The following is a 144,179-nucleotide window of genomic DNA, read 5'->3' on the forward strand; positions in this document are numbered from 1 at the left end:
TATCTGTGAGTTTGCGAGAGTAATAGTTTTATTGCCCATGTGTGGGGATTTATGTTTTTAGTTCTAATGTTATACTTTACAATTTTTACCCTTAGCGTATCTGTATGTGTAAAAACTGCTTGATCTCTGTAACAAGTGCACTCTACATTTTTTTGTCTCTTTTCAAGGTTAATCTATTAAACAATTTACATTTTCTATGCATCCTTTAAAGGGCACTTAAGATGCTTTTAGATGTAATTTCTAAAATATTTAATAGGTGTAATGGCTAGGAACAAGTAACATTTAAGAAATAAACTACAGATCCAAAGAGAGGTTAGAAGAGAAGGAGATCTCATTTGTCTCCTCTTTGTAATTGTACCAGGCAAGTAAAAACTACAAGAGACAATTTTCCATAAAATAAAAATTTAAAATCTGGGCATCTGTCATCTCTGAAAAGTCTTTGCTATGAATATCAGAAACAATTCAATTTACTTTACATTTCCAGATAGAAAGGATAGGAAAAGTTTGGAGTCTTAGGAGAGGTCAAACTTTTTGCCTCTCATAAATAAAGGCAAATCATGAAAGAGATCATTTTTTTAAGGGAATAAATATATGGCAGGAAGAAAATGAACCCTGTCTCAAATACATGGTCAAGTTACTCAGCGTGACCTTTGAATTTGATGATTTGGCAATTAAGGTTTTAAAGTTCTTCCTTTTATTGTATTACCCACCTCTTGAATTGCAAAGTGTTTTAAACTGTCTAACGGTAAAGGGATTCCTCTAGGCAGTTACAAGAATAGTTAGACGAATTCAGCTGGAGAAGTTGGTTACACTTGTTATTCTTAGTTTGCCTTTGAAAGATAATTATTGAATAATTATTGAAAAATAGTTAATATTTGCGAAAGAGGTCTTGCTTTTAACTTAGTTTTAATTAATTCGATGCATGTTAGCATTCTTTAAAATTAAATGTCATTTATGCAGCGAAATAGGAAACGATCAAAGTGGGGCAATCCCAGGAAAATCTCAGAAAATGATAAACATGTAAGAAAAATGATACAGAATCGTCAAAAGTTACTCTCTTTATGTCCCACTTCATCCAACCATCGTGAAATGATGGGGCGGGGGTGAGGGGGCACCTAAAACAAAAGACTTCCTTTCTCCACTCCCTTTTCCTCTGCTTCTTTTGCCAGAGCTTGTTGCAAACTCTTGGAACCATTGTTTTAAAATAATACACTTGGTTACTTTTATTCTTCCAGGGATTGTACTGGGTGGTGCCTAGAGCTAACTGCCTTTGGAGTAACAGAAAAATAGACGCAGTAACCCTTCAAGAAAGGAAAAGAACAAAGTTACCCGACCCGCAGAGGTTGTAACAACAACAAAAAAAAGTAAAAGGCACTTTACTTAAAGGCACAGCTCATTTCCCTGTCCCGGCTCGGTGCTTGGTAGCTGAGAGACGGTTTGCATCGCTTCTGGTTTCTAAAAGACCGCGAGGAGTACCGCTATATACACGACTTTAAATTGGGAGTATTATTTCGGATTGATTCTGCTCCACGAAAGGTGCAGTTGCTAAAAGCAAAGCGCCCACAGAGCACGCACCTCGGCCGCTATTCACGTCCCCCTTCATCTAGCGCGAGCCTGGAGCTCAGAATCTGGAGGGAATCCTGGACCCGCAACCTGACTCCACTAGCTGCCGATTGGCCCCCGCCCCGAACCCCGCCCCCGCGGCCGGGGCGGCCATTTCACCGGGACCCGCCCCTAGGCCCTGGGAATCGCCGCCTGGCAGGCCGGCTGCGCCTGCCACTCAGCCCGAGTGGCGGAGGCTCTCGGCTCGGAGCCCCGCCCCCTCCCCCCTAATTGATATTATTGGAGTGTGGAGCAAGCGGCCGGTCTGCAGTCGGAGACTTGCAGGCAGCAAACACGGTGCGAGCGAAAGGAGGGGTAAAATTTTTTAAAAGCTAAACGTGGAGCAGCCAGCCGGAGATCGAGAAAGGGAATCGATGCGTGGAACGCAATAAAAAAAAATTAAAAAATAAACATTTCGGAGCAAACAGCATTTAAAAAGCTACGACTCAACTGAAACGTAAGAGAAAACCTAACCTGCTCATGCACCATGGTTTTTCAAACTCGGCACCCTTCATGGATTATTTTATGCTACATCTGGCTGCTCCGCTTTGCACACACCGGGGAGGCGCAGGCTGCAAAGGAAGGTAAGGTGATGGGAAAGCAAAGTTTGTTCTGACTTATTTATTTAGCTGTCTACCTGCAAGAGCTGTCTTGTCCGCGGGGCTGCCGGACGCGCCTCCGGCGCCAGGCGACCCTCCCCCGCCGGCTCCCCGCCCCCTCACCGTTCGGGCTGCTCCTGGAGGGCAGGCGGCTAGCGGGGCTGCTCCTGGCCGCCTGCAGCCCCGCGCCCGGGGCAGTTCGCCCGACGGGAGCGGAATTTCTGGCGCAGGCAGTCCGGAGGGCGTAAGCATCAACGGAGGGCGGGGGACGGGGGTGTGGGAACGGCCGGCAAGCTTATTCTCCGGGACCCCGGGCGGGTCAGATCTCTTCCTCTAGCCCTCTCCTCTTCCTCCTCTCGCCGTCTCCTCTTCCTCCTCTCGCCGTTCGTCTCCCTTAGGGTAAGCTGGGGCTGGAGTTGGTCGCAGACTGGGGAGTGCAGCCTTTAGTGTCCCGGCCAGACCGCCGGCGAGCGGCTGGAGTCTGGAGCCCTCCCAGAGGGGCCGTGACTTGTGTGAGCTCCGAGCGCTCGGGTTACTAATGAAGTGCTCACTGCGTCGGAGGAGCAGGCGCCGGCCTGCGGTTGGCGCTCGGCCGCCGGCGCGGAACAATAACGCCGCGGAGGTGAAGCAGCGAGCGGCTCGCGCCTCGCGGGCCAGAGACATCTCCATTCAGCGCGTGCCGCGCGGGTCCCGGCGACCGAGGGGACAGCGGCAGCCCAGCGGGCTTGGCCGGGTCGGGGAGGCAGGGGGCGGGCTGGGGCCGTGCAACTGATAACGAGATGCCGCCCGGGCGACTACAAGTCCCTAAACCTCAGCCCCACAGCCCCGCACTTGAGGAGTCCGAGTGGTCGAACCTCGCGAAAGACTTGGACCCTGAGGGCTAGTTCTGGTAGACGAGAGCATGATTCATTTGGGCAGCTAGATACGCCTGTATAAGGTCCCCCCCCCCCCTTTGAACCGTTGACATAAGGTAAAATACCTTTCGGTGCCTGTAGTTGGAGCTGGGGAAAAATAAATCCTGTCAATGGAAATGTCTTGCTTCTGAGCAGTCACAATCTACCCTCCCTCCTCCGTATTTTCCAGGCTGTAAGTCTAAGGTCGACTTTCCGATATTTAAAAGCAGGGTACTAAAAATTACTTGTTCCTGAAGTGTGGAGGATGGAGGAATGTCTTAATCAGATTTAGGTTATGGTGGTGATCGGGAGTGGATACGTATCGGTACTCGCTTCATCTATCGCTGAAACTTAGTGATTTAGTGCTGCTTTTAAAAAATCTTCATGCGCACATCTTCGGTCACTCTTCACCCCCTATCCCCCGCCAACCAAACGCCATGTCCTACCCCTTGATCCAGCCTGACCTTCTGACCCCAGTTTCCGCATGCAACCTGTGTTGATGTTGAACCCTCTCGGAGAAAACCTTCACTTTCAGCTGTCGGTTTTACATCTGCAGATGAATCCACGTCCGCTAGAAACACACAGCCACATACAGCAAAACTCATATCTCTACTTGCATGACATTAGCGATTAGGGACATTGAATCCTGAAACCTTGTAGTTATTCCTCCGGAATAGTGGGACCGGAGGAAAAGTTTGCACCGCGGGGGCGAAACCCCGCGCGTAAGCTCTCGCAGACCGCGGTTGGGGTTTGAGCTATAAATAACTGCATCACTAGGGGGAGAGGTTCCTGCAGTCAGAATTGCTTGCTCGCCCGCTTTTCTCTTCTGGGTGCGAGATACGTGGAGAGGATTCTGATTCTAGGAGGCTGAATTCTTTACATGCAGAAGTGAGCTGTTTAAAAGGTGGACGGGGGTGGCGAATGCGCCCCTCTTTTCGGTGGCGATGGTCCCAGCGCAGCGCTGCGGTCAAGGGCTGCCGTTCTGGGAGCCGGCGAGCCCCGAGGCGACGCCCCGGCACCCAGGGGCGAGCGCTGAGAAGCGCCTAGAGCAGGTGCCTGGCGGATGTGGGTGGTTAGAGGAAGAGGAGGGACCCCCCTTCCTCTACTTTTCCCGCACATGTTCTCTCGGGGAGGTCATTTCCCGCTACTGGGAGCGCACGTAGAAGTCAGTCTGACGCTTGGAGGCGAAGTGCATACGCTGTTTTTCCTCTCCGTTAATGCCGCCGCCACCGCCGCCGTTTCCTCCGAGGAGATGCTTCCCGAAAGCCTCTCTCCTCCCCGCTCCTTCTGGAGCCAGGGCGCCACCGGCTCCCTGGAGTCCCCAGGTCTGGCGGAGGCGTAATGGATGCTCGGCGCGACTGGCGCGCCTGTCTGGCAGCCCCCGCCCCGCCCCGCCAACTGCCCCGCCCCGGCCCCCGCCGCCTGCGCGCCCGCGGGCCGCTGCCCGCGGAGCCCCGGGCTGGACCCTGTGCGCCCCGCATCTCACTCCACAGCCTCGCTCTCCCCGCCCCGCGGAGTCCCCGAGCCTTGGCCCGCGCGCCGCAGGGCTTGCCTCCGCGGGCGCGAAGGGAGGCAGGCACTTGATGCTCTGAGCGGGAAGGCAAAAGCGCACCCTTGAGGGCCGGTCCACTGTGCGGAGGGCGGGAGACACGCTGATACTTCAGAGCTGGTCAGACGCTCAGCGGCCAGTTTCCCTTTTGTGTTTATTTGTTCATTTGTTTCTCCTCTTAACTTGTTTGCCTTCAACGCCCTTCCGGGGTCGTTGGCTCCCACCCCAGGCTGTGCCGAGGGGTGACAGAACGGCAGTAAGTCATCACAATACTTATTTCACCCTCAAAAACGACCCAAGTAGGTCTCCTGGGTTTAAGATTCACTTGTCTCTTGTCAGTACAGAAGACAAAAAATTAATAATAATAATAATACTCAAAAGGAAAATACCGGGAACCCAAGTTGTCCACGTTGAGGATAAGACAAGTAAACTTTAAAAATTACTTCATATAAATTCAGTATTTTTATTGATGGACCATACGCCAAACATTTATGTTCCTAGTTCGAAATACAACTTAGTATTTTAAAAGTTTTTTAAAATTATTATTATTGTTTGAAAAGGTGGCAAGTGTTTGTGACCAAGGTTTGCGCTGTCATGGTCTCCCTGTCTTAAGTATAAAACATTTTGGAAAAGAAGTGTTTCTATATCTCTTCTCAGTTATAGGGAATAACTGACTAGCGAGGACTTGAACACGTTAATCAACTCTTCCTTTGTTTTCTTAGCATAACAAATTTCCATCACATGTAAAAACACATTTCTTTTTCCTCTATTGGTCATGGAAAAGTTTAAGCATGTATTTCATTTAAGTCCAAATTTTAACATTTTGTTGAGGTTGCTAGTGAGCATATTTATCTCCGTGAAAATGTATTCACTATTATTTCTGGACAAATTGATACATTTGTTAAAAATGCTATAGAGTCAGAGAAATATTTTTAAAGAGTAAAAACTCATGTAACCCTGAAACTAGTTTGAGCAAAGAGTGACTGCTTTAGGAGGGTAATTGTCCTAAAAAAACAATAAAATATATCAAATTGGAAGTATCGTATATATTAATGTATGACATTTGAATGTGTTATCTTGTATTAAAACCATCAGGAGCATTTATTACATTTATATAAATGTTAAGTTAATTGCATTATGCTTTATGGTAGCATAGAAGTGGAATACAACTTGACTTAAAAGTCAAGTCAAAGTTTAAATATATCATTTTGAAAATTAGCTAATGCTTTGAAGTATTTGGAAATGTAGAAAACAGAAATATTGAAAACAGATGTTTGACAAACCCAGAAATATATCTTGTAAATAATAAACAGTTTATATTTCTCATAATAACATTGTTTAATATAGTTTTTAATTGTATTCATTTTGGCTTAAGAGAAGATACTTTAAAACAATAAACTCCAATTCTCAAAAGGTGCTAGGAGATATTTTTGGCGGAATATTACACATTAGTGACTGGATAAAAAGTAATATGGAATTACACTTTTTATGTTTATGTTATTATATTTGACAAAGTTTGGAGCACTCAAACTCAGTGGTTTACAAAATTCTTTATAATATATACTTGCTGTAGAATCAGTACTACATCATATATCAAATTTTTACCCTTGCTTTCATGCTCCTTTTGAGTTTTTAAATTTATTTGAATATTTTAATTTAAAAATTAAATATAATATTGGTATTTTAATATCATTTTTCCCTAAGAAAGTGGAATATATTTGTATCAGGTGGGTATATGTTTCATCGTTCCTTAAGTGTTCATATATTTTAAGTCAAAATGATAATTTAAAAATTAGATCCACTTTAAAGACTTTTACCAATGAGTTTACATTTTTCATCTAACATTTAGAAATATAACTTTCTTTTTCAGTACTACTGCTGGATTCTAAAGCACAACAAACAGAGTTGGAATGGATTTCCTCTCCACCCAATGGGGTAAGTGCTTCTCCCTATAAAATATCACCCTTTACTTTTTAAACTAAGAAATAAAGCCTTTCTCCTCTCCCCAAGCGGAATTATTCACATTTTTCATATTTAAACTGTTTTGATTTTAAATATCTTGTTCAACATTTTGTTGTTTATAATGAGACATTTGAGTTCTATGAGTAGAGAAGGTATATATAGAAGTTTGGAAATTGGATTAAAAATGTCTCTTCAACCACGATCATTTGAGTTCTTACTGTGAGTGGGCTCATACCTCAGGTTCCAGACTATAGATGTTAACTAATCGTAGGGAACATTCCTTTCACAAACTCGCTTAAGCCTCTTTCTACTTGCTTTATACTCCTTTAGTATAAGCACCAGGCAGGCTGCTTGTATTTCTTTAAAACAGTATGTAATCTGTTTTCTCTTTTGAAAAAGAGTTTTAGTGTCATTCAAAATATACTTGAAAAGATAACTAAAAATGTAATAAGCTCAGTATTTTAACATAAAATTTGGTATAGAATATGATTTGGATTCTCCAAAATTTATACTTTGTGCTATCTGTTGTTACCAATCAGAAGTGATGGAAGAACATGAATATATTACAGTAAAAATCTGTTACAATAAATGAGTGAAAGCTGTCTAATAAAAATCTATGAAAATATAAGTAGATCCTAAAAAAATTCTGAACATTATATTTCATATGTCAGGAAAGATATATTACTTAAATTTAGTTCAGGGTCAATGTCTTCAGGTTTCTGATTTTGATGGTGAGAGAGGGCACATACTTCATCCCTTACTAAGGAAGAAGGCTCCTAGAAAGGAGAATATTCTCCATTTTTACTTAAGTTAATATTCGGTACAGTAAAATCAGGAATCAGAGCATGAAGAATGAGTGAAGATATCAAAAGAGTAACGAACTCTGCAAAGAGAAAAATGAAAGCCTGAAAGGGATTTTTGAGTTTAAGAACATGGTAAAATCAATATGTCATAAGCTGGAAGTTAGTTTAAGCGTGCAAAATGTTTTGGGATTAGCAGATACAAAGTACTGTATTTAAAATAGATAAACAACAAGTTCCTACCATATAGCACAGGGAACTGTACTCCATATCCTATAATAACATAATGGAAAAGAGTATGTAACTATTTGTATAACTGAATCACTTTGCTATATACCAGAAACTAACACAATGCTGTAAATCAGCTATACTTCAATTAAAAAAAAATGAAAAAAATGAAATAAAGACCTAAAAAAAAAAAGAATGCAAAATGTGAACAATGCAAATCTGTTTAAAGTACTTAGATTTTTCATTAAATTAATATTTGAGCGGTGCTTAAGATCGTATTGCAGTTATCTGTATGGGTCAGACAAAACTATGAAAAAATGGCAAATATTTTACAGATTAAATATAAAAAGTGCACTGAGTTTGAAGTATGAATGTCATACTTTTCTTGAAAGTAGAGTAGTTTCCATGACTAAAATAATATACATTCACAATGAAAAATGAAACACCTTTCTTGCCAATGACAGATGTGTCCCATTTTCTACCATCCATCAATTAAAACCAATAGAGATAGAGGATGGTTTTTATCTCTAAAGAGAAGTAAACTGATATATGATTGTAATATTTCATCCATGTAATCCACAAAATGGTAACTTATGACTGTCTATGTTATTTTGGACTCAAATGGACATTTTATCAGTCCAAAGTGTCTTGAGTTAACTGTTAACTCTACATATCTATAGGAATCAACAGATAATATTAGAAAATGATAATTGACAATATTTTCCATATATGAAATGGATTGGCTTACATATGGTTAAATATCTAACTGGAAATAAAATGTTACTAAGATGTGTCTAAAAATAATTTTAGACCATAAAAGCATGCTAGCCAAATTAAGACTTCTTTCCCAATGGTGTCATTTGTAGAAATTATTGCAGTCTCTTGGAAAGTGAGATAATAAAACAAAAGCTGCATTAAGTGCATTTATTTCATTTCACTATTTGTTATTTGTAGAATAGTTATCTTGAAAATTTTCCCTCAGGGTAAATTTTTAAGTAAAAATTAAAATTAACTGAGTTTTATTGGTCTTAAAATTGATTTTTTTAATACATAGAACAAAATAATATAATTGTTCTTAGAACTAGAAAAAGGAATTCCAGAGATATATTCCAGTATAATAGTTAGCCTTGATTTCTTCTAACTAGAGAATTGTTAAAAAGAACACATTTATTTACCTTTGGAGCTCTTCATTTTTTGGTAGATGCTATTACTAGTTTTACTTCTTTTAATAATCTTAGCCTAAATAGGAAACAAAGTCTTCTCATCCAAATGGAGGAATTTGGTTAGATTTGTCTAAGTGTCATTCAAGCAGATTATAAGCAGCTAACTGAAACAGGAAATTATGCACACCATTATCTAGTCACAAACTAAAGTTGTGTTGAGTAAAAGCTGAACGTGGTAATGGGTTCTTTGCTACATTTGAGGACCTTTGATGATATGCGTAATAAAACTGTAGCAAATATATATCATTGTAAGAAATTTCCAAATTACAGTATATTGCTAAGTTGTTGGTCTTGTTCCTTTTCTAAGAACCATTTTTAAAAGTGAATGTTAATATTTTACAGAGCATTTAAGTAAATTGATTTTCTGATGAAGCTTTACAAATAAAATTCATTGCCACCTACTTTCTAGTTTATTTTCTCATCTGCTTGTCTTGAAATGCTAGTTTAAATCTTGCATGCTATATAATTTGGGGTTCAAACACCAATATATTTTTGTATTTGGCATTTCACAATGGGGAAATGAACACAAGTAGGTGACAATTTCACTACTAGTATCATAAATATAAAGTTGGAAATTTTGTGATAATGGTAACAAAGGACGTAAACCACTGTTATGTTAGGCTTTTAGGTGAAATGAATTTATTAACTAATGAGCAATATCAGTAATATTATACAAAGTTTTATAATCTTTAAATTGTTGCAAATTTGGCTAAGCTTCTTATTTTACTTTTTTGTGAAAATATATGAGTTTTCTGTAGTATACATTGTATCAGCATATGAATGGACATTTTTAAACATCTGGTACTTTTCATGTCAGAAAGCTTATTACTGAAATATGATGATCCAGTATGCTGATTTGCCACATACATTTGGTTTTTGAAAGCAATTTATATATAAAGAGGAATCACACTTTTATAACTACTTATTTATCGTTATGTGGCATTATGGGCAATATTATATATAACACTGCAATAAATAGCTCTGTAAAATGTTACTCCCTTATATCTCATTTTGAAAAGATTGTGAAAGATGTCACATTAGGAATATCAGCATGCTGTGGAATGCTTTTCCCTACCATAGTAGTCTTGGCATTTTCTTCCTTGTGTTTTTAGGTACTCTCTCTAAGTTTAACATCAACACTTAGAATGTCAACAGAGTTATCAAAAATTCTGCCATGTATCGTATGTATATACATTAAATGGTAATTGAAGTAATTGTGTTGTGTGTTTAGGCTATGAAAATTATAATCTCAGTGGAGACATAGGCATAAGCAATGTAAAAAGAAACACAAATACACCAGCAAACAGATATTAAACACAATGAAATATTTATTGTGTGCACAAACAAAACAAGCAGCCTAAATGATGTTCCGCCACCAGGATGAAGCTGAACTGAGACTCTCTTCTAAAGGTTACAGCGGTTGTCGGAGTAGGACTCCACCGAACTCTTCTAAAAAGAGATGGACATTTGTGCTGTTCTCAAGATTTCTCATGCACTTGCAAAACCAGAATGTTGTTTTTTGTTGAATGACTGATGACCTTTTCTCAATTTTACAGTGGGAAGAAATTAGTGGTTTGGATGAGAACTATACCCCGATACGAACATACCAGGTGTGCCAGGTCATGGAGCCCAACCAAAACAACTGGCTGCGGACTAACTGGATTTCGAAAGGCAATGCACAAAGGATTTTTGTAGAATTGAAATTCACCCTGAGGGATTGTAACAGCCTTCCTGGAGTCCTGGGAACTTGCAAGGAAACCTTTAATTTGTACTATTATGAAACAGACTACGACACGGGCAGGAATATAAGAGAAAATCTCTATGTTAAAATAGACACCATTGCTGCAGATGAAAGTTTTACCCAAGGTGACCTTGGTGAAAGAAAGATGAAGCTTAACACTGAGGTGAGAGAGATTGGACCTTTGTCCAAAAAGGGATTCTATCTTGCCTTTCAGGATGTAGGGGCTTGCATAGCTTTGGTATCTGTCAAAGTGTACTACAAGAAGTGCTGGTCCATTATTGAGAACTTAGCTATCTTTCCAGATACAGTGACTGGTTCAGAATTTTCCTCTTTAGTCGAGGTTCGAGGGACATGTGTCAGCAGTGCAGAGGAAGAGGCGGAAAACTCCCCCAGGATGCACTGCAGCGCAGAAGGAGAATGGTTAGTGCCCATTGGAAAGTGTATCTGCAAAGCAGGCTACCAGCAAAAAGGGGACACCTGTGAACGTAAGTAATATGTGCTATTAAACTTCCACTTTGCACTTTTTTTTGTTTCAATATCAGAGATTTTAAGGAATAATGATTATTTGAACAAGTGAGTGCTCTGTCCCAGCAGCCCAAGTCGGTAGATCGTAAGCAAAGTCACTATTGAATTTACCAATGATTCCCCACAGTGATAGCTGCACTAAGGCTGCAGTAGATATTCCAATAAATATTGACAATAATGGTATTTGTTACTAAAATTTAACTTGCCCTGCGCTTGACACAGGAGACAACAGTTGCTCGTTGGGCTATGAGATCTTAGGAGTCTGGGCAGAGTGAGGGGACATTCATCAGGATTTAATGATGTGTGATTCCTCCTGTTTTGAAACCCATATTGTCTGGCCTTTGAGTAGCAGAAAAAAGGAGGTTAGAGGGGCTGCTAGCAAGAGCTCTACTAATAGGAAAGGCACATGCAAACAGATTTACAAACTTTTAGAATTATTTTTTTATAAATACTTAAACATTGATATAAAAATCATCAAACTGTGCTTGCTAAATCTCTGAGGTTGCTTCTGCCAAAGCCATATTTCTTTCCTGGACTGAATAATAAAATGAGTGTTTTTCTGATAAGTCATATTATAAGTGAACAATGTTTTTGTGGAATTGGGCCAAAGTAAAGTTTCAGTTATCATAATACATCAGCTAGACGTTTTCTATTTGTTTTGAAACAATAATAGCATATGAATTAGGGAACCTTTTCCTTTGTCTTGTAAAACTAAATTTTCTCTTACATAACATTATGTGGTCATAATAATTGGCCAGCATTTTTCTGTTTAAAACTGTGTCACAGGGGCCTTCAAAATTAATAGATATTTTTATTTGTGGATATCCTGAAAAATATCTTATAATAAGATTACATTGCTTATGTCTCTTACTTATATTATGTTCCCCAAAATAACTTTTATATGTTCTTTGTACCCCTAAGCCAGCTGCATAATTTTAATGTTTGTAAATCCTACTTAATTTAGAGGGGACTCTAGCTAACAATAATTACTGTAAATGTTTTTGCTAATTTACTGTGTGTAGATACTCTTCCATGTGCTTTACACACGCTAGTTCATTTAATGAGAGAGGTAAATTATCATCTCTATTTCACAGGGAAAAAAGGGCATTGTCAAGAGTAAATTATTGCTTGCAGTTACTTTAAGTAAGTCATATTTGTCCTAGCTTAGTTTCAAACTCAGGGCATTATGATTCCAGAGCCCAGGCTTTTAGCAACAATCAGATTGTCCTGGTTTCCATCAGAAAGTAAGGAAAATCCTAGCAAAAATTGTTTCATTGCTGAACTTAAATGCCTTGCCTCTACTAGTTTGTTATATAAATCACAATACTTATGCGTTAAATTCTCATTTGAATAGAACATTTGAAGAAATAATAATTTAAAAAATGTTTCGGTCAGTGTTGTCTGATAAGGTAGCCAGTAGCCACATGTGACTCTCAGGTTCTGAAAAGTGGCTATTTTAAATTTAGATGTGCTATAAGTATACATTACATGCTGGATTTCAAAAGCTTAATACAAGAAAAAAAGAATGCAAGAAATACCATTAGTAGTTTTTTATGTGGCTTATATATTGAAAGAATGATACTTTAGCAAATATTGTTTGAATAAAATATAATGTTAAAATTAATTTCAACTATTTCTTTTTCCTCTTTTTTAATGTGGCTACTAGAAATTTAGAAGTTACATATGTGGCTTACGTTATATTTTTACTGTACAAACTCTTTAGATGGAGTTACTGAGCAAATATATTTTTCTGTCCTGGTTGAAGAGTTAAATACTTCACGTGGTTGGTCGCTAGCATATAAAATGCCTACGACCCAGCACTCAGTTATCATCCCTACCATAGCTGACATTGTGATGTGAACTCTGAGCAAAATAAATAGAGAAGATATAGGTTCCGGTCCCATTGACCAGCCTAGCAGTCTTCCTTGACACTCCCTGAAGTAGTCAAATCTGTCTGCCCACTGCCCTCTTCCCTTTTCCCTCACTAGTGGTATTTCTTACTGAGTAGAACATCCTGCAGGTTCCACATGTGTGGAAATCAAAAACTGATGGAGATTAATCATTGCTAATAGGCAGAATGCTATTCCACTGGGTAAGTATAAAAATATTCTTAGTGAACTAATCAATTCGTTGAAAAGCAGTGTTCTTATTGACTGGGAATTAACAACAGGTACTTGACAATGATGGTGGATTCAGCAATACCTATTATAAGAACACTTTAACAACACACTATTACACTTAGACTGTAAAAGCAGCGGGTTTTAGTAGTATGCAGATTTTGGTTGATGTGAAGGTGAAATTTAAAATGTTTGCACAGTTAAAAATGGGACATAAAAGAAGACATATAAAAGTGCACAACAAAATTTGCCTGAAAAGTAACTAGGAAATAACATTAAAGGTCTTGCTTTTTTAAAGTGTAATATGTTTTAAAGCAAATCATAGTCTTTTTTGTTTCATTTTGTGTAATTTAACTCAAATGATTTCTATATTACTTGTTAAGAAAAACAGGAAGTGTTTGAGTTCTATACTTCTAAGTATAGAATTTAGTAAAAAAAAAAAAAAAAAAAAAAAAAAAAAAAAGCAGTCTTTAACTGCGTTAAAGAGATATATTTACCGTGAAGAAAAGACTCCAATTTCTTCCAAATGAGCAAAATCATCTCATTAAATGTGGTATTATTAAGATTATTCACATTCATTTATTTTGGTTTCAAGAATTGGAACCACATTTGAGTACCAAAACTATTGTCACTTGCAAACTATACCAAGATTACTTAAAAATAGAGTAAAATTACTTCACTGTCATCTACATTAATTCTGCATTGGAATAGACGGAATTAAGTATTAGTAGTGAGAGTTCATTAAATATATGTGATTAAAGGAGTCATGATGCGTCCTTATGGTTCAGCTGAAAGAGGATGTGCATTGGAAGTCAGGTAAATTGGAAACATACCTTTCCTAATTTTTAAACTTAGTGATGTTGACAGAGGAATTAAATCTCTTATTCTTAACTGTGGCACTATGTTCATTTGCAAAAACACTTCCCTCATTGGCATAATTCCAGCACATTGCTGTGAGAGTACTTGCCTCTGGAATCAGTCCAGGCCTGCCTTTATAGTATTTCTCCTGTTTCCTTTCAGTGATCCTGTTAAGAGTTTGAAAACAAATTCCAGTCCCATATTGAGGAAAATTTAAGTGTTTGGGAGAGGATGCTAGTGAGTCTCTAGCCAAAAGAGGGTGGTTAGCCACTTAAAGTCAAATTTATCTGGGCAGTGTCTAGGATGGCAACCCATTGTGATGTTTGTTAAAGTATAATTTGAAATATGAACAACTATAAAAACTGACCACAGTCTTGATCAGTTGTAAGAGCTTTTTATTTTCTTCGTGATTTTAGAAAACATAACTCAATTTTGAAAACCAAATGTTTCTCAAGTCTACTAATATATGGAGAACTTCTGTCTAATTCTTTAGTGTAGTGCTTTTATGAAAACATCTTCTTACAGTTATTTAAAAATATGATTCCAGATAGCATGCTTCGATTGTCAAAAAGTCCTCTGAAAACATTTAGCATATCAGTTACATCATAACTTCCATGCATACTAGCCAATATATTTAGATAAAAAGTATAGTCATTTAAAAAAATTCAGAGAAATTATATTTTACATCTGAAATATTTTTATAAGATTAATAAAATTGTATTGTGAAATGTAATTTGTAATTTTGGGAACTTTTGTACAGTTTGATTCCATTTGAAAATAGAGTAGTATTTGTCAAAGTATGGAGCTTGGTTATTACAACTTGGGTTTGTATAAGTAATCGTAGTTTACTCTGAAAAATCATGTTCATTTTCTCATTTAATCCTTACCACACTACTAAGAGGTACTAAGTATTATTTTTTTCTCTCTTTCAACTTATGAAGAAACTGAAGCTCAGGGTTAATAATAAGTAACAAAATTGGATGAGAATACAGGGTCCTGTTTATCAATCCAAGTCTTTTTTATCCCCACTGCACCACACTGCTTCCTAAAGTGTTGTCCTGGACTTGAACCGATGGATTTTAGTTACTGAAGAACTGATGAAACTTTATTCTAAGTAGGGAGACCATTTGCCTAGTTTGCCTGGATAACTGTTTTACTTACTACTCTTTTTTTTTTTTTGTTTTTAAAAGTGTTCTGATTTGGTTGATAAAATATATGTTCAACCTAATGGTAAAAAAATCCAAGGATATAATTCTGCTTACATGCACATACATCAGAGCATAAGGATGTGTGCGAGCTTCTTGCATTATCTATATTGCTTAATTTTGCTTTTCTGAATTAAAACAAAGATTTAGAAATTTCTTTCTTGATGATTTCATATAAAAGGGAATTCAAATATTCATAGATTTCTAGTTTTTATTATAAGGAATTTCCCTAGTCGTTGCTTCTTAGTATTTTCTATTGTCAAGTTAAAAGACCTATCGTTATTTTAATACTACATAATTTATGGACCTTTAAATGTATAAAATTCAGTAACTTAAAACATTCAATTTAACAGTATTTGTAATATTGAAGTCTGTGTTGATTAGATTTTTGAAAACCTTGTGTTTTTTCCACAAAAGTGTAGCATGTAATTTGTACCATCACCTCTCACGATAAATGAGTCTTGATAATATGTGACATTTATAATCAAATATACACAGAAATGTAAGATACGCTACAGGGTTAATAGCTCAGATGCTGGAGTCACAGAGTTTTAAAATTCTGGCTCCACAACACACCAGGTGCATAAACTAGGACAGTCTCACTAAGCTTTACTTTCCTTAGGTATTAAATGGGGCTAATAAAAATAGGACCTCCCTCATAGGGTCCTTGTCTGAAGTGAATGAAATAATGCATGCAGAAAGCCTAAGAATTGTATCTGGGCCATAGCACATAATCAATGAATGCTTGCTATTATTTTGGTATTAATAATGCAACAAGGATTTGGCTAAGTAAAGAAATCTCATGGCAATGAGTGCATGAACATAGATCTCAAAGGTCATAAAGAGTTAAATGGCCTTTAAGTCAGTAATCTCATCTCTGGTAATTTATTGAGGAAGACATTTCGATGAAAGAAAAGAACTTTTTGTATAACCTTCCTCCTCGCCCAGCAATATATATAATTTTGAAATATTGAAAATAACTTAAATGTCTAAAATTAAGTCCATCATCTAGTCCTTAAAATATCAACAATGTGATACAGAAATTTCAAATTGTCATATTAATTTTGAATGAAAAAATAAAGAATAAAATTTTATATACACTGATATTTAAAATCATGCAAAATATGCATAGGGAAAAGCATAGATTGGAGCATAGTGGATGATCTTTTGTTCTATGTGTTTTTAAAATATGTTGAGCCTTAACTTTTTTTGTAAACAATATAATTATAAGTTCATGTAACCTGGTAATCATACAAGATAACTTGAATTGTATCTCCAAAATACGGGTTTTTAGATTAAGTTAGTGTCTGTATAAACTATAGGGCTCAGGCAAAAGAGCAGTAGTAAATGGCAAGGTATTGTTTGAATGATTTAAAAGGGGGAGATTTAAAGCATTCGACAAAAACAGGTTATAGATTTTGTTTGTTTTTAATATTAATAGATGGCAAGAGCTGTTTTAAGTTTTTCACATGTATTAATTCATTTAGTCCTATAGAGAGGGATTACTAACTCATTTAATCTCTTTGGTAGGCACTTTTATTACCCAGTTTGAAGGAGAAAAACACACTGAAGCTTTACATTTTATATATTAAGTTATGTTTACAGAAGTGACATGTATGCATATTTTTACGGAAGAAAACCAAAGCACAGCGACGGGTGGGCTGCGTACCCACAAGCACACCACGCAGAGCATGCCTCCGCCGACTGCCGTGTGATCAAGGCGGTCTGGGCTCAGAATCGCTGCCTCTCACCGAAACATCGCGCCACATCTTTAGAGATGAGCGTTTATCTATCCAAGGTCTTTTACAAAAAATTAAGTTTCTTTCTGAATATCTTGAAAGGTGATGCAAATCTGAGCACTTTCTTTCGTTTATAATAATTTCAAAATACTGTTATCTCTGTCTTTCCCGGCGTCCTGAATATCTCGTCTACTTTGCCTTTCTCATTCCTGTAACGGGAGTTCTTTTTTCATGGGGCAGTCAGAATTCACTTTGTGAAACATACGTAGACAGTATTACTGTATTATGCAGAAAGCTTCAGGTCCCTAATTACAAATAAAAATCTCCTGTTTCTTAGGCTGGTTTTTAAATCCCTGCAACTTGACCCTATAATTCTTCCCTAACTTTCAATCATATGATTTATCATCCTTGTGACCCCTGTTCCCTCTGCCTGGTGGTACTGGTCTCTCGTTCTCCCGGAAGCACACCCTGTTTTTATGTTTTTATGACGCCCTGTCACTTAACACTTGGTCCCAAATAAACAGAAAAACTAACCATCATGACCTCTCATCGTTACTTATTGTGTCTTAATCTCACACATCCCCAAATTCTTCAGTGACCGCTCTTCCAAATTCTGAAGGTCGCTGCAGGCTGTGCCATTCTCCTGATCCTTACCTTGCCTTGCGTTTTTCTACCCTCAGTGCCACCTACCCTATCTCAGGCTGTTGAAATTTTGCCTTTTCTTACAATTTCAAATTAAACAACACTTACACCTTGTTAGGTGATCCCTCTTTGTAGATTCTTATAAACTCTTTGCCCTTTCCCTATGGGAACCGTCATATGCGATCTGATTTTTATTATTATTTATAATTTCCTTTTACAGCTTCCAAAGCTTCTTAACAGCCAAAACTTACTTATAGCATTCCACCTACCTGCCATCGTACCTAGCACAGTTCCTTGCACCACCTGTCTTCCAATAAATGTTTATCAACTTAAAGACTTTGAGAAATTTGATCATACACTCCTCACTCCCAAGGTAAATATTTTCTTATTTCAAGTTCGTATCACTGCTTAATTTCTTGGTGTGTAAGACTGGTCTCTATGATTAGTCTTAAACTTTGTGAGTATGAGAACCCTGTATTATATTTCATTTTCCTCATAGCATATAGCTAGGCGATAAGCTATGAATTAGCAAACGTGCACAGGAGTCCGCTCCAGGTACTAGGAGTTAATAATGTAACCATATTTATTCATTATCATATTCCCATTTTCTGTTTGTCATTGTCTTTGTGTGTCTTTCTTTTTAACTTCTTCAGCTCCCTCTTTTAATGGAATGAAAGCCATTTCACTCTCTTTACTAATATAATAATTTATATCTTGAGAAAGAGAAAGTTGCAAGAGCCTGGTAACACTTTCTGAAATAAGATCTTGAAGTTTAAATATCTTTATCTTATATGAGAATGTGACTTCTATTATAAGATTATATTGTTTTTCTTCCAAATAGTGTATTGTAAATACCATCTTGATTGCAGAACAAACAAAAATAATAGAAAGGAAAAAACCTGAGAAATCAGTCCCTAAGCTAGTATTACACTCTGTTCTATAAATTGGAAACTTGAATTGGAAATTTGGATTTCCAATAATGGATTAGAAATAATTGGAAATTTGAATTACTTAAATTCAGGAACACATCGAAATGTATTTCTGCTATTTGAGTTATAACTACATTATGATTTTTATAATCTTTATTATTCACTTTCAGAAGCTCATAATATTTGTTTTTGAAAGACATTTTTGAATAGGTAACATGCATAGATCTGAAATAAGTGCCGTTCCTATATGCTCTAGTCCCATAAAACCTTCTCCCAGGGGCACCTACTGTTAATCAGTTTCTTCTGTCCTTTACAGAGATATTTGCTCATAATTCCTTTAAAAATATGGAGAGGCATCATTGTGATACTTAAATTAGAATCATATCACAATATCATTCTGGAATATCGTAGACTTTGTTTAAAATTCTACTGCTTTTTACTCATCTTCAATCATCTTTGTGTTCCCACTGTGCATTGTATATGATAGGTATTCAAAAAATAAAGGACAGAAAGGAGGAAGATCTGATGAAAGTGAGGAAAAATAAGGAAAGAAGGAAGGAAATATGAAATTAATCTGTCTGATTTAACTTCCTTTGATTTACAAACTCAGCATATAACTTCAGAACATTTGCAGTTATTATAACATTGGCAAGTATATAGTCACTCTTTTATATTTCTAGTGGAGTTTTAAATTGGCATCAGTTTCTAGCAGTGTTATAATATAAATCAATGATACCCTTAAATACTGCATTTAATTTGATTTCTTATCTACTTTGAACCATTTCCTCTAAGATAAATTGTCATTAATCTACATAAGATTTTATTTGTGATGATATTGTGTACAGTATAGTTATTTTGTGCAAATAATATTGTTATTTTAATGGGAGAAATTTAACCTAGCTATATATTTGATTTTTTTTTCTATGTGCATAAAAATCTGATGCAGGAATCAGAGAGGAAATTTTCAGAAAACCCTTTTATTTAAATTTTTCTCATATAAGCTTATTTAAGTTGTCTCATCTTCTGCAAAATATCTCGCAAATTTATTTTTGTGAAAGCATGTCTTCATTAGGATATTCACATAGTGTTAATATGTATTAATTCCTGTGGTATTAATACCTGGGAAGTAGAAGGTCACATGCACATATATTTGAGGTTTTTAAAAACCTTGTCACAAAAACAATTTGAATTTAGGTTTAGGTCAAATTAATGAGTTTAAAGATTTTGTTTGTTTGTTTTCTACCTATAATATCAACTTTGTTTGAAAGTTATAAAATCTGTGTGTGCACAGCAAGTATTAATCCCTAAAATTAGCATTTCACAGGAACCCAGAAAAATACATACATCAGTTAAAATAAATGTGCATTATTTTTCTCAAATTTTGTGGTATTTATGAAGAAATAAGGAAGGTTTATTATTTAGTTTACTTTGTTTAGACTGGGGTCATTGAATGACATAGAAAGTAGGGGAAAATACATTCTGGAGCTTAATAATTTGAAACATTTTTAAGGGTTACATTTTCTGTATTGAGTTTGAATTTTTTTAATTTGGCTTATTCATTTAAATTATTTACTGTTGATGATTATGTTATCTCTTGCTTCTAATGTCTTAGAAAATCAGGAGGCTTTGAAAGGACACATACTGTGGTTTATTGTTTCATGTGTCACTCAATTAACACATAGTTTAGCCCCTCATCTATGGTGGTGTCAGCCTCAGACCTGCACTGAAACCATTAACGTTGAACTACAGCCTTTTAGAGAAAACCTAAATCTGAGGAAGTAAGAACTGTGATGCTGTTATGAATAAAATAAAATACTGATCAGAAAATTATCAACTACACGTCTTGTATTTATCTTTTATTAAAGTTAGTCAACAGTCTGTTATGTTAATATTACCTAATGTATTTTTTAAGATCATTCTTTCTCAAAGAATGATTAAGGGTGAGAGTGGGTCAGTGTAGAATATACCTAAAGAATCACTAGATATAATAAAGATATATATATATATAATAAAAATTAAAAGATATAATAAAAATCACTAGATAAATAATAATCATTAATTAATACAATCATAATACAAATTTATTCTGAGAAAAACAAATTGAATATTAGTAAGTTCACTATACTGATCTATGTATTCCAGTGGTTTGTATGTTCTATGTTCATTTTAATAGTAGTTTACTATCATCGGCTAAAGTAGTTCCCATGTAGACAGTGACACGTAAGGGCATTAACCTACCTAATGACATTAATTAATGACATTAATTTAAACTAGGAGTTGGGCTAAATAAATAAGCTTAATTGATTTTTAAAGTGTTTCTTTACATCCTTTACCTTTAACAGGCAAAATAACGTGCACTACACACTGTTTCTATTTTAGTAGATGTTTTCCTGTAGTTTTATCCTTGAAAAGAAATGTAAGATATGCGTCTTAACCACTCAGATATATAAATTCATTATAACACAAATGTTCTGTGGACAGTCTTGTACTCCTTGAAGGTATAATCTCTTCCAAGATAATTAGAATCATAAATTCTTTGTGAGTGTGTGCGTGCGTGTGTGTTTGGGGCGGGGGGAGTTAAGCTTACTTATTTATTTAGTTATTTTTTTAATGGAGGTACTGGGGATTGAACCCAGGACTTCATGCTTGCTAAGCCTGTACTCTAACCACCGAAGTATACCCTGATTCCCAGAATCATAAATTCTTGAAGGTTGAGTGCAACTTAAAGATTTGTTAAAGATAAGTTAGAGGGGTTTTTTTTTGCTTTTTATAATAAATGGGACAAATATAGACCTCATTTATAGTTCTAACAATATATTTATAACATATTCCAAAGTAAAATCAGAGCTTACTGTTACCAGTTTTCTTTCCACTTAAACATAACACACATGCAATACATATACAAATACACACGTATGTATGTACACCTATATACACATACTTATATATGTACACATACAGACACACTGCCCACCTCTACCCCCACCAAGAAGAAAACACACAAGTGAACATAATGAAGCAAAAAAAAAAAAATTTTATTTTTCTCCTTGACCCATTTTTAGATTTCTGAATTCTATTCACTAATCTCTTAATTTATAAGTGCTGAATACTTAAGATTTTTTTTCTCTGTGGGAATCTCAGTTGACAATTAACAAAGAGACTGAAAGCTCATATAGGATATTCTTAGATTATTGTATTTTTTAAAAAAAGAAAAACCAAAACAAAATATAGCTACTTCAGTATTATCTTTAAATTTTGCTCCACAAAGCAAACAATTTATAAACAGATTTTTGCTTCCTTATTTTCAAGTAGATTGTTTATGTTTTCTCTACTATAAGTGAAAGTAAATTTCACTTTTATTTTTAACTTACTTTCAATTTTTGTATTGTTTCACAAGATCCCAAGAAGGTGAATTTTTGTAATTAGTGTTTTTCAGATATTGTGACTATTGTAGGTATTTTAAAATGAGAACAGTGAACACTTCTTACGTTATCAGAAGCCTAGGATTTAGTAGGGAGCAGAAACTGCTGTTTAACCTTGTGGTTTCTGTCTGGATCTCCTCCGAGAAACCTCCAGACTTTCACCCCTCTGTCTGTTTCTCAAGCTGACCTCTAAATTTAACACTTGCTAAGCTTAGACATTCGGGTTGTGAGCTGGAGCTGGGAAAACATGCGGCTCCAGGTTTATTATATTGAGGCAGTATTTTAGTTTGCAAGGAAATTCTGACAGGCACTTAAGTTTGCTATTTCGGCCGTGCTTCTTGCTGTGCCTAATGTTTATTCGACACAAGCGTTATGTACTTGAGCACTGTGTTTTTCAAGACTGAACATAATGATTTGATCTTTTTACCCCTTTGTAAAGTTTTCCAATAAGAAGACACCGCTGCTCACTTCAAATTCAAATAGCTCTCTCACTGATTTTCAGGATTTTTCACCAGGCCGTCACTGTGTGTAGTTATCCCTCTTTCTAATCTACTTCTTTCATCCTTCATGTGAGAAAGTGAATGTTCTTTCCCATTCCTCCTTCCTCTGATTTCTTATTTTTCACCCCCTGCCTCATTTCCTATAGTATCCTAGACTTTGGTCATAGCTTTTCATTGACCTTTCAGAAAATACTACACTATTCCCAAACTTAAAACTTTTCAAACACACTTTCCTATCTATTAAGTGGACTAAAATAGTGAAAGTACATCTTCCTTCCCTCCTGTCTTTATTGATGGAATATCATAGAGCTGGCAACATTTTGCCCTTTTACCATCCTTACATGGCACTGATTCTCTATATTATAATTCAGAGTTGCATATATTAATAGTCAACTAATGAAAAGATTGAACCTTGTTAAATAACTAATGCTCATTTTCATTGCAAGGTTTTGGTCAAATGATGGTATATCTTACTCTTTTGATCTGTAATCCATCCTTTCATGTTGCTGGTAGAATTCTTAATTAAGTGTAACAGGAAATAGAGCTTTTATCTCTTCCATCATTGATAATGTTCATTATTTGCAAAAAATAAAAAATTAAGCTTTTAATATTGAACTGAGAAGAGAGTTTCACAATAGAAATGTAAAATGTTAAATTAAAAATTAAAGCCACAAATCATAATATATGGCAACACTCTTGTAATTTGAATTCTGACTTGTTTTGTTGAGCTAAGAAAATAAACCACACGTTGATCAATGTTGAAGTTTATAGTCCCTTTTGTAACGTTTAGACTGTGGAGTGTGTAATTCTAGAATTACCACTGTCAGTACCAAAAAGGAACTCAATCAAGATGTGTATATGAATGCCTAAAAGTTCTCAACCCTTATTTTTTTTTCGAAAAGCTGTAACCATTTCTGTTATGGTCTGTTTGAATCTGAGAAAGAGAGATGGAGACTTAACAACAGAGGAGTCTGTAGTGATAATTTAAACAGTTTTTTTCCATCAGGAAGGCAGATTAAAGGTGAGTATAAAAGAAGAGCAAGGTTACCATACTGAAATAACTTCTGATCTTTAGTTTTTTAAGGATTTTCTATTGCAGACACAACAAACTACATGTTAGGTCTGTGGAAGACAGAATAAATATTCAGGAGCCTGTGAATACAGCTCATTTAAGCTCATATGACACAAGCTAAGACAGGGTTGATTTGCTGAAAAGCAAAACACTAATGTATACCAGAGTTCACATTAAGCACATCTTTTATTGCAGCCACTTTTAAAAAGCCATTTCCTAACAGATCACATGAAAAAAAGCCCAACAAACAAAACCAAAAAGCCAATTCTGCTTTTGCATATAGGCTAATTTATATTGGAAATAATACACGCTTTATTCCTAGAAGCCTAAAGGGCATGGTTATTTGTTATTCATTAATGCTAACAGATAACTGACTGTCACTTGCTGTCAGAGCAGAGTCTGATAGAATGCCGACATTGATTGATGGACATGATCCTGAGAATCTGCATAGGCAGACTGCTAGGTCAGTTCAACATGTAAAACCCAGATCGGGTGTGAGGAATCTTGTTGGTATTTTTATTTATTTATTTTTTTTAAAAAAGCATTGCATAGTGTCCAGAAGTGATTTGATTTTGAAGATTAATTTGAAATGTTTAGCACCATACTTATCAAATAAGAGTAACAACTGTTTTGATTTAAAAAAGAATTCAGGTTTCTGGTGCTTCAGGCTCACATCTTAGAAGAAGAAGAATTTTGATTTTGTTCACTCTGTCTCATAGAAAGAGAAATAAATAAAATAATAAATAAATAAAATTGATAGTTGCTTTGCATATATGAACCTGAAATTACTGGAATTTTTAAGGGAAATACTATTTACTTAAGAGAATAAAAGTTGAGTTGCTGATGTACCATCTACATGATATTAAAAAAAAGAGGGAGCTGTGTTTTTGAATTTCACCTTGAATACCTATCAGTACTGTACATTTTTACTGATTATTTAATCCCAGTAAGTATACTTCCTTTAATGATAGTTGTTAATATTTTTGGAACAAAATGTTTGGCTCCAGAGATTTTAATTAATGGTTATTTTAAACTATAATTAGTTTATTTTCTAATGAAAGCGCTAATACTAAGAAATAATATGGAGATTCACAGTATTTATTTCAAAGTACAAGAAAATGATTGTATTATATTTTGTCTGCAATTTTAACAAAAGAACTAAACTGAGTAAGAATTGGTGCACCCTTATCTTCATTTTTATGAAATTTACTTTTATTTTTAGTTGTTTTAGTACTGAAATTAGTATATATATATATACTTGAAATTAGTATATTTTATATGTATGTATATTTATTAGCTAACTGCCATTCCAGATATGCTGATATATTAAATTATATTTTGGATGGAATAAATAATGTTGACCGTATGAATAATAATAATATTTTGAAACTTCTAAGTTATAAATCCATACATACTCAAAATAGTTATTTTTCATAAAATGTACTGCATATAAATCTATTTGTAAGAACTTCTCACCATTTTATCACATGGGTTTTTGAACATTTGAAATTGAGGTTAGGTAATTTCTTTCAAATTATTCAAATATCAATAACAAATCTTCAGCATATTAAAACAGCTCACAGCCAGGATCTCAAAGAAACATGTGATTTATTATATCGTTATAGCATCTTTGTTAGGTATTAAATATTTTAATGTATTTTTTAGCCAGGCAAGGCCATACTTCACAGTGTCAACCACTAGTAGAAGGCAAAACAGAGTTCTGAAAATTATGTAGGATATTTTCAGGAACATTTGTTCTAAAATATGGTTGTCAGTAACTGCTTGTATAAAATGACTGGGAAGCACTTTTCCTACCGACTGAATAGTTCTGCACAACATGTATGACATACTAGTTTGTCATCAAAATGACAAAAGATTTTGATTGTTTCCGTTCAGAAGTATACTGTGAGATCATCTAAGGGTTAATTTCTACAGACAAATGACATATCAGTTTCGTTAAGATGACTTTAGGAAACTGAGATGAATAGTTCAGCACTTCCTGTGCTGACATGATGTTTGCCTGTCCAATTGCATCCTTTCCAATAGACAGCAAGAGGCGCAATTACAAAAAGAGACATCTGTGCCAAGGTTTAGCTAGCCAAAAAGGGCAAGCTCTTGTGTTTAAGAGGTAGAGAATCCAATCGATGAAAATGTCTGGACCTGTTAGCACCAATAAAACTGAAGGCCACTGGGAAGCTCGGAGAGGGTCTTCTGTTGTAGAGCTAGAAAGAGACTCAAACTATGACACTTCAGGGGAGCAGGGTCAGCACTGAAGATCGTTCATCTTCTTTAGTGACAGCTTTCTGTCAGATTGTCAGATTCTAACCCCATTCAGTGGAGGAACTAAGCCTCTACTGTTGACACCAACCGATTCTCAGCCAAGTGTAAATGAAGCTAATATTCACTGACCTTATGCATAGCAAATGAAGCCCTGTGTGTCATTTGAGAAATAATGTTATCTGACACTTCAAAAAGTGAACAATGGACAGAGTGTGTTTGTGTGTGTGTGTGTTTGTTTTTGTTGGTCAAGAAAGCAAATACCTATTCCTTAACCGCTTCATATTTTTAGTTGATTTTCACAGTAGCCACAGATTTAATATTTTGACCCTGATTTAACTTTGTATTATTTTCAGTTACATGTCGTGAAATTTTACATGCAGATACTCACTGGGCTGCAGAACAAACTCTTACTTGGCTTCCTTTAGTTTCTGAGACAGTACCTAGTCACAGAAAGAGGAGACACAGTTTTCGCTAATAAATGATAAAAAAATTAAAGAGAATTCTGAGTTGCTAGGTCACGTTCAAAACAACGAAATAGAATTTATTTCTTCTGGTTATTAAAAAGTGAATTGGTCTCATTATAGTACAGCAAGACTGAGAGGCTATATTTCATTTATCATTTTTAAAGCATTGCCTAAAAGTTCTTTTCCTAGTTACTCATGTTTGTTACAACCTAATAGTCTTTCTTAGCCTATAAGTCAAAATGTTCATATATTTTGCATACTGAGGGTCATATTTTAAATTGCATTTTGTGCATTTCTCATTCTGAAGGTTTTTTCATAGTACTTAACAAAATTCTCACAAAAGTGAGGGTTAAAATATACCAGTGGAAATAAATATCCATTATGTCAACAAGATTATGTACCCACTGTGCTTTGTCAGTAAAACAACACCACTAACAAAAATGGAAAAATTGTTGTGATAAATATAAAATAATCATTTTAAAGAATGTGTGGAATTCAAGGATTTAGGGAAAAAGATGAGTTAAAGCATAGTGTTGCATTTTCAGAGTCCCATGGAAAGTGATTTATCTGACATGGTGGATTTCATGAGAATCACCAGGACAGATCTGCATCTAATTGACATCAATCATGTTTGAACTGAAAATAAACAGTTGTAAAATATTTGGGATCTGTGTATTGATTTTTGTTCACTTCATCAGTCCTGTTTATTTGTACTTATTAAAGGAGTGAACATGTTTTTTGTTCTGCCAAACTTAAAAAGACAGCATCTGATCAGTAAGATATTTTTTCTTCTTTTTTGACAAGTAACTAAAATCAGATGAGATCATACACAAAGTTTTCTCCTGGCAGTGTTCCTGAACCTAATCATACAAAGACACTAAACATGTGTTTTAGTCAGTTCTTATTTCCCGCCACTCCCCTCTCACCGACATTTGTCTGAATCTAAGCACTACTCTAAGTAAAATGATGCTCAAAGACCAAATAGAAATTATCCCTGTTGTTAGTAACTTCACTAAGTTAGGACAACCCTCTCTCTCATCAGTCGTTTATCTTCTGCAGGATTTAACAATGATGCATCTGTAAAACACAAGTATTAGAGTTCTAGTGTTATTTATGAATTATATGTGATATCTGCATATACAGATACTAAATTCAATCAGTGATCAATTATTTTCAAAGCAGTACTCTGACAAAGAGTAGCTTCATGAGTTTTGCTGTTAGTGATATTGATGGGGATTGTGGTGGGAGTGGGAGTGGTAGGCTAAAGTGAGCTGATTTTCATACCTTTGAGTTGCATTCGTCTGCACAAAGGATCTTTAAGATAAATCCAATGGATATAAATACATATGCGCTTACTCCAGAAATGACAGGAGCCTCCCATTCTAAATATGTTTGTTTGAAGCAATCTATACAGTCTGGTCTAGCACATAAAAAATTGTGAAAAGCTGTCTGCAGTACAGATGTAATTTTGCTTAAACTTTTTACATTATTTTGTCATAGAGTTTCTTGATTTCTTCAGAAATGTCATTCAAAGAGTTTTCATGATAGAATAAAATAAGGGAGAATTTGTTAAAGGGTAGTACATTAAAAAAAGAAGAAAAAAAGAGGCAGTACATTTTGCTTTATGGAATCACTGGTTAATGGGTTTAGCCAGGTGTTAAAATCTACATTGAAAGGCCAGTTGTACTTTATGATCTGCAGAAGTCAGATTAGGTTAGTAACACTGACGTTTAGAGACCGAAGTGTCATTTCATGCTGCTGTTAAGTAAGTCTCAGCCCCTTTGCCCTGAGAGTTTACAAAGTTCACTCCAGTTCCATCCTGCTGGCCCAGGAGAAGGTTTTTTACATGCGGATCAGTGTATTATAGCATCATAAAGACTTCTGGTAACTCCAAAATGATTCCTTGTTGAATCATTTGAACCTGTGGTGTCACCTCACAGGACTTCTTGGCTTGTTCTTAGAGGCACTGTTTACACTGGAAACTTTGAGACAAAGAAGGTACCAAACTTCTTTCATGTGCTAATTTAACAATCATTGATGGAACTACATCACTCAACATTGTACTGGGTAGCATATTCACATACAATGCTGATTTGTATTTCAGATTTTTAGGAGCCAAACAATGCCTGAAATAATTGGGATTCCCAGTTTCCAATCAGAAAACAGTACTAGCTGAGGGCTGTGATTTGAGAAAGATGCCAATAGAGGGTTTTTAAAGATGCCTAAATAAATCATGCTACTTCAGTATAAATTACAATTTGCTAGAGCAGGTCTTAAAATGAATTTCGAAGATCTTTACATTTGATCAAACTGAAGAATCAAAGCATCCTTTTCCAGAGTAGATTGTAGTTATTGCCTGTATTATTAGTAAATGAAATGAGATATTTTGTCCAACTAGTTTTAGTTTCATGATTTTTCTCTAAAGTCAGGATTGCTATAATTCATTTAATAATTACCTTTGCTTAAGCGTTAAACAGTAATTCTCAGTAAAATTTTTGTTTCTACTTATTTTTAAAGAAAAATTGAAACATATTTCAAGTAAATTAGTTCTTTCTTTTACATTTTATGCTTTAAGACCTCACCTGGGAAGTACATACTAGAATAGACATTATGTTTATTGTTTTTAAAATAATAAATGGTGCTTTGTCTTGTAAAGGATAGGCTTGAAGTGCTTGTTTTTAAATTTGAAGAAAATTATTCTGTATTCAAAAGCACCCCACCCCTAAAGTCAGCCTTTTCCATGGTATTAATTTTATATGCTGTGTTAAGATATACTATATGTTAGTTTTGTATCTTCAAGTAACAATTTATGGAGAAATCAGGTAAATGTCTAGTATTCAGTTTTAAATGCTGTTTGTTTTTCCTGTTTAAAAAGTAAGGGAAAAAACGAGACAGGTTATTTGTAGTATAGTCAATTGGAGACTCATCAGGTGAATAGTGACATCTCTAACTGAGAGCTATGGAAGTTGTTTTTTCCTTTGTGTCAATCTGGAGGGAAAAATAAACCAGCATTTCCAGTACCTGGTCTGACATTTCCCATCTTCTCATGTTGAGGCAGCCAGGCAAAAGCACACACGGCAACTGAAAAGGTAACTATCCCTTTGAGGGCATGGCTGATTTTACTTCCGATTCTTACCGTGCTATATAGGGGTCAAGGATTTCTGGAGAAGCTTGACCTATGTTTGCTATCAGGAAAAGTGGGTGATTTTCACTTTCTATACCTGCAGGTGTCTGAAGCTATGTGTAGATTGGAGTTTACTCTGCACTGCTTTGTCAGCATAGCTGTGGCTTTTTTTGACAGTTGTAAAAGAATCCTGAGATGGAAGGAATTGAGTGTAAAAATTGCTTTCTTCTGTAGAGCAGGAGGCTACTATATAAATTATAAAAATTTAGATTGTATCATATAATTTTTTAAAAAATTTTCGATTGTGCCATTTTATATCTTCGAAAATTGTGTCTAGTGCTGACTGATATGCTCCAAAGTATAAGCATTATAATGAGTTGAAATCCAACTCCAATTCAATTCTGAGGCTTTTCGTTTGAGATTACCTGTCTCCTAAACCATGAAGAGTTTAGCTTTTATTCTATTTTTAAGTAGCTGGAAGTGAAATGAGGAAGTAATCGGTTAGAAAAGTAGATCATGTGATTCCATTGTCCTTGTCTTTTGATTAGTAAACTGAATAACTAACCCACTTCTCTTTTCCTCCATTTCCCCCACCATCCTTCCTCCTTTCCTTCTGTTATGTATTTACAGTCAGAATTATGAAATAGTTTATAATGATATAGATGTATTCATAAATATATAAATAGTTTTTGCAGGTCAGCAGGCTTTGCAACAAATCCCTTCTTATCTATAACTTTTCCTTTGTGGCTGAGGAAATTATTCCTTGAGTTTTTCCCTATTTGCACTATGTCCCTAGGGCTTCCTGTGACCTGTTTTACCAGGACACATTGATATGAGGAGATCAAAATGCTATATTTTCTTCTTGGTAACACCATACAATTACGTTTCCCCATTTGAATATTGCTAAATGTTTTCTAGTTTTTTTTTCCTCTATTACCAGTTGTCTGTTTTTGTTTATTTCTTGGACAGTGGTATCATGTTTGTAGTTTATGGAATGAAGATGACACTGAAATTTCCATTCACATTTTTAAACCTGTAATGACCTTTCTTGCTCTCAAAATAAAGGTGCGTGTTTTGGAATCTGTGCGAACCTCTGGAGAGCTAGTGTGTAGCATGAAATTCCAGACGGGTCGCTTTCATTAGAGAACACTCATAATAAGGCTACAAGTAGCAGTAGGCTAGGTTTAAATATTTGTTGGCAATTTAAATTATTGCCAAAATTTAATGTGTTTTATTGAGGGGAAATGATGAGACAGACAGGAATATAATATAAAGGGGGATTAGGGATTCTTCAGTGCTGCATGGACAGTAGGAGATCAAACAGAACGAAAATATTGGCATTAACAGGAATTTAGTACAAAAAAAAATGCTGGGGAAAGATGTTTGGAATATAAAACCAATTCAATTTAGTTCAACAAATATTTCTTGAGTGCTTTTTGTTTACAAATAACCATGATAAATTTGTTAGGGAGAGAGAAACTTACATGAGTTTATAGATTGCCAGAAACACTTAATATTAATAGTGTTAACAATCCAGCAGTGAGCTCTTAACCCTATTAATTTCTACCTAACCATTTTTTTCTTTTAAAAATGTCAAACCAATAGGAAAGGAAAGAATAGCATGAGGAACACCCTAATGGTTTTCAAACCCCCTAATTTTTAAAATATTGCCACATTTGTATGTGTTTCCCTCTCCCCACCCCGATCTCTCTGTGTGTGTGTGTGTGTGTGTGTGTGTGTGTGTGTGTGTGTTTGTGTGCGTGTGTGTGTGTGTGTGTGTATTTTTTTTTCCAGGCTGAACCATTGGAAAATAAGTTGCTGCCATCATTACACTTAACTTCTAAATACTCTAAAGTATTTTTCCAAAACAAAGACATTCTTCTACACAGCACAATACTATATTTCAGACTCAAGAAACTTAACATTTATTTAAAAGTTTATATGGCAATTTCCCAGTTACCTCAAATGGCTCTTTATAGCTTAATTTTGTAAAAATCTCTTGTTTAATTAAAGATCCCATATTTGTTTGGTTGTCATATTTCTTTTCTTCTCTTTTATCTAGAACTTTCCCTCAATTAATTTTTTTTCATTTCACTGACATTTTTTATGACTCCAGACCAGTTACTTCTTAGAATGATGCCACATTCTAATTTTCCTGGCATAGCTTTTCATTGTTAGATTCAAGTTAAATTTTTTGGCAGGGATACAATATAGATGATGTGGTTTACTTTCCATTGTGTTGTATCATGTCACTTTGTCCCCTTATTTGTGATGCTGTTTTATGACTTGTTTAAGGTTATATATACCAGATCCTTCTATTGTAATAGACTGTTTCCGCTTGGTAATTAATCAGTAATCTATGCAGTGATCCTGGGAGACACTATAATTTTCTAATTCCCTGATAGTCTTTTACCCAGTGTTTTATCATCCATTGATAGTGTCAAGTGGAATCATTTATTACATTGATAGTTGCAAAGTGTTCATTTTCTAATTGTCTTATTTCTTTTACATTTTAGTAGTTTGTTTTATTCTGCAAGAAAGGGTTTTTCCTTTCTCTGCTCTCTTTTTTTGGTATAGTGCTGTGGACTCATAGATTCTAAAAAAAAAAAAATACTTTTTAAAAGAGAGTTTCTACTCAAAGAAGAAAGAAACTGAATATTAATTGTATTTAATGTCAGTTCATAATTTTTAGGACTGGAGTTCTAACCCACATCTTCCAGTCTTTGTTCTATTATTTTTTACATGTTTTCCCTCTGAAGAGAAGTTTAATGCACATTTATTGTTTTGTATCCTTTGTAACTGAGTGATTAAGTATTTTATTTTCAGAGACTTTTGGAGATATCATTCAGATTGGCAGTATAGCCCTATTAAAGTAATTAAACAATGGTTTAAAAATATCTCTTCTAGACTGAAGAGACATAGAGGTGCCAGTTCAGAATCCACCACCAATTAGCTGTATGAATGGGCAAGCTACTTATTCTCTTAAGACCTTGGTCTCCTACATTCTAAGTGGGAAATACTAATAGTATCTATTTCAAGAGGTTATGTGTGGACCAAATGATATAATATACATAAAGTACTTGCACAAGAAAAGTGGACAATAAGTGTGCATAAATACAATTGTTACTTTTAGATACATACACATACATATATTCCTTTTCATATTCTTTTTCATTATAGGTTACTACAAGGTATTGAATATACTTCCCTATGCTGTACAGTAGAAACTTGCTGTTTATCTATTTTATATATAGTAGTTAGTGTATCTGCAAATCTCGAACTGTTAAAAATTGTTATTATTCTAAGAATTGCTGTCTATGTTTCTATTTTGGTAAATGTGCCTGGGAATGATCCAGAAGTCTTATTGATTCTTCTCCACAAAAATCTCTCGAATCTGTTGAATCAGTTTTTCTCCATCCTAATGCCACTATCTTAGTTTAAGTCCTTTCCAAAGCTACTTCAGAGAATGTCAGTAGCCTCCGAATTTCTTTGTTTGCATTTGGTCTCACTCCCCTTTAATATTTTTCTTCTCACCCTCCAGAGTCATTTCTTTAAATGCAGATTCAGTCATGCATGACTTTCGTCAAAATGTATAATTGTCTCATATAGTTTCTAAGTTATTCCTTAACATACTTTTGAAAGTCATTTTAACTTGCCTCTGCAAGTTTTCTTTTTGCCCATTACTCACCTATACTGAATAATTTGAGGTATCCTAAATGCTTAATTTTTCCTTAGAATTTTCTGTCTAGATTGCCGTCTCTTTTTGGAAGACTTTTCTAATCTTATCATCCTCCACTCTCCTCCCTGTCCCCTTCTCCCCAAGCCCATGGTCATGCTGGGCAGGCAGGCTTCCAGAGTGCATCAGATTTGCTGTATGCACCTCAAAAGATTATAGGTTACAACAGAATAATGGCATCTCTTTATATCCTCACAACTAGCACCCTACTTAAAGGATTAAACATATAAATGAAGTTAGTTAATTTCTGTACAGTGGGCCACAAAGATTATTTATCATACCCAATGTTCCATTGTGCCAACAAGTGATTTTGATGATGATAATTATGATGATAATAGGGATTCTCTTCCAAGGCAAGAAAAGAACCTTTGATTATTAAGAAAGAAATACCAACCTAAATGTCCAAGAATAGGGGATTAAGCCTATTATGAAATATCCCTAAGTTGAGTTGTCATATATAGTCTCAAAGCATGTCATTGAATTATAATGTTCACATGAGAAGATGTTTACAACATTAGGTTAAAGTGAAACAGCAGTGGGTGGAGTAGTATGATGCCATTTTTAAGAGAGGCTGGAAAAATAAACATGAAATTGCTAATGTGGATTATCTATGGCCAGTGGGTATGTAGGTTATGTTTAGTTTTCTTTGGATTATTCTGTGTTCGACGTTTTCTGCATTGCTCACGTATTACTATATAGATATGTATGTATGTCTGTGTATATATGGATATATGCATACGTATAGATAGATAGATAGATACACGTTCACATCTAGCTATTTATCTAATTTGTTTGTCTATAATTTTACAAAGAAAAAAGTAGAACATGACAAAATTAACCCACCCTTGCCTTGTTCTTCACTCTCATTAACATGCAGGATGCAAATACTTTTTTTGGTTGTTTAAAAATATGGAATACCATTCTAGTTAATAAATACAGGGTCCCTTATTTTCAGGAATATTTTGGTATTAATTAAAAAATACAATTAGACCAATTTAATAAATGCACTACCCTTAAATGTAGAAGAAAAACAGACTTTGTGGGGTTTAAAAAGTTTTGAAGTACTTAAGAGGGAGGGTATAGCTCAAGTGGTAGAGCGCATGCTTAGCATACACAAGGTCCTGGGTTCAATCCCCAGTCCCTCCTCTAAAAATAAATAAATCTAATAACCTCCCTCCCAAAAAAATTTTTTTAAAGTTATTAAGTATTTAACTTTTATGATTCCTGTCTGACTTCTGGATGACACAGAGAAGTAGATTATTTGAGCACACTGTATATATAAAATACATAAAACTCACTCTCTCTCTATGTATAAAATATATATTTTACTGTTATAGTCCTTGAGCTTTAGCTTACTAATAGGCTATTATACATTTGAAGTCAATTGCATTGTTATGTGGCAATGAATAATACTTACAAAATAAGCTGCAGATGGGTAGCCTGAGTTCTAATGGATTTTATGTATTAATTTCCCAAAAGTAAATGTATCTTTTTGTTTAAGGGACAAATTGGTATATAATTGCATATTAATTCCAAAAAAGGAAATCAAATTAATTATAAACTTAACTACTAAAAGGAAGTGAATATAATGTAACAATCATCTTCAATAGCATTTTGAATCTTGCCATATTCTGTATACAACACATACATTTGTATTTGTACTGCCACTAATTTTTGGATGTCTGATATGGTATATCCAAAATCTCTGGCTTTCTTAATTCGAATGAAAATCTGGTTTTTAATTTTCATGCCATTCAGTAGATTTGTTTTAAGAAATCCACACTAATTTTCATATTAGACTACAGAAAATATTTTAGGGAGATAAATCTTCCGGGACTCATATGAGAGTATAATTTATAAGAGCTTTTTTTTTAAAGATATATAAGCTCGTGGCCTCTAGCTCTGCTTAGTCCTGTCTAATTTTTGGTTGATCAGCCTCCTCTACTCAGATGTTTAGGAGATAAATATCATTTCAGGATCCCAATCTTCAAAGCTTCTGCAGTGCCAGGAAACTTGTGATAAGTAGAATAGATGGAAAAGGCTGCCCACAGCATGTGTTTTCCCATCACAGCAGCTGCTGCCCAGCATCAGACTTGCAGCAGGAAAACTTCTGCCCCTGCTGATAATTTCTTCCCAAATTATCTCCCCATCCAGTGGTTGAAAAAACAAGTCAGAAAAACAAAACTAAACTGTACGGAGCATCTATTCTGTGCACCACAGGTAAACTTTCTATTTTCATCAAAGTGTACATGTCTAAATAACTAGTTACAACCTAAGTCAGGAAATGGTAAGTTGTATCTAAATTCTAATTAAGTGAGGAAATAAATTTCAACTGGAGGGAAAAAAAAATGATGACATTTAGGAGATGGTATGTATGTCCCTTGAGTTTTGATAGACAGATGTGAAATCATGTAAAGGCACTTCCAGGCCCAGTGAACATTAAGAGCAAAGGCGAGGCCTGTATGAAAGCACAGGTCATATTTGGAGATCAGATAGCTGGGGTGTGTGTGAAAAGGATTATAGTGATAAAGCTAGGAAAATAGAAGATAAGTTGGATTGGCTCTTGGCGGGCTTTCTATGTTGTCCTAAGGAATTTGTACTACTTTTGTAGTTACGGAGAAATCATCACAAAATTTTTAAGTAGGGTATGTAATCAAAGTTGTGCTGTAGTGGTAACTTCAAGGGAAGTTGAAGACTGGATTAGGGATGAGGGAAACTGAAAGCAACACCTTTTGGAGTGACTCTAGAAAAACATCTCTGAACAAAGACCCTGTTACTGAGAATGGGAAGGAAGAAGTATGTTAGGGACACATATTAAGAGGTAAAACTAATGCTCAGGAAAGCAACAAGCTATTAAGGGTGACACAGGACATTAGAGTTTTGAGCTTATCTTATACTACTATCCTGTGTAAACCCACTTCACTTCAGTCAGACTAGCTTTGTTTGTCCACAGTTTCTGAATGTAGCCCTTAATTTTTGTTTTCAATGTTTTCTGTTGTTCTTGTTTCACTTTCCTGATACTCTTTTTCCTCCACATCCACATAAAGTATTTCTATATTGTGTGTCCTTAACAATTCAAATGTTAACTCCTCCAGGTAGCCCTCCCCGACTTTTATGGTCAGAACTAATCTTTTCTCTCCTAAAGTCCCAGAATATTTTACTTGTGTATTTTTTTTACTGAAAAATAAATTATTGCCTATGATACTACATTTCAGCAGTGAAGAGTAAGAGCTTTGGAGTCAAATTCTTATTCTACTACTTAACTAGTTGTGCCCTTGGGCAAGTTGCTTGCTCTCACATAATCTGTTTCCTCATCTAAATTGTGGATTCATGGTAGAATCTATGGTTTCTGAGTGAAATCCGGTTTTATTATCAATACTAAATTATGTAATGCATATGTATTACTGAATGACATTCCAGGAACAAAATGAGTGCTTGGTAAATTTAGATTAGTTTAGCTATCAGATGATGTGTAAGGTGATAGGAATGACCTAAAAGATTTAAGGCAGTGGGGAATGAGACTCTCCCATCAATGATGGCCCAGTCAAATTGAGCACTCACTGCCAGGCTCTTAAAACAGGATAAAGACTCTGATTGGGTGCAGTGGACAAAAAAGGAAAAAATAGTTTCCAATAGCCACTTTCGCTAAAGTCACATCCTTAGTCAGGTAGAAAACCTGGCAGTTTGGGCTTTTCCCTTGAAATGAATGCGGCTGTAGATGGTGGCTGTGTGCAGGGTTAGTGATACTTCTTGGAAATGACTTGGACCTCGCCAGAGATATTTGTGAAAATAATAGTGGTATTAGTAGAAAAAGGTGGGAAGACAAGTTAGATTAAATCCTAGTGGGAGAGTTTTTCAGGGAGAACCACATGGGTTAAGGAGGGTCTCAATTCATCATCTAAGTAGTGGTAAGGGCAGGTACCAAATTCAGGTGAGCTGAGGACTGAAAGGTCAAGTGAGAAAATGGCTGCTGTGAAGAAGAGAAAACAGTCACAAAGTGAACTTGTTAGCAGAGTGGGTAAAAGTTTATCTAGTTATTTGAATGGTCCACATAAAAAGGGTTCTTATTCTCTGTTGGAGGGTTTGTAACATGATACTAAAGCCTTGAGAGGTCAATAGTGTCCTAAACTTATTTGATTGATAGAATGTGCATAGCTGACTTTCAGATAAACCCTTTCTATGTAATTCTTAGTAATGTTTGGAGCAATGTTTCCAAAACACAGTGGGAAACAATTGTCTAAGGTCCTTGAAGGAGAAGGGCACAGAAAGCAGGATTAAAGTAGGAGAGGAAAAAGACTCAAGGCTGAGATCAAAGCGGGGAGTTTCAGAGTTTGTGACTGAGAAATGAAAAAAATTCTGATTGATTATGATGGCTTAAGGATGGCTGAGCTTTTTGACAGATGGAGAGATACTATCAGTTTATCTCTCCAAAAGATGAAGCAGAAGAATTGGAAGAGAGGATCACAGGGTATAAGAAAAAAGGACCTCTTGGGGTGGGGATTGCCCTGGAGTAGTCTGTCACGGAATTCCAAAATGTAATTATCTTTTATCCTTAGTTATTAGCTCATTGGTTCCAACAACCTTTGATATAAAGTTCGTAAGCTTTTTAATTTGTGATTTAATTTGTGATTAATTCAATTTAATTTGTAATTAATTTGCTAATGTTTATTAATTAATCAGTTGTTAGAATTACTAAATTCATGTGTTAATAATCACAATACCAAAAGAAGCAGCTTATTGGCCCTGTAAAAATCAATCAAATTGAAAGGTCCTAGTTTTTAAGGGCATATTTTGGAATAAAAAGGATTTTCTAAAATGGAAACCTTTAGTTTGTTTCAGAGAAGGTAGTAAAACACAATATGACCTTTTAAAGGCATATTATATTAGATCTTCTGGTGTTTCCCCCAGTTCTGTTCAGTTCTTGACTTGTGAAAATGAGGTATGTCTCACTTACCTATGTAATAACTTAAAATAATAACTTGTTTTTATTGCTTATTTTCCTTTTTCCTTAAAATTTTTCACCTTGGAATTTTCCCAGTTTGTAACTGTGTTGTCAAGGACAGTTGTGCATGAAGCATTGAAAGTAGATGAATTTGTAAATAACAAATGTGATCCTTTGAAATGAATATACCTGCGACTAGAGCAGTAAAATTTTTCAAAAAAATTGGCTATGTGTTTTTACTAAGGAGGATTTCATTTTATTTAAGAGGATGCTCTGCAAATGTTTGAGGCACTGCTTAATGGTCACTGAAACACATGAAAAGCAAATGGAAGTAAGGCAGTCACCTTCTGCAGAGCTTTTAATAGTTACAGTGAAAAATTAAGGACCACCTGCCATGTTGAATTTTATAAGTATGAATGATACAGCGGTACTTGCCAATACATTCATGAATAAGTGAAAAAAGAAGGGTTTTATATAGTAACACAAACCTTCAAATGGACTTAGTAAAAGACAAGGCTTTTCTTTACTGAGTGGAAAGTTATCTGCTATATAGAAAGGCCTACTGAATGAAACATTTGTCCTCAAATTCCTTTTAATCTGCTGTGAGGTTCTGCCTGTTACCTCACTTGGAATAATGTGCCAATTTTGTAAGGATAAAGAGAATTTTATCCTCTTTTCGTTCCCTTAGCTTCTTGATGCAGCATTTCCTTGAATTTCACAGTACCTGCCTGTTTTTAGCAGCTCTAATTTCAGACTATCACTTTCCTGGACTGAAGTGTAAAAACTGATATTCTCATCTCCTTGATGGAGAATATTCAAGAAATGCAATCCCAGTGAGAATGTTGTTTACTAATGGATATTTCTTTCTCCAGGCATCTTTAAAAATTCTGTTTCAGTTTCAACTCTTTAATACCTACTGTTCTTGACGAAAACGGATTGAAAATGTCTGGTATCCATGGAGGAATGCTTTTGGGTAGCATATTTCTTTTGTATTAGATATTATAAGTGGCTATTGTTCACAACTCACACCTTGGTAGTTTGAGTTATTTTTCTTTGCTCCTCCCAAATATTTTCTTCACCGTGTGACAGTGTAGAACTGAAGTGCAAGAATTATGAGAGGCATAATGGGGCTTGATTTTGTTGGGAGTTTATGCTTTGCTTTCCAAAGCTAATTGGGTATTGTTCTGATGGATTGAAAAGATTTAAATGGAAATAATAATAGATTTTTAAAACATTATTAGGGATTGAAATTTGGTAACTAGTGGCAAGTTATTCAGTTCTTAGCACTAAACAAGAATGGTTTAGTTAGTGTGCAGGAGGGTAAAAAAACAGCAGAAACTTCTTACAGTTTTAAACTCTGTTTTAAGCAAATTGTTACTGTGAAATATGTTGATTATAACTTATTTCTAAAAATACTGATAGAGGATCTGATAGGTAAAATTTTCCAAATCTCCAAATTTCATAACTTTGATGTGTGTCTAGGCTGTTTAGTTATTTTAGTTGTATACAGAAGTGAAATTTTACTAAGGGGCTCATCACTGTAATTTCAGGAACTCTTCGAAAGCCGTTTCCCTTTTTTGTTATCTCATTCTAGTGATGACGGTGACACTCGTTCTGTTGTTATTATTAATAGCTCCCCTTTCACTTATGAAAGGGTCCTGGTTTGGATGATAAATTATGTAATCACTTTCCATGCAAAGTATTTGGCTCCCTCTTTTTCACACATTTTATATGTTTCTAAAATAATCACTTTTTAAATTGTATTCTGGCATATTTTAGCTTTTTAAAATATAAAGCTGTTGTTAACTACCATCTCCAAAATAAAATTTATGTCTGTGTAACTGGTAGTATATCCTTTAACAAAAGTCATTATGATGCCCTCGCATTAAGTTATTAAACTGTGACTCATGTCTTCATAGTCTATGATAGAAACTGACTATAATTTTTTGGAGTCAAATTTAGAGCTGAAAATGTAGAGTGTCTTAAAGGATTACATACCAAATGCAACTAAATGGGAGGAAAAATTATGTTTTGGAGAAAGAGGCAATTCAACTTTTTTCCTTCTCTGGAATTAATGTGCATTTAGAATGAACTTGCATGAAGGCAGATTTGATTTTCATATTTTATTAAATATTTAAGTTCTGATCATACTGCCAACTAACCCATGTGAAACATAATTTTAGCCTGGACAATGCTGATAGATCTCTTTTTCCAATATTACTTATATTAATATAAATGTCTATTTATGATTGTATTTACTCAGTTATATTGAATATAAGAGTTTATGCTCTTATTTCCATTTCTATGTGGAATGGTTAGCGAATGTACATATACACTTGTGAAATGATTAGAAAATTACACTTGACAGTAATCATATGCCAAAGTGTGGAGTTTATACTAAACAGCGCAGGACTTTGGCAGAGATTTAGATCCAGAAAAAAAACACTACTAGAAACAGAACTGGATTCAGAAACTGATGGCTGGATTCTAAGGCCACACTTACTGTTTAGTAACATTATAAATTAGCATAAATTACTTAGTATCTCTGAGCCTTCTCTTTCATCATCTGTCAAATGAAGGAAATTTGTTACCCGCTTATCTCATAGGATGTCATGAAGACACTCTTACCTATTGTAAATCAAACTGCATTTTAATTTCCAATATTTTAGTATCAAATCTGTTAGTGTGTGCTAGATAATTGGAAAATGTAAGAATGGAGACTGGGGAACATCTAGTAAATGTCTCTTGAGTCTGTCTCCCAGAGATCTACTGAATGTTCAGTTCTCTATAAAGAAACTCGGGCATCCTGTTACAGTGCGCTGTCATCTCTCTGCTGAATCATTGCTGCAGCCTTCTCCCTGTTCTCTTTTTCTGCCTCCTTCTAATCCATTGTAGTTAGAATGGTATATTTTTTAATAAGTACAGTCAGTTACAATATGTGTTTCTGCTGTATAGCACAATGTCCCAGTCATGCATATACATACATATTTTCATATTCTTTTTCATTAAAGGTTATTTATTACAAGAGACGTATGCTATACAGAAGAAATTTTTAAAAATCTTTTTTTATATATAGTGGCTAACATTTGCAAATCTCAAGTCCCAAATTTATCCCTTCCAACCCCCTTTCCTGTAGTAACCATAAGATTGTTTACTATGTCTGCGAGTCTGTTTCTGTTTTGTAGATGAGTTCATTATTGTCCTTTTTTTTTTTCTTTTCCTTTTAGATTCCACATATGAGTGGTATCATACAGTATTTTTCTTTCTCTTTCTGGCTTACTTCACTTAGAATGACAATCTCCAGACCCATCCATGCTGCTGCAGATGGCATTATTTTATTCTTTTTAATGGCTGAGTAGTATTCCATTGTATAAATATAAATTCCATTTTATTCTCTTTTATGGCTGAGCACTAAATGCAACTCTTAGCCTAGCACTCTCTTTTTAAAATCCTTCAATGGGCCTTCTATTCCTCTTAGAATTTAAAAAAATCATAATTCTTAACTCCTGCCCCTGCATCTTTTTCCAGCTTCACCACTTGTTTCTCTTTCCCATGTGTTCTCCATTTCAGCCCTTTGACATTCTGTCATTGTCTGAAATGTGCCATCATCTTTTCTCTCTCTGCTCTTTCTTCCCTTGTGAATAATCTCTTTCCACTCTCTTCTGACTATTTCGTCCTTGTTCTGCAGGCATCAGTCATACCAGAAGAGATGTCACATATCTCTGTTCCTACTCTTCTCTGAACACACCATGCTTATTAGAACTGCTTGTGTAATTACTGGTCTTCTGCTGGACTGAGGGCTCGGTGAGGACAGCGTCTCTGTCTGTCTTTTTTCCCACAATGTCTACCGTTCTTCACATAACAAGTACATAAGTAGTTTTGAAAATATTTGTTGAACGAATGAATCAGTGAGTAACTATACAGGAAGACAGTACCATAAACAAGATGAACTGTGATAAACATTTGACATGGGGTTGCGGGGATCGGAGTGTCAAAAGGATAATGGACAGGAATTAACTTGATATGAGAAGTAGAGGAAAGTAGAAACTCCAGGTTTCCTGTTGTGGTAGTTCAGGGTGTGTTTTATTTCCTTTTTCCCTTTTGGACTTATTTAAGTTTGGATCAGATTTATAAGTGGAGACCCTCATATGTAGCTGGAGATTTGAAATAGGGGCACTGATATGGGAGAAGGGATGGTGGTAGTAACAATAGTTCTGTCAGCTTAAAACTATAGAGCGGTTTTTTGTTTTGTTTTTTTTTTTAGTTTTTTAAAGTCTTCTTTTAACAGAAATTTCCAATGAGGTTAATTTCTAAGCAAATCATCTAGAGCTTTAGCTGAAGAACTTTGAAGAAAAACTAAGTTTATGAAAGATAAAACTAACTTTTATAAGAAAATTATGTTCTATTTTTCTTTTAAAATATTTTAAAAACTTTAGCCATGATCCTTTTTAAAATTTTGCTTAGTTAGGACACAGCTTCATTAACAAGGATATACCTAGGACTCAGAGTGAAACTGACAGCTACCTGTTTGTAGTAAGGCAAGGTTTCTTAACGGCAGCACTGTTGACGTTTTGTGCCAGATCATTCTTTGTTGTGGAGAGCCGTGTAGGACGTTTCGCAGAATCTCTGATGTCTGCCTACTAGGCGCCAGTAACATCACTCCCTCCTCTCCATTATAGTTATGATAATAAAAAAATTCTGCAGACATTGTGAAATGTTTCCCATGGGCAAAGTCATCCCTACTTGAGAAGTATTGCGCTGGAGAATTAAAAAGTATACCCCTGTGCCATTGATAGGAAAACTTCATAATGTATGGAGCCTTGTAACGCCCATGTAAATTATTTCCAGATCTTTATTTGGTGATTATTAACAAAGTACAAAGGACCAATGTCACTACTCTCAGATATTGCTAGGAAGGGGCAAGTGGTGGGGACTCTGGGCTACTTGTCTCCGAAAGCAAAGACATCTAAGGAATGGAGTAAAGGATGGGAATGTAAGAAAGGAAAGGACAATTAATTTGTGTTTTAAGGATCTGCCTCAAAGTTGGAAGGAGAGAGAATGTATGAGTCTGCTTGAATCTTTGATCTGGGACAGACCTGGGGGGCCTTCAGTTACAGGGAGTGTGCTTATGTATATGTATAGCCTTCTTTATTTTTGTTCAAATGCATTGGTATGGAAGACAGTGAATGTTTGTCTTATAAAGGAAGGACCTGATTTTCCAGAAAATTAGCCACATATATTCCTGTAAGTGGGAGAAGCATCTTTGGCCTTCTGTTCTCACACATTATATCAGTTGTTTTCTCAAAGGTTTCATGTCAGTTGTTTGGCTGCAGACTACCAGTGTTGTATTAGTATGTGAAAATGAAACCACAGTGTGTCACTTGATGACTGCTCGTGATGGTACAGCATGCTTTCTGGAGTGTGTTCTCTCTCTCTCTCTCTGTGGCCTTGTTATCATCTGTTATGAGAAGGCCCTACCTCTTCTGTCTAACTTCTCCCAAATCCATGTATCATAAATGTCTTATAATTAAGGTTCTGTTGGGCATACTGGCCAAGAGAAGTCAGTATACTGCGATTTTTGTGTGTGGGTTTTTTTTTTTCCTTTTGTGGTCATGAAGGAAGAGAATGGTAGCTTTCATTTTTCTTAGTTGTCTTTAGAAAAACATTGTCAGACTTTGCAGATGTGGGTGGAAAGCAGACTGATATCAGATTGTATATGGATGCTTTCATCACTGTTAAAGGTGGCAAAGAAAAATATGAACTGACTTGAAAAATAAGTTGTATTATCATAGAAATCTATTCTTTTTTCATTACTCCCCCTCCTTTTTTTCCAGTGAATGTTTCATTTGTAATAGCTGCCTACAAGATATTAGAACTTTTCTTGACCCTTTCATATCTCTGAGTTTTTATCAGTCTGTCTTATGTTGCTTTGTTTTGGTATTACATGGCAAGTCGCACAGATTGAAATGTGTGCTTGGTATATTCACTTCCACTGTAGAGTACAGGGTGGAGCTGTGTCTTTACCTAAATAACATATAAACAAAATAAGTTTATCCAGACCAAAACAGCAGAAGGGGAAATGGGTTAATTTTCAGATGAAGATTTTTCTAGAATAATATTTTAAAGACTCTGATACACATAATTTCTTTAGTTGTTGAAACTATTAAAGGAATTGCTAAGTCGAAACTTTCATACAATAAGGTATAAGATTTATATCCTGATGTAGTTAAACAGGTTGTTTGTAAAAATATTGGGGAGTATTTCAAAAGTTTTTGTATGTTTTAGTAGAAGCAAAATTATCTTAATTAGGAAAAGGTAGTTGTCTTTACTATGTTAACATAATAATGATAATTATAATATTAACTGACATGGGTAGAGTACTGACTATTGCTAGGTACTATTAGATAAATTCTTTATTTTAGTCCACACAGCAATCCTATTAGGAAAAAACTATTGTTATTCCTAGGCAGTTTTCTATTTAGTGGTCTAGTGGTAGGTGTAGCATTTGAATATAGATAGGGTTTGAACTTAAAGTGTTTGGCTCCATAGCCTGCATTTTTTAAAGGCTGTCTTCTGCTGTTCTGTAAACTTTTCCTTAGCCATCAATACATATTCAAATAAACAAATATTTTCTATTTTGGCAAATAAAGTTGCAATTTATATAAATACACATAAAACACCAACATACTGGACAGTAGTGTTTAAAGACTTGCTTAGTGAGGCATGACACTCAGAAGGGCCAAATTCCTGTGAAATATAAAGGAAATAGAGTTAACTTTGTTAAATTTACCTGGAAGAATATGAAAACTGTCTTGCAAAGTTGTGGTGATGCTCTTATGTACCCAGAACGAGATAGATGGATGGACAGATAGATAGATACAGAGATACAGAGATTCAGAGATAGAGATAGAGATCTTGAGTCTGCAGTGTTTAATTATAGTAACAAGAAGAGAGAGGAGAGACTCAGTTGCCAAAACCAGAGGTCAAATATGGCTTCACTAAGGAGGTGTGGTTGGAAATTTTAGCAAATAAATCTGTAATAAATCTCCTTCAGGAAGTTCAGCACCACAAAGTTTACGCCATAATATGAGTATCTCTAAATTTGAAAAAAAAAAAGCTCTAGTTTAATACCTTTTGTGGGACCCCATGTTATTTTAGTGCTTTCTGTTGGCTGAGAACTCAGTAGTCTACTATCTTGTTATTTCTTCTGACATTTGATAAATTCTTCTTTATTTATTATGTTATTTCTCTCTGAGAATTAATAGTAGGAGTACTTATGAAACACTGAGGTGTGCTGTAAAAGGATTTATTCCTCTGTATGTTAGTCTAATATGTAAAATGAGATTTGGAGTAAATTTTTTTTTTTTTTACCTTTTACAAAACCACACACAACAGTATATTAATCCAACTGTAAATGGTGTACTTATGTTAAGCTTGTGATTCTTCAGAAGAGACTGCACTAGAAGAAAAGGGAGAGTTAAAAATAGAGGATGAACCTTTGTCATCCTAGGGAAATAACTTTGGGGATGTTGGTGAGCCCTGAGAGCTAAAAATACCCCTAATTTTGATAGTGTCAGTCAAGTTCACTAATTAAATTATCTCCATAACACTATGTGATAGCCTATGTGGTTATAAACAGCTGACAAATCAGTGGCATATCAAATTCCAGAGAATTAAGAATACCTATTGAGGGGGAGGGTTAGAGTTTGGGATTAATAGATACACATTACTAAAGATAGTGTAAATAAACAACAAAGACCTGCTGTATAGCACAGGGAACTATATTCAGTTTCTTGTAATGAGCTGTAATGGAAAAGAATCTGAAAAAAATATATGTATAACTGAATTGCTTTGCTGTACACTAATGATGTAAACTGACTAAACTCCAATTAAAAAAAACCAGAATATATATTAATGGCATGATTGAAAAACTATTCCATAGTATTTCCACAAGTTATATTGAATAAACAAAATATTATTTTAAAGTACTGTATACAAGTTTTCCTTCCCTACCAAAGTATTGATTGATTGAAAAGTATTTAACTGTAGGATTTGGTATTTCCAAAAAGAGCTTGTGTTTTATACTTAATACAAATCTGTTTTCCACTTGACTAAATTCTTAAAGAACGAATTACATGGAGCATTTGGATTTTAAGAAATGATAAGCCTTTTAGAGTTTTCTGTTAAATTTGTTATTTTTTGCTTTTGATATTTAAGCAATGAAGTAGAATTTTGGATTATGTTAACAAAATTAAATATGATATAGTGAAAAGTGTGATGTCTATTAGTTCATTTCAAATATAAATTACTATAACTATATATTGACTATGTCAAAATACATAGGTATTATTTATTGCATTATTATGTGTCACAACTAAATATTTGAATGTAAAAACTAACTATCCACCCTAATCTAGACAGACAGCTATTTTGACAATTCTTTTTAAGAAACATACACTCTAAATTGTAAGTCTTCTAAAATTTAGAATAAGGTAATATATTTTGAGAATTCTCTATTCCCTTTTGCAGTATAACTTTATTTCAAAGAGTAATGAAAGAATTAATTTAATAAAAATTAATAAATTTATGATATAGATATTAAAACAATGTCATTATATGAACTTACTTAACTATGATAATTTCCATGTAAAAATTATAATGTATAACTAATCATACTAAATAGCATTCAGATTATTGGAACTACATTTCATTAACAACAGAAAACTACGTAGAAGTTTAGACAAACTGCATGCCATTTGGGGCTATAACTTGGATGGAAAATGTCTAAAGCAAAGATATAATAAAGATAACAGATAAAGAGCAATGTACCTTGATAAAAAATGTTTCCTCTGAATTCTGTTTTTGCAAGATATTTTATAGCACTCAATATTGCCTATTTGTATGATAAGAGAAGGATTTTGTTTTGGGAAAATTCAAGAACTTTATTGGCACTGTGGCTAGATATATTCCATTAACATCTGTAGTTTGAAAAGATTCACCTTTTAGCCATACTTAAAGGACTACTAATTTAAACTACAAAATGACGATGTCCAAAAATGACAAAAGGAATAGTCATGTTCTTACAAGGTTTGGACTCTCTCCTTTTATAATTATTGGCATTTAGCAAGGATCACCCTTGGTTCTTGTTATGCCATAGGTTTTATGTTCATTATGGTAAAATGAAATAGAAGTACATGAAAAATTTCAACCACCAGATACCTCATTTTCCCATCGGCATCCATTCACTCACAGAGGTATTTATTTCACAAATTCTTATACAGTTTTTGATTATCCCTAAATTACATAAGAATAAGTCAGTCACACCTTAGTGTTTAGACATTCTGTTTGTTTAAACATACATACAATTACTATTCTTATCAGTCTTTTGTTGAACATTTACCCAAAACGTAATTCAACTTAAATGTTGAAAAAAATCTATTCCAAAAAATCGTTGTCTGACCTTTTCCATCTGGTTTCCATCTGTGACAATATGTCTTCATTATCTGTCATCTGCTTTTCTTCTGTATGTTCTTGACCATTTCATTTGGATGTGGTCTTTGAGTGATCTTTTTCTTCCTTATTATCTGTATTCTGATTAGTATAAATTGGTGTTTCTAAACCTTTAGGTAGGTTTTGAGATAATTTGATTCTAATTAATTAGGAAGATTTAATGCGTTATTAGCTCATAATTAGCTATTATATTATAGCACCATTAGTGTAGAAATAGAATCAATCATTATATTGTTTATTTTTTACTTTGTAAGAACTTTAAACAAATTTTTCATTTACATTACTATCCTTTTCTGTGCAAAAACCATATTTCACTTCTAAATTTCTCAGTTATTTCAGGTTGACATATGTGGGCATATATGTGTTGAGTCTGATACTTTGTAGTGTTGACTTTTACTTTTCCTGAGCTCACTATTAATGTTAAGGTACTTCACATTTTTATCCAGTTTTTCTGTCAGATTTAAATTTTGACTTGAAAAAAAGTGAATTGTTATAAGCACATATAAATAGGCTTTAACCCTTGGTTTTGTTATACCCCTCCCTCCCATAGGTTGTAGGCAAAACAAATTAATTTGAGACATATGAAATTGAATGGAATAACACAAATGTGTAGAAGGGTCTGTGGGTATGCATGTGTGTTTGTGCTCATAATAAAAGAAAAGATGTAATAGCCCATTATATTTAATTAGTTTTTTTGTTCACTCTACAATAATTGCTTTTAAAATTTAAAAAAGAGCCAGTTAGAAATAAATTAAAATCATTTCTCATAATGTAAAGCATCAGTGACATTTCTGTGTTTTCCAGTAGAAATGTTAATTATAGGAATTTATTTTAAAGGTGGCCTCTCTAGTTCCAAATTACTAACAGAAATGAAAACATTTGTGTACTCTCTAGAATATGGGAATTTTAGATTATCTAAAGCTAGAATATTCTTGTTTTTGAGTTTGAATAGATCATATATTTAAAGAAAAATGGTCTTCTTTAAAAATATGGGTGGCTGTTATTCTTTACATTTTTGTTTGGAAAAGAGCCCTACACTGAAAGTTTACTTATGACTTATAATTCATTATTTAGTAATTTGTTTCTCTTGGACCTTCCCTCTCCCATGTTCAAAGAAAGTGCTCTAAATTATACTCCTGTAAAATATTTTGCATCTCATTTATACATTTATTCATATTACTGTGTTAAGAATGCTCATAGAATCATGTTAGAAATCACCTAGAACATTAATCTAAACATGACTGCAACTATTTCCCTGGTCAGCATACTAGAGAACTCTTTAAGAGTGCAAGCGCATGAAATGTCTTTTCTTACTAAAGTAGCCGGGACTGTACCACATTCTACTAAGAATATACCAAGTCATTTCCACTGAATTGAAAAATTTACTAAATGATGTCAGTGAATTAACGTTTGCTAAGTGGGATAGCTATTACCAGATGCCTACTGCTAGAATGAAAAAAGATCCTTTCATTTAGTAAATGTAGGTTAACCTCCTGCTATGTGCTAGACATTGTGCTCGGCTTTGGGATCCATGGATAATATTATAATCCTTTCCTTGAGGTGCTCACAGTGAGCTGGAGGAGGGACACATGAAGAAATAATTATGGCAGTGTTAGTTAATGCCACCATTGTGGTCTGTTGTTCAGACCAGTTTGTACTGCCTCCTATGAGGTTTTAGGAGGTCAGGAAATATGGAGGAGGTAAAGCTGGTAACTGATTCATGGCAGATGAATTAGTTATTCTAGATAAGATGTCTTTTTATGTATCTAACACAGTTCTTTCTAAAGGCTTTATTTAAAAGCATTAAATCTAGGAAGAGGGAGGGCATAGCTCAGTGGTAAAGTATGTGCTTAGCATGCACAAGGTCCTGGGTTCAATCCCCAATACCTCCATTAAAAAATTAATAAATAAACATAATTACCCTCCAAAATAAAAAAAAAGTATTAAATCATATTCTAGTAGTACCAACATTATATTTTCGCAAAATGGCGTGTGTGCAAAGCAGCTAGGATACAGATAGACCGTGGAGATAGAAATTAGCTTGGTGTGGAGATAGAAATTAGCAGCGAACTGGTTTTCTGTTATGAAGGAGTAGAAAGTATGGGAATCCAGTTAGAGAATTCTTACTGTTTTGTTTCTCTGTAGCCATTTCATGTGTCTAACAATTCCTTTATCTCATGTGTATGTATATGTATATGTATGTGTCTGCTTGCTCTGTGTATGTGTATTGTCAGCTCCTATTTTGAAAAAAGGTTGAGCTCAACAACATCACTTGTTGTAAGGGCTCATTCTGCCTGTTATTTTCTTTTATTTCTAAGAATTAAGGATTGAGTGAATCTCCTCATTCTCCTGATGCATCTTTTTAAAATGTCCTGCTTCAGGGTAAACTGATTTCTTTATGATCTTCAGAAAATTTTCCACTGACATAACAGAAATGATTATTTATTTCCCCACATGTTCAAACTGCCTTAAACTGCTTTAGGGTTATTTGCTTCACAAGACTTAGTATTGATCCACATTTTATAATGGACTAAATAAGGGGAAAATAGTCTTCATGAAATAGCTAGAAAGATTGCCTTAACTGATGATTTTGTTTTAATCATTTTTGATACTATTGCAGAAAACTGGTTGTGAAAAGCTCATTTCTTAGATTGCTTGAAATGGAAAGTCTACTCTTTATTTTAAGAAATTAAAATGAAATTAATTCTTTTCATTTTGGCTATAAATCTCCCAAACTTTTTCTGCATATGTATAGCTTTAAATATATTGTAGGAGAGAAACCAATTATTGATGAATCACTCACAAAATTGTCTAATTTTAATTCTTTGAATTTAACTGAAAATATTCACTTTATTAAATATAAAGTAGTCTCAAACATTTGTAATTATATATGTATTTCTTGTCCAGCTGAAGTTTTTTGAACTTGAAATAACCTGCTCTTACAGAATATTCTGATATTGCCAGATCCACTGTTTGCCTCATTGAAAAACAAGCCAATAATTGCCACAAATAGCTCTCCAGTTTAAATATAATTGGTCAATAATATGTACCTACACACATTTCCTGCGTGTCTACCTACACTGAGTAGTTTTCTCACTTTACACTGATGAAATGCTACAGCTTTGACAGGAAAGGTGACTTTTGAGTCTATGTTCACCACTGAAATAGGAGATAATTAAGCACATTGTAAAAGATAAAAATTAGGGTACAATATTTACAATTTATGTAAGTAATTTCCTATGAAAAATCAGAAACTTAATTAGCTTAAGCACATAATTGACATAATTATCCATACCATTTGATGTTAGGTCAAAAAAGTAATACACAGTATTGAGAGATCATACTTGTCTTTTAGCAGATATGACTTTGGTCCATTGTCTAGCACAATGCAAAGTGTAGGTAAACAATAATTATTTAGTTAGGGAATTAATGTGTAATATGACTATTTTTGCCTGATAATTAATTGTGTTTGTTATTTGCATACACATCTGACAATGGGGAAGTGTTCAGTGTTTGTCAAGGTTAGAAAGTAGAGTGGGACCACAACTGGAAGCATGGAAGTTGCCATTGTGAAATAATCATGATAGTGTACTATTTATTGAGTTCTTATTCTCCGCCAGGTGTTGTGCTAAGTTGTCCACATGAATCATGCACTTTACTTCACAACAGTCTTAGGAGGTAGTCTTATTTGGCTTCCCTATTTTAGCTGTGGAAAAACTGGGTTCAGAGAACTTAAACAAATTTACACAGCTATTACATGCTGGAGGGGACTTCAGACTCATAATTTATGTAAAGGACAAGTGGTATGGTCTTTTCAAGATTGTTGAGGTAATACCCTGTGTGGTGAAATTAACAATGTCATTCAGAATATGAATTTTATCTTTTAAGAAATGTTTTTAATATGGTTATGTTAAAATGAGTATTGATCTTTCAAAATATCTCACTCAGATATTTTACATCATGTTTTGTAAATAAGGCTTTCATTATCTGACCTTTCTTGCTATGTTTTCAAAACTGTGAGGAATAATTTAGCATAATAAGAAACAATAATGAAAACTGAAATTATAAAATGCATGGTATTATGATAAATATGAGAGAAATATTTAAAACAGAAACTTGACAGTGGCATAAATTCTAGAGAAAATTGTACTCCTTGTCTGAAATCTTCTTAAAACCAGTTACTGTTTAAAACTTACTGCAACCTCTTATTCATAATAACACACCCTCAAGGAAGTCTTTTAGTGAAATAAAATAATACTGTGTCATAAATAAGCCACATTTTTTTAGTTACTACAAATAAATAATGTAATGTTTGGTTAGCTGGCCTCCCCTAATTTAAGTGTTTTTCATCCTTGGAAACCCCATAGTTATACTATTTTGCTATAGACTTGAATTAAGGTCAAGATTATTTATTTTAGTTCATTTCCAGTGGGGTTACTAAATCCTGAGATTTCATAGTTATTTATGTTTTGTATCTGTAGGTTGATCTTTCAGAGTGGACCTATGAGAACAATATTCAGTGAGATACAGAAGGGTCTCATTTCATTTTGAATCTGTTTCTTTATGGGAGTTGATTATGAAGTCATTTACATAATTAAAAAATTCCATTTCTGGATCCTTACCTGTAGGAATCAAAATGAGTGTGCACATCTCTGGGAACACAGACGGGGTTTGACAACAATGTCACAGGGAGAAGTGGAGGTGAATCGCTGAGCAGAGGGATCCTTGACACGGTGCCTGCCACTGCCTGTCAGGGCTGCGTGCGAGACAGGGCAGCCCTTTTAGAACCTGTCTTTCACACTCTTGCTGAGACACCACTGAAAGACCAAGCGGGTGTGAGTTAGCACGTGTGGTTTGGGGGTGGTGATAAAATGGTAGAAATATATGTGCTTTTAAAGATGGCATTTCAATGAAAACAGTTGTATGAGAATTTAACAGCTGGATAACCAATTACTGCATTACTGTTAAAACAACCTTTTGCAGATTGAAATATAAAAAAAATGAGTGTCAGTAGTTCTTAATAATTAATAACAAGAAGACAAGGACACTGAAATCCAAGAATGTGAAATGGCTTTTTCCAAGTTGCTTGCCAGTAAGAGGGGGAGTGAATTTGAACACAGTTCTTTTGAATTAAAATCCGGTTCTCTTTCACTTTATCACATTATTTCTTTAACATAGGCTACTGTTAAAAAGGGGAAAAAGAAGATAAAAACATTTTGAATAATCTAACTTGGCATTGTTTTTTTTACTCTTTATAAAAAATTGTTTTGGTAATGAGGTCAGAATTATGGTGAGATTCTGGTAAAATAGTGAGTATTTTAATGCCAGACCTCAGCAAAAATCCTAGCATATTTCAAGCTGATAATTTAATAAAGAAGAAAAAACTGTTTACACAATGCTTTGTTTTCTGTCCTTTTGTAGTCTAAATCTTAAAAATAAAATTCTTAAATGCTTTTTATTTTACCTGTTTCTTTTCCACTATATAGCGTCAATAAAATAGTAAGTACTCAATTAAATAACACAAATAAATACCACACATATACACACACACATATATATAAAATGCCCCGAAATTAATTTTTGTTTTCTTTTTAGTTTTAAAAATCCCCAAATTATTTTCAGCACTTGAGCACCTGTTATCACAAACTTTGTATTCTGCATCATTTTTTTTCCCTAAAGTCTTACAAGTTAGTTGTAGGGTAATAGGATGGTGCTTCACAAACTGTAATATACTCGTTGTGTCTTGTTTTTATCCTCCCTGCCTGCTGTTCATTCTCAATGTGAAAAATCATAGCATGTCCATGACAGGAGGTCTGCCTTTCAGGCAGACTTTTGTAATTATTCTCACTGAGGCACTGTCAATGGGATTAAAATACAGATTCTGGATCCGTCCATCCCAGATGAGGTCACACTCTGAGCAGTGGGAGTACTATTTCTACAAGCCGTGCTTTCCCCTTTGCATATGGAAGCATAAACATTAATACGACACAGATACTTGAAAGCTCCTCCGGAAACAACTAGTTTTGCCTAAATTAAGTCAAACGTCCATCTGCAATAAATAATAAAAAAAAAAAGGCAACATTCATTAGAATCCCTAACTATGTATGTATGTGGATTCTACAATAATATTAAAGCCCAGAAAGTTTGAATTACAGAACAATCCACTTATAGTTCATAATTAATAAACTCTCTGCAGCTGCATAACTGTGGCCAGAAACAGCTGCAAAGCCTCATGTTTTACACACAGACACATACACATAATTCCTTCAGAAAAAGTTTAATTGTGCTTAAAATCACAGGTCTGGAAACAGAGTAAGGCCTGAGGAAGCTGAGTCTAGTTGAATTCACTTAGCTGCTGGGAGAAGTTCGGTTGGGGGTGGCAAGGAAGGAGACCCGCCCTTGTCTAGCACAGTGATGTGGGTAAAATAAGAACATTTAAGGTCTATTCACATATTCACTTAAAACTAGCTTTGTATATAATGTATCAAAAATCTTCCCTACGTGTAAGCTTGGTATTGATAAGTACCTATTTGAGTTATAAAATTATAACCTAATTTTTATAAGTTATAATTATAAAATTATAAAAGTCAAATATGTAATATGTATTTATAATGTATGTAAATAATGTTAAATTATACATAAATAATATAAAATAATATATAAATATATACAAATATAAAAGTTGCACTTGCATTCCTTGATGACTAATGATTACGAGCATTGTTTTTTGTGTTTATTGGCCATTTATATATCTTCCATATAGAAATATCTATTCATATTCTTTGTGTATTTTTTGATTGGCTCATTAATAAGTTTTAATTTTTTAATTTTTACTTTTAAAAATTACAATTTATTATGTTTCTCAATATTGTCTAACTTTATCTCCCTCATCAATTTTATGGTAGGAATATCTTATATGCATTCTTTACAGAATTTTATAGTCTGAGAAAAGACCTAGAACCTCCAGAGTGGTGATTCTAAATACCTGGAAAGCTTCTAAGATATAGAAACATCCAGGCCCTAATAATGATTCAGTTGTTTTAATAGGGCCAAGACAGTAGTGTCTTTTTCAAAGCATCCCTAATGTGCTGGCGTGGAGGACAGCCAACTAAGATACATATTATCAGCGCCTTAATGTTCAAGACAGGGTCAGCTATGTCTGAGATTAAAGTTGGAGTTTAAAATTTTCAAAAAATGTGCCCATTAAGATTGAGGGAATCTTTATTTGCTGTGGAAGAAATCTAGAAGTATGTGGATTTTCTGGGATAACCAGTTTGTGGGAGAAGGTCCTTAGATGTATGATCAGATAGGGTATCCCCAAACTTACCCTTGTAGGTCATAAACCTAAGGAACCAGGGCAAGTCTGAGTGTCTGTACCCTTGATCAGGAAAAAAATAGCCTATTTCACCTAATTGCTTAGCCTAAAGAGTGGAAGTTTGTCTGTGGTTTTAAGATGGCCTTTAGGATTGTTCATCGAAAACACAGAGTTGTTACACCAGCTCCCTGATTGTAACACAGACTGCCTTATGCAAGTATGTACTCAAAGGCCTGGCACCCCTGTGCTTAAACACTTGATACCCCTTGAAGACAACTATGAGATATGCGATTGTTAGGAGAGTTTAGTTGAGAATCAGAATACAAGGCTTTGGTACCAGCTCTCTCATGTATTTAAATACCTTTGTGTTCAGAATTTTGTTGCTCTTAAGTTATTACTTATAAATGGGAAATTCCACTTTGTGTGTGTGTTTTTTTTAAGAATTTAAATCCCAAATATTATTTGAACCAATTTCATTACAGAGGACAATATTCTTATTTAAAAATAGTTGAAATTAAATACATTCATTTATTTCATTACAGTAGATAATATAGCAGATCTTGGACTTTAGTATATTTTGTAATTAATTTAGTAGACATATTGCATTAGATGATATTATTACTGTCTAGTAAATTCAACTTTCATGTGCATTTTAGATTTTCTTTTCTTTGGGGGCTTTCCATTTAAACAACTGGCTAAGCGAAAACTGGCTTAGTGTATGAAGTCTGACAAGATTATGGTTCTTAGCTCTAGAATAATGAACTTCTGCTGTTTTATTCATTAAGGTCCTGAGGGCTGGGGGAAAAAAAACCAGTCAAAAGAATCAATCCCAAGACTTTGTGGTGTCACTGAAAACTACTATTACTAAAATAATCCCTGAAATATTATTTTTACAAAAGTAATTAAACATCGAAAATAAATTTTATAAATCTTCCCAAACTTCATCAATACAGTGAAATGTTACCTTAAGACAACGTTCAGTTAAAAAAGCAAAATCATCGAAAGGCAGGAAATTCAAATGGTATCTTTCTTATCATTAACTAACTTTACTGTAGTGAACATACTATATTAAAGTTTGCTTGAGTTCAAATGCAGGTGAACAAATTGAGAAATAAAGGAAGAAAAAAAGTTTTAAAACTGCCATTACCCTATTCCTAGAAAATCATTCTTACGTACTTCATTGTGTATAAAAAGAATTTATCTTAGAGGTTTCAGAAGGCACTTGCCTTGAAAAACTTTTTTACTAGTGCCTTTTTGGAAAACCAGCTGCATTTATAGAGACGAGAAATTGCCTTTATTTCCATGGAGGCTTTTGGGAGCCGTTGGAGAGCCTGGGTAAGTCTTCCTTAAGTGGTTGAATCTCAGGTATATCATCACTCCACTCCAGTTTCTCTTACTGAGTATTTTACTCAAGGTATTTCATCTAGATATCTTATCTAAAATTTTAATTTTATGAGCATCTGTTACTTCCTTCTCAAACTTCTTACCACCCAATTGCTCACTACCATCCTAAGAGATACAGCTTCTGTCTTCTCATGTTCTTGGCTTTACTCTTAACACCGTAGCTCCCACGATTTTGTACTTACTTCTTATAAATCTAAATTAATCGTTTCCTTAGAGGTTAAGTGAAAACTGTCTCGTTACAGCTTATTATTTTCAATATTAAATGAACTGAAACAGAATATTACTTCAAAGAAAAATGTTAAGACTTTTATGACCACATTTTTTCAGGGATTGCCTCTCTCATTAGCTATTTAATGATAGCCGTACTTCCAGTCCCATATTTTAGCATACATCTTCAGTGCCAAGTTCATAGTGAAATGCAGGAGACCTATTTAATATCTCTTCTGGAAGGTGTGCTAGGATACTATTTCATAGATTTTGTAAATTAAAGTAATAGATTTAAATTAGTCAAAGGGTATAATCAAAGGCAATAAGGACCCATTGAAAATTCATTTTGGGGTTTGTAAAGCTGTGAGACCCATAGGACAGGTGCCAGACTTTGGCTCGTTCAGCAGTCAAGGCTGGTGGAATAGCATATGGCTGAGTATCAGCAGTCCTGTGTTCTAAATCCAGCTTTAACCTAGACAAACGGAATTATTTGAAGAACTCAGGTTAATTTTGCTTCAAATCTGTTTTCCCATCTGCTAAAATGGTAGCAGAATTGAATGTAATTTGAAAGCTGAGTGATAAGAGTTATAAATTTCTCCACATTAGGTACCATGTGTATTTTACAGATCACATAAGTTGAGCAAGAAATGGACCTCCTTATTTGTGAGAAACGTGGGAGGAAGCCTTTAGTTAGAGGCCTTTATTTGCAATGGGAGGATGAGAATTGTGAGGGTTCCCACTAGGTAGTTTGCTGCCTCCTAAACCTGGAAGCCTTGCCTAGTAGATGTTAAATCGTGTTGCCATCATGTTCCCCATCTCCTTACTCCCTAACCTCGTCTCGCTGCAAAAAGTAAAGCAGTACACATGGTGCCATCAAAGACTGTCAGCGTACACCTCTTCCATCTCTCCCTGTCTCTCTCTCTTTTTCTTGTCTTTCTCTGAGCCTCAGTGTTATCAAGCTGCAGACTGTGAGTAGAGCACTGCCTTCTCTGTATTACAGATGTTATACCTGATCATTGTACTACAGGTAGTACATGGAGCAAGATACAGGGCATACTGAAAGACAGGAGTTTCCATCCTGAGAAATCCCTGCTAAACTCTTTATCCCAGCAGTTAACCATGATTTTCTGTGGCAAGATCTCTTTTGAAACATTTGAAAGGGTTTTTTTTTTTTTATGTTATTTCATAATTGATCTCATTGTCCTCTCTGTGCCTTAGATTTGTAGTAATTGCTACTGAGAACACATGAAGATGCATTAAACTCCTTTGCCTAATGTGTTTGTGAGTGCTCTCCTCTTGTGTGAACTGAGGAAGTCAACTTAAGGCAGCCTGGCTTCTGAGGGCAGTAATGGATCATACATTTATGAAGAGACAGTTGCAGTTCTGTTTACTGTTGAAGTGTAGTCAGTTTACAATGTTGTGTCAATTTCTGGTGTACAGCATAATAGTTCAGCCATCCATGTACATACATATATTTGTTTTTATATTCATTTTCATTATAGGTTACTATAAGATATTGAATATAGTTGTCTGTGCTATACAGAAGAGACTTGTTTCTATTTTATATATGAAAGTTAGTACCTGCAAATCTTGAACTCCCAACTTAAACTATCTTTAAATTTCTGAGTTATCTAAAATATCTAGCCTGTTCATATACGAAAGTCTTATTTTCTTGAAGCTTAAAAGATAATTTGGAGTTCTCAATTGTACCAAATTTTGTATTAAATATTCAGCATGTGAACAAAAGTACAGAATGCCTTGACTTTTTTCCGGAGAATATATCATGTGGTTAAGATAGGATTTTGTTCCCACCCAAGAGTGAAAATGTGATTATGCTCTGGAATAATGCCCAAGTTGGGAACATTAAATAAACTTGAATATAGTACATTAAAAGTTATAACAATTTATTTTAAATACTTACTAATTTTTCTTTATAATTAATTTCTATTAAGTTTGAAGGTCACTGAAACTCAAATATATATTCATTTAATAAATATGGATATGAAGGGTAAATTGTATTTATTTAATATATTCAATGTACAGTACCATCGATCAGTTAAAAATTGTTGAAATAATGAAAATTTAATCTGCCAACTTTTAATTGAAGATAAATATGTAAAATGTCTAGGGATAGTAAATGGTTCCACGTTACTTGATTTAATAACAAGTAGGCTCTAAGCTCTAAGTAAGATCAGCTTTACTGGGAGGTGAGAGAGATGTTCTCTGCCTGTCTGTTCATTGCTGAGAGCAGTTTCTGCGTTCGTGTGACTGTCTTAACCTGGCCTAGTAGGAGAATCCGTCATCATCTCTTTGCAGTTGGTGGCTTTCTCCTTATTTCTGGTTGAGTAGGTTTCTCCTATTCATAGGATTTCATTATTTTTAGTCACAAGGAAGTTCACTTAGTGGAAAGCAACCTTCCTTACAACTTAAATTGGTTGAAACTGTCTCTTAAAGTTTCCTGAAAACCGGAGGGGGATACATTTCTATCATTTCCAGATGCAGATTTTTACATAACTATTATGTCTAGTCAGGAAATAAAATTATTTAATATTTTCAAAATGAACCAAATTAACATGTAAGAAGTTAATTTACAGCTATATTAAATTAAGAAAACATAACTTTGAAGTGTGTTAATGTGAATCAACAAGCAAGTTAATTACTATTGAAATCAAAGTTATCCTGAATTAGATATCCTGAGATTTTGGTCTAAGTAAATTATGCTTGTGTTTAGTTTTGGGCTCTAGACTTTGGACTGATGCCAGCTGCAGGTGCAAGTTTGCTGGATTATTTGGTTTTTATTGTTTTAAAGTGTAGTATTATAAAATTGAGTTACTGATATTCACTAAACAGAATTTTATCATAAAGAGCATGTGTTTCACAAATCAAATTTCATATTTTATTCTTTGCTAAACATTACTAAAATTCAGAAAAAGATCTCTTGGTTCTCATGTTTCTATTTTCACCTCCTTTTGTGTTCCCAGCCTGTGGCCGTGGGTTCTACAAATCTTCCTCTCAAGATCTTCAGTGCTCTCGTTGTCCAACTCACAGTTTTTCTGATAAAGAAGGCTCCGCAAGGTGTGACTGTGAGGATGGGTATTACAGGGCTCCAGCGGACCCACCGTATGTGGCGTGCACAAGTAAGTCCACAACTGTAAAATAAGGAAGGACTTTTCAAATCCCCTCCATCTGCTTTTACTATTGTGACATCTTTGAGATAGGCATTAAATGTATGAACACATTCTTATTTTAAAATATTTTAAAACTTCCCATGAACTGATAAAGGTAACTGGTAATATAAAGTAGACACATCTTTCACCATCATCAGTGTAATCTTCATGTCTGCAAAATCAAGATGCATTTTAACAATATTTTTCAAATGTATCTAATAGGAATCATAAATAAAATGTAAAAGTTATTTGAGCCTTACATGGATATGAAGTGTGATTAAAAAGTAATGGTTTCTGAATTAAAATTCCATCACTAAATAGAGCAAATCTCACATCTTGTTGCTTCAATTAATGAATGTTTGAGAGACTCAATCCAAAGCCAATTCCAGACATTACTATAAATCATTCTTGAACACATTAAGGATGAATAGATGTATTCTCTATTATATGGTTAAAAGGAAAACTATTTTTAAACAACTGCACAACTGTTTTTCTAGGTGCATTAACTGTTCTTTTTTAATTGCTTGGAAGAAAAATAGCTAAAGACCATGGCAAAAGTACAAAGACAGTTGTTATCCTGTTTTCATTTTGATGTATTAAATGGAAAATAAATAAAGCCTCTTGCCAAGAGAATTCAAGAAGGCTTTTATACAGTCTCTCTAGGAAGTGGAATGAAATATTTATGTGAAAGAAAGCATTTCAGCTAATTTTCCATATGGTAATTGAGCCACTAGCTTATTGCCCCACACGGATCCTTTTGTTCATGGTTTTGTTTGTTTTTGTGATCGATTTTTGTTTATTTGTTTATTCATTTTTTGATTTCTCAAGGGCCTCCATCTGCACCGCAGAACCTCATCTTCAACATCAACCAAACCACAGTGAGCTTGGAATGGAGTCCTCCCGCAGACAATGGGGGAAGAAACGATGTAACCTACAGAATCTTGTGTAAGCGATGCAGCTGGGAGCAGGGCGAGTGCGTTCCCTGTGGGAGTAACATTGGCTACATGCCCCAGCAGACTGGATTAGAGGATAACTATGTCACTGTCATGGACCTGCTGGCCCACGCTAATTATACTTTTGAAGTTGAAGCTGTAAATGGAGTTTCTGACTTAAGCCGGTCCCAGAGGCTCTTTGCGGCTGTCAGCGTCACCACAGGTCAAGCAGGTATGTTTTTGTGTTTGTCTTCGCTAAGTGAAAAATGTGACTACGTGAGTGAGGTGTCTCACTCAAATATTTGGTCAGCTCGGCTAGGCAGAACTTGGTTATTGCAGCTTGTTGATAATTCACACCTTTAACTTTTCTTTGTTATTTCTTCTGTTGCCTGTTAAACCATTACTGGACTCATTAACATCTCCTCCAGAGATCTGGCAGTAGAAATAAAAGAGGATAAATTGTAAGCCAGTTAAGACTGCTCTAAGACAAGCAGCTCTCTTAAGATCTAGAGGAAGAGAGGGCAATTATTGGAAAAATAAGATGTAGGGTATTTCTTGCACTTTTACCTTTTTGTGTGGGATGTTGCTTATGATCAAAATCTACATAATTAGAAGTAATGAAAGGGTTGGCTTCAGTGTCTCACATAGTGTTAACTAATTTGTTGCCACGCACAATGTGATATTTGTAGTATATGACAAGTCTGCCTTAAAATTTGCACGTGGGAATTTCACGTTCAGCTCTAGCTTTGTGATCGTATGAATGTCTAGAATATTGGAATAAGTACTTGGGAGACCTCATGAGGTTTTCAAGATAAACGAATTAAGAAATGTAATAATCATGATGATTGTGAACTTGTAGGTCAGCCTAAAAGCAGTTCTTGCTTATTTTTTATTGGTGTTTAAGATGCCCGACTTGGTTGGTTGCTGTGGTAAGTAGGTTTTGGAAAATACAAATTGGGAAGGAAGTTTCAGAAATTGGAGAATTTCTCACCCTTCAGAAAAATCTTATTTACTGAGGGCGGTTTGAGAAATTGAGGGTTTTCTCAAACTTTTGAAAATTCTTGCCACTGAAGGAAGATGCTGTGCAGTTAATGTAGCCAAGTGCTGTGTCATTGTCATTAATAAAATTGGACCTGCACTGGAGTGCTGAATTGTGTGAGCATCGTAATAGATGTATAGCAGGGTCTTCTTGACCTCTGGCTAGCTGTCAGCAATCAGTTGTATCCCAAATTCCTGGACATAGAGTAATCTGTTCTTTGTATCTATGCCAACTTCAATAGAATGTTTCCTATTTAAATTATATCTGCACAATGAAACCGATGCATATATTCTCATGCTTACCATGTTGAACAGATTAGTGGATGTCTTTTCTAAAGGTTTCATTTTGATGTTTATTTAAAAGGCTATTGCAAATCAGATCTCTCATGGAAAAGCTGAAGTCTGGAGGTAAAACAGCATAGAGACTTTTAAATCTTCAAAAATTGGACAGAAGAAGTAACTGATTTAACTGATATTTGGACTGATTCACTTTATTTACCTTTACCCTATTTACCATTCTTTTGAAATGCTGTTGTCAGTAGATATTTTTACTTGTGTTGCTTTATATTGAAATTTATCATCCTAAGTTACAGTGAGTGGGTTTGAAACATTTTTGGTTCGTGAGGGTGACGCTTAGAGCTATCTTTGGAAGCATTAATAAAAGCTCTTAGGTCTGCAGAGCTAGAATAATTTCTTTATTCCTGCTGATATCAAATTTAAGAAGGAATATTTTTATTTATTTTTGAATACAACCTAAAGACACTGAACTGATACCGCAAATAGAGTTTGCCAGATAGACCACTCTGGGGATCTGTTTTCTTGCTCTTTAAACGTCTGTTGTTTAATTTTTCAAGTTAATACTACACAGCCTAAATGGGTCATAGATTTTCCTTAAATTTCTGAATCAACCCTCTCACAGTAGTTAGGTAAGACGGCTTTGTCCCTTGATTCTCTTCTAGTTAAGGGCAAACTAGGTTTGTTTGTTTTTCTGGGGAGGTAATTCAGATGTACAAAAATTAGATTGTGGTAGTTGCACAACTCTGTAAACATACTGAAAACTCATATATTGTGCACCTAAAATGAGTAGACTTTATGGTATGGAAATTATACTTCAATAAAGCTATTAACTTTTTTTTAAAGAATAAATAGAATAAAGTTAAAAAGCAAACTAGGTTTGCACTTTATATTAAAATATTAATTCACAATTACTTAGTCTGTACTGCATCTCAAATGCTAAAAACCCCATGAATATAAACTGTTAGTTTTTTTTGCTTTCAAAAGGAAGTACATTAATAAGGCAACAAACTGCAGTAATTTTAAATGTTTTAATTTATTTTTAACAGAATATGTTGGTGTCTATAGTTCTCTTAGATTTGTACCCACTTCCCCCCATCACCAATGTTTTTGCTTTTTCTAATGGAGGTGATGATTTGAAACTTTGTCCATGTTTATGACTATCCATGGGAACCTGCAGTGATCCTTAAATTTCTCACTCTGTGTTTACCAAACAGCAGCACCTCCCACCTATCGTATACTGCAGTCACTTCAATAATGAATTTAAATCTGGATCTCTGGTCAGTTATCTCCCTCATCAGCAATCTACTGATGTCTAGTATAAAAAAGATTTATCAGTAGAATCTGCATGTGTCTGAGCAAGGAGGGAGAGTAAGGATGGAAAATAACCAGACAGTGTTTGAAAGGTAGTGTGTGCACTTTATAGTTCCTTTTCTAATAACTGTGGAGTCTGGAGCTCAGGATCCCCCACCCCCTCATAACAGTATTTGTGGAAGTGGAAGTACACTGAAGATGCCTTGTCGTTCCTCAGGGTAGGAGTAGGGTTATTGGGGTTAAAGGACGTGTACCCCAGCCCCTGCTTTGTCACTTAAGAGGCACACGCTGTTAGGTGGATCACTAAAGTTCTCCATAAGTAAAATGGAGATAAAATAATATCTACCTTACTGTATTGTCTTGTTACATGAGATGATGTTAGAGAAAACTTAAAAACTCTTTATTGCCATAAAAATGTCATTGCAGTAAATAGCATAATGAACGCTGATTGATCCTCTTTTGATGTAACTTTTTGTGAACTTGTCAAGGCAAACGTACTAGAATCTTTTTCTATTGCAATGTGGGGGAGGAGGGATAATCGAGGACCAGAATTGGCAATTATATGTTACAACATTGAAGGAAGGAAAAATTTATTTTGTATAAAATGTGACTACTATCTAGTCACAAGATATCTTAAGACTGAGGTTCTTATTTCAACCAATAATTAGCTTTCAGATGCAAAGTGTACAGAGGACCATAATATGTGACATTCATATTTAGATAGTTTTAGTGTTGACTTACCAGGAAACTATGACCTACACAAGCTGTCTGAAATACATTCTTTCTGTGTTGTTTTGTTAGGAATTATATTGACCTACTAAGAGTGAGGTCACACAGATCAAACTTATGTATATTGGAGGTATTAGAAAAACTGTATAAATGAGGGGGAAAGCATTCACTTGATTTGTGGCATTATGATCCTCATGCTTCCTTACACTGGAAGGCTCTCTGAAACAGCTATGGTCTTAATAACTACACAAGTGTTCTGGAGAGGTAACTGTTTGAATGCTACTTTTGAAAACATCGACTCAGCCAACTGTGCTGAGTAGTGTGTTTTGTCGAGCACTGGGCAGGATGCTGAGGATGGGAAGACAGTATATGGTCCTGTCCTCGTGGGGAGCCCATAGAGCAGCAGATAGATATTTAGTGATACAACTAATGCGGGGGCCCTTGAACACAGTGAACGCAATGTGATGCATGCTATAGAATAGCATTGGGAACAAAATACAGAAACCCCAAAGAAGGAATGATTCATTCTGTCTGTGAAAAAAGATGTCAGTCTAGAACTTCAGGGTGGACACGGTTTTGCCGAAGGAGGATGAGCAGGTCGTATTATCAGCCTCCAAGAAGACCCCATGCAAACCTTGTAGCTGCCACTGCATTCCTCCCACAGATCCAGTGCATTAACACACCAAAATGGTCTGCAGAAAAGTTAATAACAACAGGTTGCCCTAAAGTTACTGGCTCTTTCTGGAATATCTTCATTCGCTGTGGGATCATTTAAACAATTAGGTCATTTTTAACTTCGTTAGAACACATTATATAAATTATAATATGTGGTCTTTCCCCAAAGAGACTTAAGAGACTTAGCAGTTATTCTTCAGGTCAGTTATTATGTTATGTTTGTGTCTTTACCATCTAACACAGTTCTTTCTGTGTTCCTAATGTTGTGCAATTAATTCCAATCAGGAAAGTCGTCACACAGGAGGAAAGTTAAATTTTGATTTTACAGAAATGAAAACATTCAGATGTGATAGAAAAGGCACAGGATTTGATAGTGGATGACATGATTACTTAATTTTAGACAAGTTATTTCACCTCTTTGAACTTAAATTTTCTTCTGAAATGGTAATATACTACTTGATGCCTCATATTATTTAAAAAAAAAACAGAGCTTTTGGTTTAATGCCAATTATATTTTTTTTGAATTTATAAGTGTGTTATAATACTACAGCATTTATAATAATAGAAGTAATAATAAGAGTTACTAGTTATTGAACACTTAGTGTATTAATGGTACTTTTTAAATGTAATATGTACCTGAAAAGAGTGTCAGAGTTGAGTCACTTAGTGCCTTTGGACTCAGGTAGTCCTCGTAAGTAATGGAGAGGTCTGAGACAGAAGACCTCTAAGAGCCCATTTATGTCGATAATTAAATGGACAATGTCATAATACAATACACTATACATTGCGCAGTGCAAGGTTAACTGCAGATTATTGGTAACTGAGTCATATGTGTACAGATAATACCATTTTTAATGGGATTGATAACTGATGCTCTGGAAAGCACTAGGAAGGAATTAGGGAAGAAAACTGTAACCTCTTGGAAGAGGATATGATTTCCTAAATTGGGATCCACAGGAAGCAGACACTGAGATGGAGATTACGTGGAGAGGTTGTATTAGGGCATGTACTTGGGATCAGCACCATCTGAAGAGAAGGGAAGGGAGCAGGACTGAGCAAAGGGGAAGCTGAGCCATGATGTGGTCTCACTGGAATCCCCGGCCACCTCCACGGGGAGCACTCCATCTGTACGGGACCTTCAGATTGTTCTGAGCAATACCTCTTTGTTGTTTAGACATTGGCTGCAGGCCTCTCTAGGAAGGAGCAAGGAGCCATTTTTCAGACAGGGAGGTTCTACAGGGAGGCAGGGAACTGAGGTCTGCTTCCCAGCAGCTATCTCAGACCTCAGTAAATAAGTTTTCAGTCCTTCACCAAGAGGAATGGGGGCGGTCATGATGACATCCATTACAGGGGATTAAATCATGCCAAAGACTACCAGGGGCAAAGTTCAGAGTGTGCTTAGAGAATAAGTGGTATGAACTGGAAGAATAAAGATTTGTGGGAAAAGCTAATGTGAAAGTTTATTTTTAGGGAAAAAAAGATCTTTTTAATGGGGGAGGGTGGAAATTGGATGTTTTTGAACAGGAAAGTTACAGAACTGATCCTGGTTTACATTTTAAACTTATGTGTATCTTCCACAGAACATTTCGTGTATTACATGTAGCTCTTTGTTTTTTTGTTTTTTGTTTTTTTAATTCTCCTGCTTAGCCTTGATTCCTGTACACAGGAAAACAGAAGACATTTTCTGAAAATATGAGAAAGAATCAGCAAAGCTGCCATTATGATGTGGAGACATCTTAATTTCTCCACAAAGATACCTTATGGGAACACTGTCAAAAAGAACTATTTTCTTTCTCTCATCATCAATTTTGTTTTATGTGGGTGATGGTTTATAGAACACTTACTCACAGATGTGTCGTTAACACTTGAAGTAAATTTGTGAAGTTGGTAAAACAAGTATCAATACCATTTACAAGTAAAAAGTTGAAACTTAGAGTGTGTGACTTACCAAGGTCACAGATACATTATATAGTGATGACCCAGGTTATTGCAGTCAAGTACACTGCTTACCTCAGAATTATTAAGTGTTATGTAATCTTATCATGGACTGCTATCTTAAAGAATTTAGCTCCACGGTCCTTTACATGGGAACTTGCAGATTGACTCAATGGTCTGGTGATAAATTACTCTCCAATGAAAAGGGGACCTACTAAGTTTTATTTCCTGAGGATATTAATAGCAAGTATACTCCCTGGGCGAGAGCATTGGTAACTATAGTATGTGCCTTCTGGCTATGATTTTATTGTCCTTCTTTAAGAAACCTCAAAAACACTTCTTCATATCTTAATTTGACTGATTTCCCTTATATTTTCAAATGCCCGGATTTTATTTCTCTGTTAAAAATTAAAATTTGCTTCAGTATACCCTATACTTAGATTTGTAATGTTTACATAATGTTCCAGTGATATATGTTGTTCCAAATGAAATATGATCATAGACTTTTATAATATAACATTCCATATAAGCAAAATTATACAAAAATGAGACAGTACTAAAAGTCATTTCCTGTATTTGTCAGAAATATCTTCACTCACGTTTATTAATGTGACTCAACTGACTATTTTTCTCATAAATTACCTCAGATCATCTCTTTTCAATGATTTAAAATAGTATGCCATCAAGTTATGTGTCCTGTAAGTAAAATGAACTAATTCCATGTAAGTTTATATATTCCGAGATTTCTTTGGAATTTATGTGCTTGATTTATAATTTAAGGAAACATAATGTTAAAAAAATAAATTTTTTTGTTTGAGAGTATTTACTGATTATATCAAGTAGTATCATATGCAGGAATCTCCCTAAGGTGAAACAAGATATAAATGTGGAAAAAAAAAACCCAACAATGACAAAAAAAATTCTGTAGAAGTAGTGTTAATATTGTTAAAAAATATATACATATACGCACTTATGCAATCTGGAACAGAAAAATCAACTGAATGAGATTCCTTGAACAGTAAACCATTCAAAATGTGCATTTCTGTTATGTTTCTAGTTATTTTGTAAACCTGATGTATCTGAATGGCATAGCAGGATTCAGTCATGCCAGTTTATACTGGAGAGCATGACATTTTTGAAATGTATATGCTTTGCTTACCAAGTAGGCGTGTTAGACTATGTTAGTGAGATTTAATTCTTTAATGTTTAAGTAGTTTTGCAACTCCATTAATTTAAAAATATATGTGCAGATACATTTACAGTTTTTCTTCAGTGGATATCAGTAATTAAAACATATATATAAAGGAAGTTTTTTTGGATGCCATTTTAATGCAATTTTCATTATGGGAAATGCGACCATGTGGTATTAATACTGACAACTAGTATTATTGATTACTTATTGACTACTTAGTGTGTGCTGATCACTTTACATGTAAAGACCCATGTGCTTACACATATCTTCACAAATCAAACTTACAATGGAAATTTAGGAGAAAATTATGTCTTTTTGTGATGTGATCTTATAGTGTCTCATGCATTTTCTTATAATATTTTTCACATGTCATCTGTGAGATGTTGTTTTTCTTGTTAGAATTCAGCGTAAAGAAACAGTGGCATCTTTGGTCTTAATTCTCTAGCCCCTATTGACATATTGGGCCCAGGGTACATGCTTAGTAAATTTGTTGAATTAAATTCAGAAATTCATTATTTATTGTAATGTAAAGACACTTTCTGAGCTTATCAAGATTAATAAAGGGTTAGTTTAATTCACTTTCAGTATAATTTTATTTAAATTATGTGATGGATATAAGAGATAATGATTTGAACTACAAAAATTTTGTGATTTGGTCTTGAAGCTATAGATACGTTTAAAATCTTAAAATCAATTTTCATCTATAACTTTGTATTTAAGGAGAGATTTAGAACAAAAACTTAAAATAATCCTATTATAAAATATTAAGATACAAATAATATTTAATTTTGAAAACTTTTATAATTCTTTATAGTTTGAAAACCTGCTGAAAATAGAATGAACTTCTCTCTTTTTATATGTCGTTGAATGTAGTAGAACCACAAACAAAGACCAAGATTTGAGATATTTTTCCTTAGTGCTTGGGACTACTATTTTAAGCACATGCTACCAGCTTTTCATAACTTATTTTAATATGTTTTTCCTTTTTATAGTTCTGTAACTGCTAAGACTATAGCACATAGCTGTTCTATGATTTTCTGGATTAAAATATATGTAAGGAAAGGCCTGTAAGCACCTGTGTTCTCACCCCAAACCTTCATCTTCGTCCCACTTTCGTGTTCCCCAAGCTCAGTATTTTTGTGAGTTGTTAGATTCACCCTTTTCTGATTATATAAATATTTGTAATGAACTATTTATGCTTCTGTTGGGGTTAGGTTAAGTTGATCTGCACAAGAAACAGTGTAAGGTGTTTTAAGTAAGCTCTCGTATTTTTGATTTAATATATCTTAATCTTTTCTTAAATTCTTTGATCTCAGAATTGCTATTTTGTGGATAATAATATTTAAGTACCTGGGGAAGAGTTAATTTTTGCAGTAACGAACTAATAATACTGCTATGGACTGAATTGTGTCTTTCCCCAAATTCATATGTTGACACTCTAACCCCCAGTGTGATATTTGAAGATAGGAATTATACGGAGGTAATTAAAGTTAAATGAGATCATAAGATTGGGGCCTTGATCCTACAGGATTAGTGTCCTTGTAGGAAGAAACACCAGAGAGCTTGCTCTTTCTCCACCCACATGCACTGAGGAACACTCACACCAGGGCATAATGAGAAGGTGGCCGTCTACAAGCCAGGAAGAGAGGCCTCATCAGAATCTGAACCGTGCTGGACCATGATCTGGGACTTCCAGCTTCTAGAACTGTGAGAAAATTAATTTCTATTTTTTAAGATTCCTAGTCTGTGGTATTTTATTATAGCAGCCTGAGCAGACTAATGTAAATATTCATCCCTGAGATAATTTAATTCCATTATATTAATTTGAAGGAAATTATTTATTTTCCATATACATGAGGACAGCTAAGGCATGACTTTTTTTGTGGATGGATTAAGGGGTAGGAATTGTAGACATTGTCTGCATTTCTATGATTTCTCCCCCTCAAAAAGTGTTAAACTTTTTTAGTGCAATGCATGAGTACGTGCCAGAAAGACCAATAGTAATATTTTGCTGTTTGACATTCAAGACAGTTCTTTTAAATAGAGACAATTCATTATCTCATAAATTATAGAAGGTGCTACATTGACGGTAGCAGAACATTCAGTACAAAATAAGTTATAAGTTTTGTCCCTGAATTTTCAAGCTTGAGCAAGTCTGTCAGATTCTTGGCAATTTTAAACTAGCAATTTCTACATGATTAAGAAGTGAGTGCTGTTTCAGGATTTTCTAGTGAAAAAAATTTTTATAACTCTATGTTTTGGATATTTAAATTTGTAACTTGTTAAATTTAAGCTTCCTCTAAACAGGCTCTTCAAAAAATATATGAGTGCCTGTTAGAATCATTATCCTGGAATAGTCCCTAATGATAGAATTATGTAAAGTAATTCTTATTATATGTGTTGCCCTTAATAAGAGATCCTTCATTTTTCTACTGTCAGTTTATAGAGTAGAAATTTTAGTGAATTGAAAATGTATCCACTAGAATATTATTTATAGAGAAATAGCTACTTTACTTTTAAAGTGAAGAAGTTTGTTCAAGTGAGATACAGAAAATCTGTTTTAACTGAAATTTGGCTAACCAGACCACCTGCTCTTTACTTTTAGGGAGAAAAAGATACAAAAAGCAAGTTAACAGCAGGGACTGATGTAAAATATGCAAAATTTTTTCAGAGCACAATCCTGGGTCAATACATATTGAATTCCATCTCTCTTTCTGGAGGTATTACACGATCATAAATAATAAAACAGCAAAATGTATGCCATATAGTAAGATTACTCTGCTAAGAATACAAACTAACACATTTGTGAAAGATTTTCCATGTGAATTGAATTAAGAAGTGATTTTTGGTTGATCCTTAATTGACCAAAACTGGTTACCTGATTTACTTGGTGTTGCACAGTACAAAAAGGTTTTGATCTGTGAGTTGTTTGCTTAGTTCTCATAGACCAAACTATCGTAAATATTTTCCTAAAGTGTTATTAAAAGAATAGCATTGTGAAGACAGGCACAGTTTCAGGGGAAAATAAAATATGTTTAAGAGCAATAAATCAATAAGCTGAATTTCAGAGAATGAAAAGCCAGGGGATGGTAACCTCATACATTGTTCAGATACAGACACGTGCATGTCATGTGAATTGATGGTGGCGATGCTGCTGCTGCTGCTGCTGCTGATAAACATTCAATGAAACTAATATAATGTTGTGTGTCAATTATACCTCAATTAAAAAAACTTGGGCCCATAAACTTGATGTACACATTTAGGTTCCCCTCTCCCCCGTCCAGTCTCATTTCCTGTCACCCATCTATATACATCATTTCAAGTCCTGGATAAACTGAGGGACATAGCTTTGAGAGTGACAGGAGACAGTCATTAAATTTACAAGCATTTAGTTGTTCTGTTTTCAGTCCCAGTGTTAAGCAAGAGTAAATGTTGATTATTTTATTCCTTGCTTCATTGGTGATGAATTGAAGCAAATTTGATTCGGACAAGCAATCTGGTGGAATGAGGCAGAACCAGCCACACACACAAAAAAAAATCTGTACTAATCAACCAATGCAGTAAATTAGAGCTACAAGGAAACAACATTGATCCAGAGGATCATTAACAGTTTTAACCAACTGATCTAAGTAATAGGGTAAAGGAGAGAACACTGTCAACATCTTGCTCTTCAGATCAGTGATTACTATTGCAAAAGCCTGTTCGCTCCTTGTTTGAGTTCCAACTGTTTTATGACTTCGGTTTTTCTTTATACTATTGTAAGCAAGAAAGAAGGATCAATTAAGAGGTAAAAACCCAGGAAAAAATCATCCAAATTTCCTGTACTCCATTTATAAAGGGGTCAGTCACAAAGGGAGAGATAATTGCTGCAAGTTAACCAAATTAATCAGGGAGAAGGCAGAGTGGATGATGTATGTTCTGTGACAAAGCACGGGCAGAGATGTACATGCAATCCTCTAGTTGCTTGCCTTGTTTTAAGATACAAGGACTAGAGAAGGAGATCTGTGGAAAACAATTAGAGTAGCTTTAATGCACACAGTTCTTAATTATCCATAGCATGTTGACATCAGATAATTAGTGTGCTGAGTTTTAATAATATTTGATCATTAACTTCAGCATATAGGAAGATGCAGAACATTGTCTGCGCTTAGCGTTCATAGTGGCAGTCATCTGTGATAACAAATGCAAAGATACTGGTTAAGGCATATCCCTGTTGTATAGTTTATTCGAATGTTGCCAATTCTGGTAAACACAACACCCATAGCTCCTGTTATATCAGGCTATATCACATGTTATCTGATGTATTTATCAACATATATACAGATAGTTATAACTATATGTATGTTTTAACTTCATACATTTTATAAGCACATATACATTCCTAAGAAAATGGTTGTTAGGGTATTGGTGGAACTTCAGTGTTATGGGTTTGGAAATCATAAGCCTATAAATGGTGAGTTAATGAATGACCTTTTTTGGGGGTAAGAGGAGGTGGAACTCTAATTTAAAAGTTTAAAAGCGAACTGGCAGAATATCAAAAGCACATGGCAAAAATCAAAAAGGAGTCGCCAGACCAGTTGGATAGGAGGGCTATCACAGTAACCAAAGAAGGGAAATTTCCTGAGTCAGTTGATCATAGAATCAAGTGTCACAGGAGGCCAACAGAATGGAAACAGAAGAAAGTCCTTTGGATTTAACAATTTTGAGCCATGAGAAACAATTTTGATCGACAACTTGGGGTCGAGAATGTCATAATCGTATTTGTCATGGTTGAAAACAAAGCCTCACACTATGACATATGTGGTGTAAGTGCTCGGTGTTGGCTGGATTGAAATGTAATAGATTACTTTTTATGCTGATTTCATACAACATTTATCAGACTGGTAAAGACACTAAGATAGATTATGAGTCTGAATTTTGTTTGAAAAAAAGACTGCCTTTGTTCTTTTCTAATACATTATCATAACCTTGTTTTCTCCTTGTTTTGACATCTCATCCTATTTTCACACATCCCTGACATCACTTAGGACCCAAATTTAGCCTCATATAAATTTCATTGTTGAGAACCTGATAATCTCAGAAATAGAGGTCGTAAAAGAAAAGATGTTGATTCTATTAAGATAAACTATGCATTTATAAATGTCTCCTCTAATATATTTGCTATCATTCTTACTATAAAATATTGCTTAATACTTAACATATATTATTAATAATATATTTTCCTAATATAAAATGTATATAGTTATGTATATTTAGTTACATTTTATGTCATGCTTTTTTTTTTCTTTCATAGTTCTTTTTCTTCCTAGTTCCACCACTTTCTCTCAGGCATTTTAAATTATGCCCCACATCATGTGCTTATCTATACAAAAGTAGAACCGCCTAAAAGTTAGGGAAACTTTTGTCTTGCTGTTTTCACTATGATAATACTAAGCCTTCACCTTTTGTTTTTAGTCACATTTCCTTTATCTTTAAAGATTACAGACACAACGAACAGAAAGCCATGATGCTGTGTCATCAAACCTTGGATTTTAATATGATTTGTCAGTCACTTCTGGGGCACCTGCTGCATTAAATACTGGTGTTATGTTTGAAAAGATACTGACTGGCCTCCTTTAGACTGCTGTCTGGCTACTTTGATGTTTCATTATTTTCCTCAATCCAGGGATGAAATGGATGAATGGATCTTAATTACAGTGTCCTGGTGACTCTTTTTTCAGACCATTTTTCTGGACAAGCATCAGCTAATCTGACAAATCATGAGCAGTTTACTTTATAGTTTGGCTGGGATTAAGTTACTAACTGGAACCTGCAGGGAACATAAAGAACAGTGTCTCCTGATAAAATGCATTGGGTATTTGCCAGGCCTGTTTTCAATTTTAATCAGTAACCTTTAGGAATGGAGAACCATAAACAGATGCTTTTCTGACAGATGTATTTTTATATGTTCACCTATAGCAGTTCAAACAAAAACAGGCCCTGTATATCAAATTTACATATCTAAAATCTTATTGTCTTTGCCTGTGAATTTTCTTACTTCCTAATTAATTTTAACCACGTGGAAGGAGCTGCTATGTAAAGTTTATTTTTATTTAAAACAACTTTAGAAATATTACCGTATTAGAATTAGGTTAGAACATTTGTGATGCATCGTTTAATTGCCTTTTGGGAATAGTGCAAAATAGGTTTTTATTATTTTGATTACCTTTTCATTTGAAAGATTTTTATGTGATAATAGGATGAATGGATTTGTCAGGGGAATTTGAATTCAAATTTTGTCTCTTATCAAGTTCAAATAGAACATAAACTGGAAATTCTAGGGGAAAGCTACACAATTATTTGAGGGTTTGTAATGGTAAATCAATATTTATATTATTATTTAAAGATTTTCATACTACAAAAATCTTTCAGTTTTTATGCTGTTGGTTTTTTTTCTGAGACAGCGATTGTCCTTTTTTGTGAATTCCATGTGTATTCTACTAGATGACATGGTTTCCTTGTTTAGCATTAAGTTTGTTCTTGCAGACAAGAAAACTGTTATGCATTTTCTTTATAAAGGTCTGTAAAAGCAAGATGTGTTCATTAGTTAGAGCAACAAATGAGTAACATGTAAGGCCATAATTTCCAGTAACTATCATTTAATTGGACATTTCACTTCATCTGTCTTCTCATAGGTGTCTAATAAACATACCTAAAAGAACGTGACATAGAAATTAGATTTAATATCCCTCTAGGTAACTGAAATTACCCTTCTGTTGTTATAGAACAGTTTTTTTTTATTGTTCTTAGACTGTAAATAAATGTATTGACAGTAAAGAATTAACAACACATCCAGGAAGACTTTATTTAATAATGATGATGTAAAATACTTCTTATGCCATTCGATTTCTCTAATTTATAACTGTTTGTATCCCCAGCATGCCATTCATCTGTAAGAATTGCACCCTGGGGACTATTCAGCTTATTAATTCATCACTTGTTCTTTTATGGTTGCATCCCCATTATAGGATGAACATAGAATGATTCTCTTCTGAAAGCTGCCAGCCAACTGGGTCCAGTCTAGGTGACCTTTTGTTTGTAACTGTGATCCTAATGGTTTTTCTATTGGCTTCTGTTTCTAATAATAGGTTGCATTACAATCTACCTTTTTGTCTTATGGTATCATGATGAGGCTAGGCCAGCAAGAGTGAATTCCACACCTGCAATTACAGAGCTTTATAAAGAGGAAGGACCTGCTTCAAGTTAACCTGTAGGCTTTTTTAAAATGCCTTTTGATTTATCTGTCACCTGATCCATCAGCAATGAATAATTTTCATGGAAGGTGCACTTTAATTACATTCCCATTTGACTTGCATTATCAAGCCCTATCTAGGTAATTAATCTCACCAAGTATCCAATTTCGGCCTTTATTGCTGGCAGGCAGGCCTCCTGAATTATGTGTGCTTGAATGGGTCTTGGGGCTTTTTAACCAGGCAGACCCTGAAAGAGATCTGGGGCCTTCCAAATCCTGGAACCGTGTCTCGGTTTGGGGACTTTTTTTCCCCTTAGATATTATGATTAAATTATATGTAACATCAAGAGTTCACCTCCATATTTAATGACACCTATAGATTATTGTAATTGTGAAAGTCTTCTCTTCTAGGTGTAGCCAGTCTGCATTTTGTATGTGGGGGAGCTGTGCTAAATTGTTAACTGTAGCTAATTGATCTGTATCAATCTGCTGATAAAAATTTGCCACAGCTACCACCTAAACTTAGGCATGTTGTTTTTAGTTCAAGCTTTAAAGTTTGTGTGGATTTAGATGACTCTGGATTAAAAGATGGTTAGGTCAAAATTAGAATCACTTACAATTATCCTGCCTCATATTCAGTCATATACTTTGTTTTCAACAGTTTTCTTTATTCTGAATTAACAAATAACTCACCTTTTATATTTTCCCTATCTTTTGATTTTGATGATTTTCACTCCCTAATTACTTACGTCAGTTAATGCCGAAGTTCAGTGATCTTACCAACTTGGTTTATCCAGTATATACAATGATTCTGAAATATATGATTTGCTTTTCTGTTATAGTCTTGTTTTATAATCTAGTGCAAAAAATTCATTGTGTTTTAAATTTTCTAGTTTGGAAATTATGTTTATAGGAAATATGGTGGTTTACTTCTTTACTGTGAAACCATTTCAAAAAACACTGTAAGCCTCTTGAAAACCAAATTAAAATATAGTTTAAATAGATTAGTTGCCTGTTTGAAAATGATCTAACTATATGACAATATTTCAAGCCATAGATTGCTTCATCAGGAGAAGAGAAGGCTGTCCAATCTTTTGTAAACTAAATAGGTTATACTGTGTACAAAGTAAGATATTTTGGAAGATTTGGACTGATGATATTGGGAAAAAGGATGAGTACTCCACCAACTTCTGCTATCACCCCTGTACCGTTAACTGCATACATCTCTGCCCTCAGCCTTGACCCCCTCACAGACTCCTGCAGTGTATCTTTATAAGACTATAGGTTACGATTGAATTTATAACTATTCTGCCATCAAACCAAATTCTACACAGAAAGAAACCATTTTTTTTTAAAATTTCTTAATGTGTAACTTTAATTTGACCCTTTGGTTCTGAGACAAATAATTGAACACATTTTAGTGGAATGCATGTTAAGTATGGATTCCTGAAACATTTAACATCACTTTGTAAGAATCGTGTAGTATTTGTTTATGCAAATATTAGTTTCCCTTGTCATTTGGAAATGAATCTTCTATTTTTTTTCCACAGTGGTTTAATTGCAGGAATATATAGGAACATTTTACAATCCATGATGTTTCTAAATTGGAGATGCAGTAATTTAATCTACTTCAATTAGATATGTTCATAATTATTGCATACAAACTACAAGATAGCGTAATTCAGAATTTAAATTGGCCAGGAATATTTGTTACGAAATGGTTCACGCTTGTGAGAATTCTTAAGTAACGTGTGTGTGCACACGCGATATACATATACATACACACTCAGATGTGTATATATCATGTTGTATGAATATGTATGAATTCATATTAGACATTTTGAAAGGAATTCTTTCCTTTATGAATATACTATTAACATGCATAACCCAATAATTGGGTATATAGTATCTCTTAAATAGTTAGATATATTTTCTCTTAAATATTAATAGCCAAACAAAGAGTTTATGGCTTTTTAACATCTGTCCCTATGTTTAGTTTCTTTTTGGCATTTCTGAATCGTGAGCATTTGTATTTTTCAGTAATTGCCGTTGTTTCCTCTAACATCATTTTGAATTGTGAATATAACAAATATAATTAATTTAGTGTTCACAGATAAAGGAATTGAGACTTATATATAAGAGAGGCTGTTTATATAACATCATACAGTGAATCAGTAGAATCTAGTTTAAAATTTAGGAGTGGTTTGTTAGCCAGAAACATTCCACCTGAGTTACTTTGCTTTTCTTCTGTATATTCTTAGATGTTAATCTTTTTTAATGCATTGACTTGCCAAAGATATGTATTGCTTAGGTGGTTTACATAACAATAAATATATTGAGCTGAGCAGGTGATTTACCTGTATCAAAATAAAATCAGTTTCTGTGTAGCGTATGTAAAGAAAGATAGACTTAAAAGACAACTCAGGCAAATGTGAACTTAAAATGCTGGGTTTAGAATCAGGATATTTGAACCCATGCTGAACAAGTTGCTTTTTGACCTTGGGCAATTAAAGCAATATCTATATCTTACTAGTTAAGTAAGTATTATATAAATTAATACCTGAAAAAAATCTTCTAAAATAAAAACATGTTGCAGTTGTCATTTGATAGGGTTGATATACTACTAGAGTCGAATTTCAAGCAGCTGTGCTATAAATTTAACTGTGACAAAGCACAGTCTTGGAAAAATTAGCAGAATAATGCTGATTATAGGACAAATTAATATCGACATCATTTCCCAATATGTGGCTCTCTCAGTAACCAGGCCTACAAAAGTAAAGGCATTTATAAAAACTTATTTCTGGGCAAAACCATCATAATTCAGAGAATTCCAGGACTTAATAAGAGGTGTATTTAGATATAATCAATTTCATAAAATGAACTTTAAATTCTTAAGACACTTTCTTACAATAAATTGAAAACCTATTTTCATTGCCAGGTTTCATGTTATTTTACTTTTAGAAAATGATGCTAAATATCAGTGTTCAAATTTAATATTTTTGTTTAATTTAACATAAAATTTAATTCTCTAGCTATTAGGGATACTAAGCTACATATAATTTTTTTTAATATTCCATCATAATACAGGACTCTTCCATTATTGGGCTTAATTTATATTGTATTTTAAGAGTAAGATCATATAAAGCTGGGAGAGAATAATTTTATAGAAGCAAACTGAAAGGATTCTAAAGATGAACAATCTTTTAAGTTTTTAAAAGATATTCTAGTACCCATCTCCATTAAATAATAAGAGAATAAAAATGACTTCTTTTGATTATTATTTAATATTCAGGTATAGCTGAAAGCTTTGAAGGAATATTAAATATCTGGGAGCATCTGTATTTGAAATGTAAGCACATCTATGGGAAACTGGGAATAGGAGAAATATGACTTACTGAAATACCAATTTAGAGAGAAAGTTGAATTTCAATAATTCAGATACAGTATAGGACCATGAGCAGAATATTTTCTTTTGTAACTCTATGTGGGCTTCCTAAGTACCTGGAAATTGTCCACTTATTTGATATATCTGATTGGTTTCTACTTTTTCATTGATTCTTTCTCTCTTTGGCTAGAACATGAGCCCTTTAATACACAATGTTTGCACATGCCCCACTTAGATTAGTTCAAACTCTTGGGGAAAAAAAATGCAAGAATTAGGAACCAAAAGATGTAAAACACAAAATAGGGGAAAAAAAAAAAAAAGGAGGGAGAAGAACGTGACTTTGCGCATGCATTCTAGTTTTGAATAGAACAATATATGGCAGCCATTCCAGGCTGACCTTTACCTGGAAAGTTGTTTTCTTTGCCTTTTACATTTCTACCTTCAGGGGGCTGTTGATGGGGGTTTTTGGCAACATGATAATAGTCTTGGGCCTCCTGTCCTAGAATTTTATAGTGTTTGACATATCCTCTCTTTCTATGTTCTTTCCTTTCCCTTTTTTTCTTTTCCTTCTTACTTCCTTCACCTCTTCCCCCCACCCTCCTTTTCCCCTGTCCTTCTTGACTTTCCTGCCATCTTGTTTGTTTTGCTGGTGAGCAGCTAAGTACAGGGGGAAAAAAATGCTACAGTATGAAACCACTATTCCAGTGTCACAGGAGTCATATAAATGTTGAACAAAGGACAAGTTGTTCCTTGAGAATTCCTTTCTTTGCCTCCAGGATGCTGCGGCTTTTTTCCATCCTGTGATATTTACTTCTCTTTCTGAGGTACATCTAACTTGAGAGCTGCGGGTTGGAGATCGGTGGTGAGAATAACAAGGCATTTGTCTGTGATACTGTACTGTTTGATATGGAAAAATACTGGAGTCTTTTTCCTTTCCTGCTAGCTTTCTATGAGAGAAAGTTCTCAATTATCTACTGAATACATTTGTACCAATCTACATGAGTGTTTTTAAAAAGTAGGTGTTTGAGGCCCTTTGAAAATGGGATTTTTTTTTCCTTCAGATACTTCAAAATTCTCTTAAATAAAAAGCAACACTATGTCCAGACTGATTTTATATTTGTGAAAGTAGCTCTTTGTAAGGGTAGAATTGGTCAGAGAACTACCCACAGAAAAGTAGGTCTCATTTGTAATCTGTATTCCAAAGAATAAAAATAGATGCTTTAGTTACAGCCTTATTCAACCAGCATGTAAATACATTCACTTACTCCAAGATCTTGTGATTCTGACCTTTTGGAAGTGGTGTGTGGTCACTGGAACCTTGCTTTTGATCACCGGTAATCTTTGACATTACTGAGCAACCTTATCCTCCAGGATCTTTCTCTGGTGTCCTGGGTCAGTCTTCCATGGGAGGAAAGTGAGGTTTCATATTGTGGATTTGAAAACAAAGCAGCAGTACATCCCCCTGTTGTTTAAGATATTTTCTGTGAGGATTCCCAGTGGAGTGAATGTGCCTTCAGCCAAACAGCAAGACAACACCATCAGTTACTTTTAATTACTCCTTTAAACTTCACTCATGCCTTTTTCTTAACCACTTCCAACCCCCATCTCTCTGGATGCCAAGCAAAGGAAGAGGTTAGCTGATAGAAGCTTCTTTGTCTTTTTCCCTCCTTTTCTATAGTGTTTTATAAAGGAGATGCGATTTATATCTCCCTAAGCCCCCTTAAGATTTATGGAAAAATAGTTAAATTGGAAGAAGGATGCTGTTCAAAGCACGAGATTACTCTTGGCTACTTGAGTGGTAGCTGCTATTGCAACTGGTGGTGGAGAAAACTGTTTGCTTCTCCTGTTCTTATAAAATGTATTTCTTTCTTTCTTTTTTTTTTATTAAAGTATAGTCAGTTACAATGTGTCAATTTCTGGTGCACACAGCATAATGTCCCAGTTATACATGTACATACACAGATTCATTTTCATAAAAGGCTATTTCAAGATACCGAATATAGTTCCCTGTGCTATACAGAAGAAAATTGGTTTTCATCCATTTATATATATATATTAGTTAATATTTGCAAAACTTGATCCCTCTCAAATTTATCCCTTCTGACCCCCATTCCCCCCTGGTAATCATAAGATTGTTTACTATGTCTGCGAGTCTGTTTCTGGTTTGTGGATGAGCTCATTAGTGTCTTTTTTTTTTTAGATTCCACATATGAGTGATATAATATGGTATTTTTCTTTCTCTTTCTGGCTTACTTCACTTAGAATGATGATATCCAGATCCACCCATGTTACTGCAAATGATATTATTTCATTCTTTTTTATGGCTGAGTAGTTTTCCATTGTATAAATATACCACAGCTTCTTATAAGATGTAAAAGGCTTTGTACAGCTGTCCATTTGGCTCCCCACTAAGTTTTCAAAGCAGTAGGCACACTAGATCAAAGCAGTTTGTGGTATAAGGCATATGAGCAGAACCTGAAACGTTCATGTATGCCTTGCACTTGCATGGTTTACTGATGCTAAACTCCTTGAGGGGAGTAAAATGAATATTCCTCTAGGCCATCTTAAGAATCAAGATCAATGCTGTAAATTAAGTTATGCAATGGTTGCATATTATTTTTCTCTTTTACGTTAAAAAGCCTTGAAAGGCTTGAAAGTTTTGATTCCCAATACACTGCATAAACTAAGTTTTTTCCCCTTTTGTGATACTAGTTTAAGTGTGCTTTTTGAAATATATAAATTACAATTAGATATTATCCAATTTACATTGGGTAACAAGAATAATACCTGTGCCTCTTTTCTAGGTTATTGAGAGAAAGGTATATCATATGTCTCTCATGTCCTGGATAAATGTTCAGAGCTCTGCCCTATAATCTCTGTTCACTATCAAGAGATGAATAAGGGAGTTTCTCCATGAGTGATTTGAATCCTAATAAGCTCTTTTTAATTATTAAATAGCTAAATAATTTCTGTCTCTCTAAGTTTTCACCAAATACAAAGGAAAAGAATGTAATTTACAGTTACTCATATTTTCGTATGAAATTATTTTTATGAGAATTCAGAAACTACGACTAGTTTCCAGGTCTCCATTTTAGTTGCTACAGATAGCATGGGATTTAAAAATAAAAAACAAAAACAAATCATTCTGATTTGATTATCATAATGGCACCTAATTACGGGTTAACTCGTGGGTCCAATAGGTTTTCCCCTCCTGCCCCTTTTTTTTCTTAGTACTCTATCTTTTCTGGTGGTCTTGCTCACAAAACACAGGTGCTTTTTAAAGTATAATTATTTCACTGCTTTTTGTTTTAAGTAATTCCTTATGTTCCTAATGACACTCAAAACTTTAACTAATCCTTTGGAATTATAATGTAAATACCAATGAAATCATAAAATTTTAAATAGAATTCACGTCCCAGGTTTGGTCAGGCCAAAAAGCTTATATTACAACCCTAGGCAGATAATATATCACATATGTAGGTGATTACGCTTTACATTGGATGAAAAGTCTCATTTCATTCTAATACTAAAGACAGAAATAGAATTTTTGTAATATTTCTTGAGTACCCCCTTATGTTTTAAGAAACAGAAAAGGTGAGACTGGATTTACATAAAAGATAGTAAAGGATTCAGTCCTGCCTGTTAACACTTTATTGACTCCCTAGGTATCAAACTGTCAACAGTTTTGTGAGGAACATGTTATTGTTCAGAATGCAGGGAAAAGTTAAGCAAATTGCCCAAGGTGATAAGACTCTAAAGTGACTGGATGAGATGACCAGAGAGGTCAGACTGTTCTACCCTCTTATTCTCTACACTGTATGATCTCTTCCTGGTCTTGATTTTTATAGCTGTGTTGTCCTGTTTCTGGAGAAAAAGACCATTCTAATAAACAGGTGATGCCTACTCATACTGGAAAACTTCTAAATACAGTGTGCACATTACAATCTCTGCTACTTTTGGATTAAGTGTAAAGGTAATGCAAATATATTCATGGAATTCAGGGAATGAAATGGATTTGCATCACGCTTTTAACCTTGATATTTGGAGATTTGATTCAGAATGTCCTAGTAATAATGCATGGAAAACCCACAAGGATACAGATTTCTACCCAGAGTAGCAGCCTCGGTGACATGGAACATGCTTCTTTGGACACTTTTTCCAACATTATGTGTTAAATTTGCTCTCTAGTAATTGGAAAGTATTTCAGATTGTGGGAACTGTACATGCAGGTTAGAGAATTATTTCTAGAAATGTAAAATTAATATAAGTAGAAATATAAAATTCATTTATATTATTTTGATGATTTTGAACTAGCATTTTTCACGTTGAGATTAAAACTTTGCACAACTAGATTAGTTTAAATCTTGGCCAGATCACATTGTTGGCCAGATCACATTGTTGGTCATATCAATTTATTTTAAAATTTGAAATTCAGAAATATCCTAAATAATGTTCTTTACTTAAATGTTTTGAAAATATAAGGCATTTTTCTAAAACATCTCTTGCTTTTGCCTTCAGAAGGTGTATTAATTGGATGTGCACAAAACCAATACTAACGTTTATATAAATTTGCTTAATTTTGCCATGAACAAATATAATACAATGTAGCACAAAAATTTAACTTCATTAAAGTTATAATTTAGTTTCTGTGTAGAAACTGCATATAATAAAAATACAAGCCACTTAGCAAAGAGAGGAATGGAATTCGTACTTTTTATAAAAGCCCATATGAGATTAAAGTTTACAAATATACAAAGCTCACAGTCTGTAAATAACTGTTCATTGTTTATAGTATGTTCTCTTTATAGTCAGAGCCAGTTAGCAGAAATGTAACTTGCCAGCGAGGTTAAAAAAAGTTATAATACTTACTGTAGTATATATTTTATGAACATTATTATTCATTTATTAATTTTCCAAGGAGACTTTTGCTGTGTTTATTTTTATCTTATTGTTTGCTTGATTCAGTTCCACACCTCAACTGCACCAGATCCACTGAGCTCCACTGTAAAAGTACTTTGAACCCAGTTCTGTGAGAACACCCTTAAACAAGTGCTCTTACAAAACATTTTCTAAAGTCAAGCACCTGAAAATATAAGGTGCATAGTAAGTGCATAATACATCTGAAGAAAATAGATTTATTTTCTTCCAGTTTTATTGCAATATAATTGACATACAGCACTGTGTAAGTTTAAGGTGTACAGCTTAATGATTTGACTTACATACATCATGAAATGATGACCACAGTAAGTTCAGTGACCATCCATCATCTGATATAGATACAAAAGAAAAGAAAAACTGTGTTTTTTTTCTTGTGATGAGAACTCTTGTGATTTACTCTAAAACTTTCATATATAACATACAACAGTGTTAATTATATCACTCAAATTGTACATTACATCCCAAGTACTTATTTAATTTGTAGCTGGAAGTTTGTACCTTTGGACCACCTTTATTACCATACAAAGATGCGACCGACCTTATTATTGACTATATTCCCCACCCTGTACATTTCATTCCTGTGACTCATTTATTTTGTAAACTGGAAATTTGTACTTCTTAATTTCCTTCACCTATTTACTAAGAAAATAGATTCTTCTATTTTATTTATATAGTAAAATAGATGTCACTAAGTAATTTAACTTTAATACATTATTTCCACTGACTTGAACTATGTGAGTAAATATGACTTAGGGTTGTCTCGGTTCCCCTTAAAGTAGAGTTGATATAATGAAGTCCTCTTCATTCAGTATTGGTTTCTGGATGCTTTGGAACAGGCAAAATGACTTAGCGGTTTACATGACTAGCTGAAAAGTAAAAAATACATACCTTTGAAAAAATAATTGAGAAACTAAACAATGTATAATGTAGTTGTTGATATTTGTCACATACACACAAATTACATTGAGAAACTTATTGGGTGAGAAGGCACTGTTGCCTCAATGGTTTGGATATTTCAAAGGAAAAAAAATCATTTGTTCTCAGTTACACAGATTATTTCTTTAAGTTTTTATGATCATTTCTTTGAAAAATGTTGACGTGCGTACATGAACAAATCTAGGATGCATTATAGAAAGAATCTCTCTTTTGAAGTAAGTTCTAAAAGGAAGAAAAACACATGGATTTTTGTAGTGCAGTTTTGGTAGTTTCTTCTACAAAATATTTCCTTCTTTTCCTTTCTTAATTTTGTTAGCTTTGAACTAGAAACTTAGAACTCTGCCTTATTGTTTATTTTATTGTTCAATCACAGTATTATTTTTACATGATATGTATGTAGTTTGTTTAAGGAGACCATGCCATCTTTCCCCTCTATATTCTCCAGTGAAAATTTCTCCTATCACTTGTTTTCTGCTTTGAGGGGCACATTGATTATGTAGAGCTTTCATGGGAGTTCTCTAATGAGAATGTATTATTATCCAGAGTGAATAGTGACCTTATAATCCTTTTCAATTGCTGTAACTCAAGAACCAATGTTCTAGGAGAAATCTTGGTATCCAAAGATAATAAAATTGGGTTAAGACCAGCTTACCTCTATTTTGAGTTTGAAAAATCAATAGAGTGTGATGTATGGTGCACTTCTAAGAAAGTGTAGATTCCATCACTTTAGAACTCTTCCCAGCTGGCTGATTGTTGAAAAATTTGCTAGTGAAATATTTTCCCTTCAAACCTTCATTCATTCTTTTATTATGCAAAAATCATTCAGTGTATCATAAATTGTATACATATTTCTAGGCTCTTGGAGAAAGCAGTAAATAAAATCTGCTCTTAAGAAGCTTCTAGTAGGAGTGAAATGCAGAATGGATGAGACAAAAATATATTAAATGTTAAACATATTTAAAAATTAGATGATGTTGTCCAAATAAATAGCATAGGAAAGGCATGAACACAGTTCAGAGGGGTTGCAGTTTTTAAAACGTTGTCAGAAAAGGCTTCTTCAGAAGATGACATTTGAATAAAAGCCTGAGTATGATATGAAAGCAGAACCAAAGGAAGGGTTTTCCAGAGAGAATGGTCTGTCCAAGGTCCTGAACAAGAGCGTGGTTGTCATGTTCAGCAGGGAGGAGGATGTGGCTGGTGTGGAGAGCTAGAAGACAGAAGTGGATGGCAGAGTGGTCACGGGGTTGTGTTGGTCCTTGTAGGTCATTGTAACCACTAGCTTTAGATGGAGATGGAGAGCTATTGGGGGGGGGGTGCGGTTTGAACAGAGGAGTGACATCAGTCTACTTCCATTTTAAGAATATAATTTAGCTCCTATGCTAGGAATGGATAAGAGGGACTCAAGAGCAGAAGCAAGAGATTAGTTCTGGACACTTTTGTAATAATCTAGAAGGGAGATGAAGTTGACTTATGTTTGACTCTTAGAAATGGAATGATAAGGAATGGTGGCCAGAGTCTGATACATCTTGAATATAGCGTTGACTTGGAACGTGGGATATGAGAGAAAGAGAGAGACCAAGGGTGATTCTGAATGCAAGTGAAAAGGTAAAATTGCTAGTAATTCAGATGCAAGGGATTATGGGAGGGACAAGTTTGAAGGATAATTTTAGGAACTCAGTTTTGGGCATGCTAAGTTTAAGATGCCTATGGTTGCTTCTAGTTGGATATACATATCAAGAGTATATGTGTGAGGTCTGTGTTAGTGATCTAAATCTGGAGTTATCAGCATTTTATGGAATTTAAAATAATGAAACTATGATAAGAAATAGAGCATAGATAAAATCACAGAGAGGGTTCAGAGCTAAGTGCCAGGGCAAGGGGCGAGAGGAACAGTCAGAAGAAGTGACAGCGAATGAACGGCCAGTGAGATAGGAGGAAAATTCAGAGTTTAATGCTCTGAAAGCAAAGAAAGTGTTTCAAGGAGAAGGCAGTGATCTGTGTCAAATGTTAATAGCCCTGCAAGGTGAGCAGAGAGAACTGAACTTTGGATATAATCAACTCAGTATGAGTCTAGTGGCCGTCAGAACATCTCTTATGTCTTTGATTGCAGTAATTTGTAGTCTAAGGGTGGCTGACATTCAGCTCTGCTCCACACTTGTCACCTCCAACTGGGAATATTTTGTCCAATTGTGAAGCAACTCACAATCATGTAATATGCATACCGGTTAAAAGAATGAGTTTCACTAACTTGAGGGAGATACCACAGTAACCTCCAAAAACCGATGCCTTGTATCTAAGAAAATTTTTTCTTATATTTAGTTACAATTTGTTTCTTTGTTGTTTCTGCCCATTCATTCATTTATTCAGTAAATGTTAAGTACCCACGATGTGTCAAACTCTCTGCTAGCCACTGGAGGTCAAGTTGTGTGCGAGAAAGACAAGATTCCTGGGATCATGGAGTAGGCGGTCTGAAGAATTTTAGTCCAACTGTGATGTGCGTGGATGAGATTCCAGGTCTGTGGGAATTCTGTATCAGCAGGAAACTCATTCACTAGAAGTGAAAAGGGAAGAGAAAGTATAATCTCACCTTCAAAATTCAAGGAACAAATGATTTCATAATTTTAAAAGTTGCTTTTTTTTTTTTACTTGCTTCTGCTTATAATGTCTGAAAATCATTACCTATGGTGGATCTAGATTACGTGCTCTTCAGCCTTTCTTCTAAGTAAGAAGTTGTACTAGTCTTTAAATAATAGAGCTTCTAGTGGTACTATTCATTAAACATTTAACACTCATATTGAATTCACTTAAAACTACTTCTTACACATGTTTAAGTGACACTGAATGTTTTGGCAGTGTTGTATGGAGATTTGGGATGCATTTTTACTCATTTGTTAAACAAATATTTATTGAGCACTTATTGTACATCAGGTAATTTGCTGAGGGCTGGGAATTCTGGGGTGAAATGGCCATAGTGTCTCACAGAACCTAGGTTATTGGAGAAGATAAGTATCAATCTCTTTCATTTTTGCTTCCACTATCACTATAACATTATTCTTGAGTGTTCTTGTAAGACTTTTACTAATGAGCTGTAACCTATTAATAGAATTATCTGCTATATGGCTAATGTTTGGTGAAGGCATCAGGCAGTTTATAAATCTAGAATTATTGTTCTTGAATCTTTGATGGATCTCACTGATGGCAAAGACAGGGTGTTATGTCATTTTTTGTAATCATAGGCGTCAGCACTACATCTCTCTTGAGCCAGCAAAGAAAACAGATAATTATTTAATCTCATGTGTTTGATGATAACCATTTTTCTTGGCAAATGCTTGAATTAAGCAAGTTTTCTTCATTGATATTTCTATGATTCAGAGTCCTTTTTTGTCCACCCAATTAAATATATTCAGAATCTGCAGAGTGTGTCTGAGTAAATATAAAATATTAAAAGTACACCAGTATGTTCAAAACAGTTTTTCTACTGCAAGCAAAATTAGTTCAAAGTACACCTGTTTTCAATATTAAAAAGTGGTAGTTCATTTTGTTGGAATATTTTAAAGATTCCCTTTACTGATTTTATTTTTTTCTTCCCCCTGGGTGCCCCAGTCCTTGTATTTGGCAGAATCAGGAGCAGGTGTGGAGGATAGGAAGCAGTAGACTATAGTATGACGTTGTTGTGTCCTTACTTTTACCAATTTAACCAAAGCTTCCAATTATGGAAAATTTCAGACAACTGATTCTAGCAGATGCTTCTTGTGTGTCAGTTACACATCACTGGTTTGGCCTATGTTGTCATGCAGCTAAATGGGCCTGGCATTTGTTTTGATAGAGGGGCATGCTATCTCTTGTAGAAGAAAAAAGTGAAGAGTTCTTTTTACTAAGAGTTCTGATAATTAAAAGAATATAGACATGAGATAATGTTGAAATTTCTATGAAATAAAAACCAAGTAGGACTAATTCTTTCTAAATCCCATTGGTCTCCTACTTTGAATTTAGGATTAGAATGGAACTGTATTTTATACAAATATTTCCCGATGTTCATATATTACTCTTGGCAATTCTAGTTTTTCTAATAAATTCTAGTATATATCATAAGTGTTCATATGCATTGTGATTTGGATTTTTTTTTGTTGCTTGGGGAAGTGCAGAGATGGAGGCTAAAAGGTGTTTTCTTCATAAGATACTTATTTGAAGAAAATCTCTCTCTGTGTGTATTCCTTCCCTTTATATCTCACTCTCCTCTCATCCATACTCTTTTTTTAAAAAATATATATGTATATATTTTCTCAGATTATCTTCCATTGTAGGTTATTACAAGATATTGAATATATTTCTCTGTGCTATGCAGTAAATCCTTGTTGCTTATCTAAAGGAAACATACCTCAACATAGTAAAAGCCATAGTAACAGCCAACATAATACTCAATTGTGAAAAGCTGAAAGCCTCACTAAACTTGGGAACAAGACAAGAACGCCCACTCTCACCACTTCTATTCAACATAGTATTGGAAGTCCTAGCCACAGCAATCAGACAAGAAAAAGAAATAAAAGATATTCAAATTGGAAGGGAAGAAATAAAACGGTCACTATTTGCAGATGACATGATACTGTATATAAAGAACCCTGAAGACTCCACACAAAAACTATTAGAACTAATAAATGAATTCAGCAAGGTAGCAGGATACAAGATTAATATACAGAAATCTGTTGCATGTCTTTACGCTAACGATGAAATATCAGAAAAAGAAAGTGAAAGACCATCCGGTTTAAAATTGCATCAAAATACCAAGAGGGTGCACAATTCCGTGAATATACTAAAACCCACTGCATTGTATACTTTAAATAAGTGAACTGTATATCATGCAAATTATTTCTCAGTAAAGTGGCTTAAAAATTTAAAAAAAAGAAAAAAAATAACGAGAGGGTGAAAGACCTATATGCCAAAAACTATAAAATATTGGTAAAGAAAATTGAAGATGATTCAGAGAATTGGAAAGCTATCCCATGCTCTGGGTTGGAAGGATTAATGTTGTTAAAATGTCCATACTACCCAAAGCAATCTACAGATTTAATGTGATCTCTATCAAAATACCCATGGCATTTTTCACAGAACACAAACAAATAATCCTAGAATTCGTATGGAACCACAGAAGACCCAGAATTGCCAAAGCAATCCAGAAGAAAAAGAACAAAGTTGGAGCATAACCCTTACAGACTTCAGACATACCCAATTTTTAATCTTACATAACCCCAGTCCTAGAAAAGTTGTATTTATGATAAATAATGCTTCTTTCAGAATTGTTCTCAATAAGTAGAGAATAGGATAATGAGTGGAAAATCTGTGGCTAAAGGGCTTGCACGTCCCCTTCTCCCTCTTACAAAATGAACCTCTCTGACTTCTACTCTTGCTAGGAGCACATGTTTTCCTCTGCTTCCTGGCCAAAGGCTTGATTTGTGAGAAAGGCAAAGTTCTGAATGCTTTATGTTTGCTTGCCTGTGTGCTAAGAAATGCAGATTTATGTTTCTCTGTATAAATCTTGAAGTCAACATTGATTCTTTTTCTCTTTTTCACTTTTTTTGCTTTATTTCCCAAGTTTTATTGAAATATAATTCATGAACTGCATCATATAAATTGAAGGTATACTGCATAATGATTTGACTTATATATATTGTGAAATGATTATCACAGTAAATATAGTTAACATGTATCTATTTTTTTCTTTTCTTGATCATGTTTCTCAAAGTGAGAAAATAGACCCCTCCTATTGGCCCCAGCATACTTGCATATGTATTTTTACAGCGTGACCATCAATGTTATCTAGAAGTAATGTACACAGATCTGAGAATATGCAGTTTCCTGTTTCCAAACTTTTCCTGTAATTCATTAATATGTGTATGAATTCCATGATCTCATTTTTGTCTCAATGACAATCCTGCAATATTTCTACACTTCGCACCATTCATTTGCTCTTGGCTTTTCCCAAATCTAATGATGGTTATAGATGATTCTTTCCCAAACTAGAAAATCTAATAGTCACGGAGGTTTATTCTTTAGCACCATCTTAGATAATTTTCAAGTAGACACTTTAAAAAAATTACTTGAAATTTCATTGGCCACTCTACATAACTGAGGCTCAATTTAAAAGAAGCTGATAAATATTATAAGGATTTAATCATAAGAATATTTCTTGTTAGTTAATAAATTCATATGTAGGCAAAGAAAGTTATCCCTGGACAAACTTAATGCAGATTTGAAAAAAAATCATTCTGTCTATTGACATCAATTTTGTAGTATTTTTCTAAGCAAATAGATCCAAAGATAGTAGCAATACTTTGGTGAAAAATCTCAAAAATATTTACTGTGCTCAGAAAGTCTGTCTGCCCCTTCATGGACAATTTAAGATAACTTTCAGCAACATCAATGAGCAAGATCAGTAAGTAAAGAGCAGACCACCAAGAAATAGTTGGAAGTAGTTTTGGATTTGTAATTAAATGCATGTGAAATATATAAGTGGAAGGACTCCTGGAGTTAAGATTTTAATATTTCAGTTGTAGATAACTCTCTCTGAAAACATAGCTTTTTATACAGATTTGGTGTGAAAATGTTTAGTGGAGCAGATGGAGATCCAGCTGGTAGAGTATATGTTTGTCAGGGTATCTGGCATTTAGCTACATCCAAAAATGATATCAAACTGAAAAATGCTAAAGAGCAGCACTGTATGAGAGCCAGTGGGATCCGTTAGGGGTACCATTCCCTTAGTTTTGATTTTCTAACCTTGGAGGAATATATTTTAATCCAGATGGAATTTTCCATTTCAAAAATAAAATCTGAGAAAATGTAAATAAAATTGTCAAACAGCTGCCTTTCCAAAATCATGATTACAGTAGGCCAGGAAACACATGCTACTTTGTGTGTTGAAATTTGGTACCTAATGAAGAGTATCTTTCTGTAAGCATACAAAATCATACACATTCCCCAGAACTTTATATTCTCTATACTTTAAGTCATTATTTTGGGTTCATGAGCTAAACTGTAAGAAGTGGCAGAGGATAATGAGTAGAACAGTGAGAGAAAGATAGAAAGCATTTGGGGAAGAATGACAGGAGCCCCAAATATATTTGAAAATATTTTACCCTACTGGATGCTGCCAGTATGTAAGCCCACACTGAGGTGGATGAAAGGCCAGCTTAGTAAGGAATGTTTACTCCTAAGTTTTATAGCAGGTACATTTGTTTGCTTAATATAGTCTACTTACTCATTTCTTTCCTAAAGAGGTGAATTTTTAGAAATAAACTATTTTGTCAAAATGCTTAAACACATGTACTCAAACATTTCTGTATAGTGCATTTGAGAATGCGTGTTTGAATTGAGAGCAATCAACAAGTCACAACTGTAGTTAGAAATTTTTACATCATGTTTTTTGTTTCCCTTTTGATACTGTATTAGTAAAATCTAAATTCAAACTTTTATTTTTTAAAAATTTTTGGGGGGAGGCAATTAGGTTTATTTGTTTATTCATTTATTTACTTATTCTTTTTTTTAATGGAGGTACTGGGGATTGAACCTAGGACCTCATGCGTGCTAAGCATGCACTCTACCATTTGAGCTATACCCTCCCCCACCAATTTCAAACTTTTAAATTAAGTTCAGTGAAAATGACCAATTTGATTGACTGCTGTTCTATATGACACCTACACAGCATCAATTAATATATTTATTCATAGAACTGTTACACACACACACACACACACACACACACACACACACACACACATGCACTGAGTAGAGGATGGCGTGTCCCCTGAATACTTGGAACTGCTGACCATAGTGAGTATACGTGTCTGCAGGTGACTTTTGGAAGGTTTATTTTAGAGATTTAGATGAATCACTGTCTCCAAAGGGAATTTTTTAATCCTAATTTGATTGAATAAACTGAAGATTTTGGGACCTATATTTTAAAAGTATAAAAGAAGAATAAGATAGTCATTAATATGTCTCCCTGACTCTGCCACTGGTGTAACAAGAGCTAGCTGCACTGCTTTAAAATATCCCCTTACCAAAACATGGGCTGGGAAAAGCGTGTTCCTTAGAGAGCATGATTTAGTCAGTTCAGATTTAGAAATTGTTTAAAGAAGAGTGTGTATCTGCAAAACTCTAGTATATTTATCAGAAAAGCACACCTCTGTGAAATAAAAAATCTTTTGGTCTCTCCAGGGAGCTTCATATTTTATAAAACAGGACCAAAAAAATTGGACTATAAAAGATACTTGCTTTTGACTTCCATGTAATTCTTTATTGCAATATTTATAAATTTTAAAAAGAATGCTAATGAATAATATATTTCCTCCCTTCAGATATCCATCCTAAACTTACTTGTTTAAATCACTTTACTGTAGTGTAAATTATATAGGTAATACATAAATTACATATAGTATAAATTATATATGTATTTGTGTGTATATATGTATGTATGCATTATATATAAATAAAACGTGCGAGTGTGTGCATCTGTGTGGTGTGAAAACCTGATTGCTTAATTTACTTCATACTGAGTTCTCTGTTAGGTTCTTTGCATTCATTATTTCAGTGAATCCTCACAGTACCCTGTAATGTCATGTTAATTTTGCCATTTTACAGTTGAAGAAATAAAGGCGTAGGAAGTTTGCATAACCTGAAGTTGTACAGAGGCAGAAATCGAACTCCAGATCATGATCTTTTTCATGATGCCTTATGCCCTTTCCTAATTTTCTAGTCCTTTTAAAAGTCAAAAGTCTTAAAGTCTTAAAGGGCATGGTTTAGATATTTACCTGAGTGACCAATTCCTTTAAAGAAATCCGTAAACAATTAACTTATTAATGTTGAGGCCAGCGTGGATTTGTGTGGACCATGGGGACCTTGAGAGGGAATGACTCCTCTCAAAGGAGGAGTGCCTCCCACTTCTCCCTGAAGATACAGACATACCAGGGATGGGAGCGGGGAGCATATATGGTAATTACAGAAGGCAAGGCAGAAATCTATCTTTTTCTGTGAAATCTTTGGGTTTTATAATTTTTGACTAAAAATTCAATTTTAAAGCAAATGGTACCCTCACTGTGTCAACAGAACAGATGTATAGGAAGGAAAGAAGTGCATTACTTTGTGAGCTCAGCTATATCCAGGAGATGTGAGTTGAATTCCAGGGATAACAGAGTCTGAGACAGAGATGTGTATGCAAGAAGTTTACTGGGGACTGCTCTTGAGATCAGCACCTAGAGGATGCAAAATCAGCAGCTGGATTGAGCAGAGAAACTCACTGAGCTGAGATGTAACCACAACAGTGGTCTTAGCCAGTCCCATGGAGCACTTTGGAGCTGGGTGGGCTCTGTAGAGTTGTCCTGATTGAGGCAAGGAGCCAGGTCTCTAGGCCATCTGTCCCCTCTTCTGCCATTAAGTAGTCATTGGATATGCTCCCACTTGCAGGTATGAGCTTGGGCCACATGGTTTTAATTAGTCTAGAAAAGTTTTCAGACGGCCACTCGGCCATCAGCTGTCAGTATCCAACACACTTGGTACTAAAGAGGAGCTGGGGGTCTAGGTGGTACGCCACAGCAAGTATGAGATCCTGCTATCCACAGTCTAGCCCTGGTCACTTTTACTGCCTAATTCATCTAGTAACTGTATTCTAACTATTCCCTAATAATCTAGCTCCCCCATCAGAAACACGTTTCTTCTACCTGTACACATTCAAATTCTATCCATCCTTAAAGATCTTCTCAAGCCTCCCTTTTTCCATGAATATTTATAGACCATACCCTCAGCCACTGTGAGATATAAATTGATAAAGATAAATAGATTAGATAGATAGATAATAGACAGATACCATCAACAAATATGTTGTACTCATGTTGCCCATTATTTGATTCTCAAAATTTTATGTTCCCAAACTTCATGTTGGTTACTTGTTACAAATGCAGACGCTGATACCTAAACTCAGGAAGTCTTGGTTCCAAAGGTAACTGGGTTGGAGCCCAGTGACGTGCATGTTTATGTTTATGCAGATGAGTCTTTATAATTGTAATACATATGCCAGATGTTTGTAGAGCAGTTTGAGGTACTGATTTAAAAGAGAGACATAAAAATACAAATTCATGTATCTTCTTCAAGGCATGGGTTGTGTTTTTATAAGTCTTCCTCACGAGCACTTATGATAAGTAAGAAACGTTACTGCTATTTTATTTATCAATTAGATGAGAACAAAATACACAAAAACATGCAAATTCTTTTGTAAACATGAGACGTTTTCTGTGTGAAATTATATTTTTACTAATCAAAATTTTTCTGGAAAACTTCTGACTTGGTAAGCTCCTACATTCCTGTATTTCAGCATTTTAATGCTGCCTCAGGACTTGGCTAATTGTGTTGGGCCATCTTGTCTCTAAAGCATTAAATACTTGTAAAGCTGTGTAAGCTTTAAATATAATTTTCCAAATTATGTTTTCTGACTGATGCTTATGAAATTTCATTTATGATAAAAAATGCAACATATTTTTTATTATAAAATATATCTATTTCCCTCAGTTGTAATTGCGCATCTGACTTGTGTCTAATAGCATCTTTTTAAAACCATGGAAGAGAAAAGTAAGCATTGTGTTTCCACAGAACCTGGTTTTCCTAGCTACATTCTTAAATATATTTACTAAATATGGAAGGGAATTGTTTTTCTCCCAAGTGAAGGAAAATTGCACTACAAATCATTTTGTGCTAATGATAGTATTCTTTTAAAATAGCCAAGCATATTCAGTCTCTAATCACTTTGCCTATCACTGCACCATAATGTTAATTTTAAAGAATTCTCTTTTGGAATGAAAGAACTAATATACTGAATCTTCATTCGAATTTTACTTATGTATCAAAATGCTCCACTAAGCTTTTGTTAAAACTGCAGAATATTCCAACGTGCTGAAGCTTCTTACTATTAAAATATGACACTTATTAAAGCACTTCCGAGTAAAATAAAACCAGGCATGGAAATATAATATCAGATAAAATTTCTACGGTTTCACAAGGAGGTTAATTAATCAATGAAATGGATCAGTGGTTTCTCTTTCTTAAATGAGTAACCCATTAATACTAGCACACAATACATGCTACAGATTTTACCACTGGATCACATCTTTAATTATCTAACATGCTTTCTTATTGCAACATCCAGTGTAACACACAGTCCACCATCTAAATATCTGGTAAGTATGTATTACTAAGAGAGATCCTCAGCATAGAAAATTTATTTCTCAGCCTCCCACATACATTGTAAAAATATATAAAGTGAGCTATTTTGTTGCCTTTTAACTATTATTTTCTATGTGAATTTGTAATTATCAGTTTTTGGTTACTAAATAAAGATTATTAGAATACTTGATTGTTAATTTATACAGTCTCTGAGGAAATCCTGTTAACTCTACCGTCAACATATTTGTGTATTTACAAAATATAGATGTAGAATCTGACCACTTTCTTTACTTCTGTGGCTGTTTGGCTGTTCAGACCAGACCACCAACATTTCTTACCTGGATGACTGCAAATCTTCTGAGTAGGTCTCTTGTTCTGTCTGTATTTGGCCCTCACAGTCAGTTTTCAATACAGCAGCTAGACTTTTTAAAAACATATGTGATTTTATTCCTCTACCTGGAAAGCTGTTATAATGACCCACCTCATTCAGGGGAAAAGTCCACCAGGCCTTATATGTTCTGCTTCTTACTCTACCTCCTTAACCTCTCTGGCCTCATCTCCTACCGGTGCGCCCCTCACTCGCTTATTATTCCAGCCACGTCAGGCTCTTCACTGGTCCTGAAAACACCAGGAATGCTCCCACCTTTGGGCCTTTGTTTTTGACAAGTCTCACTACCTTAGAATTGTCTTCAGCTGGATATCAGTTTGGCTAACTAATTCATCTCCTTCAAATACTTGCTCTGACCCTGCAGTTTTCAATGAGGTCTATTGTGATAACCTACTTAATATGACAACTTTTAATTTCTCAACATTCTGACACCCTGACCCTGCTCTTCTGTTTCGTCACGTCAGAGCACTTTTCACCTTCCACACTCTGAAATTTTCTTAGTTGTTAGGCTTATTGTCTGTCTTCCTTCTGGAGAATGTAAACTTCATTGGAATAGAGATCTTTCTTTTCTTTAATTTTATTTCCCTAACATTTACAAGAGTTGTGTGAACGTAGTAAGTCCATAATATTCATTAAATTGAATTGTGACATCAGTTAGAAGATGAACTATTAAATACATATTACTTGTGTGTTAAGTGAGTTATTTATGTGTTAAGGATTGAAATCTAAATTTAAATGACAGCAAAGATTGAGAAGTTAGTTTTATTGATCAGATAAGACCGCCGTTTTTTTCTGCCAGCCACAATAATAGTGTCCTGATTCTAGAATTTCAGGAAACTTTAAAATAAAATTTAAAAAGAATGAAAGGTGACGAACAAGGAAAACTTCATGCAGCTTTAACAACTAACCTCAGCATGATATCATCACTGGAAAGGAAATGACATAGACAACAAAGCAAAAACAAAACAAAACAAAACAAAAAAATGACTATAGTTTTATCTCCACTATTTCTTAAAAGCAATTGTGTTTAAAAACTGTATGAACAGACCATAAAACTGCATGATTAAGGACATATTTTAAATTAAACACATTTATCTTTATTTAATATGCACTGATTCACAGCATTATCTGTCTTTATCTCATTTCTAGTGAAAACTACATAAGGAATATCACTAGCCCAAAAACCTGCACTAAGATACCATGAATCACTGAACTCAGCTTAAAAAAAAATGCCTGATTCCAAGCAATTTCTTTCTGCATGTATCCTTCACTTTCTCACCAAGCAGATGGCAGCGTAGTGGCAAGCCACAGAGACACGCAGGCCAATTCATTCTGCCATGCACCGAAAACTGTGCTAGAATTTGTAGGCAAAATAAAAGCAAGAGAAAGAAACTAACATTTTTCAGAGCCATATTATATACTAAGCACTGTGTTAATGTTTTCACATATATATGTGTGTATTATTTCATTTAAGAAACCCATGGATTAGCAAGAGAGAAATATTAACACATAGGAGTACAGTATGTCTTATAAATACATTTTTGTTTCGAGAAGGAGAGTGCCGTGATTGAATTAGCTCTTCAAGCTTCATGCAGTGTAATATTTTGATCAAAAGGAAATGATAGAGCACTCTAGATGCAGAAAATGGTTATGAAGAAAGTACAGAGGCGAGAAGGAAAGCTATGATTATTGGATGGCCGTCTTGAAGGAGGAGAAAGACTTCCAGCTCATCTTGTAACCTCATTAGATAAACTATTTCATCTCTTTCTGTAGCTAATGACTCTCCAAGGAGTTCTGAAGCCAGCTGTGATGGCAGCAGGAGCTGGTTTCACGTACTGAGGTGCTAGACGGGGTCAAGGATTTCTGCTTTTATAACAGCTGAAGGGATTGGGAGGTGGGTAGAGTTGATGTGAAGGAAGGACATAACTTAGCTATGTATTATTCTTGCAAAGTTGGTTCTGCCCAAGCAGTTAATATTTATACTTGTAATTCTGTATAACACTGTGACACAGAGTATCAATGCTGCTTAAAATTAAATCTTCATATAGCAGGACCTTATTCAAAGAAAGTTCATAATTGGATTAATCACTTTGCTAATGTTAAAATGGAATATACTGAAAAATGTGTCTGAGAATCAGCTGTGGTTCTTAATTCATGTATAAAAACAATCAAGATCAGCGCCAAACCGGATGTTAGATAATCGTACCCTCCAAATTAGTATCTTTCCTTTTTGAACACCTCTGTTTCTAGGCTAGTTTCTATTGCTGTTCATACCATGCATTCCTAGGACATGCCTCCAAGTATCATGCATGGAAAAATGCCGGTTCATTTTCAGGTTAGCTATTTCAAACATAATTAAGACAGCAAATCTTCTTTAAAATCTCTATAATAATTACCAAAACCAGAAGATTATGGGTTTTTTGTAAGATTGCTTTATATCCACCCAGGCGAACATCAGCTTACACAGTAGAGAATAAAGCCCTCAAGGGCATCTACCCTTAAGCTTGCTTCCATCCCGGCAGAGAGAAAGAGGAGAGAAGAGAGGAAATTCAGTGTCCAGCACGTTATATGCGTGGCAATGAGGGAGGAATGACCCTAGTAAACCCAGCCGGTAGTTTTACTTAATGTGCAATATGAAATTACTACATTCCATCTTAAGGCTGTGCTTGAGTTTTCTCTTGTCAAGGCTAATTATTATTGTCCATCTGACTTCTAAATGTGTTCAGTGTTTGTTTTTATAGCTACATCACTTACACACTTAGAAGCCATACGTATAGGAAATATAGCCAGAGAATCTGGAAATGGGCATCATTTATGTATATAAGGTAGAAACCATCCATAAAAAGTTCCTGAAAATATATCATTCTTCTAAAATATAATCAGACATAGTAAAAAATGATGCCTATGGTTTAGTAATTCTTACCAACCATCATAGAAGGTAATTACTCAATTGGTAGTTTATGTGTAAATTATTAATTGCATATCAGAAAAGCAGCTTGGGACCTAATAGGTAATAATTTAAAAGAGTAGATATTGCTTAAAAAGTGTAGATGTTTGCAATGGAGTTGTATTACACACTATCTAGAAATTCTCTAAATGTGATACATAATCAAATGCAAACTATAGCTTTCAGGGGTCTCTAAAAATATCTTTACCTTCACAGGGGAAAACCTTAAATATTTTCAGGTTGATTCTGTAAGAGTAAATCCTAATATTATAAGCTACTTGACATGTTCAGTTCGGAAAAGGAAATACTTATAAGGATTTAGTTTTCACATTATTTAGGAAGCTAGAAAGGGGATGTTACACTCTCGGTCTTAAGTGTAGGTAATCTGCTACATATCCATTATTAAATAGAAAAGATTTTTAGAAATCAACTTCTGCCTGCCTTACCACTTGTGGCCTGAGTAAAGTAGGCTCATCTAATTATCTGTTGGTTTCACTCTATTATTATCATAACTGTGGCAGTGCAGAACCTTCCTACTATAGCATAAATAAATCGTAAGCTTCCTTTTAAATTGTGTCTTCTCATTGTACCTCTCACCACTTACAAAAAAGGCAGGAGCTTAGCCATTTCTTCTTTGACTCAAAGGAACTGTAATTTCTACAACAGGACCAATGAAACTGACTTATTCATACACCATTACAGGTATATTTTAGGGGACCCATTCCGGGAGGCCTAATCCTCCAGCAGGTTTCTTATCAGAAAACATAAACTATTTCTTAAATGAGAGAATCAAAAACTGAGACTGAATTATCAGCACTTTATATACTATAAGTAAAACAACACATTGTCAGAAGCATTAAGTAGCTTCACAAACTATGAAATTGGTAAGGGAAATCGTGGCATTACTAAAAAGTTGAACAAGAGAAGATCGGCAGATGCTTAAGGTGTTGACTTTAAAAGACTGGCACATGTATTCTCCTGAATAATGTCCGTTAACATGGCTCTCAGGTTGTGATTCTAATGCTTGGTCATGGTTATAGTTCATATAGATAAGGCAGACTTGCTACTCTGTTGACTGAACTAAGATCTCTGTACATGCTCAGGAGATGAATGTTGTAATTAATGATTGGGGGTAGGTTAGGGTGATGTAATTTATTTTTGTATATTGTATTTAAAACTTGCTTTAGGTATTCTCCTCAGTGAAAAGAACTATTTCCTATGGGATGTGCTTGTTTAGCCTCAAGGGGGAAAATGTGAAACCCAATAAGATTGTCTCAAGAAAATGACTATTTTTCATAACATTCTAAATAGCCTCTACCCTGCGTGTTGAGATAGCTGTCGTTAAATGGAACTAACATCTTACAGAAACCAGAAAGTGAAATAAATGGATGAGGAGAGGGATAAGGTGGTTGACAGGATAGAAAAATAATGGAGAAGAAAGTACAGACTACAATACAGAAGCCAAAGAATTGAAAAGAGAAGAAAGATAAAAGGACTAGAAATAAAAAAAATAGAACACAGGAAAAATAGAAAAGATGCAGAAAAAGGCTGTCCCTAAACTCTTCATTTTCTCTAATATATTTTGGGGCTGTTTATGTCTGGCTGCCAGTTAGTGGTAGGTGTGGCACTGTTGCCTCAAATTTCCCTCTCTCCCAGACTGAAACCACCTTTCTTAGTCTGGTCCTCTTCTTTGACCATCATCACCTCATTACAAGGTAAGGAAGCCTTTGCCTGAGTCTTTACACGGCTTGAACCATCTCTTTAATGAATACTTAATTCTGATGATTAATACCTAGTTTTATAAAATTTTGACTCTTTAAAACCAGAAATCATATGAAAAATATACTGAGTTTCATTTAGCAATCTTAAAAAATTCGTATTTGGTAATTGTTTTAAAAAGGAATATATTTTTTCTACTTAGGGATGTATATTAAATTTTGTTTATATAATCTGATTATACCAAATGAGAATGTTTTACTATATGAGGTTCTTTTATAATAACATTTATTGTTTCTGGCTGTAAAAGCAACATGTGTTTATTATAGAAAATAGGAAATCCAGATATGTACAATGTACAAAGAGGAAAGAAAATGATCACCAACTGTTAAAATTTTCCCAAATTTTCATTAATAGTGTATATTTGATTCTGTATGCTACTTTTTCCTCAATGCTACATAGTGGCATTTTCTCCTGAAAGGAAATATTTCTTGAAAACATTACTTTCAAGTAATGGTTTTATAATATTAACACATGTAGGATATTTAACTGTTTTCAAATCTTCACCACTTTCGATAATCCTTTCCAATTTCTCTAAAATATACCTTTCAGCATCTATTTAGGATATATCTACAGAAATAAGGTTACTCAGCCAAAGACTTAGTGCTTATTGTTAAACTACTTTACAAAGGGGTTATTTGATTGTACACTGTATCTAACAGTAGACAAGAGAACTTGCTTTGAGTTTTGTTTTGACCTTTTATGAGACTATGAAGTGAAACATTATGTAAAAAAAAATGATGTCCTCTACTGGGGCACTTTGCATTGCCAATTTTCATTCAGTTTTCAGTGTCTTCTACAATGAAACTGAAAAGTTACTTGGGGGTTACAGGGTAAAACTTCCTCCACTGAGGCCATAACCAAAATTTATATGAACTTGACTTATGTCACAGGCCAAGTAATTTATTCCAAAACTTGGCACCGTGAAAATGCAAATTAACTATAATAATTCATCTTTATCGAGGACTATTCAAAAACATACCCCTTTTTAGTCTTTTAAAATGTACTTGTTAGATGCCTGATAAAGCAATAAAGCTGTCAAGGAGTTAAGGACTGTAAGCCAAATAAAAAAGTGACTAAAATGGTTAAAATCTACCTCTTAAAAATTTGTTTTCTGTACCCCTGACCTCACTTTCTTTGTTTGCCTTTTAAAAAGTAAAATCTAAAGGGTGTTATTTTCTGATGTTAGGGAAGTTAATAGAACATTTATCTACGTTGTTTATTTAATTGTGCAACTACTCATGTCCATTAATATCAGAAGTTATGTTGGTGCTTATGATTGCTAGTCTCTACAGCACATTTCTTTTATTCTTTACTTATATCAAACTCTAGAATAAAATGTCTTATTATAAAGTATTTTAATAGTATTATGATATTTGGGTAGGTATATATTCATTTTCCCATATACTTATGTTTAATTAAACAAATTATAGAAGACCATAATTTGTGAAATTTGAAAAATGGATTTCATTTGAATGTCATATAAAGACATCTTTGATTGGGCACCAGGGATTTTTGACGTTGTTTCAATTAAAGTGATAATTTCTTTATAAGTCATTATTTTTTTAAATCAACATTAGCTTTTCAGTTAAAAGTATTAATGTGTTGAATGCTGGAAAAAAGTTTTGTCTAGAAAAATCTTACACCTTGAATGACTACAATGATTTCTTATTATCAGCATTTCATATGATAAAGTATGTAATACAGAACATTTTTCTAAGTAACCATCATTTCAAGAAGAATTTCATAAATTAAGGTTATTCCATTTGTACAGCTCATGCACAAGAGAGCTTTAAAATTAAAAGATATTTTAATTTATAAAAATTGTCATATTAATTGGGTTTTAAAAATCCACATGTAAGTATTCAACTATGAACTTTTAACTGTTATCAGAAATAATAGCACATTGATTGCATTAATTATAACAGCAAAAAATAGAATATTTTCCTCTTACGTATTAAGATCTGTTATGTGTTAGCCAGAGCAGGTGTTGAAGGACTCAGCTCAGTGAGCTCCAGAGAAAAGCTTCTAGTATCCTGAGCAAGAGAGAAAGGTAATGGTTAAAGCCTGAGACAGAGTTGGAGTCATCATGCAGCATATCACTCATTAGTGATTAAACCTCAAAAGATTAAACAAAGGTCAGCGTTTCATGAGATGCAAAGAATATGCTTTCTGTTTGGACAGCATCAGGTTTCTGTGACTCTGATACTGTTCGTCTGATACTGTTGACATATTCTGCTCAGACACATCTCTCCCACTCTACACCCTTCACTGAGAACACTGCAAAGGGGAGAATTCAAGATCGTGTTCTCTCTTTTTTCTGAGAGTGCTGACATCCGAACAAAACTGCCCGCATCCATATTCATCATCAAGAAATGCTGATATTTGAGAACTAAGTAGAAATTGTTTACTACTTTCACTTTTTTCGAATAACCATAGAAGGTAAATCTTCCTGGCTTCATCCAGATTCAGAGCCTGGATGACCGCCTTCCCCAGAAAGAACAAGGACACGATGTGATAACACAGTGGTCAGGGGACAGGGAATATAGTTATAAAGAATGGTCTGTGTTAACATGTAGTATAAGTGCACATATATTTTACCATAACTGTTCTTATTTTTCCACTGTCTGCTAACTGCTTGGTCTGAATGCCATGAAATTCTGTTTGTACTCATCAGCCTAAGGGGAGTAGAAATAAACTTGACTCAAAAATTGTATACTTTGAAGTGTAAAATTGGAAATATTTTTTTAGTTTTCATTGAATAGATTCAGCTCCTTACAAACTTTCTATTTTAAGAAGAAAAAAAGGATGAGGATTAAATATTCTCCTTTCTGTAATACCTATTTGCTAAAGTATTGTGGGTGTCATTTAGTCCAGAGAAAGCCAAAAATTATAGCAAAAGTTTATTTAAAATCTGTTATCAGAGTCAAAACAACTCAGTTCATTAGCTGAATAGATTTAAATATTTATTATCTTTGCTTTATTTCTGCTATATAGAGGAGAGACTGTCTTAACTAGAATTTCGTGTTTATGTTTGTCATCATGGTGATTTTTTTTTTCTGTACCAACATTGTCACACTGGGTGGTTTTCTAGCACAGAAAATACAGAGAAATATAACATTTTGGTTGATCCAATGATAGTATCACTAACTATTTTCTTTATAAGGAGATGCAATTTAGATAAGCTTGCTGATTTATAGTCTGATTTCATTTTTACTAGCAGTTACATTGAAATCCTGTGTTCAAATATAACATTCTTTATAATTATACTTCTTTTATGCTATACTATTCTGTTAGGATTAAATTGAGATGTGAACAATTCTGAGTGTCTATTCACTATGATATTTTCTGTTAAATAATAATTGCTCCTAAAAGAACTAAATTATTTATTGAATTTTTATAGAGAGACTTTTCACTCCTTCGATAGGGAATTGATTTCACCCGAGGAACCAAAACCTGGCCTTCACGCTGCAGGTCGCAGAATTCAGTTCAGATCTTATCCTAGCTGGAAATAAAGTGACGGCCAATGTTCTCATGCTTTAGAAATTGTAGTTAGATTTATAGAGGGTCTGTATTATTTACATATTTTGTAAATGTATGAATTGATTTGAGCTGAACATGGAATTTAGCTTAGAAATCGGAGGTGGGGAGCAACTTGTTTACATTGAGTTTTGTTAAACATTGGAATTAATTTCACATAAGAAAGATTATATTCAGTTCAGAATAACATTAAGTTACATGAAATGCTATCTAGCTTTAGGTCTTTGTTTTGCTCTAATGCCTCTGGTTTTATACATTTTCAGCCCCTAGTCCTGTGCCATGCACACATTTGGGGGGCTGGCTATATCAACAGAAATTACTATTTACTTTAATTAAATCCGTTTGGTTGTTGAGAAGTATATTCCTAAAACTTTTTGGTACTTTGCAGGAACCTAATACTTGGCAGACTCCCTGAGGGCATTCTTTATACTGTCATTCCCACAGAAGCAAACATTTATGGTTTCCTTATCCCATTAAATAAGATAAAGTATAAAATTCTCAATATAATCTCTGGCATGTCAACAAAGTAGAGTCTTCCAACTGGGATTCCTGGAAGGATTTATAAGACTAGAATTGTAGGCTGCTTCCACAATTCTTCAGTCAAATCATATTTTTGTAAAGTTAGAGACATGTTTGGACTGAGTTAGTTCAAATAAGTGTGACCTAGCATAATTAGTGATTACCACACTACTCTTCCTTTTGAGTATCTGTTCATGAGAGTAATGGTGACTGTATAAAATACCATTATGTCTGCGTGAATATTCAGGATATATAGGAACAATATATTTTTTAAAATCTTTCTGTAAGTGTGCAAAGATGGCACTAATGGAGGTATTGACAACAGAGGGGGAAATGATTTACTTAGTTCCTAGTATTTATTCCCATAAGTGATAGAATGAATTAATGACTGTGGTTTTCATTTCCTTGGCAGCTTACAGTCTATACTTTTTACAGTAACCAAAATGTGCCTACTAAGTCTAAATTAGCATTAAAATTTATGAAAAATTAGAAGGAAAGCCACTTTCAGAATCAGTAGTTATTGGTCACTTAATTGCTTAGTATTATGTGTTGTGCTTTTTCGTTGTTGTTGTTACCAGAGAAGTATTTCTCTCTTACAGGGGCATTTTAGATTATAATTGCCAATGTGGCTTTTGATGGTTATAGAGAAATTATAGGAAGAAAGATTCCTTACAAAAAGTGATTTGTAACCAGCATAGAGCTTCAGGGGATTATTAGCAGATTTTAATCCATAAATTCTGTACAGCAGAACTGCTTCAGTCTCTCCTAGTAGTCTTTGGACATTTACTTGCATAATCTCTCTTTTCACTACGGTCACCTTGTACTTTTCCCCTGTTTAATCAAATCTCCCATCATTTAAGGTTCAGCTCATGCTTTTCTCCCATGAACCCTTGCAGTTGTTCATTGATTCTATACGTAAGTGTTTTATATCAGGAAGTAATAGAAGTAGTAAAAGAAATTGAAGCTACAGAAATAGTTGTGAAAAGTAACACAAAAACATTACAGCTCTCAGTGGAACTGCAGTTTATTTTTTAAGTACATTTTAAAATAAGGGTTTAGAATTTATTTTAAAATAAATACTAGAGAGTTGGGGAGGAGATAACCAACAAAATAAATTAATAAACTATATGGCGGTTTAGAAGGTAATACATAGGAATAGGGAGTAGAATGGGGTGGTAAGGCAGAGGCTGATTAACAATTTTAAATAACAGTAAGAGGGTGACATTAATAACATGGAGGAGAAAAAGGAGCAAACCATGCGCATGTCTAAGGGAAGAATGTTCCAGACAGATGGAACACCATATGTGAAGCCATGAGGCTGGAGCATGCCTGGTGAGTTCTGGTCACGGCAAGACTATCACTAAAAAAGCAAGGGAGAAAGTAGTCAGCAGGGAAGAAGTTACGTTACGTAGCTACTCAAAGGATTTGGGCTTTTTCACTGACATAGATGGGAAGCCACAGAATAGTTTCAGCAGAGGAGTGACATAATCAATAAAATTTAGGATTTTAAAGAACCCTCTTCTAAATCCACAGCATCCTTTAAGGCGTGTATCTTATTTTATGCACTTGCATCTTAACTTTCTTAACCTGACTGTATCCTCCTTTACATCAAGGACATAAGGTGTAAGGGGTCATTTTATATCCCCTGGAGTAGAGATTAAAGTAGGTGGTAGAGTGGCATTCTATAAATCATCACCGATTTGGCTTAGGAGGTTGGAGTAGAACAGATAAGATAAGCATTACAACAAGCACTGGCAGCCCCAGATCCTTTTCTACGCAGATTTGTTAGTTTACTTTGTAAATACAAGCAGTCTAACAGAAACTGCTTTTCTGTCTTTAGTCTAGAACCAAGAATAGATCACAGACCCTCAGGGTACCTCTCTATTGCCTTTCAAAACACATAGTTTGAGCAAGTATACAAAATTTAGGGCTTATGCGTAACAGTCCCTCCATCCTAGAATGCCTATTAGTCCTTTACACTTTTTTCCCACAGTGGACCGTTGATTTAATCAGAATTTTTGCCAATGTTCTTTTCGTTTGAGTGCAGTGAAGACTGTCTAACAACAGATGCAGAGCCATCTCTCTCCTATTCATTTCTCAGACATTTATGTCTTGCAGCGTGTGAGAAGCATATTAAGTGGCAGGTAATGGTAGAAAGGTTTCCACAGATAATGCCTGACAATTCAATCAAAGAAAATCAGGAGGAACCATTCGTGGAAAGAGGTAACATAGAAGAGAGGTGGAGTTCCTGTGGACAGTCACAGAATAAAGAGTGGTCCTTTGCCTTGCTTTTTCATAGTTCAGAAATAAAACTTCACCTCCCATTTTTACAGAATTAGAAATCACCTATGTACTGATAAAATACAAAATTAAAAATCTCTAGCCAAAGCTTATTTAATACCATTTTAAAATGCAGAGTAGATACTAGGCTGATTCCTATGACTATGTGTATGCTTTTGCCTCCATTTATTTCCATTTTGTTTCTTAAAAAGAAATAAATGGTAAGATTTTACTACCTAACGTGATCTGTATGCTAGATCTAAAATTGCAGCCATCTGTACTATTTCCCATTGCTCTACCCTGCCTTATTTTCTTGTTATCACTTCTCACTATTAGCGTAGTACATATTTTACTTACTCATGTTATTTACTATAGATCTGTTTACCACTCCCATTAGTATATAAGCTCCTTTGAAGTGTATACACACACACACACACACACATACACACACATATACACACACCTATATATAATATTGCTAAATACTAAGAACTCAAGAGTGCCTAGAACATATGACACCAAAATGTTTGTTGATTGACTTAAATAATTGTGATTAATACATACACATTTATACACATTAATATATACACATACACTAAATGTCTCCAGTTTGTTGTGTTTTAATTTTATATGTCACTTTTTGACACAGAGAATTTTAAATTTTTATTATAAGTATCTTTTGCTTAATGACTTATGGCAGTAGTATCACGCCACTATTACGCTTTGAAAAACCTTATTCATAACAAAGTTACAAAAATACTTATTCAATTGCTTTTCTTTTATTAAATGGCTTAAATTTTATACTAAAGTTTTAAATTATTAAGAATATATCTTGTATGCAGTGTGAAGGTTTTTTCAACTTTCTACTTCCACTAATCTTTTCAGTTGCTTTGATACTATTTATTGTAAATTCACCATGCTTATGGTATTTTTAAATGCTAAAATTTTATACCAAGGCCATGTAGAGACGGAGCATGTTTCTGGACTTTCTAATTTTATTTAACTCTTCACTGTTTATTTTGTTGGTTAATATGACATTGTTTTACTTAATACAGGTTTAGATTTGTAATTTGTGTCACTGAATTATAATTATCTTTCTTAATTTTATTGATTCTGAAGTATTTGCTTGTCAGGCTAAATTTTCATCTCTTTGTGTTGAGTTTTTAAAAAATCCTCTTGGATTTTTTTTTTTTTCGTTTTATTGTACTTACGGATTTATTTGAATAAAATAAAGATTTGTCCAGCATTGACATTTTTCCATCTCAAAACATATTCTATTCCTTCATTAAATTACATATGTCTCCATGTAGCTGAGTAAAGGATTATTATTTTCTTCCTATAAATCCTGTTGATTTCTTAGGTTTATGCCTAGGTGATTGTTCTTAATGAATTTTTATGCCTGGAGGAAAATAAAATAGCCATTGACTTTCAGAACTGTCTAAGTCTACAGTAAGAAAGCCAACTTTTCAATTCACAAAATTTACAAATATGTGCTACATTTTAAAGGTTATGAAATAGTACGCTATGAATAATTGATCATACACTCTTTCTTAGTCAATGTACTTAGAACTCAAAAGAGTGCCTAAAACATATTAGACACTAAAATATTTGAACATTTCTTGAAAGTGCTTTGCACCATGCCCAGTGGTCTGCCTCTTTAAACTCTGTAGCAAAAAGGTACCTAAAAGTGGGAATGTTCTTTGCTTCTCTTCTTTGTAGTAATTCTGTTTCTTTGTAGTTCTGTTACATGGATCAGAGAAGTGCTGTCTTGTGGCTGCCAGTAAGTAGAAATTTGACATCCTGGAAAACCCACTGACCATAATACAAGAAAATTTGAATTCTAACCTACTCTTGTACTAAGTTACCATTTACTTTTGACTGCTCACATCACTTCTTAGAATCTCAGTGTTCTCAGCTCTAAAATTCAAGATACTGAATTGAAAAAGATTTATGACTCTGTTTGCACTGTGGCCCTACTACTGTTCTGTTTGCCGACTATGTTTAGTGAATAAGGCAAAGTCCCTTCTCGGAAGGAAATTAGATTCTAGTGCACCTACCACTATTCTGATTCTAACATTCTCTGTGCTTGTATTACAAATTGTGATGACGTCTCTGGGAGAACTAAGCCTTAAGTTATAATCAAGAAAGATATTATAGTTATTGGAATTCAAGTACAGTTGACCCTCTGTACAAGGTTCTCATCCACAGATTCAGTCAACCCCAGATCAAAACAAAATTTGGAAAAAGAAAAATTTTAGGACGTTCCAATAAGCAAAACTTGAACTTAGAACAATCAAACCACTATTTGTGTAGCATTCACAATTTATTTACAACTATTTTTATGGCATTTGCATTGAACTAGGCTTTATAGGTGATGTAGAGATGATTAAAAGTGCATAGGAGGATGTGCATAGGTTATATGCAAATACTACACGATTTTGTATAAGGGACTTGAGTATTGCAGATTTTGATATCCTTAGGAATCCTGGAACCAATCCCTCATGGATACCAAGAGACAACTATACAGTAAATTTCCTGTAAGCTCAAGAAACAGCATCCCACAATATACTAGGCTTTATAACCTGCATATTTTTATTTAAATTCAGTTTGACCAGCTTCTGCATGTGTTTATGAACAAGCTTTCTTACTTTTACCTTTCTGAACCTCAAAGTGCTTATTTGTACAAAGATTACAGTACCTGCCACCTCAGTGGTTTATTTTGAGGAGTGAAAGAAATAATATGTGTGACTATTTTAATACAGAGCCTTAAAAAAACCCTCTGCTCAATAAATCTTAATTTTTGTCCCTGTTCAGCATACTCTGAAATTGGAGCTTCTCTTCACCTGTGAATTAGGTTAGGTTGAGGTCCACATAATGATCATAGTAGGTCAAAAACAGAGGGAGCATAAGTCACAGAAGCGGCTTTTCTGTTTAACGACATGCTGATCTACCTAACACCTCCGGAAAAAAGAATTTCTGCAATGACACAGATCTAAAGCTAAAGCTGATTTTGTTCCCACTCAAACTGAGGATAATGCCAACTCTAATCAATGAGGAATTTGATATAAAATAACATAATGGAAATAAAGGTCAACCAGGGTGTTTTTGGCAGAGACATATGCTGAGGTAAAAACTTTAGTGGCTTAAAAAAGCATTTAGCCCAAGCCTTTGTAGTATGTTTTGGTGCAGACTTGGAGATAGAGTGTATCGGAGCCTCGATTACTGAGTTCCTGTTGTTAGTAAATAGCTGCCCTGTAGGTCACTAAGTGCTAGTGTTGACGAGGTGGTATATGAGAAAGCTTTTATTTTAATAACCAGTGGCAACTTTGCACTTCAATTTCTCAAAATCCTTTGGTTCAGGATAGCTATACAGAATTGCAGTCACCTCTGAAATAGTGGACCTAAACCAAATATTAATGCAAAAATAAATGGGACATCAAAGAAAAGGAGATTTTTGAGCTTATAAAATCTGGTATGGAGTTTTTATGGCCACATTGAACAAAATGCTTTTCTTAAGATCTATATGCAATAACCTACAAATAATTAGGCTCACTTTTCTCAGAAAGAAAAATTGTTAGGCCTAGTTCATGCAGAAACTACATTGTAGTTGTCAGCTCTTAATGTTGTAGGTTTAGTGACCTTGGAAAAGTTACTTAAATTCTTTTAATCTACTTCCTATCTATAAAATGATGAAAAATGCCTTCTCCAAGAACTTGTGATGATTAAATTATGTGATTATATAACACAGTTTCCTCAGTGAACAGCATACAGTGGTTGGAAAATGAATACTGGCCAAAACATAATTTTAAAAATGCAGTGGACAGTTGTAAAAGTGAACACAAGAATCTGTAAGGGACCATGTGTTATGCAAGATTTTATAGCAAAAAATATAAAATATTTTCAAATGACATAAAGAAACCTCAAAGTATAGAAAGGCTGACAATATTTATTGCTTGGAAGTCTTCATATCATAAATATATCAAGACTTCTTAGATGAATTTTTATATTCAATGTGATTATAATCAGATTTCCACTAGAATGTGTGCTTGTATGTGCGTGTTAAACTTAATCAGTTAATCAAATTCCTGAATTGAACAGAAAAAGGGGAAATGGATAGGAATAGATAAAGCAATTTTGAAGAAAAGATGTGGAGATGTATTATAAAGTCGTGGAATTTAAAAAAATGTGCTGTCATCAAAAGGTTAGTATCCTAATAAGCCAGAATAAATATTTTAGACACATACAGCAGTGATGTAATTGAATAAATAGTACTGTAACACCATTTATTGTACTGTTCATAATAAATAACAAACAATTTCATAAGATAAAGATAATTGTGAAGAGAAAAATACAACCTAAATGATTTTGAAGAAAATATAGAAGGCTATCTGTGTGATCTTTGATTAAAAAAGAAATATCCAGGAATTCCAGTCCATAAAAAAGAGGTTGATAAGATTAACTATGAAAGTAAAAATATAAGCCACACAACAGGAAGAAATGACAGAGGAATAGTGTCTAGTGTTTATTTTTTAAAAAAGAAAATTTATAAAATACTGAGGAAAAGAAAAACAACCTAATCAGCTGTATGAGACTGAAAAAACAGGAATGGTTAATAAATCAGTAAAATTAGGGAAATGCAAAATGCAGCAAAAGACCATTTAACACATAAGAAGAATAAAATACTAACTAAACATTAATTCTATATTAATTAAAAGTATAGTGTTGCCTAAAATACATAAAAATGGAAAATTTTCTAATTTCCTGTTAGAAATAGAAATTTATAAAACTACTTACAGTAATGTAGCAATATTTATCAAACTGAAAATTGTCTTACTATTGAAATTCTAGTACACATACATGTTCAAAATGGTCCACTCTATCATTCTCTGTAACTGATTAATTGCAAATAAAAATGGACATTAACTGAAATGTCTATTAGGAAATAATGGCTATTGGATAACATTGTTCTGTTTTTAGAAAATGTGGGATTAAAAATTAATCAGAGTTTGTCCACACTTTGTCCTGTCTTCCTCTCTCTCTCTGCCTCTTTCAGTTTCTAAAAGTAATCACATTTGATAGAATTTGGACATTTTTTTCCAAAATAAAATAATTCAGAACTTTTAAATCTTACACTTTGAGAAGATGACTGTTAATTAAGCCAAAGGAGTTTTAAAGAGAGTTGTCACGTATTTCAGTTGAAACTGAATACAGTGTGTGCAAGCAAAGGTTCATTGATTGTATTCTACTTTCTGTAGACCTCCAAAACTTTCACTTATCAGTGTCACATGTGAATCCTTACCTATTAACAAATGCTTTGGAAATGTTGCATTGAAACTAAGCGTGTAAAACAATTATTAGAGGTATGTAAGTTTTTGAGAGCTGGTAAATGGCAATTAATATAACTGTAGATGTTTACCTAAGATGATAGGTATTTATATAGTCTTTGAAACAAAGCAACATATAATTATAAATTTATAACACTGTAATTTTATTTTTAATCTGTATGTATTGGAAAGCATTCCCCTTAATAATAAGGATCAAACTAGTTACCCATGAAAAAAATCTACATTTCTTCAAGTCACATTCTTACTCAGTTTTAGTGTACTGGTAATTATAAATCAACTTTTTGATACATCAGAATGGAGTTTATTTTCTTACCTATAATTGTCATTGGATTTAAAGTTAGCCTACTTTAGCACATTGTTCCTGATGCAGTGCCCATTGAAGGGGATAAGGAAAAGCCCTATTATTACATGGAAAAAAACGTACCATATTCTATTGAGTTCAAAGTTAAAACCCACGCTATATTGTCATCTCCACATTCAAAATCATAGTGTATTAAGACTTTTTCCACAGCCAACATCCTTGAGGTTGACATCTTCTTGTGACTGAGTAGATAGCAGCAAGAAATTCAATTACAGCAAGCTGGCTCTGTCATTGCACCTGTCTGCTTGCGCAGGAAATGATTTGTAAATTGGGCTTTATCTTTCCCATCCCATAAATCTCCTGTCCATAATTGACACTTGTCACCATAGATGAATAGTGGGAGAAAGGAAACAGAAAGTAAATGAGTAGCCCACCTGGGAAAATGATGTCTTGTTGCCTTTGGGAGTCATTTACAAACAGCAGTACCTACGGGCCAGAGTTTTTATCCACAAGCAGGTGGCAAACATTTTGCAAGTGAAAAATACAATGCTTGGGCTGACTCACAATGCAGAAAAGAACAAAGGAACGATAATTACTATATAACATTTTTTCCAGAGCACATAAGCATGTCTTGCAAGGAAACGGAAGCTTTTCTTTACTGTCTGTGATGCTCACTTATTGCTGCTGCACGTTTGTAAGTATCAGGTTGGTGTCTGACCTGTCAAAATGTATTCATGAAGCAAGCATTTCGGCTGTCTTGGGAGTTGATATTGTCACTTGTTACACAAATCAACATCAGTTCAAAGTTGTTTGATACCCGTGTCGACAGATTGGTTCAAAAAAGACTTAAGAATGATGATGTTTTCTTCCAAATGTCAAAAAAAGAAACAAGGGATTTTATAAAGATGATCTTGGGAGCAAGCACTAACCATAAATGTATGACAGATAAACCTTCATATGTGATTTTCCTGAATGGCTTATTTAATTTTACATTTCTTTCTGAAGCTTATTTCATATCATTAAATGCTCAGATTGTAAAACAAAAGGAAAAGTATTTCAGAATTTCTTAATAATCTGTTGATTCTAAAATACCTTGAGTGTTCTACAAAATCATCCTTAAATTATCGCCAAAATGTTGATTAAAAATATAACCACAAATGTAAATAAATCTAAATGATAACAAATCAAATATTTTATAAATTAAATTGTGAATAACAAAAATCACTACTTATACACCATGTATGGCTTTGCATAGTGTTTTCTACATATTAACTGATTTTTTATAATTCTTAGGTGTATATAATTTTATCAATATTTCAAAAAATCTTCAACTTCTTGTTAGGAAAAAAATTATCATTTCTTTTGGATTCTGAAAGATCCAGGATCATTTCTTTCACCTATATGATTTACAAATATATTCTGGCTTAAAAGAATAACATCTTCATCACTTTCTTTGCTCCCACAGATCAGCACAAATATAAAATATTATATCTCCTCTGAAATAAAAGCAAAAGATTAGAAATGGAGCGATGGCAAGAACATAGATTTAATGTGAATACCTCTCCACTATTTACTCCTATCACCTGTGGTTCAAAGGGCTCTTTGCCTGTCTACCTAATCTTTAAAGATGTCATAAGCATTCTGTTATTTCTATGCTACAAAATGAAAGTTTGTCTGAGGAAGTCAAGTTGCTTCTCTGTAGGTTATTGTTAGTATAAAGCAAACAATTAATTTATGCTTACTTTAGTATGCAGGGCTTGTAAACACAATGGGGACTTTCTGGGATATTGATCTAAAGCAATAGGTATTTATAGTGTAACACAATGGTACTTCATAAGTCTTTATCAGGCTCAACTTTGTCATTTGGCAACTTAACCGAAAAACAAAAAAAAACCTTTCAACAAGAGTAAAAGTGCTGCATTTTACCTGCTTTTTCTTAAATGAGCAGTTTTCCTGTAAAAAGTGTATCTGCTATTGTTCCTTTAGTGAGCGCATCAGTCTGGACACAGATGTTTAAAATACTAAGGTAACATCAACAGTACCAGGCAACCTGGCAAATAGAGATGTGGCTATTGTTGGCATTTTGTTTTAAAGCTTCTTTAAGTAGATACATCCCTTGTCCAAATGTCAAAAACTCTTTCATTTCATTCCACAAACATATGCGAAGCGCCTGCTTTGTGTTTGCTTCTGTCCAGTGTCTGGGAATGTAACCAGTAACAAATACGGTCCCTACCCCAGTGGAGCTCATAGTCTGTAAGGGAGGGAGGCATGTAGACGGGTAATTGCCCTGGCTGAAGTATATACCATCCACGGAGAAGCTGAGCCTTCAGCTGTCTTGAAGTTGTGGGCAGAGTTTGCCAGCAGGCTAGGAGAAGGGTTTCCATGTGAAAGAAATCCAGCAGCCGTAAATACAGAGTCATGAAATAGCATGAACTGTTAAACAAGAGAGAGACTTCCCTGCTAAAGAAACTTCAAGGCATTTTTGCAATCCTGGCAGATAAATATGAGAAGGAAATGACAGCTAAGTGATGCTGGAAAAGTAAACAGAGGCCAACCACGACAGACCTCGTATGTTGTGCTCATACTATGACAGCTACCATTTATTCTATACTTAGTTTGCTAGGCAATTCCTACCTTCTCTCATTTAATGCTTTCAGTAACTCCTTAAAACTTGATATTATTCCTTTGGAGACATGAGAAAACTGAGGCACAATGAAAGGAAATAATATGTCCAAAGTCACATATTTGCTTAAAGTACCCAGCCTACTGATTCTTCATTGGGGGTTATTAAAAACAATTAGAAGAATCAAAATAACATCAGAATGTGTTAAAAGGTTATAATAGCCGTTATAAGGGAGTGTTGAGGCCACACTTTCAAATAATTTAAATAATAACAAATCAGTGTATTAGCAAAGAAAATTCCCTATTATCAGAAAATATTGATTTATAATTAATATCCAAAGTTGAACATATAATCATTTATGTAGTAAATATTATCCTTACATTAGAATTTGTTTGCATGGATGTTTTCACATTTTGTAGAGCATTTACCAAGGCATGTTTTTTTAACACACATAATAAAAAGAAATAAAATAGAAAAAATAATTGAATAAGTTAGTATTTCTCTACACCTGAGTATAGGATATCCCTGTAGATCTAAAGTAATATATTCAAGGTTTCAAATATATTGTATTTAGAATATTTATGTTAAATTATAAAATGCCAGTTTGCATTAGCAGAAAATAATGTAAATGAACTGAATAGAAGTGTTTCCTGATGTACTGTTTTGTAAGGTCAATTTGGCATGTTTATTTCTTCTTTATGTCTTTTTAAATAATACTAACATTTATTGAAAGATTGCTAATTGCTTAACATTGTGTACATGATTCACATTCATTATCTTTTTAAATCTCTTCAACACTCTTATTTCAATTTTGCAGATGAAAAACTGTGTGGTTTAGAGCAGTTTAGCAACTTGAGCAAGATGATACAACTCATCAGTGGGAGAGCTGGGATCCGATATTTTCTGTATGACTTCAAAGCTTGTGAATTTTGGGGATAGACATCTTTATCAATATACTTTCTTTTCACTTACTATAATTACCCATATAAACGTGCAGAACACTGCCCAATCATGTTTTGTGATGGTGGTGAATTTCAAGCACAAAAAGTCAAATTTAAAATAATTTGAAAATACTCTTCCTTCTAACTCAGGGGCATACTGAAATTTCATTCAGTGTGTGTGTGTGTGTGTGTGTGTGTGTGTGTGTGTTCTCAGTGGCCATGTCCTTTTGCAACTTACCTAAGGAATAATGTACAATTTTTCCAATATATCCAAGAACAAATGGTTCTTTTTCCTAGAACACATAGCCTGGCAATCTGGCACCAGAAAATTATTCTTTGTTTGTTATCTAGTAGTGAAATATTAACCTATTCTTCAACTTATATCAAATATTTTATTTAGCTGTATGATTAGATGCTTAATAATAATTCTTTTTTGTCTTTGACAAAAAAAAAAAACACCAAAACCTCAAACCATAAAAACATGATTCACGTTCATTATTAGAACCCTGTTAAATTCAAATATTCGTATTTTAGAATACTGTAGAAGGAACCTTCCATTCAAAATAAATTCTTAATAAACACAAACCATATAGAATCTGCCTTTCATTTTTCATTGACATGTAACACAAAATATGTTACACAATTGCTTTTGTTTGCCATCCAGGATAATTTATGGCAGAAATAAGTGATGTGTTCAGAAATACGATGGAGTTTTCCAGAGAAGTGTACCATTGGACAAATTTTATTAGGGGACAAAAGAGAAAATATACTCATTTTAAAGAGCAATTAAGCATGTGTTGGTCAGTGAATTGCATATATTAAGTGAACATCAGCAGGGTAATTCTTGCAACATGGACAATTGGAATGCATATCAATGTCGGATTCATTGCCTGCAGTTGTGCTTTTCGTTTTGGTCTGTTTTATGATGATGAAGAATCAGATTTGTATTAACCAGAAAGAAGAACTATCTTACATGAATTATCCATGCAGGCTCCTAGTCATAAGATACCAGGCCACTGGAAATCCTGAAGAGCCTTGCTCTGGCACTGAGTCAGGAAAGGTGGTTATGTGAATGCGTAATGGAAGGTGCTTGTAACCCTGCATTGCAAAATGTACTGTTGAGCCTTGGTGCTAGTTTGTGGATAGTTCATTGATTTAAGGCAAAAGGAGATCTAATATTTCACAATACTTTTCTGTAGTTGCCACATTTAGAAATCAGTAGCCAAAAATTCACCAAAATATGTTGGTCATAAAGTGCTTTTAACTACGATATGAAAAATATGTATGTGAATATCATTATATATATTATACAATTTATGCACATGTATATATGACATATGACTTTAAGTTTAGATACTGTAAATGAAGAATTATAGCATTTTCCCACATGAAAAATTAGAATAAATATTAAGAAGTATGGGATTTACAGATACATACCACTATATATAAAATAGATAAACAAAAAGGTCCTACTGTATAGCACAGGGAACTATACTCAATACCTTGTAATGGCCTCTAATAAAAAATAATATGAAAAGGAATATATATATATACACAAATGAATCACTGTGCTGTATACCAGAAATTAACACATTGTACATCGACTGTACTTCAATAAAAAAGTAACTCCTCTCCCCAAAAAAGATATATTTTATATATGTATGTAAAGTGTACATCAATTTGGATAAAAATAGTTTATTCTTTTATAATTTGTGAACATTTTGATTTTTTATCCCAAACAGTTTTAAGGCCAAGAGAATAGATATTAAATAAAATCCTTCATCATAATGACCACTTAAATAAAAATTCAGGAAACAGAAACTAATATTTTCATGGGCTTTGTTCTGTTAACAAATATATTACATATAGCCAATGACTTTATATGTCCTATATATGATTTTATATATCTCCAAAATTCTGTGCAGACACACAGAACAAGATATAATGAGAGAACTTGGTCACGTTTGGGATCTTTTAAATAAAATGAAATAACTCCTCAGAAGACTGTAAGCAAAATTATGCTGGCTATCAGTTTAAAAACTCTTTGAATTAATAGTTTGAATTAATTGGTATCAAAATTTATTTTACTGATATACTGAAAATTACCAAAAATTAATTACTGACTTTTAAGTTACCCTAACATAGATTGGTATCACTGATTTGTTTCTTTCTTTTTTATCCTTTGGTATTTTGTGACGTTTCTCCCTTATGGAATTACAATATACATTGTAAGCAGTAGTCAAAAAAAATAAAGTCTGATCTTAAGGTATACATACAACTTTATATAGTTCTACAAGGTATTGTCACACTTTAAGAGAATGAGTAACCTAGGACTAAAAAAACAAAAACAAAAACAAAATTTGCTTCCTAGAGGAAAGTTTTAGATAATTGAAAGTTGTAATTTATTCATTAAACTAGAAGTTAATATGTACCTAAAGGCTGAGAATTGTGATAAACAGTGGGGACATTTTAGTTGTCAAAACCAAACATGTCCCCACAACCTTATGGAGCATACAGGCTAGTGGGGGAATCAGACATTCATCAAATAATCAGACACATGTCAGTGTCCAGCTCTAAAGTGTTGTAAAGGGAAATTTTCTAATTCTATGAGAACACATAATAAGTTGGGTTGTATCCAGTCAGAGAAATTGGGAAAGTTACTCTAAGAGGAACAGTCAGAATGATGTTTCCTCTCAGTGTGAACAGGAGCTTGTCACAGCTGAGGAACAAAACGAATACAGAACACACAGAGTGAGGGGAGATTTATAAATGGTGAGGCTGGAAAGGTCGATGGAGGTCACACAGTACATCATGTTAAAGCATTTGGTCCTTATTCTAAAAGTCATGGAAAGCCAATTTTTACCCACTTTCGTTAGATATAAGTTGCATACCATAAAGTCCACTCATTTCAAGTGTATAATTCAATGATTTCTGGTAAATTTAAACAGTTGTGTAATCATCACCACAATAAAATATTAAAGCATTACCATTATCCTAGTAAGAGCCGTCCTGCCCATTTACAGTTACTCTCCATTCCTACCCCTAGACCTGGCCAACTTCTCATTTTTGTCTCTATAGATTGTCTTTCTAAACATTTTATATAAATAGAATCATACAATGTGGGTCTTATGCATCTGACATCTTTCCATTAGCATAATAGTTTTTGAAGTTCATTCATATTGTACCATATAGAAGTCCATTCATTTTCATGGATTAGTACTGTTTCCTTGTATAGATTCCACTTTATTTGTTTACCAGTTGATGGATCTTTAGGTTTTTTTTCCACTTTTTGGCTATGTGAGTAATATTGCTACAGATGTTCACATTTAAGTCTTTGTGGACCTACATTTTCATTTCTCCAGGGTAGACAACTAAGAGTGGAATTACTGAATCATGTCATAACTTTATTTCTAAATCTTGAAAAAAATTGCTGAACTACTTTTCCAGAGTGGCTGCTCTATTTTACATTTCCACCAACAATGTATGAGAGTTCTAGTTTTTCCTAATCCTTGTCAACATTTATTACTATCTGTCTTGTTGATTGTAGCCATTCTAGTTGGTATCGAGTAGTATTTTCATGTGGTTTTAATTTGCATTTCCTTAATGATTAATGAAAATGAGCATCTCTTTATGCAACTTGGAGGAAATTTGACTTTTGGTTGAGGAGAAGGGACTTGTAAAGGAAGCAAAAGAATTAGCCAGACAGAGAGAGAAAAACTGGAAGAATGTGTCATGGAAGCCAAGGAGAAAATGTTAGTGATATTAACGCTCTTGAAAATCCTAGCAAGATGAGGATTGAGAAAAAGTACTTCACTGTGGTTAGATTGAAGGCTTTGGTAACTTATTCAGCCAACCGGATAGAACGAGGTGGACTGAAGCCAGGCTGGAGAAGGATGGTGTGTGAATGGGATTTGAAGAAATGGAGAAAATGAATCTAGGTGACTTTTTTGGGCATATTTGGCTGTAAAGGGAAGAAGAGAAATTCCCTGGCAGATGGAAAGGGATGTAGGCTTGATAAATAATTTTATTTTCATGGGAGAAATCTGTAAAAATCATGTAAAATCTATTAGGCAGAATCCAGTGGAAAGAAAGAGATTGGTTATATAGGAGAGAAAGGGTAATTTGTATGTAATAAATTTATCCATTTACCTGGCTTATACTAAGTGGCTAAAATATGCATAGTGGTGTGTTCCTTGCTAGTACTGTCAGTTTGAGACTCTCAGTTTCACACGGGAATTTCTCAAGTGTAAAATGGCTAAATGAAATAATGTCATTGAAAGGTGTTCTTATAAAAAGTTCTTTGTTAGTTATGTTATTCATGCTGTCTAGTAAATGGCTTCTCTCAAGGAAAATCTATTTAAATCCCTCAATATGACCTTTTCAGACCTGACCACTGTACTGCACATGTTTTCTACAATTATCTGGTCCTACAGGAAAAAGTCTTACCTGAAATAACTCCCCGATGCAGCCAAAGACAGGGGAAAAAAAATTCTCACCTCAGTCTTAAACTTGCCACATAAGGATTTAGTGTTACCATAAATCTCTCTCTAAAGTCCTAGTTTACACAACCTTGCTTTTTATCCATGATCTGGTGCCTTCACTTATCAATCTGAGTCACTTTCTGTGATATTTTCTGTTCTATATTCTATATATATTCCGAAGAAAAGTTCATTGAGGAGGTTGGAAAGGTGGGAATCAAGTTTAGCGAATGATCTCCCTTTCCCGTACTATTGGGAAGATGCGGGTGGCGGACACAGATGGTTTCCTCCCTATTATCAAGCTCTTTCTTATTGATTATCATTATTTTTAGGGTAGCAGTACACCCAGCTTAAATTTTAGAAATCCATTTCCAGCCTGGGGAGTAAGTGGAAACTAAAGGCTGCTAGAGCTTGCTGGGAAAGTTGGCTTCCCTTATTTAGCTCCTGAGCATTCCCGGCTGCCTTTCCATCGCGTGCCTGTGACTTGGAGAGTCGTGGCAGCAACAGCAGCGCATGGCAACCAGGAGGGAAAGGCCACAAGGATCTTTAGCCCTTTGAGCCACTGAACAAAATGTAGTAACTGCCTGTCTGTGACATATATTCTTTTCTCCTATGAGGAAAAAAAAAAAAAAAACAACAAAAAGAAACCTTAAACCACTGTTTATTTGGATTTTCTTACTTGCTACCAAACTCTCACTTACAGGTTGGCCAACTTTTTTCTGAAGAGGATCAGATAATAAAAATTTCCTGCTTTACAAGCCATATTTCTCTGCTATAATTCCTCACTTCTGATATTTTAGCACAAATACCACCCATAACCCATATGTAAACAGATGGCTGCAACTGTGTTCCAGTGAAACTTTATTGACAAAAACAGGTTACTAGCCTGGCCCATGGCCATTTTATCTAACTGATAAAAGGTGAACCAGGGGATGCTGTTGTCCTTATATTTATGTTCTAGTTGGTTACTGAGATGGACTATTTCCTGGTGGCTGGTGACTACTTAGGAATAAAGTCAAAACTCCATATTTAGCAGATGAGGGCAGGGGCAGAAGCCAAGTAAATACTGATCAGTTTTTGTCTCTGGCTAAGAGACATCAGACTTTTGGGAGGATTCTGGAAGATTTTAATTCCTGTATTGAAGCACCTGTATTCAACAGTAATAACAAACATATTTTATTCATCGTACTGGGTTTTCTGTAGTGCTAGTATTAAAGCAGAATTGTTTTTAAATTGTTTTCTATACAAATGTACAATATTTTAACAACATCCTGGGTCAGAGTGTGTTTGTTGGCTAACCCAGCAATCTAAATGCTAGTTATGATACTGATTCTATGGGAAATAAGTCCAAATTACAAACAACTGAACTACAAATTAAGTCTTGGGTTGGGTATTAATTGACTATTTTAAGAAACTACCATTCACTTTCTCTTGGTAATAAAATATTTAGTAAGTTAACGCCACATTGCACCATTGGTTTTGTACAGGTTTAAGAAATTTAATGCAGTTTTCGTTTATGCCTAACTTCCTAGGCAGCAGCAACAACTTTAAAATACTAGCTGAATATTTAATTGCATTGAGCCAGTTGAAATGTATTTAGCAGACTCCATTAAACTAAGTACTTAGTTTGTAGTAGGTTCTTGAAATAAAGTAATAAATCTTGACTGGTGTTGAGAAGTTATTATTAAGCAATATGAATCTCTTAAGTTTATGCACTTTGGAGATGAAATATATTCAGAGTACTTGGAGCAATTGGGATGAGAACATTTTTTAATTGCACATTTTAAATGAGGTAATTTTAGTGAGTTCTGAGATACTTTAGGTTTCTTTTTTTTCCTGCTACTCCTCCTCCGTCTCTTCCTCCTCTTCCTGGTCCTTGTTCAGTTCTTCTTCCTCCTTTCTTCTTTTCCTTCTTGAATAATTAAGTTTATAATTCAATGGAGAATTAAAATCAAATTAATTGTGAGGAGCACTAGACTGATGATTTCTGGAAAAAGTGTAAAAAAAATATAACAAAATCTCTAAAGAGGAACATTATCTGCAAAAAAAAAATAATATTGCTTGATTATATTTAAGAAAATAGGTTGTTTTGGATACATATGTTTTAGGTCTGGAAAAAATACAGTCAAAAACAGTCCATACCAGAGTAAAAGACAGAAAGAGAAGGAATAGAATAAAAAGAAACCATAAAGTGGAAAAGCATGAGGTTGATAGCAGCCAGAGTATAATGAAATTGGTCCTTCTCTTCAGCCATTATCAAGAGCTTGAGATGAAGAAAAGAATAGTGTAACATGGAACTGTCACTTACTTTTGCTGTATTATGTTTTGTATTGTATGACTTTAAACACATGTGCATCTCTTTATAAACAGATACTCTCTCAATCATATATCATGTAAAAAAGTGGCTTTCAAAAATTTTTAAATGCATTTACTAAAAGTAATTCACAGATGTACATTGCATACCTGTACTTTGGTATATTCATACATAAGCACTCACTCACACATATGAAACTAACAGTTTAGGAAACCATATCACTATATGCACTGAACTCAATTTTTATTGTTTTACTCATCTTTTGAAAATTTTGATTAGAATACATTATACTCATTTTATGATAATGAGAAATGGTGGTGTACTGGAAAGACATTTGGGGGTTAAAAATGCAGTGTAGTCACATGGTAAGCACACAGTTGGCATTCAGTAACATAAGTTTTATTCTAATAGAAAAATATGCCTTATCCTGAATGTGTATTATTAATGCACTGCTTTAAGGCAAATCTCATGTCTCCTCTTTCTTTTATATTTTTCCTATTGACAATGTTCCTGTTAATAAACAACCTTATGTTATTTAAATACATGTCATACCACTTCTGAAAAGTAAACTAAACCTTTGGATTTCCAGAATGTTATTATAATATATAGAACAATATTTTAAACATTGTGTGGATATTTTAGAAGAGGAACTAATGAGCTTACTTAGCCACATAATTAATTGTATATGTTAATATTAGTGTGTATTATTGCATAATTTAAGAATTATTCATGTTTCATGATATATATAATGTGTATAAATTAAAAGAATTTAAATGAGGGATTACATTCATGAACAGAATTATAAGGAAATATAGTTACAGTATATCAAATAAAAATATTTTAAGCAGTCTGTGTTTAATATAAATTAATAAAAAGAATATTCATTCTGTAAAGAATGTAAATAGATGGCTGAGAAATTATATTTAAAGCTATCCATAACATAAGGATTTGGACTAAATTAACATTTCAAAAATTGTCAACTGGCGTTACAATATTTTTGTGACTGAAATGCAGCATGATTCTCTATTTATAATAAAATATGTCCCAAGGTCAAAGAAAATGTACACAACTGGAAAGGTTATTCTGATGACATGTAAAGGAGGTTTTAAAAATGTTTGAAAACACACTAACAAATGTGTATATACATACGTGTATAATTTATTCTGTTTAAGAGTTTATTTAAATAATTTTTTAAAAGTCTGGTTATGGGCTGTAGCTATTCCATACATCCTGATAAATCATTTCTATAAATAGTCCATCATTAAAGTGAGGCGATAGTCATGCAGTTGACCTTATAAATAAGACAGCCTTCAGCTCTGGATTCAGGGAAGGTTAGAAAGGGAGTTAAATTAAATTACTTGATAGACCACATGTGAAAGTATTTTTTAAAAAGCAATCAAAATATTAGTTTCCCCATCACCCAAAATAGAAGAGGTTGCTTCATCTGTATTTTTCTCTCACTATGAAATATTTTTTAAGAGAATGTGTGTTGTCAGTCCTCTTTCCAGTTTGGTAGTTGTTTTAATTTTTACAATGATTTGTTCCTTCTAAATGTCTTAACCTTAATGTCTTTCTGTTTAGCTGGTATATATAAAATAGATAGTATAAATTATGGAAATTGGTCATTTCTAAATTATTGAAATTCTGTAAAACCTGTCAATATTTAAAAACCTAACATTTGCCAGCATTATAGACAGCCCTGGAATCCCACCTTGAAATGAAAATTTATTTTCCTGTCAGCACTTCAGAGGAATTATTCTCAAACCTAGCTGTACATCAGCTTCATCTGAGGACCATTTGGAAAATAATGATGCCTGAATCTGATCTCAGATTCAGAGCATTCTGGAATGAGTCCTGGGCATCAGTAAGTCTAATACAGACAAAGTTAAGTATAGGATAGTAACGCATGATGAATACACAGATGTATATTTCTTACCATGTCACAGGAATGGTTTTAAGCATTTAACATGTATTTATATATTAATTTCCAGAACAATTCTATTTATGAAGTATGCACTCTGATTATAGCTATTTTAAAGCTGAGAAAACTGAGACTCAAAAAGTTCGGTTCCTTGTTCAAGACTGTGCAATTTTCAAATAAGCCCTGGAACCCAGGTGCAGACCCATGAGCTAGTCTTCACTCTTTCACTCCTTCATTCTACTGCTTCTCCAACTTTTCTGCCTTCAAGGAACATCAGAATAGTTAAGGAGATAAATGACTATGAAATGATTACGCATTACATTGTGTACTGTCAACAGTGGAAGTAGGATTTTAGAAAAAAAATTCTGTATTAACTGAAACAAAGGAAGAATGATTCAGTGAGTTGTAACTTATTTGTGGAGGTCACTAGAGAGAAAATCACAGGGCCAGTCTTGAACCTGTTTCTGTTGTTATTTAGCTGATAAAAAGTTATCTCATGCAGATTATAGACAAGATGCCAACATTCGTGATAAGTCGTTTAAATACATAGTTATACCAAACACTGAATTACAAATAATTTTTTTACAACAGTGAAAGTTTTTGTGTGTTTTGCTCATCACTGCCTTCCAAGAATTTGCTAGCACTTGGTTCGTACCCCATTTGTGCTCTAATATTTAGTTGTGCATTCAACTTGTACATATTCACATTCTAACTTGGTTGTTTTCTAACATTAAAATCTCCTTGAAGGTGGGAACTGTGGCCTCATCATCTTTGCAGTCTGTACAATACTTTGTTTATACTATAATCAGTCATGAAAAATTATATGTTGACTTTAAAAATGAATGAAACTCTCATCAGAAATCAATAAAAAGGGAGAGGGTATAGCTCAGTGGTAGAGTGCATGGCCAGCATACACGAGGGCCTGGGTTCAATCCCCAGCACCTCCATTAAATAAATAGATGGATAAATCGAATCCCATCCAAAAAAGATAAAAGTAAACAAAAATTTTAAAAAAGAAATCAATAAAAATATCATTATGGTGATCTTCTGGACATTTTAGTGTAACAGTGAAGGATACTTCAGACTAATGCTAAAATAAGACATTGCTACTCAAAATGCTAGGATGTGACCAGATGAGTAGCTTGCACCAGAAAGAAAATCATCAAGGAGCCTGTAAAGAAAAAGAAATGTTTCTTTCAAGAACTGCTAAGAAAAAAACGTCAGGTGAGGCAGAACAAAAATGTGCTGACACAGATGTACCTCTGACACAAGTTCCTCATCTCCTCATAGGCCAATGCTTGCAGCTGCACTTTGAGAGGCCAGTCTGCACTTTGAGTAGCACTGTCTAAAATATTTTGAGTAATAATAACTTTATTTGGTCCTCATTTCCTTTTATAAAGCCATGACTCTGAATGACTTTTAACCACGGTCACATTTTACCTGTTCAGTCCATATAACCTCACTCATCTCTTTTCACCTGCAGGCTCTAAACCACTCTGAACTATTTTATTCTCCTTAGAGGATTCATATGGAAATACCAGTTTGCCTGCAGTTTCATTGCAGCATAATTTATCAGAGAAAGAGATGGGAGAGGACCAGACTTATTTATAAGCACCTGGTCAACTTTATCAATAATACATCCACAGAATGGAATTCAACACAGCTGATTAAAGAGTAATGCAGATCTATTTATGTGGAATGATACAAGTTGTAAAATACAGCACGAATGAAAACCATCAAGATTTTGAACTATACAATTAGAATAATATCATGCCTGTTTTAAGAAAAAGTGCATATATCTGGACTATTTCTGGGAGGATATCAAAGCAACTGCAAAGAGCAGTTGCTTTAAGGAGGGCTAACTTTGTGACATGGGAACCAGGTTTGGAAAAAGTCTCACTTTTCACTATATTCTCATTTGTACTTGTTGAATTTTGTTGCATATACATACATGTGCCATTTAAAAAAAAAAACTAATTTAAAAATTCTCTGCTCAGCTTGGCCTCTACCGGTAGGTTCTAGGACCTCTTGAGCAGATTCCCAAGGGTCTTTTCATCATTAGGGCACATCATGGATTCTCAGCGAATGTTCAGTGCATAAATGACAGTCCAGCTTTCCTCCTTCTAGTGTCTGCTCTCCGTAAGTGCCAGCAGCTAGAATTATTGCAGTGTAGTTAAAAAAAAAAATGGGAATTAGAACTAAAAAACAGGATTGAATCCAAAATCTGCCCCTTTCTGAGTGGATGCTACTTAATTTCTGTGATCTTCAGCTTCTCCACCAATAAAATAGAACAACAGTACTTACTTTCACGGGTTGTAGGAGGGCAGAAAGGAGATGATATATATTGCAAACTGTAAGTTTCTATAAGAATACCATAATGCCTTGCATAGAATAAATGCCAAACAGATATTTGTTGACTAGCTCTGAACTAGAAAAAAGTATTAACTGTTGATTGGAAAAATAGGTAACATGTATGACTCAGTATCAAGGGCCCCTTAACCTTGCTGAATTGTCATATTAGGATATCATTTAGTTATTCCTTTTTAGGTAGGACCGTTGTGAATAGTGCAGCCAGCTCTGGGAATCTGCCTAATTTATAACTACAGTTTATAGTATTTTATTTTATTTACATTGGTAGTTACAATTTCCTTGTAATTCTATGGAAATACAAAAGCACCAGGAGTTACAAATTTACCCCGTCATCAATTAACATTTTAGTCAGTATTTAAGCAGAGATGAGTAGGAGTCCCAATATGTGTTTGGGACCAACGGCCGCAGCAGATTCCTCTGTAACCCGCATCTCTTTTCCCTTAAAGCATTTTACATAGAGACTATCCAGAAAGTGCCAACTCTTATAGTAATTAATTAAACATCCAAACAATTGGTTACTAATCATCTGATGATGACAGAGAAAACTTTATTTTCAGAAAGATGTACTAGTCGATCATTTTTACAAAGGTGTTGTGACTGTTGCTTTAAAGAACAAGGCCATTGTTAGTGGATCAAATAGTGTGGAGTAGTGACTTTTGTTGTTCCTGTTATAAGTATATTGACTTTACTCACATGTGTACCTGTCTGGCACCCCACTCAGGATACTGTCTTTTTCCTGCTTTTTCAGTTCAACGTCATGTTCATTTTTTGCAGAACTTTCATATCTTGTTTTTTAGCTCTAATGATAGTTGCCTTTTCAGTAATTTTTCTTAAATATATTTAGAAATCCATTCTGTGATATTTCTTATGTGTTTTAGTGTGTATTTTACATTTTGAATAAAACATCATCATCCTCACTGGTATATTAAATAGATAGCAATGCAAATAGCATAACTGAATTTTGAAAAAGATCAATTCATTTCCCACTGCTTTTTTTCAGCTACTTATTATAGATTGAGATTTATGTTTGTTTTAGTCACAAATCTCTCCAACCAACAATAATTTGACAGATACCTGTTGCAAATGGATTGCTCATAATTGCTGCAGACTCAATTGTCCTTAATCCCTGTGATTTATTTTTTAGATAATATTTTATATTTATTTCTCATGATATTTTTACTGACCATTTTTTTTCGCACCCTGGATATTGAAGTTTTGTGAAATCATGTTAGAATTTTTTTACATATTCCTACATACTCTACAAATTGAATTGATATGTTACATGCTACTCCACTGGATATGTATAGTTTTGGTCTAATGTTTTATTATTAAAATAAATTTATATGTTTTTATATCTTTGGCCTATAGTGCAAAAATGAAGTACCTGTGGGGGAGAGTAATAAAGCTCAAAGTCGTGAATTATAAAATGCTAAACTCCTAATAATACAATCTTATTATTTCAAAGGATTGCTAAAAATGAACTCCATACTGTACAGCAACAAAGTGTCCAATGAGACTATTATTCTATTACTGTCAGATTTGCATTTTGACTGTGTTCTAAAGATTTCTCCATTTTCACTTTTTGTATCTACCTAATGGAAATCCAACAAATGTCAATAGATGTGACAACTTGAAATGTGTGGTAAAAGATCATTTCATACTCGTGGACCCATCCTACCTCATTGTATTGTTTAGAAATACAGATACTGTTTTTCTACTCACCATTCTTTGTTGAAATGCAGTGAGAGCTTTAACTGTTGTGAAAATAATGACTAGTATAAATAAATTACTTTTTAAATCCAAAATCAAACCCATGAGCTTCACTGAAGTTCTACCACCAAAAAAAAAAAGTTTCTTCCAAATGTATAATGGAGAATTCTTTTCAATAAGACATTGTTTTGAGTTCTAATCAAGATCAAAATTCCTAGATTCCATGTTATTTCAACATAAATTTTGACATATCACATTATTACAAGCTATCCTATCACCTTTTTTCCATAGACTATTAAAATTTCAGTATGTCTCTTTTTCCTCTATTACATGTATTAGTTTTCTATTGCTGCCATAAATAATAACCAGACAAACTTCAAAACCACACTCATTTGTTGTCTCCCAGTTCTCCGGGTCAGAAGTCTGGGCCCAGCGGGGCTCAGCTGGAGCTACTGCCAGCCTCATGGGCTGAAATCAGGTTGTCAGATGGGCTGGGCTCTTATCCGGAGACTCTGAGGAAGATCCGCTTCCAATCTCCGTGATGTTGTTGGCAGAATTCTAAGACTTGTGCTTGTAGAACTGAGGTCTCCATTTCTCTGCCTCTGTCACCCAGGGCATGTCTTTGCTCCTTACAGGCTCTGCCCCCGCATCTTACGTTTCCCATGTGGCCCCTCCAGCAATGGCAGGTTGACTCTCTCTCATGCTTCAAATCTCTCTGTTTTCTCCTCTCACAACATCTGTTAACCCTGGTGGGAGAAACCTCTCTGCTTATAAGGGCTGGTAGGACTGGATTGGACTCACTGGCAAAAGTCCAAGATAATATCTTTATTGTAAGGTCCATAACCTTAGTTACATCTACAGTGTCCCTTTTGCCTTGTAATGTTTGCAGATTCACACATTCCAGAGATTAGAGTATGGACTTTGATGAGCCAATTCGCTTACTATATTATGTTTTAAAATTGTCTTTTCCAGACTTCGTGCTAGGAAATTTTCCCATACAGATAGGTAAGGTTAACATTTTAGGGGGTGGAAATGGAGACTTTATGAGTACATTCCACCTTGTAATTTAAATGAATCATGTAGAGCTGCATTTTAATTAGAAATTGATTAAGGCCAAAGATCATGCATGAATGCTTGAAGCTCAAAAATCTGTAAAATGTTGATTGGTTCAGGTCTGTACATAACCCACCTTTCCTACTGGTTATTTTTAAATTCAAAGCCTGATACTAACAATCCCAGCCTACAAATTTACCTTGCAGCCCGTTATTAGACTTTTACTTTCCTGTTACATCATCTTTATCAACTTTGTTGTTATGCTGTTGAGATTTACCGCTCTGAACCACAGAAACCATTTTCTGTATTTCCTAAGATCATCTTTCACTGTCATTTGTAGAGACTCAGGATATGTCCCCAATATGAAATCTTTCAGGGCAAAAAGTGCCATCTGTTTCTTCAGTTGAAATTAGTTTTTAGATCTGAATATTTATAGAAAGTTATGTGAGAAAATAATCTGTTAATTATTTGTTAGAAAGCCTACTACAAATTCATTCTTAAAAGCACCTCTCAAGGAATTTGTTTTCTTACGTTTTCTAGCGCAGGTAGTTTATTACTGGTGGTTGCTATTTGTTAGCTTCACATCAATTCCAATTACAAAATATTTTATTTCACTTTGATAATTGTGAAAATTACAATTTAGATGTCATAATGTCCTATTAGTTCTTAAGTATGTGTATGATTTAGTTGTATACATATTCTTCTCAAAAAGAACTTCAGATTGTAGCTAATTGAATATTTTGATGTAAAAGAATACTCTTAGTGAAATTGTTACAGTGTGATTAATTTAGTAGATCGGATATTTTAACCATAGAAATCTATATGTTTTACGATTAGAGTATCTTACGCTGCTTCAATTTTACTTTTATATATAAATTTATCTGAAAATAATGACTTAAATCTGACTAGCATAGAGATGTTTTTCTTAATAAACTGTATATCCTGTGAGTTGTATATTCTTAAAGACAGATGTTGAAACTCACGGCAAAATATTATCAATTTTTCTGTACCAAGACGTTGTATTTGAAGGACACAAGACATAAAGTAGGGAAAGATTTTTTCTATCATGCAATTTATTCTCAAGGGCTGTGTGCTTGTACTTCCGTCTCTGACTCTTTTAAATGTGTAACTTGATACAGTATCAGCAAAGGATAAGTAAAAAAAAAAAAAAAGGAAACATACAAGAAATCGGGAGTATAGTTACTCACCGATATGGCTCCTTGTACAAAAGAGGAAAAGTGCGTTGTAAGATATTGCACTGTTAGTGCCATCATGTGGGTTTCAATATACTACATATTTCAAATGTGTTTTTAGGCATCTTTTCCCCTCAACCCCCAATTACCATCATTTTGTTAGTAAAAAGTTCTTTTCCAGAATGATATATAATGAATATAATATTAGTGTGCAACTTGCAGAAGTCGTCTCATTCTATGCTTAGTTTCTGCTACATCTCAGAAACTAAATGAGGTACGTTATACCCCAAATCTCCTCCATGCCTTGGAGAATTCAGTGTCTCTTGCCTCCCTCACCTTACTATTTAGGGATAGAAACTCAGCAAGATGTCTTATAGTTTGACTTACACTGAAAGTCAGGTTAAGTTCTATGTGTTATTTAAAGGAGACCTAGAGATTGGCACCTACAAGCCCTCTGTCCTCTGTCTGTCTAGTCTATTTCCAAGTGGCACGTGCTGTGCCATGAAGTCCAATCAGAGACCCAGCAGCCTTATGGAGTGATTTATGTATTGACTACTGCAGTATCCTCACCTGTGCTGCATTCTGTTTTTCACTAAAGTTAAAATGCAGATTTTATGAATGGCTTTAAGTAAATTAGACTATTAGAGATGATTGGCTAAGTAGAATTTCATCTCATCACTTAATAGGGTTTGCATTTCTCAAGGCTAAGGCTTGTTGAGCCACACAGTCGGCTGAGATGCTGAGCATGTTCTGGGTGGAGAGACAAATCACTTTAGAAACAAGTTCTTCACTGCATATATTCAGGTTTTAAAAGTCATGGCAAAAATAAGATTTCTTATTAAAAATTGGCTTCATTGGAAACATACCAGAAACGCGTTTAGTCTGTAAACACAGTCTGCTGAGCCCTTCAGCTGCAACCCCCTAAAGGGAAAGTTGTTCCACTTAATCTGCCCTAGTTCTGCTTTTGTTAGTAATCTGAGAGGAAACGGGAGTCATGCATCTTCCACGTCCTTCCGTCAAAATCACCAAGCCAGAAAGCATGGCTTTTTCTAGACACTGATAGAAAAAAATATTAAGAAGTAGAAGAAACAAAATAAAGCCAAAGGGATAAACATCAGAAGCTTGCTTAAACAGCTTTGGCCCCATATAATTGCTTTTCTGTCAGCAGGATTATTAACAATTTTGGACATCTGAAAATTAAATTAACAGCCTGAAAATATTTTACAGAATGAGATAGAGCATGATACATGAAACATAATGACCCCACTGAAATTCAGCCAAGCCAGTGCAGCTACTCGTTTCGACAGAGAAGACAACTAGTTAATCATCACTGAGCAAATTAGACAGAGCCAATTAGTTTGCCACATTCCACAGTCTTAGCTACCAAAAATGAGTATATGCCACTAATTAGAGTGAAGAACTCTAAGCACAGTGTTATCTGTATAGAAAGAGAAAGCAAAATTGTAGCTTGAATTGCTTCTATCAAAGCTTGGAACCTAGGTTACGTAGGTATAAATTACACGTGCAAGCGTCTGTATGCGTATGGATGTGTGTTTGCGCATATATTTAAGTAGCAGAAGCCTTAGCATTTTCTTGCGTCTTGACCTAATGAAGTATAAAAATTTTTTCAAGGTTAATTAGAATTCCTTGGGAATGCACGCACGCATGCACACACACACACACACACACGTGAAACATAAAAACATTTTTTTTAAGTGTGATTCCTTTCATTGAAGATGAAGTAGCCATTTCCTATACATTTTCTGGCACAGTATTAAATTATTTTTATTCCTTTGGAAAAGTGTATTGCCGTTGCATGTGAAATAAATATTTGGACTTAGTTTATCACTGGAAATTAATCTGAAATCATATTTTGTAGCCTTAATTAGCATTCATTTGCTTAATTGTCATTCTCAGCCCCATCATTTCCATTTTTCACTAACTTGAACAATGCTATCTTCTGCTGTTTGCACTTTAATTTAAATTTCTATTAAGGTTTATGAACAGTAATAAGGTCCTGTTTGAATATTCATTAGCTTCTGAATTGTGAGCTATGAAAAGGTGCTTTCTTTTACCTTAATGAAACTGGCACAGCATGGGACTGATCAGTTGTGACATTTGATTTGAGGCATCCAGTGAATTTTCTCATTGTTTATTGACACATCTTGTCCAAACAGCTCCCTCGCAAGTGAGCGGAGTAATGAAGGAGAGAGTGCTGCAGCGGAGTGTGGAGCTTTCCTGGCAGGAGCCGGAGCATCCCAATGGAGTCATCACCGAATATGAAATCAAGTATTACGAGAAAGTAAGTGCTAAGAACAGCTGAAATGTACAATGATGTTCCGTGGGTCTCGTGTCATCCTACTGCACTGTCGACCAAAGTTGGTCATTATATCAACTATTTGGAGCGACTTCAAAATTTATAGTTCATTTTAGCCATTTTTAATAACCATCTCCCTGAATCTCTAGTTCATTATTATAATGAAAGTTTCTCTGTATTACATTTTCGTGTTACACAAATGAAAATATTCCACTTGTAGTATGTTTATGTACTCAGTGTTTGATGTCCTAATAATGAGATGTAGGATGTTTAGTACCACAGAAACCACACAGCCCAATGTGTCTTTGAAAATGTTTCTTTTAAGATGTCTGTTTAAGCCTTTGACGATTTATTTTCTTTATGTGGTTTCAGTGAGAGTGATGGTGGCCTCAAATAACTTAGTAATTTGAAAAAAATAAGAATATTTTCTGTAATAAAGATGGAGTATTCTCTAAACTTCAGAATCAGATGATTATATTTCACTCCTTTAAAGTCCTCCTGAAATTTATTTCACACACGTTGTACTCATTATGTCTACCCCTTCATTACACAGCTCTCTGTGTGAAAAAATAGCATGGCTGAAACTCCAGTGCCACCCCTTAAATCCCCTGTAATGTTAAGTTTTAGTAAATAGTAGTATATCTCAGCGTATGAGTGTATTTATTTCTGACCCATCTACAGAAATACAGACAGACAGCCACACTTTGTTCACAAATTATTATCCAGGCTCCACCTCACAGAAAGACCTGATTCGAGGTTTGAAACATAGAAACTATTTATAGTAGTAGCAATAATAATAATAAGTGTTACTATTATTGACTTAATTAGCTGAAGTGCTATAATATACATAACCATTTTAGCCATTTAGACAAAATTTCAAAACAGAAACCTAAAGCTTTAGGAAAACTTGATGCTGAATTGACTTGATTGAATAATTTAAACGTATAAAATGCATTGACAGTAGATCCATTTTTTTTTCTCTTTGAAAGAAAAACAGATAGTTTAAGATTAGTTTCAGTGTTCAGAGTAACTTTACAGTATTTTTGCTTATTATTTCCATTATGAATTCATAACTTCCATGGCCAAAGTTACATTTAAATACCTAATTTTTGTACCAGAAAATGCATTTCTTGTCTCATCAAGGGTGTTTCTGAGGAAATCCTTGTTTTTAGTGTTGGGTTTTTTTATATCTGTTTTCCAGTGAACTCTGATAGTTATAGTCCCTCCTGAAATTTCATCAGATTTCAAAAGAGAGGAAATATATTTTAAAAATATAAGTGAGGTGGTAAATGAAAGTAAAGTTTCTCACAGTGCAACACAATATTTTGCAAATCCTTACTCTGGAACAAATTTGTTCCAATAGTTACTTTCCTAAACTGAATATATGTATGTATATGCATGACTGGGACATTGTGCTATACACCAAAATTGACACATCGTAATTGACTGTACTTCAATAAAAATAGTTACTTTCCTATTTTGTATGACAAAAACAGGATGTTTCCACATTCACTGAACTTACAAATTACAAAATAGTATTACAAATAATACTATTGCATTATTTGCATGTGTTATGTTATCCGGATCTATCTATACCATGTCATCTAATATCAGTTATGCTTAGTTCATTTATTTGAGATAAATATGTATTTATAATATCAACTATCACTTTCATAAATGATTATAATGAAGACACCTAGAAATCAACTTCACTCAATCTAGTTTAGTATACATTTATTTACACTTTTGCAAATATCATTCTGAAGTTAAATCAAATGACCAGATGGATATTTTCAGATTCCACTGAATAGTTTTATTACCAGACATGGTTGATCACAGGTATTTATTATAGAACAAGTAAGAACCTGTCTAAAATTGTATATTTTAATGAGTAGTTTTTATAACTTTTCATTAAAAGCACATTAGTATCATATCAATTAAGCTTTACATTTTTATTCATTTGAATATAGTTTAGATGGAGTGTTTAATATTCTGGAATTTTATATTATTTTATTCTTAAGCTTATCATATATAATATGATAAATACATTTTAAAACTGCAAATCCTCAGTTCTCATATCTGAAAAATGGAGAAATTGAACTGAGATGATTAAAATATTGTCAAATCATAAATTATATAATACTTTAACTTTTCTATTTAAGACTTTAACTTTTATACTGATAGTTTTAATTTAAAATATTCCATTAAATGCTACTTTGTAAAAGTCTTATTCTGCGAGAAATGAAATTTTTAATGAAAACAATTGATGTGTCACTATGCTGGTAGTGCTCACTACATTTCTTGATTTACTAGCCTTCTTCATTTTTAGCATATGGCTTTTTGCTTGCTGAATAACATTCAGGAACAAAATAAAGAGAACTATATTATGACATGAAGACCTCTACTAAACTAGAGATTTTACAAGTGTACCCATGTATTAGTCAAAAGGACATTTGATTATATTTATGGTTAAATAGTTCTTGCCTCGGTGCCCTCTGCCAACAAAGTAAAAGTGCAAAACATCATAAATGTTTTAACAAAATTATTTCTCTTTGAAATTTATAGAACAAAGGCATGTGTTCACATTTACATCTTATATTATCTTAGAAACCACTCAGTGTTACAATATTCCACAGGGTACAATATAGCCTTTATAAAAACAATGCAGCAAATTGAAATAAATTGCAAGAATTGGCTGTCAAACTGCCTGGTTGCAATCACAATTAAATATTCCCTGTATATATTGTTCCTAGGATCAAAGGGAACGGACCTACTCGACGTTAAAAACCAAGTCTACTTCAGCCTCCATTAATAACCTGAAGCCAGGAACAGTGTATGTTTTCCAGATTCGGGCTTTTACTGCTGCTGGCTATGGAAATTACAGTCCCAGACTTGATGTTGCTACACTAGAGGAAGCTACAGGTAAAATGTTTGAAGGTAATTACCATCTTTGGTTTGGATTCTTAATCTCTATAACTCTGGCATATTTTTTCAATATCAGGGAGGATGGTTTAGTTCAAGATCATTTTTTCATTTAAAGGTGAATGTATATGCATATGTATGTACTTTGTAAAGGTCATTCAGAATAATAATTTAAAACTTGCTACTTTGTTTTGCAATGTTAGACCTTTGTGACTAAAATTAGTTTCTTGAATACAATCTGGATTTATTTTAAGAAAACGAAGTCAGAAACAGAAGCAGGACTTTTTCAATTGTGTATTGATGCAGCCTGTTTTTGTAGACCCCCAAACGATCATGCTCTAGTTGTCAGTCAAAGCTGCCCCTTCACAGAAACCCCCAGATGAAGCCACATGTACCCCAGGGTGGGCCAGAGAAAGACGGTTTGCAATGATCCATATTAATTCAAGCTGTTTCCCTTTTATTTCAAATTTTATTTATTCTTTCAAAACTTGCCATTCAGGAAGAAGATCTCAGAACTTGTATTTATTTTTATCATCTTTTTTTCATTTTTATGAACTATTTCAAGCATACTAAATGATATGTTTAAGTATATGTGAAATGTTAAGAATAAATAAATGAGCATCTCTGTGTCTACCACCCAGCTTAAAAATAGAACATCACCAATATCTTTAATCCCCTTTATCAGTTTGTTTATGTTTTCTAATGCAACATAGGAACATAACAAAAATACATGTGTCTTTAGTGTATCACAAATAAGCAGACATATCTCAGGATGCATGTCCCAGTTTACTGTCAGAGTGAAAGTTTAGAACAGCTTGAGTACCACTGCTGGTTCTTTGTCAGCTAGGCTGAAGCCTCAGGGTGTGTTTCTGTATTTTGAAAGTTTTTGATTTTTCTTGATGCCACTCAGGCACAAGTTTTACCAGCTTCTACTTCCTTCCCACAAAATTCGAAAACAAAAATAACTAAAAATATTATATTATTTTCTCTCCTCTATTTTTAATAGAAGTTTTTAAATAAATTAAATCAATACAGTTTTGATCAAAGGGTTATTTTGACTTTGGGAGAATATTTTTCTAAATCTTTTAAAAGATTAATTATAAATTCCTTTGCATTAGCTAATGTTTATCAAGTTTGCTACCAGTCATCTTTTTTTCACAATATTTTGTTATATTTTTAAATTAAGCAGTAACTCTCAAAACCTCAAATCATGAAACATATGTTGAAATAAATTTGAAATATAAATCACTTAAGCAGAATTATAGACACAAAAGCCATCGATTGCAAAAAATTTCATGTAATTTGGGATGATAAACAATGTCATTGTTCTTTATTACCTTTTAAAAAGCTTTTTAAGATTGAAAATGAGACTATCTAAGTTCAGTTGCTCCCAAAATATTACAGCATTGTACATTAATATTTCAATATTTAAACATTTGAGTGATCCTCTGTTAAATGTGTTCCAGTTTTTCACTTAGACTGATTTCTTAATATTTACTTTGTAATTTCTAATGTAATAAAACTGTTCAAATGATGTTTTTTACTATTCTAATGAATAGTCTAAACTTAAAGAAACATTCATCAGTTATCTCACATTTACCCAAACATTCTTTATCAGTTAAACCTTTAGGTTTGAAAACTTCCAAAAATGAATCTGTGCATGTTCCTGACTTCGTAAATTAAGAATATTGGGCCAAACTATTTATTGAGTGCTGAGATTCATAGATATTATTTTAATTATTTAAAAATGAACTCAAAGAGATTAAGATGAAGTAGTAGATCCTGAACGATCACATGAAATGAATGCTAAAATGGATTTTTGCATTAGAAAGGATTTGGTGATTTTTGTCATCAGAGTATTCCCTCCACTGGAATGTAAAGTTGATGAAAGGACAATCCATATCTCCTTTTCTTACTTTAGTCTTATCAGTGTTTAATATTAGTGCTTGATGCATAGAAGACACTCAGTAGTGAGTAAGGAATGAACACCTCCCAGTAACCAGCATAAAACAGGTGATCAGCATCAGTCAGAGCTGGTAGACACAGTCCTGATTTCGCACTTCAGCTCTGCCACGTCTGGTTGTGGGACTTTGGATGAGCGACTTCTCTGTGCCCAAGCTGCTAGGGTAGCAGTACCCAACCCTCAGGGTACTCTGAGGATTAAATAATGTACACCAAGTGCTGACTACGGTGTCTAGCACACAGGCATTCTTGAATGTCAGCTTTTATTATTCAGTACTGCCATTCTCAAGCATTTTGGTCTCAGGAATCCTTACAGGCTATAAAAAAATACTGAGGATCCCCAAATAGATTTTGATTATTTGGGTTATATTTATTGATATTCACCACCTTAGAAGTTAAAACTGAGAAATTTTAAAACATAAGTACACACAACACAGATTTAATTAGCCATCAGAGTGATGACATTATCATATGTCATGTAAGTTCTGGAAGACTCAGCTCTGCACCTGTGAGCATCTGAGAGTGAAAAAGGCAAATAAAGTCATATTATATGAAAATAGCATCGACCTTGCAGATCCCCTGGAAAGCTCGTGAGGAACCCTCAGGGTTTCCCAGGCATCCTTTAAGAACTACTGATTTAGCACAAGTTACCATGCTAAGAATTAGGGATGCACAGAAACACATGGCACAGTTGATGCTCTCACTTTGGTGAAAGAGAGAGACTTGTACACAAGTTCTGGCCATACAATTAAGTGCCGGTAGAGTGTCGAGCTCAGTGCTATCAGGGTGTCAGGGAACAGTGACTCTGTGTGAGGAAAGAGGGCAAGAGGGAAGATGTGACCAAAGAGAAGTCACTGCAGCACACTGTTTGAAAAGAGAAGTTAAACAGATTATTCCATTGCATATGCATCCTAAAATCCCCTGCTAGGCAGTGTCAATGCTACTGTTTTTACAATTTTCAAACCATGGTGTAGTGATTATGACACATGTAAATTACTTTTAGAAGGTATATAACCCATGAAATAGATGAAAATATGAACCACCGATGTTGACTCTGATAAGATTAAAGTGTGACCCTGACAATATATAAAAACGTATAAATAAATATTCACAAATGCTGATTCATCATTCAACTGAGTTCAGTTTTCTCATTGGAGTTCTGTTTCTGAAGCTAAGGGCAAAACTGAGCCTGAGACAAGCGGAGAATTAGACCCATGGGACAGACTGAATGGAAACAATTTCTACACATATGTGTTTCATTTTTTCCTTCCTTGGGAATAGAACTACTCCATTCTTTTTCCTCTCTTAATATGTATTAAGAGACAGATAAGAACAAATAACCACCAAACCAAACCAACAAAAATACTTGAAGTCATATTTTCTCGATTGAATGATAATAGGCAGTAATTCAGAAAGTAAAGCTTTAAAGTTGATTCCTTTTTCTTTTTCTTTTTCGTTTTCTTTTTCCCTTGTTTAGTTCCCTTGAGGAGCAAATCAGCAGGTGCTGAATTACGGAGTGTGTTTAAAAAATCTCTTTTCAGAAACGATTACACAAGGGTTATTTTTACTGTTTTTCAACATAAGAGCTATCTACAGTTAGCACAGGTATACAAGAGTAAGGGATGAGCTGTCAAAAGGAGGGAGACATAGATAAACTAGGGAAAGGCCAAATGGAAAAAGCTTTATACTGTCTTTTGTGGCAAGACATAATCTGCCTACATAGAATTTACTGCCCTGGAGACCGGATCCCTTGCCACCACCAAGAAGGAGTAGTATTTTCCATCCTGCTTTATATTAAAGATTACAGCTGTTGAAGGTTTCAGAAATAAGCAAACTGTATCAGTTTGACATTATATATGATATTTATGTGCAACTGAATCATTTATTGGAATATACATTTTCGTTGTTTTGCATTCTTTTGATTATTTTATGAAGTCTGTGCTGTTATTGAGAATATAATACTCTGGGGAAAATATGACAGTTGTGAATTGCCATATAAGTACGACTTCACTAATTTGGAAAAACGCAAGTGAGAAGGCCCCGTGACTTGATGAAGGCTCAGAACCAAAGGCTGTTTTAAAGGACATGTAAACATACAGTGTTCCCAGAGAGACTCTCCGAAAGGTTCAGCTGGGTTTGCCTTAATGAGCAGAGAAGAATCACTTAACATTGTACAGGAAGTGTCTACAATTAGATAATGCAAAATGTCTTCTAAGCTGCTTACAGAGAGTTGACTCTTTCCTAAATAACCTAGCTCCTCTGTAATCTTAAACTCTCAAATGTGTGTATTACATACTTTGTGAAATTAATACAAGTAATTCTGCTCATCATTTTCCTGAATATAAATTATAAATTCATGATAACTTACTATGACTATGTGATTTTTAAATTTTATATTGATGATATGAGTGATAAATCATTTAAGGTGCTTTAAAATATGCTGAGAGTATGTTTTTGGGTTCCTTTTATACACACCAAGAAAATAGACACAGAGGAGTCAAATACCTTACTGAGGGAAAAACAGGGGTTTAATAGCCACAGTAGATCAAAGATCTTTATCTACCTCTTGATTCATAACTAAGTTTCCAACAACTAAGCAGGGGCTAGCCATTCAATAAGGCATTTTATACATTTCTTTTATAGCTGAGGAATACAAAATAGGTGAAATATTGTCCTTACCACTTCTTTAAAATGCAAAAATAAATATTTATTTTAATTTATAATGTTACATTATAATGCATTTATTTAAAATAAGAGATGAATTAAATAGCATAAATATCTTGCTTATAAGATTTTATTTAACCTCTCAAGTTCTTGCACGGTAATGAGTGTTCCTGAGCTTTTTTTTTTTTCTCTTGTTTACAGCTACCGCAGTCTCCAGTGAACAGAATCCTGTTATTATAATTGCAGTGGTTGCAGTGGCTGGGACCATCATTTTGGTGTTCATGGTCTTTGGCTTCATCATTGGAAGAAGGTAGAACACAAATTTGTTCTAATCTCTGACATAAAATGTATTGATTTTTCAGAATTACACCAGACTATTAGTTATAGTTTAGTTTTAGAATGTTAAATAGTAAACGTAAACATTCTTTGTCTCAAATGAAACATTAAAGCTCAATAAATTTTTATTCTCCCAAGGTCTGAATATAGTGTGTACTTGATCATTGCCTTTAGTTTAGGAGGAATGAGTATTGTAATTTCTATAAAGTGAATTTTTATTAGTTATTTTCAGAGTTAGATTTTCATAATAAATATCAAAGACACCTGGGGAAAGATTTACTCTTTTAGTAAATGATTTGTGGAAACCATTTAAGTTTTTTGTTGCTGTTGTTTTTCGGGAAAAAAAAATAAGCAAATATTCACTCATTGATAAATCTAAGTCTACGAAATATGTTCCTTCCACATTGTCTCCCACAAACACATTATATTCTGTGCATTTTTTAAATCATGTGAATGGCTGTATTATTATTAAATGAGTTCATAACTGTGGACAGGAAATTTTTGTATTTTATTTATAGCTCTAACTAGCATGTTGTTAAGTAATTAGGGCAAATCATCCTGAATTTTAAACACATAAAGTGAGATCATTGATTGAGGTCATCCTGAATTTAATTTTTTTTCCAGGCACTGTGGTTATAGCAAAGCTGACCAAGAAGGGGATGAAGAGCTTTACTTTCATTGTAAGTGTTTGGCTTTTCTTCACTATTATTTACCCCAATTAATACAGAAACCTGGTTGTTATTATTGGCATCATGCTTGAAATTATATAACGAGCTCAAAATGTTGCTTTAAAGCATTTAAACAAGAGATTTAGAAGGAAAATCATATGATGTGAATCTTTAAAAAATAAAATATATTCAGAAATGCAATCTCTCATGCAAAATTTTAATAGAACTGCAGGATATTCAGCAGCTTTTATGTCACAGTTGTTCCTCTGCAAACTTTGCCCAAGTGTTTTGTGCCATTCTAATAATAATTCATTAAATGTTACACATGCCCTTGTTCTAGCTTTGGAATTTAAATTAGAAGGATAGGCCCCTTTTTTTCCTACCCCATGAGTGATGCTATAATGAAAGACTAAGCGTAAGAACCTCTTTCTCTTCAGCTACTGCAAAATGTCTCTCACCGATAGATAGTTCAAGGGATGTAAATAGTATAATAATAGGATTCAAACCTCAGATGCTTTCCTGTGGATTTGGGCTACCTGATTCTTAAAAGTTCATTTTAGAAATAAAATCAGAAGAGAGCTCAGGGAGCCAAAGAAAATAGATGCCCATCCGTATTAATCTTATTCTCGCTGCCCGTGGATGGCAAGTGAAAACGTGAGAGCCCTGCAAGTAAACGTCCACGTTATGCAGCCAAAGTAAAAACCTAACAGCGTCGTGATTTTAGTTCTGATCACTGATGATGCTCTTATCCGCACCCATTATTTTATTCCTATTTTTAACCCTTGAAAATATGGAAAAATAATTTTATTCATTATTTTTCCTTGTAACTATAATCTTTACTAAAATTTCTCGTGGGTAGATGAATTTCTTATAAATGGCATAAGAACTACATCTTTTTGTGTTATTCATCAAATTCTCATGTCAGTATATAAGAAGATATTGTCATGTACCCATTCTAAAGTCACAGGAATACATAAGCATCAGTCAAGAAAATGTGTGGTTTAAAAGATACAGATTGTAAACACCATTATTCTCATCCCTAAGTTTCTTCAGTGTCTTATTAATTGTTGGAACCAACAGTTCCCTTGACTTAAGTTTTCAGAAGAGAAATGGCTTTACATAATACATACCCAAGTGAAGCCCTGTAGAATTCCAACCACTGAAGGCAGAAAGGGTATTGGGACACTAGAAATAACAGTAAAAGTTCTGACCGAGGGGGCTTTTTCATGAAGTTTAAGTTTCAAGGCCCCTTATTTTCACAGACTCCTTTCAAGGCCCTTGGAAGAGACCTAGCAAGTTATTGTGTATAATCATTTTTTTTTTTTTTCCTGAAAGAGAGTATCCCAAATTGTAGAAGGCTCAAGCCTCGTAAAACTTATATCTGCCCCTGGTGTTGACTGAATACCTGTGATCCTGCCACCTCCCCCGAGATGATCTAATGTGCTCCTGCTGGTGGTGCTTCCTTTTGCTAACCTGGCAGTGACTTCCCTGTGACAAGTCCCAGTGATGAGCGTACCATAGGCCAATTGTAGCTAGAAGATGTGCAGAGAAAGTGGAGGTTTTATTTCTTTCTTTTATAACATGAGAGAATACTTTTAACACTTCCCCGGACAGGAAGGAGAGGTTCAAAACTTGAATGCCTGAATTTTGCTGTCTAGTTTAAAACGTATATAGAAGAATAACCTAAGACTATAGTCCTGGAATCCCTGATTCTCCCCATATGTGAATAATTTGATGGCAGAATCATTTAATAATACCTTAATCGGTATGTCACTTTTCTTTAAGGATGATATCTGAGACATCCCCAATCTATCAAATACTCCTTCCTGGTTTATTTGCTTTTAGCTTGCAGGGCAATGCTGAAGGTAAATTAAAACATAGCTTCCCTAAAACACGTTGTATAGCCTTATGCTTAATTGTCATCACTCGGTTTTAATATTTTGATGCCATTCGCTTTTTTTACATTTGACATCCAGTTTGTAATCAGGAAAAATAGAGTTGCATGTTTTACTTGCTTACATAGACAAGATAAGCTTGATATATACATATATA

At 34.2% G+C, this 144,179-nt stretch overlaps 1 protein-coding gene across 2 annotated transcripts; it reads left to right on the forward strand.

The window, feature by feature from the left end:
• The first annotated feature begins 1,847 nt into the window (after positions 1–1,847).
• Positions 1,848–88,529, forward strand: LOC102506314 (ephrin type-A receptor 7). Of its 2 annotated transcripts, none has more exons than XM_032476293.1 (6): positions 1,848–2,186; positions 6,514–6,578; positions 10,413–11,082; positions 59,570–59,725; positions 60,584–60,919; positions 86,722–88,529. In XM_032476293.1, the coding sequence occupies exons 1-6, from the start codon at positions 2,090–2,092 to the stop codon at positions 86,907–86,909; spliced, it is 1,512 nt and encodes a 503-aa protein (XP_032332184.1). In that variant the 5' UTR covers positions 1,848–2,089; the 3' UTR covers positions 86,910–88,529. The 2 variants fall into 2 exon arrangements, with proteins under 2 accessions (XP_032332184.1, XP_032332185.1); XM_032476294.1 differs by lacking the exon at positions 86,722–88,529 and adding an exon at positions 66,385–68,352 and having other exon boundaries at positions 1,849–2,186.
• The last annotated feature ends 55,650 nt before the right edge of the window (positions 88,530–144,179 follow it).

This window comes from Camelus ferus, unplaced genomic scaffold (assembly GCF_009834535.1).
Source record: "Camelus ferus isolate YT-003-E unplaced genomic scaffold, BCGSAC_Cfer_1.0 contig322, whole genome shotgun sequence".
Lineage (NCBI taxonomy): Eukaryota > Metazoa > Chordata > Mammalia > Artiodactyla > Camelidae > Camelus > Camelus ferus.

Excerpts from the sequence above, each read along its gene's own strand:
- LOC102506314 (XM_032476293.1), top strand. The coding sequence starts at position 2,090 with ATGGTTTTTCAAACTCGGCACCCTTCATGGATTATTTTATGCTACATC. Across the intron at positions 2,187-6,513 it reads GGCGCAGGCTGCAAAGGAAG|TACTACTGCTGGATTCTAAA; the intron begins GTAAGGTGATGG and ends TTTCTTTTTCAG. Across the intron at positions 11,083-59,569 it reads AAAAGGGGACACCTGTGAAC|CCTGTGGCCGTGGGTTCTAC; the intron begins GTAAGTAATATG and ends TTGTGTTCCCAG.